Genomic DNA, 144179 nt, shown 5'->3' on the forward strand with positions numbered 1-144179 from the left:
TTGATTGCAAATTCATGTCCTAATGTGTTTTACACCCCACCTCCTATAGAATGTAAGCTCGATCGAGCAGGGTCCTCTTCAACCTATTGTTCCTGTAAGTTTATTTGTAATTGTCCTATTTATAGTTAAATCCCTTCTCATAATATTGTAAAGCGCTACGGAATCTGTTGGCGCTATATAAATTGCAATAATAAATAATAAATAAATAGGTACATACGGGGGTATTGCTGTACTCAGATAACATAGCGGAGCAACATATGATGTATTATACTGCTGTAGCACATATAAGGTTTGCAAAATAGACCGTATATACTCGAGTATAAGCCGACCCGAGGCCCCTAATTTTACCCCAAAAAACTGGGAAAACTTATTGACTCGAGTATAAGACTAGGGTGGGAAATGCAGCAGCTACTGGTGAATTTCTAAATAAAATTAGATCCTAAAAAAAATATATTAATTGAATATTTATTTACAGTGTGTGTATATAATGAATGCAGTGTGTGCGTATGAATGCAGTGTGCGTATGAGTGCAGTGTATGAGTGCAGTGTGTATGAGTGCAGTGTGTGTGTGTATGAGTGCATTGTGTTTGTGTATATATTAATTGAATATTTATTTACAGTGTGTGTATATAATGAATGTAGTGTGTGCGTATGAGTGCAGTGTGTATGAGTGCAGTGCGTGCATGAGTGCAGTGTGTGTCTGAGTGCAGTGTGTGTGTGTCTGAGTGCAGTGTGTGTGTGTGTGCAGCGTGTGTATGAGTGCAGTGTGAGTGCAGTGTGTGTGTATATGAGTGCAGTGTGTGTGTGTATGAATGCAGTGTGTGAGTGCAGTGTGTGTGAGTGCAGTGTGTGTATATGAATGAAGTGTGTGTGTGTGATGCAGTGTGTGTTTGTGTATGTGTTGGTGGGGGTGGGCAATTTGATTGTTATATTATTAATTATTTTATTAATTATTATTTTATTTTTTAATATTATTATTATTTTTTTTTATTATTATTATTTTTTTTTTCGTCCCCCCTCCCTGCTTGCTAGCTGGCCAGGGAGGGCGACTCTTACTCCCTGGTAGTCCAGTGGCATTGGTAGTTCAGTGGGGGCTGTGGGGGCTGTCAGGGAGCTGTAACTTACCTTTCCTGCAGCTCCTGTCAGCTCTCTCCTCCTCCGTGCCGTTCATTCAGCACTTCTCTCAGCTCCCACTGTAAGTCTCGCGAGAGCCGCGGTTCTCGCGAGACTTACAGTGGGAGCTGACCGAGGTGCTGAACGGACGGTGCGGAGGAGAAGAGAGCTGACAGGAGCTGCAGGAAAGGTAAGTTACAGCTCCCTGACAGCCCCCACAGCCCCCAGTCTGTATTATGGCAATGTAAATTGCCATAATACAGACTATCGACTAGAGTATAAGCCGAGTTGGGGTTTTTCAGCACAAAAAATGTGCTGAAAAACTCGGCTTATACTCGAGTATATACGGTATATTACAAACTCATTGAGTATCTCAAAAAGGCATAAAAAACTACACTCGGTATAAGCTAGCGGAAAAAAAAATATTTCACGCTAAGGTTCAAAACACGTCTTTTGAAATACCCTAGGGTGTCTTCGTTAAGAAATGGTATGCCTTTATGGGGTAGCTGGAATAATTAACCTACAAAAAACCTCCAAAGTGGGGTATGGACATAGCGTAAAAATGTAAAGTTTGAAAAAACTTAAATGGCTGTGTCTCAAATGTGCTCCTTCAATATCCGCATATACCTGGCAAAGGTACATATGGGGGTATTGCTGTGCTCAACCAACAAAGCTAAGCAATATAGGAAGTATTATATAGCTGTAGCTCACATAAGGTTTGCAAAATATACAGTACAAACTCACTGTGTGTGTCAAAAAAACAGAAAAAATGCTTATTACCACTACACTTGGTACAAGCTAGCGGAAAAATGATCCCACACTAAGGTTAAAAATATGCCTTTTGAAATACCCTGGGATATCTTCTTTAAGAAATAGTATGCTTTTATGTGATAGTTGGAATATATAGCCTGCTAAAAAACTCCAAAGTGGGGTAACAACACAGCGTAAAAATTCAAAGTTTGAAAAAACCTGCAATGGCTGTGTCTGAAATGTGCCCCTTCAACGTCCACATATACCTGGCAAAGGTACATACGGGGGTATTGCTGCACTCAGACAACATAGCTGAGCAACATATAAAGTATTATAAAGCTGTAGCACACATAAGGTTTGCAAAATATACAGTACAAACTCACTGTGTGTCAAAAAGGCAGAAAAAATGCTTATTACCACTACATTTGATACAAGCTAACGGAAAAATTATCCCACGCTAAGGTTAAAAATTTGCCTTTTGAAATGCCCTCGGGCGTCTTCTTTAAGAAATAGTATGCCTTTTTGGGGTAGTTTGAAAAAGCAGCTTGCTAACATGTTTAAAAATAGAATACGGACCCATTAAAACTCTCCATGTAAATTCACACTTAAAAACCTGAACTTGTCACGTCTCTTTCACAGCACTGTAACTTCACAAAATGGTCATACATTGGACTTATTGTTTTACTCAGAAGAGGTAACTGAGCATACTTAGGAATTTATGACAGTGGCACGTATCAAATGTAAGAAATACCCAGCGAAAATGCAACATGTAAAAATGGTGGCAAGTTAAGGTATAATATATGCCTAACAACATACACTGGAGTGTCTGCTTTCTCAAATGGAAGGCCTTTGTGGGGTTTTTGAACAGTCAAATGGCTATAATGCCACAAAATCAGACATATAACCATCTATGAAAATTCCAACTATAGTAACTGAAATAACATGGTCTCCTATATGGCATTGTAGCTTTACAGAATAGCGGCAAAGGTATACAACAGGGGTAGCAGCAAAGCTATACAAAGGTATACAATGGGGGTATCGTTGTACTCAGCAGATGTAGCTGAACACAATATGGGGTTCTGTACAGGAATAGCACACGCCAGATTTACAAAATACACATTACAAAAACCTTGTTATATGTGTATATGCCAAAATAGAGAAAAAACACAATTTTACTCCAATATTTAGCAGAGATTGGCGGTGAAATGGCTACGCAAAAAGTGTCAAACTAACCTTAGGTAAATAGCCTGTAATGTCTTCTTTATATAAATATATACTTTTGTGTGGCAATTTTGTTTCCTGTAATGGGTATTTAAATTCCAAGACAAACATACCAACTTCTAAAATTGTTTCACATTGAAATTTTATTTTAGACCTTGTAGTTTGTGACCTGTAACTTTCAAAATAAACTGAAATCCTACACATTATGTACTTTGTAAATCAAGACATATAAATGAATTGATTTTGAATTACTTTTCCTAAGCTGGACATATTATGCACACTTTATTATTGCCAAAACTTGGGAAAAAATATTTTTTTAGCTTTTTTCCACGTTATTTTGCATTTTTTTTGTAAGAAATGAAAATTTATATATGTATATGTCACATCAAATTAAAACAAAACGTAAACAAAACCTGGCATTTGCCCTTTATTTATTCAGGGGGAAACAGGGTTTTCATTTAACATCAAAAATTTAGATATGAAACATAATTTAATATGAATAAAATATAAAAAAAAATGGGAGAAAATAAGATTTAGAAAATTTTTTTAGTTCTACGTGACATTTTAGCTGTGAATGTCATAATACTGTTTGATTTTACTGCAATAAAATACACATATTTGTGAAAATAAAATGGGTTGGGGGGCGGAGTCAGCTGCCTAAGCGAACGGACGTGTCCTGCGGGAGCTCCGACACCACAAGCAGTCTAAATAGACCAAAACCATTATTTTCACCCAAAAAACCTGACCAAAACCGGGCGACAGCTTGCACCCACGATGGGACGCAAGTCCAAGAAATACCGGACGGACAAGCCCCTGCCGACCGCAGATATCGGCGATCTCCTTTGGAGGCCTCAGGGATCCATGAGGCCTGACATGACGCCTCTCACGGACGGGCCGTCGTGCTCATCCAGCGAAACCTCCCTCACTGACCTGAGAGACCTGGAAGCACCGGCGCACATTAGCAGAACCGACAAAAGGGCCGATCGACAACATGGGGCACCGGTGACAGAAAACGCCCTAAAGGCCCTCCTGGACGAACTGCGGCGTAACATTGCCACAGATATCTCCACATTCCGGGACGAAATCAGAGGGGTCTCTGCCCGCCTCCATGACACGGAGGTCATTGCAACGGGCCACGAAACGAGACTCGCAGCACTAGAGCGAGAACTCACTGCCCTGAAGGGCGAACAAGCTAAAATACAGCACCGCATGGCCGCAGCAGAAGACAGGAGGCGGTGGAAAAATGTGAAGATCCGCGGCCTATCGGACACAGTCACTGCAGCGTAACTACCTCACTTAATCCGGAGGCTTCTGACCCACTTATTTATAGCCAAACAAGCTAAAATGATGCAGCTGGATGGCAGCTACAGACTCCCAGCGCCACCCGCAGGTACCCCAGGTGGGCAAAGGGATGTTATAATCCGCTTCAGAAACGGCCCTGACAAGCAGGTGTTTATGGCGGCCACGAGAAATAAATCGCCCTACTCCTTTGAGGAGCACCAACTAACCTTTTTTCCTGACCTCTCGAGAGCAACCTTAGACTGGAGGAGATCCCTGAAACCCCTGACGGCAACACTCGCAAAGTTCCAGGTGCCTTACAAATGGGGCACACCGAGGAGCCTCATAATCACCCAAGAATCCGGGACATTGAAAGTTATGGAGGCTGAGGAAATACCCAACGCTCTACAGAAACTTGGGCTACCAACCACCCAAGAGGTAGCACTGATCTCCGCTCCGGACACACAGCAGAGAACCTGGGACCCTGAGAGGATCCGCCCGTTTGTTCCCGCCGCCCTGCGAGGTGACCCTGCCACAACTGCAGTGCCCTGAACAGCTACGAACTGCAACCGGAGCCTATGCCTTTTTATGGGCCACTGTTATAATGTAGTTCATCATGCTATACGTCTTGTTGTTCTTTTTAATTTTCTAATTATTTGATGTTTAGTTTTGCATAAGCTTATACCATACCCCCAGGGACACGTCCTAGTCCCCATTGACATATATGCGCTGGCACAGGGAGTACACTCCCTCCATAACCCCCCCACTCACTTGACGCCCACTTGCAGCACTAATACCTAACCGCAGTGAGTGCCAACCTCTTGCCTCACCATAGGCACACAAGTATACCCTCATGTACCGCAAGAGGATCGTGACCCGTGATACCCCCTTTTACCGGTTGCACGTCGCCATAGGTTCCTTAGGGACCACGGGTCTAGTCTCCACTACTCCTTCACACTATATTATTACTTAAACTCAACTCCTGTTACACCTTCATCCACAGACGCACACAACCACCCACATAAGGGATTTTGTCACGCTTCGAACACTCCAACCTGAGCACTCATGTCCTTGATTAACACGGTGGGACAACCTACTGAGGATGATGTCATATAAAACAAAAACAAAAAATGCATGTGCTAATGTCTGCTACAAAATGCCGCTTTACTATTATCGTACAAAATGGTATGCTACGCAGCTGCTGTTGTGGCACTGCCTACTGTGTTATATAACCTGCACTCCAAAAATAAAGAATAAAAAAAATAAAAAAAATACACATATTTGTATTCAGCGATGTCTCACGTGTAAAACAGTAACCCCTATGTACAGGTTTTATGGTGTTTTGGGAAGTTACAGGGTCAAATATACATGTTACATTTTTCAGTTTTTTCATAAAAAATATGTAAAATTATTATTTATATATATATATACACATGTGTGTATATATATATATAGTTTTTTTTAATTATGTTTATTTATATATAGGTATTCATATAGTGATATATACGTATATACTTATGTATATAGATATATATATTATTTTGTTCTATGTGTATTTTGATATCAATATATATATATTAATATCAAAATAGAGTTAAAACGAAATTACACATATATATTTATTTATTTATTTTTTAACGTAATTATTTTTTTTTCCTTATATATAAATATATATAGAATTATATTTATATATATATATATATATATATATATATATATATATATATAAAATCAACATCATTCTACGTGTATTTTGATATTAATATATATACCAGCACAACATACAAGCACACTCCTGCAATCGAACACAAATATTACATACAAACACAATCCTGCATCCAAACTCCAAAAGGATATACAAACACACCCCAAACACAAATACTTCACACAAATGTACATCCACATTTAAAAGTGAACATAACATTCAAACACACCCCTGCAATCAAAGGCAAACATTACATACAAACACACCTCTTCAAACACCAACACTGTACATTACACTATAGTGCCAGTAAATGCCGCAGCGCTGTACAGATATACAACCTAGACATTTTGGCTTTGGGTGTCTTGGAAAAATATAAAAATATTAAGGGTGCCTTGAACCTAAAAAGTTTGGGAACCACTGGTTTATACCAAGAGGAGGCAAATAAATCAACAAACAGGGTGAAAACAAAGAATATGTTTATTATGATTGATGCATCTCAATAAAAGTTCACATGATGTATCATTGCCACATTCTATGTCCCATTTAAAAGCAAATGTGAGTTAGAAAATTCTGGTAAACAAAATGAAGTGTTCAGCATTTCTGTAAACATTAAACATAGATAAATCAATACAATAATTGCTTTAATAACATCAAATAAGCTATACCACTAATATCAAAAACAGCACATTCTACAGTAAATAGCATCTGTCTGAATGTTTTTATTATAGTGGAAAACATTTTGATCTCTGCAACTGTGATTCTTTACAAATGGCTTCCAAAATATGGATTAGATTTACAGTAACATCAAAGAAAATGTTCATGGTTAGAAACTGATATTGGTCCAGAAAAAGGAGCCTGATTAAAATAGTTTCTTTTGTAATTTGCATTTACCCTTTATGTCAAATATTAAAGGAACACTCTGGACACCATAACAACTTCATCTCAATGCCTATCTAGATCGAGAGAATGCTTCCATAATTAGCCCATACAGGAGGTATAGACAGCAGACTGGCACCTGCAGACACTACTTTTTGTGTTAAACTGTTTGAAAATGGTTTAACACTTGAATATATGATGGCTCCAAGGGACTCCAGGCACCATAACCACTTATGTGAGATGAAGTGGTTATGGTGCCCCATGTGTTCCTTTAAGATCATCAATATTACCATCTTCTTCTAAAAGCTTGGAGTCTTATGAGTCTTGAATTATGTGGGATCAGTGTTTGAAAGTAACGTTTTTATTGGGCGGTGTATTATTACATTAGAATATTGTTCACACACACTAAAACAAATAGCAAAGAGAAACTGGGTTTAGATTATTATAAATGTAAATATTTAGGGAAGTATGCAGTATTTGCTCTGAGCAGCTGCAAAGTGATGTTTTAAAAAAAAATATATATATATAAAACTGAAAAATTGCAATAATTTGTTCTCATAATGAGGTCAGCTGATCACTTCCAGTTTACCATAGTGGCCATTGCTGGTACTAGAGGCGCTTCCACAGAAGTAGCCGCGTAAAACTAAGCTATTTCTATCAGATAGTCTCAAAAAAATCTGATTGGCGCAGCACTTCATTTTACCGCACAATTGGTTTGGATGATCTCCAAAAAAAGGATGAACAGCACTGCAGAGAGCAGCACTGCGAGGAAGCATAGGTAAGTAAAAGACCTTTTTTTCTTATTCCATGCAGTTGGAGGCTGGGGGCTTAAATGGCAACAAGTCCACTATTGCATTAATAATACACATTTGTCTTCCTTAACGCTATAGTGTTCTTTTAACCCCTTCCCGACCTCGGATGTACCAGGTACGCCCGACAAAATGGTAGTTTATAACCTTGGATGTACCTGGTTAGTAACCCGATAGTAAATCGCCACTTACCTGGCGATGCCTCGCTGGCGATCGCGATCCTGGGGTCTGCCGCGGAGCTTAGGCAGACTCCCACTGTCTGATCAGGCCCTCCTGTGCCAGGTGATCGAGGGGTCCTTGCGATCACATGGCCGGAATAGCTGACTTGTGCAGTGCCAGTAGGGGGCTTGCTTGAGCTCTCAGGCAGTCCCCCTAATGCCTGCAGAAAAGTTTTACAAAGTTTGTAAAACTTAAATAAAAGTTTACAGCAAAAAAGGAAACAGTATAAACCGTGGCGCTGAATAAAGCTGCTAGGACACACTAAGTGGGAATAATCACAAAAAATCCCACAGGAAAGTGGATGCAAACAATAAAAGATAGTGTGCAGCGCAAGTGTATAATACCACAGAATAAAATGTGATGCATGCACTGTGGTGGTATATATAACCAACAGATAACACACAAAATACCCAAGATATATAAACAGAATCAGATAATTAACCAGAGATCAACTGCTGGGGGTTCCAATAGTATAACCCTTTTCTGACAGTCTGTTTTTCGGGTGGTGGTGTGTTGTAGCAAGGAAAAATCCAAGAGATGTTCCTCTGTGTGAAGCTTGTTCCTCAAAATGAATAATGTAGAACAGGCACACCAGTTACAAAGGTAAGTATTTTCATTTATTCATAAAAAAGTATAAAAGTTCTTACATGAGAGTTGTAATGATGCTGTTCATAGGTAAGTACCCAGTAGCACAACGCGTTTCGATGAACAAGGTCGTCTTCCTCAGGTGCAGTCTGGGTACTTACATATGAACAGCATCATTACAACTCTCATGTAAGAACTTTTATACTTTATGAATAAATGAAAATACTTACCTTTGTAACTGGTGTGCCTGTTCTACATTATTCATTTTGAGGAACAAGCTTCACACAGAGGAACATCTCTTGGATTTTTCCTTGCTACAACACACCACCACCCGAAAAACAGACTGTCAGAAAAGGGTTATACTATTGGAACCCCCAGCAGTTGATCTCTGGTTAATTATCTGATTCTGTTTATATATCTTGGGTATTTTGTGTGTTATCTATTGGTTATATATACCACCACAGTGCATGCATCACATTTTATTCTGTGGTATTATACACTTGCGCTGCACACTATCTTTTATTGTTTAAATAAAAGTTTAAAAAGTAAATAAAAGTACTTAGATCATATATATATGTACATATATGATCTAAGCACTTTTATTTATACATACCCATACATAAATCATTATTAAAAGTGTAGCAGTTGGCAGCTCTAAGCCAGTCAGCGGCGCCATGCTCGCAGCAATCCGAGGCTTTCATTTTCAAGCTTTGCAGCAATCAGTGCTGGAGGAGCAGAGCTTTCCAGCACTGAAAAGACTTTGGTGTGAAACTGCTCGTGGATGGTTTACCTCTAAAGGACCTCATTCATTTTGATTAAGTTGTTTTTTGCCTGGAGTGTTCCTTTAAATATTTCAGTATTTGATGTCATCATATAATTTCTTACATTTTTTTCTTTCCCAGTAATAAAGTAAGGATAAAAAATGACATGAAAAAAACTGTCAGTTGCCCTAATGCTTCTAGATATTCGCAAACAACAATCTATAGACAACATGTTCTGTCCTATGTTCATGTGCTAGTGTTGCAATTTGTTCCTATTTACTTTAAAGCATGACAAATGTGCTATAGAACACTTAGAATACACACATGTATTAGTAAGCAGAGTTGCTTCTTGTTCCAGTTATACATGATTTGCTCTTTAAATTAAACAATACTCGATATAATATATGCATTTCATTGGTTAACATACAAGGATATTAGAAATTATCTACCAAACTATTTCACAGATTGACTGCAGATGAGAAATCTGCAAAAAAAAAAAAAAAAACCTAAAAAACCCAACAAAATAATTCCGGAAACTGTGCGTTGTGTAAGCATATTGGACCTTGTAGTATGCAGAAATCTATATAATACAATCTAGCATAACGTGATATTAAGTGTAGCTATGTAGTGTTTTTCCACTACAAAGTTTCCAAATTAACGCAGCAGTCTGTGCACTATGATCACAATTTGTTTTTGTTAATATGATGCAAAGAGTCTTTGTTTCCTATTTCCCGAATTGCTTTGCACAATTTAAGATAATGCACCAAGGCATGTAAAGTGTTACTCCGACCATCATAACCGCTACAGTGATGTTATGATGCCAGGAGTACCATGGCGCCATTCTCCAGAATTGGGCAAACAGTTTGCCAACAACGGTTTACCCTCCTATCTGGATCCGCGCTTGGTCTCCTTTTCAGAAGAATTATGACATCTGGCTTATGCAGAGCTGCAGAAACCGGATGCTAATCCTGATGCTCATTCATTAACTAAGAGCATCAGCTGACCAGTCTCAGCCACTGAATGGCATTCTGTGCATAGAAATATGCACAGAATTTACATTAGCTAGCCCAGAACTCTTTGTCTGGGCTGGCTGATGACAAACCAGATACAGTGGTTTCTCTGGTAGCAAAGGGGTTAAACTTTGTATGTGCAGCATTTCATAATGAAATGCTGCATAAACAGATTTCAGCAAAAAGGTATTCTATCATTAACCATCTGTTCTACACTTGCATGATTTCTGCAGCCTAAGTTTTTCCATTTTGCCTTAGCGATTCTATTTTTGTTTCCGAACATAACACTAACATTTTGTCTTTTGGAATGAACCTCTTTTGCCATCACAAGATATCATACTGGACATTTACTATATTCTTGTTTTCTTTATGATTGTGTTTAACTGAAAAGAGGAACCGACAGGGGTTGTTGATAGAAGAAGGAGGGGTGCAATGGGCATGTGGTAAAAACGTGTGTATATCTTTATTTATTTTTATATGAAGTAACCCAATTATAGTATACGAAAGATTAGTCCTCAATGGATGACAACCCATGGTCCAGAAAATATAATTGTCTGGAATTAATTTTATATTGCTGATGCGTGCAAATATGGGGGAAAAATAACAGCAAATGTTTAGATGATAAGTTGATTTAGGAAGTGTTTTAAAAATCATGAGATATGACAAGGTCCAGCCTTCCTGGGCGATGCTTGTGGTTTATGTTGTACAATTGTCTGCAATGGACTGCCCCTTACCATCATTTACAAACCTCCCCTCTGATCAAGGGTGTTTTTCTCTCTGTATTAAATACTCAATAAACATTTTATCAGAATCTCTGGTCTTGAAATGTTGTTGCGGTCTGTACAAACTTGTCAACATATCCAACTGTGAACAGCACTACAAGGCTCAGAGTGTTAATAGTGATTATCAGATTATCATTGACATCCACTATTTGCACCAAATCTACTAAAATGAGCTATAGTAGTTATGGTGTTTAAAATGTATCTTTTACAATAATGTATTCTAAAGGAAATTAAAATATGTTTCCTTTAGTGTATTGTTTTGTGTCCTGTTGCAACATCTGTGATATTGCTCTTCTCAAATCAGCATCAATTAAAACATATGTCAATTTCCCAGCACAGAAGTCTATGTATTAAGACATGGATATACATTTATAACTCTGGTTCAATAGATTTCCGTTTCGATGTTGTGAGCTACTAACCACCACACTTTTGAAAGTCCCTTCATGATCCCACTCACTGAGGAATTTCTGAGTGAAAATATTTATTGTAACCAATGCCCTTGTGACAGTGTTGCCACTGTTAAAAAATCAGCTCCTTTGGAAATTCCCAAGAGAATTCATCCCTTCCAAAGTGGCCATAGCATGCAGTGTTTTGGTAGATTGGTCTTTTCAAGTCAAGGTCCCTATATTGATATAAAAAAAGAAGTAAGATTGTAGGACAAGAAACAGTTTTCTTAACTTTAGGCAAGTGCTTTGTACATATTGGTGGGATTATGTTTTCATTACGATTATATGAATACCAATATTTCATTTGAAAGCCAAATAATAAAAGCAGGACTTTCCATTAAAGTCTGTATGTTCATGGAGAAATAATTACTGGAGCATCAGCTCTTGGGTAGTTGTTACAAAGCTCTACTACTGTTCAACCCTACTGTACATTTATGTGGGCCTACGTTACACTGTTTTGAAAGCAAACACACAAAGAATTTTGGAGAAACTGCAGCAACCAAATGCGAATGGGAATATATTGTAGGGAGAGGGTGGGGAAACAGAAGAAGGGAAACCAAATAAAGCAGGGGATGCACTGTGGAGAAGGGACAAATAAAGGATGGCCCACTATGGGAAAGGGAATAAAGTAATGGCTGTGAGGGCTAGGAGAGTCTCAGAGAAAGAGAGAGGAAAATAATTAAGCAATTTAGATTATGTTTGGACAAGCTTTAAAAAAAATCTGTTTTTACAATTCGGATATTATTTAGTAATAGTAAAAGGGATACTATAGGCACAAAAACTATTTTAGCTTAATGAAACATTTTGGCTGTGTAGAACATGTCCCTGAAATCTCACTGCCTAATTCTCTGACATTTAGGAGTTAAATCATAGTTACATAGGTGAAAAAAGAAATGTGTCCCTTAAGTTCAGACTTTCTCACATCTACTTTGCTGTTGATCCAAAAGAAGGACAAAAAAAAAAAAACCCAAAAAAACAGAAGCACTTCCAATTTTGCAACAAACTAAGAAAGAATGTATTATCTATGGCCATGTTAATTGACTACTACAGCCTTCAGAAGCCTCTTGTGTATGATTAAAGTTCCATGAACAAAGCAGGAGATACAAATTTATAAAGTAAACACACTGTGCTGTAAAAATAATTCATGAAGGCTGTATGATTCTCAGCCAGGAAAGCTGTGGCTAAGGTGGCATAAGCAAAATGAATCAACTCCTAAATAGCAGATGATTGATCAGTGAGACTACAGGAGCCTGATTTATACAGCAAACTGCTTTGTTACGCTAAAGTTGTTTTGGTACATCCATTTTCAATTTTACAAGTAAGTGTTTATAAATGTAACTGTATATCATCTCTGCAGACTATTATAGCAACTAGGGATATACCTTTAAAAAAGTAAAAGCGATTACATACAATGTACTATGGAATGTACCTAATTACTTATCAAAATTACCTCACAATGACTCCAGGTCGTAGATCAAAATTGTGATTCACAATATCTAGTAATTCCTTTTCAGTTTTTTCAGATGTTCCATACGTAAAAAGGGAAACGGACAATGGAGCTGCCACTCCGATAGCATAAGATACCTTGCAAAACAAGTCATATATACCTTCATGAATTTCATATAAAAATTTTTACACAGTTAACATTCTTCATGTCATTTTTTTTGGTACACTATCTAGCCCGAGCACTTACAATTCATTCTAAAGTGAAATGTGTAGATTTTTGCCTAACTGTGACATAAGAATAAAGTTAGGTTCCGAAAATATGCTTAAAGGAAAACTCTGGGAACGAACACATGTTCCATTGTTATTATCGATTTTAAGACCCTCCACTAGATTTGCTGCAGCCCCACTCTGCTCAGTAGGAGATCATGACTAGCGAGGATAACTACGGATGATCTCCCAGTCAGTCCATTGTGTCTCAGAGAATAACACATTCTGCAAGCACATCTGTCATCACAATCTGTAAGCAATGCTTTGAATTGAGAAGCATAGAATCTTTATCAAATCTATTTGAGGGAGTGAGTGAGTGAGTGAGTGAGTGAGGCAAAAGTTATAGCCTCATGTTGAATGCTTTCAAAAGCATAACTGGATTGCTGCCTTGACTACCCCCACTCACCAACAGGCAGTCACAAAGAACAGTGACTGGCTGTGGGCAGGTCTCAAGTCAGCAACTCAGCTCGCACTGAACTCTCATTGGCTGAGAACATGCCTAGAGTACATCTAATAAGAAATGTTTTTTGTGAAAAGAGGAGGCGTGGCTAAAGGGGTGGGCTTACACTGCAGAAAGCTGCAATATTTTTTTAAAGCAAAATTATAGTCTGTTAGTTGGCGTTTACTGAGAAAAATAGTATGTGCTATTTTTCTCATTGGGCATCCATTGATAGGATGCCTACCATCTCAAAAACAACTAAAGTGTTACTTTAAGCCAAAATAGCTGTTTTGGAAAAAGTATCCAACTCATTTTAGCTTAGCTATTTAGCCAAAATTTATGAATTTACTTTTCAATACACAAAACTGTTAAATTTATTTAGCAGTACTGTTTAAAGCTATCAGGAACATCTACAAATCCAATAATTGTCAGTAATAAACCAGTGAATTTTAAGTCAGCTCTGTTTTTAACTCGCTATTTTCGCATAGAATGACACTGATTGATTCCTCGTAATTCACCATGCTTGTTCCCTTGCAATAGGTTGCAATGTAGTACCTGCCTTATTTACATTGAAGCAGCATCCGAAATGTTTTAAAAAGTAGTTACAGGAACTACCCTCTCAGATTTCACCTTTACACAGGGCCGTCTTTAATATTGATTGGACCCTGGACATCATTTGCTTGGGCCCCCTGCCCCCCATCCCACTGGCATGGCATTTGAATGCAAGCATGTATTTATGCATATGCAGGGGTGTGTTTATATATAATTTTGGTGTTTTTAACACAGGGGTGTGTTTATATATAATTTTGTTTTTTTTTAACACAGAGGTGTGTTTGTATGTAGTGTTAATGTTTCAATGCAGGAGTGTGTTTGAATACTGAGATGTATGCACATATACACATTGTAGCGGATGACCCTGGGCTGTCCTACAAATTTCATGTGAATAACTGTATTCGTGTACATTGCCAGTTTCTATGTGTTTTAAAAGAAGTGTATTCCTCTGATTGTTCGGTAGAATCATTCAAATAAAGTAAGGGAATGAAACTACCAAACAACCAGACCTCCCTTGTGTGAAGTGTGCCTTCAATTACCCGTGGCAACAATGTTGCAAGCGGGTAATTAACGAGCTATGCGGTAGGTCCTTTGTCTCGGGGTGGCCGCCATTCGGGAAACAAACACGTGGTGGCGGCCATTTTACAATCTACCGAACAGCGGTGTTTTACAATCGAGGGTCTGGAACCCAAATCGGACACTCGACTAGGCGAACACCGCTGAGACCTTCACCAGCCCGGTCCGTACGGTTCCAAACTACCAAATGGCCCCTCGTTCGGTGGACAGGAACAACCGAACGAGGGGATTCCTGTGAACCCTACCTAATCGCTGTACCTTTAGCCATTCGTGTAAAGTGTTCCCTTATACGGTGACCGACCGCAGGGCCCCATCGCATGGAACCCAATTCGGCTGTTACATCCAGCGCGGTCGGACTTTTTATTACCTCCATAAAAGTCCCGAACCCCTGGTCTGATCTGGGTGATTTTTAGATATGTTACTCACCCAGATCAGGGCTATCAGGGGATGTCCCATTTAAAGGGGTACCCCTAGGTTTAGGGGTACATCTAGGAACTGGAGGAATCTGAGTACAGTGTAAAGGGGATTATGATGTAAGCTGAGGGGAGGAAATGTGTGGGAGGTTATTAATCCCAGATTGGATACTGTACTAATTGTTGAAAACTCATCCCTTGCATGGGAGCATGCTTTATAAGGCACTGTGGAATAAAGATTGTCAGTTCTGCTCCTGAAACTGTGTGTCGTCCAGTTATTGGAATTGCGGCTGGGATATTGCTGTATTACTTTACCTGCTGGAAACCTTGCTTGTGGATTTACAGTTGCCTTGTTCCTGAGTCTCCCTTGGATTATAAGCGGAGATAACCTGGAGAATATTGTACCTCCGCTACACACATACACTGCCACACACACTGATACACATGCAGATATACAGACACACAACCTGAAACACACATGCAGATACACAGACATACAGATACAAACAATAACACACACTGACACATATAGATACACAGATACACACACTGACACACATACATACATATACACAAACTAACACATGCAGATACACACTGACTACATATAGATACACAAAGTGAGAACATACAGAAACACACTGACACACATACAGATGCAAGCAATGATACACAGATACACACACTGACACATGCAAATACACAGATACACACTGACCACTTTAAGATACACACAATGAGAACGTACAGATACACACACTGACACACATGCCGAAACAAAGATACACACATTGACACACATGCCGAAACAAAGATACACACACTGACTACATATAGATACATTGATACACACAATGAGAACATACAGGTACACATACTGACACACATACAGATACACAGACACACATATACTATCACTGACACACATGCAGATACACAAACAGATACAAAACAATGGCACACAGATACACATAATGAACGCATATAGATACACACATATATACAATGCATACAGATACACACACACACGCAGATACAAAGATACATACACTGACTACATATAGATTCACACAAATACACTACCTGACACACATGCATACACACATACACACAACAAGAACATATAGATACAAACAGACTACATATAGATACACTGACACACACGCTGACGCACACAGATACACAACCTGACACACATGCAGATACACAGATACAAACACTGACATACATGCAGATACAAAGGTACACACACTGACTACATATAGATACACCGATACACACACTGACACACATACAGACACACAGATACACAACCTGACACACATGCAGATATACAGATACAAACACTGACACATACAGACACACACACTGACTATATACAGATACACACACATATATACACACTGACACATAAACACAAACAGACAACATACAGATACAGACACATACTGACAGACGTGCTGACACAGAGACACACACAGACAGCCATACTGAAACACACATAAACACAGACAGACATACTGAAACACACATACACACAGATACTGACAAACATACAGACATACTGACACACTGACAGACATACTGGCACACATACGGACAGACATACTGAAACACACATACACAAAGATACTGACAAACATACAGACATACTGACACACTGACAGACATACGGGCACACATACACACAGACGGACAGACATACTGAAACACACATACACACAGACACTGACAGACATACATACACACATACAGACAGACATTTTGACACACACAGACAGCCATACTGAAATACACACATACATACTGAACCAAACAGACACTGACAGACTCACACCCACACACACAGACATACTGACAGACATACTGGCACACTTACACACAGACAGACATACTGGCACACAGACACACAGACACACAGACATACTGAAACACACATACACACAGACAATGACAGACATACACACATACAGACATTTTGACACACCCAGACAGCCATACTGAAACACACATACACACATACATACTGAACCACACAGACACTGACAGACTCACACACACACACACACACACACAGACATACTGACACACAGACAGACATACTGACACACTTACACACAGACAAACATATTGAAACACACATACACACAGACACACATACACACATATTGACACACACAGACACACAGACATACTGAACCACACAGACACTGACAGACACACACACACACAGACATACTGACACACTGACAGACATACTGGCACACATACACACAGACAGACAGAGATACTGAAACACACATACACTAACAGACATACACACATAGACATATCGACACACACAGACATACTGAACCACACAGACACTGACAGACACACACACACAGACACACAGACATACTGACACACTGACAGACATACTGGCACACATACACACAGACAGACAGAGATACTGAAATACACATACACTGACAGACATACACACATACACACACACACACACACACACTGACAGATATACTGGCACACATACACACAGACAGACATACATACTAAAACACACATGCATATCACTGACAGACATACACACATACAGACATATTAACACACACATACACTCAGACTCTCATGCAAAATTTGATAACCACCCTCCAGTTTCTTACCTTTTCCTGGAGGGTGGCTTCCCTGGGGTCCAGTGGGCTCGCTGGGGTGGCTGGGAGTTAAGTTCTTGCTCTCTCCCAGCCTGGCCCCCTCCGGAACAGCTGGTCCTCCTTCCTCTCGGCTCCTGTTTCTGTGGGAGGAAGTGACGCGTGGCTGTCACTTCCTCCTAGCCGGCTGCTGAAAAGCAAGGGCCCGGCCGCGCTGTGAAAGCGCCTGAGTGCATGGGCCCCGTTTGCCCTGCGTTTAACGACGGTCCTTCCTTTAGATATATTTTTACTTTGTTTCTCACAAAAGTACTTTGGTTTATTCACATCTATGAGTTTTATTTCAGTTGCTCATTCTCTATTCTATAATGATTTAAAGGGACACTATAGTCACCAGAACAACTACTTAATGTAGTTGTTCTGGTGAGTACAAGGCAGTGTTTACATTGCCCCTAGGGACACCTCCAAGTGGCCACTCCTTAGATGGCCACTGGAGGTGCTTCCTGGCTCAGTGCTGCTCTGCATGGAGACGCTGAATTTTCCTCATAGAGATGCATTTCTATGAGGAGATGCTGACTGGCCAAAACAGTGTTTGGCCCTCCCCCTTGTCAATTTTAGCCATGGGAAAGCATTGGACTGGCTAAAAATCGGCAATTCTGATAATGTCACCAAGGGGATGGGGCAAGTGCCAGCAGACCCACACGGCGCTGTAAATAAGGTGAGTTTTTCATACTTGTAAAGGAGGTAAGGGGAGGAGGGGGGAGGAACTACCTAAATGGAGGGTTTTTGCGCTATAGGGTCAGGAATACAAGTTTGTGTTCCTGACCCTATAGTGTTCCTTTAATTGGAAGGTGAGTTTATTCTGGTAGCAGAACTATTTATGGTACAAAAGGAACATTGCAAGCACCATAACCACTACAACTCACTTTAGTGATTATGGTGTCAGAAGTGCGATGGAGCCCCCCACAGCCAGGCTTAGCTCAGTAGAGCTAAGCGAATTTCCTGTTTAGTGACTTCCAGTATTCCTAAATTAGTAGTGGAGGCTAGGACCATCAGCTAAAGTACACCAGGCAAGAAATCAAAAGCGAGCTGTAGTGGTTATGGAAGACAATTTACAACTTATACTTGGAGGGAAAAATATTTCTTTACATTTTTTTTAATGTGTTAAAGAGGATTAATATGATTAAAGTGATGATCTAAAACCACAACTTACCTGAACTAGGACACGATGACAAAGCTTGGCGTGCACTAATGATTTTGCAACCCAACGTGCAGCATAAGCAGCTGATCGATCCACCTTAGTGTAGTCTTTTCCTGAAAATGCACCTCCCCCATGGGCACCCCATCCACCATAAGTGTCCACAATAATTTTTCGCCCAGTGACACCAGCATCACCCTGTCATACAGAGAGAAAAATCTTTTTTAAACTCAATTTTTTCTTAAAATGCAGTATAACTCAATAAAACATAAATAGCACACTCTAATATTAAAAATAAATATATTTATTTTTTACGTTCTAGTGTTCCTTTTGTTGCTTACATGACTGAGCTCCTCATGTCATGCAAAAATTTGAATAAATAACATCATAAAACTTACCTGTAATCCAGCGCTGGGCCAGTCTCTTCTCTGCGTTGCTTCTCCTCCGGTGAAGTCATCACTTATGATGACTTTTAACAAAATCCATTGCTTCTCATAGCGCTTTGGGAACATAACTGCTGGACTTCACCAATTTGACGCTTCTCATAGATTAGCACCGAATCTGATTGAATCATCTTGTGTGTGATGACGAAGGTGAAGACCTTTCGAAACTCAAAGGTCTTCAATGAGGATGAGGATGTCAGTCTTGAACTTATCTAGTAGTTTAGGCAAATGTAAACATTGCCAGACAAAATGGAACAGGACCAAAATGAACTTCAATAAGTTGAAAGTGTTTTGCTGTTGAGAGTGTCCTTTTCAATACAGCTAACTACTTTGTTATAGAATTAAATCTTGGCATTTCTATATGTCTGATGTTTCATCCGTAGTATATAAATATTGATCCCATTCATTATGATGAAACAATTATGATGCTTAGGCTGTCCTTGTAATGGAACACTTACCCATAGTAATAGTTAAAGCATTTTTAGAATAATTTGACATCTTACGTGGGGTCGACCTCCACTACTCCAGCCAGAGAACTGGAAGCTCCCGCTCAGGTGCCTCTGTTACCTCTGCTGAGCTAATGCCTCTCTGGCTGAGGTTGTGGAGGTGGACAACGTTTCCCAGCAGACCCCAGGTAAGAAGTCAAACCTTTCAAAAGCATGTACTACTTGCACCATAACCACTACAGCATTATGTAGTGGTTGTTGTGCTTGGAGTATTCCTTTAAATATGTGTATACAAAGTAAACATAAAAATCGCCATTAGTAACCACTGAACTTTTAACATACTGGATATACAACCATGGATTCCAATAAGGCCACTAATTTTTGGATTAGTTTTTACTGATTACCTTACTGCAGAAAATATTGTTGTCTTAAAGTTGTTTCTCTTCCATGCCCACAATGTTATATTCTTTCCCTTCCCTATGCCATCCCAGTGTCCACTCTCCCTCATTACAATATTTCTTGAATTGGTACGTAATCCAAATATTGTTTACCAAAAGTCAAGGTTTGGAAATGCACGGGCCGCTGGTAAAGCTTTTTCTGTGCGTTGTGAACTTCTCTACGATAATGTTGAATGACTGCCTGTGCTATAGCAGAAACCATCTCTTGCCAGAACTGCATTAAAAAAGGCCCATGCAGAAAGAAGGCTGTGTTCACAAATATTAGTAGCTATCAAGTGGCAAACAGTAAAATTTTGGCAGAGGGGAGAATACTAGAATTATATCTAAAGAGCATGTTAGAAATGCTAACATGTATGTTAATGTCTTAGATTTAGGGGCCCAAATTTACAATTGTAATATAGAAATAAAAATTTAAATCCCTCACAGCGAACGCCTCGGTGCCCATAGCTGAGATCATCAGTAATACTGATCTCATCAGCCAATCCAATGCTTTTCCAAAGCAAAGCATTAGGAACCCACTCCGCATGCCCAGCAATCTCCACATTTTCTTATACAAATGCACTATACTAATGCATATCTATGGTGAGTGTTCAGCTTCTGCATATTGGGCATGAGGACTGGAAGGACAAAACACAACAGACTGCAAGGATATGCTCTTTTCACCATAACCACTAAATTAATTAAACTGTAGTCGTTCTGGTGCTTAGAGTGTCCCTTTAAAGGTGTAGCACACAATTATACCCCTAAATCAATCCAGTGAGTAAAACAATGCCCACTCTCAGCAATGAAAATGTTTCTTATACTAACAGCACTGCAAACAGTTATTTGCAACAAATAGAAATACAATTTAAAAAATGTGGTGATAGAAATGAAATAAAAAAATAAAACATACCTGTGGTCCTCCAATAACAAATCGGCCACTGGGTTGCAAGTGGTAAATGGTTTTCTCATCCAAATATTTAGATGGCACTACAGCCTTTATGACTTTATCCTTTAATGCCTCGCGCATGTCGGGCAGAGAGATAGTCTCATCATGCTGCACAGATATAACAATGGTGTGCACACGTACGGGGATCACTGCTCCATTCCTTTGGATGTACTTCACAGTTACCTGTGTTAGAAGTAGAAGTGTTAGCATTTTCTTCTAACATACCATATACCATTTATTGAAAGCCATCATTTTCACATTTGATAATATAATTAATATTTCAATCAACAACATTTTTTTTTTTTTTTTTTTTTCTAACAAGATTGCTTTTGCGGGCAGGTGGGGGGATGACGTAGGACGTGGCACGTGGCACGCCGCGTCTCGCGGGTTTTTTTTTCCTTGGCCGGAAGATGGGAGGTGGGAGACACCGAGCAGAGCCGGACGTTGTGAGGGAAGACGCCTGACTTGCTTTTTTTGCTGCGGTTGGAGGTACGGGGCGATGCAGTGTTGCTGAGCGGATGCTGAGTGGAGAGAGAGGACAGAGGACGGATCCCAAGCGCCTACTTTTCTAGGTGGAAAACCGGTCTCTGTTCGTCCGGTACTGCAAAGGGGGAGTGACGGGCGTGATGGGAGTGAGAAGAGTGACCCCTCAGGACGCTTAACCGAAGAAGTGGATAAGTGGATAAGTATACCGGCTGGTTTACTATAGATATATGACATATGTTACATGTATACATGTATACTAGATCTACGTATTAGTTAACAGAGCTTAGATACTACTTAGTCACTCAGTACCTAAGTGTACATTAAGGTCCATATATAGGTTTTATACCCTATTATATGTAGTACTATTTACTATTATCGCACTATTATCGCAGTAATTGCTACCCCTATCTCCCTTTAATCATTTATTAATCATTTATTAAGAATTATTAAGAACTACTAAGACTCAAAGGAAACTTCACTGAAAAAAAAATATAGGAACACAAAAAAATATTTATATATTAATGATAAAAAAAAAAAAAATATATATATATAAATAAAAAGAAAAAAGGGAAAAGAGATATATAAAAAAACAAAGAAATAGAACGCTAATAGAAAGAGAAAGTGAAAAAGAAGGGAAAGATAGGAGGAGGAAATGGCCTCAAAAAAAACCCCAGAAGGCAAACAGAATGTTAAAAAAACTGCTAAAAAACAAGAACCAGCCACAGAAAGGAGGACTTCAGGTTTTTTTTCTCCCCAATTAAATAAGGGGAGTAGTACTAAATCTATACAAGAAGAATCAATACCTATATTGGACTCTAAAGAGACTGAGATAGACAAAACCTTGTCAGATAGCTCTTGGGAAGAAAATGTATCTATTACTGCCGGTTACTTATCCAAATGCTTGGAGATACAATTTGAGAAAATAAAAGAAGAAATAAACCTGCAATCTAGAGAAATAAAAAATGAGATCATAAATATAGGAAGAAGAGTGGTAATGCTAGAAGAGAAGACGGACCAAATAAAGATACAACAAAAAAACAATACGGATAATATAAATAAACTGGATGAAAACCTAGAGAGCCTGAAAAAGAAGATTGTGGATTTAGAAGATAGATCCAGAAGACAAAACCTCCGAATTAGGGGGGTCCCGGAGACTGTTGCAAAGGCAAATTTAGAAAAGTATTGTGTAGAGTTTTTTCTGTTTCTGGGGGTTAATTCAGATAATGGCACAAGCGGCATTGAAAGATGTCATAGACTACGTAAACCTGATAATATACCAGAACAAGCCCCGAGAGACATAATTATTTGCCTACAATCATTCCGTTTTAAGATACAAATTATGAAGGCAATGACAACAAAAGACCTGAAGGGGTCAATCTTCCATCAAATTAAGATTTTTCAGGATCTCTCATACCAGACCAGACTTCAAAGGAAACTTTTTATTAACCAGACAGAGGTCCTTAGAAAAAATGCAATTAAATATGCCTGGGGATTCCCGACACGCATAAATTTAACATATAATAACCAAAGACTGACTTTTGATAAACCGCAGAAATTAGAACAATGGCTACTAGAAGGGAATTTAACATAAGACATGGCATGAGATAATTTTTTTTTTTTTTTTTTTCTCGCACATATAAGACACTAAATAAAAAAATAAATTAGGATTAAAGCTACACTAGAGACCACAGAAATGTAATGGGTGGTTCCACATTATTAATTTAAATCTCTCCTGAAAACTAAGAAAATGGGGGAAAGAAGGGATAAAGAGAAGAAAAGAGAAGGGAATAGAGGGAGAAAAAAAATAGGGGAGGAAAAAGAGATGGAAAGGGGTGTTTATAATAACCACAATAATAATAAGAAAATACACGATATAGTAAGAGGTAATTTGATAGAAAGATCATGATATAAAATAGAAGTAAAATCCTGGATTTAAAGACATATTAAAATAGAAAATACACTAAATACACTAAAAACAATTTTTTTTGGGTTTAACTAAAAGGCTATTTAGATCAAATAAAGGAAGAAAGAAAGAGAAAGGAAGAAAAACTGGGTGTCACTTTATAGAAATATTTTGATACAAAACAAACGAATCTACACTAAGATTGAATGTAGGTGCTATTTGGGTAAAATATGAAACAAATAAAAAATAAAGAAAAAATAATTTTTTTTTTTTTTTTTTTTTTTTTCCCCCTTCTGGTATTATTTTATCCACTACACCCGTCCGGCCAAGGAGAAACTCTAGCTCGCAGATCTCGACATTTTTTCTGCGAGCATAGAGAATGGGGATTTTTGCGACGTCACTGATTAGAGAATCGGTGCCGTTTTGGGACTGTTGTTTTCTCTCCCTGTGTTTTTGGCAGGACTTCCCCCTGAAGGCTACGGGAGGCCTAGGTAGGGAGGAACACAAGGGAGGAAATAGATACATTGCTTTCTGCCTAGTAAAAGGCAGACATTGTACGTTTTATGTTGTGTTTTATATGTTTGTTAGTACAGATGGTGAATTTACCAGTCCTCGAAGGAAAAGAAATAGGATATATAAAATAAAATGAGACTAGCGACGATTAATGCACAGGGGATAAACTCACAGTTTAAAAGATATACAATCCTTGAGTTTCTCAAAAAAGAACAAATCCAGATTGCAGCCCTACAGGAAACCCACTGGAGAACACAAGATAAAAATAATCTTAAATCTAAATTTTTTCCTACTATAATCAGTGCTTCTATGAGTCAAAAAAAGAAAAGAGGGGTAGCCTTTATATTTTCAAGGAATATATCATTAAAAATTATACACCAAGAAATTGATTTGGAAGGTAGATACATTATATTAGTAGCAGAAATTAACAATCAAAAATATACGTTAGTGAACATATACGCACCAAATCAATCACAAATTGCTTTTATTAAAAAAGTGCTGAATAAAATGGAACGCGTGAAAATGGGTCGAGTTATTGTTATGGGAGATTTTAACTGTGTACCCGATATTGAGATGGACCGGAGCTCTAAAACAAAAACTAGTAACTATGGAAATATGAAGATGACTGCTAAAACATTTTCTGAATTAATTAAACAAGCACAACTCTTAGATTATTGGAGGATATTTCATACGAAGGAGAAGGATTTTTCCTGTTTCTCAAAAGCTTTCTGCTCATACTCTAGAATTGATCTCTTTTTGGGAGACAGAAACTTAGCGAGCCAAATCAAAAAGGTTTTTATAACAGCTACTACATGGTCAGACCATAATCCGGTCATCCTAGATATAAAAGAACAATATCAAAGAACAAGAGCTGACTGGAAAATGAAAGACTGGTTACTTAAAAATGAAGATAACCTTAAACAAATTAAAGACACAACAGATTATTTTTTCAAAGAAAACAGAAATAAAGATGTCTCTCCAGCAATGACTTGGTGTGCTTACAAATCAGTAATAAGGGGCCTTTTTATAAGCTTAACAGCAAGAGATAATAAACTAAATAAAAAAAAGGCAAATTTAGCTGAATTGTACATAAAACTAGATAATTTACTTGAACAAAATAAAAAGAAACCATCTCGGAGTATTACTAACGAAATTATAGACATTGAAAAATTAATTAATGAACATCTTATGACAAAGGCAAAGAATGCGTTACATTACTTAAAACAAAAATGGTACTACACCGGAAACAGAGCAGAAAAACTAATGACGAACAGAATAAAAAAAGAAAAATCGAAAAGAATCATCACCAAAATTATTGATAATGGAGAGACTATCTTGAGACCTGAAAAAATAGCAGAAGCCTTCAAAAATTACTACCAAGATCTATACAATACTAAAGACCCTATCAAAACGGAGAACATTAGCGCATTTCTTGAGAACATAAAGAGTCCAAAAATCTCACAAACACAACTGCAGGAGCTTAATAAAACTTTTCAAGAAGAAGAACTGATCTTCTGTATCAACAAATTAAAAAAGAATAAATCACCTGGTCCAGATGGATTTGATAACCTTTTCTACAAACTGTTAGGAAATAATATTAAAACGGATTTAAGCGAAGTTTACAATTCCTTTGTTACACCTAATAGCATACCGGCAGAACTGTTACAAGCAAATATAGTGCCTATCCTTAAACAAGAAAAGGATGCAGAGAAGATAAAGAATTATCGTCCAATCTCATTGTTGAATACCGACATCAAAATATATTCTGCTATGATAGCAGAACGTTTAAAAAAAATCATATCAGAAATAATAAACAGAGACCAAGTCGGGTTTGTCCCAGGGAGGTCCTCAACCCATAATATCAGAAGATTGATTGACATATTGGATTCCGCTTGGACCACCGGAACTCCCATGTTGACCCTGTCCTTAGATGCTGAGAAAGCATTTGACAGGGTCAACTGGGAGTTCATGAGACAAACACTTCAGCGATTCGGATTGGAGGGAAGACTTCTTGAGAACATTTGCGCCCTATACACTGGTCCAACAGCAAGAATAAAGGGGAACGGCTTTAGCTCAGAGTGGTTTCCATTATCTAACGGAACACGACAGGGATGTCCGCTATCCCCTTTACTCTATATAATCTCATTAGAACCTTTGGCATCTGCCATCAGACAAGAAGAAAACATCTCGGGTTTTGACCATAAGAAAGAAAATATAAAAATAAACCTCTATGCAGATGATGTGATTATAACTTTAGAAAATCCGTTACAATCAATAACACAGCTCATGACAATTATAGAAAAGTTTTCGCAGGTCTCTGGTTACAGATTAAATACAGATAAATCAACCATTTTGGCGAGTAATGTAAATATGGAAGAAAAAAAAGAGATAAAAAAGAAGTTCGATTTTACCTGGATTGAAAAATCGTTTAATTATCTGGGAATTAATATTTGTACAGATCCAAGCAAAATTGTTGAGATTAACTTCCTCCCACTACTCCTAAAAATGAACAAGCTACTAAAAGATTGGAAAAATCTGGAATTTTCATGGTGGGGCCGTATAAATATAGTTAAATCCTATGTTTTACCAAAGTGGTTATACCTATTCAGAATGCTCCCTTTGAAGGTACCTGACAGCTGGCTATCACTTATTCAACAATCTTTTTCTAAATTTATATGGCAATCAAAGAAACCGAGGCTGGCAAGAAAATTCTTGGCGATTAAACAAGCAAATGGAGGAGTGGGACTTGCGCTGATCCAACAATACTATCAAGCGAGCATTCTCTCTCATTGCATTATTTCACAACATACAGAGACTAAACATGAGAGATGGTATGCAATAGAAAAAAAAATGTCAAATAATAAAGATCTGTCTACCCTTTTTTGGCTGACGCAAAAAAAGAAAGACAACTGCCAACCATGTTCTGAAAGTATAGTGTTACAAAATATTGTAGAAGCTTGGAACAAAATAAGAAAAAATATGGGTCTTAATAACCGTATCATCAATACTTTACCAATTTCAATTTTGGAAAATAATATAGAAGATCTAAATCTAAAAAATTGGGACAAAGTAGGTATTCAAAACATAGAAGATCTAATGATTGGACCAAATCTTAAATCATTTGAACAATTAAATACAGAATTTGCTCTGCCAGGAAAAGAAAAATGTAACTTTATAAGGATCAATAGTTACTTAAGTAAAGCACTAGACAAAGAACATTCAGAAGTTAAATGTAAGTTATGTCAGCTGCTGAAAGCGAATGACACGAAAAATTTATTAAAAAAGTGTAACTCGATACTAAGACTCAAGGAAGAAGATATTATTTTTCCGGCCATTGAGAAATGGGAGAAAGATTTGAAAATAAAGAAAAAACTGGAAAAAAGTGATTGGGAAAAAGCTTGGGTGTCTGTGGCTAAACATATTAAATGCTTAAATTTAGCTGAGTTACACTTTAAGATTATAAATAGACTATACCTGGTCCCAAGTCGCTTGAATAAAATGGATCATAACATATCAGCGACTTGCTGGCGGTGTGATAGTGCGGTGGGAGACATGCTACACATTTGGTGGAGCTGCCCCTTGATAATAGAATTATGGGAAATGTTTATAGACAAAATTCAAGAAATAACCGACTCTAAAATACCTTTGTCTCCAGAATTACTCATATTACACTTAAATCTTAGCCAATATAATATGGACCTTCAATACTTTCTTACGCATGCGTTAATAGCGACAAAGATCTCTATAGCCAGAAGATGGAGAACTAATAATATACCAAACTGGGAAACCATAAAAAATCAGTTAACATTTCAGCTAAAAATGGAAAGCGGCTTAAATGTAAACCTAAAAAAAAAAAAAAAGGTGGAAATAGATAAATGGCTAAATAAGTTGTGTGCATTTTAACCTATAAAAGAAATATATGCTAAGATAATTAGCTAGTTACTCTAATTATTATTATGGGAACATTACTGAGGATCGTAATCACCATCTGTATGTCAGTTGTGTATTGTCTTTATGTTTTTTTTTTCTTTTGTTATTGATAATGCGAAATATTAATGATGACTTAGTACCATAGCCCGAACTATATGAATGGCAACAGAAAATTACCGGCAGGTACTGTCTGAAATAAAAAAAAAAGAAAAAAAAAAAAAAAAAAAAATATTTCAATCAACTGATGCATTCATATAAGTTGCACTTTACTAGTAAGGGCATTAATGGATATAACCATGACAAGGAATTTGCCAATCATATCCAGGAGGCTCTGGACTTCCAATGGTCCGCTATCACAAATCACCTTGCACTGGGCATTAGTGTTTAAACCAGCCACTTCCAGCTGAATTACCTTTCTTTTCTGTAACATTTTCTATCACTAGTACAGGACAAGATAAAACATTTCCAGATATGGTTATAGCAATTAGATAAATTTAGATAACATTGCTATAGTATATATCTTTGGAAAGCATGCTTGTTTTTGTTTTCTTTCCCCCTTTGTGAAATATATGACTTGATTAAAATATTCACTTGCTGGACTTTGAGTCTTTTTTTAAAACCAATGCAGCATAAGCTTAAAGGGACAATATAGGCTCACGGACCACTTAGGCTAATTGGTGTGGTCTGGGTGCAGTGTCCCAGGTCCCTTAACCTTACAAAGGTAATTATGGCAGTTTTTAAGAAACTGCAATAAATGAGTGTGGTGGGTTAACTCCACCTCTGTTGGCTGTCTAGCAGATAGCCACTAGAAGGACTTCCAGGGTATAATTTTTGGCCTGGTGGGCATTAGGTCTCCACTTCCGGCTGACAACATTGTTTTCCTGGCTCTATAGTTTCCCTTTAATAAAATATATATCTAAGAGACCCATGTTTTTCAAATGTTTTGATGCAAAGTGTTAGTAATCCCGGTATTAATTTCAATAGAGAGATTCAAATATTTTATCACGTATATATGAAATTATGACTCAGTATTTGTCACTATAACACGGATTTGAATAATTAATGCAAAAATAGGACAAAGTTGCATGACACAAAATTTTGTGGATTTCTAACATCCTAGCACATCCCACTCATTGTTTTAGTGGTCCCTCTACAAATTGGGAGGGGGGAAGCAGGGTGCACTTTGCTCAGAGTCATGTGGTTGCCCCAAACACGTTTTAGACTTGTTTAAAGTCATGTGTAAGTACATAAATATTTGAAGTAGAGAAACACCTTTATTGAAGCACGAGTGCTTTATAATCGCATAACAAAACATTTTGTCAACTCTGTTTAAAAATTAACTAAACCAAGGAAAACACTTGAATCAAATTCCAGTAATATTGAGAAATGTGGTTGTCAATAAGATAACAACTTCCAAGTAAAACACCAGTAGGGTGAAAATTGCGCAACTTCAAACCTCCCATCTACCGGAAAACACAGAAGAGCTTTAAAAAAAAAAAAAAAAAGTATGTAAACAGTAAATATACTAAAAAATATTTAGGTTAAAAAAACAAACAAAAAAAAATAGTACTTTACTGACCCATCGAATGGACATAAAGTCAAAGCACTGTTTTTTATGCTACATCAAATTCTATGTTTTTTTTTTAACAAATCTAAATTAACTTCTGTCATAAAAATGTGAGATGGTATACAGAGAGGTATGGCACATTGTAATGGACATGTTATCTGGATTTGGCAAATGTCTTTAATAGTTGACCAGCAAATGTTGCTAAAGGAATACTTTAAATACCATAACAACTGATGTGCGCTAATGGTGGTTATGGTGCTAGGAGCATTCCTTTAAGCAAGCACAAAAATGCAAAAAAAAAAAAAAAGAAATATGCATTTATTCACAGTGTTAATAATAATAATGTGTACATCATTAGTGCAGCTTAATAAAACTAGCTGATTTACAGAGTACATCATATGTCGAAGAATTCTGGTTGTTTTTTTGTTTTTTTGTTAATACAGGTCACAAAGTACGAGGAATCAAATATCATTTTCAAAATGTGGCATGCTTGTCTTGTGAATTTAATAGCAATGATAGAAAACAAAATGTAACTGCCAATCTCTATTAAATATTGTATTAAAATTCGTGTTTTTGTGTTTGTTTACATATACACATATAAAGGTTTTTTTTAATGTGTATTTTGTAAACCTGATGTATGCTACTCCTGTGCAAAACCCCAAATTGTGTTTAGTACAATACCCCAAATGAATACATTTGCTACAGTCCTGTGAAGCTACAGTCATGTAAGAGATATTGTTTCAATTTTTTTTTACGGTCAAAATTTTGATACATGGATATGATAGGCCTGTGTCTCAATTTAGGACATTGAAGTAGCAGTTTGACTGTTCAAATAACCCCACAAAGGACCACCATTTGTTACATAGTTACATAGTTAGATAGCTGAAAAGAGACTTGCGTCCATCAAGTTCAGCCTTCCTCACACCTGTTTTTTGCTGTTGATCCAAAAGAAAAAAAAAAAAAAAAAAAACCCCAGTTTGAAGCACAATTTTGCAACAAGCTAGGACAAAAAATTCCTTCTTGACCCCAGAATGGCAGTCAGATTTATCCTTGAATCAAGTAAAAGAAGACAGTACAGGGAATCTCACATGCTGTATGTAATGCCCTGCAGAGCTGCCATTTTGTTTCACAATTGTAATATATTGATTTATGTGTTACAGGGTGATTGAAATAAGCCTTTTATGTATATATCTTCTTGGGTTAATGGGTTAATATACATCTATATCACCCAAACGTACTAATACGTAATCCAACGTTCTTTATAAAAAAAATATGCATTTATTCTACTCCAGAAGCAAACAATAATATACTTTGATCTTTGATGTAAGTCGTCTTTGTATCAGCAAGTCATTGATACCCCCGGAGAGAAGAGCAGAGAGTAGGAGAGAGTGGTCCTTAAATAGGCAAAATGATGTCATAACTTTTAAATTAAACTCTGGCCATTTAAGGACACTACCCATATAAGGACACTACCCCCAATCACCCTATACAGCACATTCCAGAGTCCTTATGGTACATAATAGCAAACTATCATCTGTTCTTTTTAACCCATGAGTAAATGATACCTTAATATGTATATTAATAGAAACATAAAATATGTAATATGCTACACCAATTTATGCTAACATTTGTGGTGATTTTTTTTTTTTTTTGCATTTTTGCTGGCCATTTTGTAAACTGATCTATGCTGCTGTAATTATTTTGTAAAACTCGATATGTGCTACTAATATTAAAATCACTACATTGTTCTCAGTTACAATGTCTGAGTACAGGCTGACCCCCACCACATAACTTTGTCAGGTTTTTGTGAAAATAAAGGCTGAAATAATAACCTGCCCACTGCATGTTTTCAAAAGAAAAAATAGCAAAGTGAAGATAGAGCTATGGTACATTTTAGTAGCTCATACATTTAATTACTCCATGAATGCATAATATTGTAGAAACCATGGGGACTTTCACATGATAAACATTGAGGTGCCATTTTTTTATTATTTCCTTTCAAGGTTTGTCATATTAATTTCAATAAGATAAGGGCATCTTTACAGCATATTCACTGTCATAAACTCTTTAGTGAAAAAAGCACTGAGGACTAACCTAATTGCATTATATGTGAGTGGTAAGTGGTGTCCTTCAGGGTTCTGTTCTGGGACCACTTCTATTCAGCATATTTATAAATGATCTTGAAATAGGCATTGAAAGCCATGTTTCAGTGTTTGCAGATGACACAAAACTCTGCAAAGTAATACACTGTGATCAGGATATTGCTTTGCTGCAGTGGGATTTACATAGATTAGGCAACTGGGCACTCAAATGGCAGATGAAATTTAATGTGGAAAAATGCAAAGTAATGCACTTTGGAGTATAGAATGCACAAGTAACTTATACCCTAAATGGTAGTGAACTAGGGATAACAACAAATGAGAAAGATTTTGGAATTATAGACAATAAACTAGACTGCAATATGCAATGTCAATCAACAGTTGCTAAGGCCAGTGAGGTAATGTCATGTATAAATAGAGGCATTATTGCTCGGAATCAAAATATAATTTTGTCTCTTAATAAATCACTGGTAATACCACACCCTGAATATGCTGTGTAATATTGGGCAACGGTTTTGGGTAACTGTTCTAAAGAAGGATATGATGACACTAGAAAAAGTGCAGAGGCGGGCTACAAAGTTGATAAAAGGAATGGAGCATTTTAGTTATGAAGAGAGGTTACCAAATTTAAATCTCTTTGGAAAAAAAGGCGGCACATGAGGGATATGATAGCATTATTCAAATATATACAAACCATTGTTCGTAAATCTATTCATAAGTAGGACTATACATAGGACAAGAGATCATGCATTTAGACTGGAAGAAAGGAGATTTAGTCTAAGGCAAAGGAAAGGATGTTTACAGTCAGAACAATAAGGATGTGGAATTCTCTGCATGAAGAAGTGGTTTTATCAGAGTCTATGCAGATGTTTAAACAGCTACTAGATTATCAGCTGCAAAAACATAATATACAGGTATATTATTTGTTATAGTTGTTATCCAAGGAGATATCTGACTGCCATTCTGGAGTCAACAAGGAATTTTCCCATAGTTTGTTGCTCATTTGGAAGTGCTTCAGACTGGGTTTTTTGCAAGATCAACAGCACAAATCGATTGTGAGAAAGACTAAACTTGATGGATACTCATCTCCTTTGAGCTATGTAACTATGAAACTATGTAAGTTAATGATATAATTTTTACATACACGTATTTTTGCTGCACATTTTTTTAAAGCTGTGATAAAGTTCCATAAACTGTACTCAGCAACATCTTCTGAGTACAACAATCTCATATGTATCAAGCACACAACACAAAATACACAGCTACTCACTATCCATTATATTTTTTAATTTTTTCTTACATTTGAATCTCATATGAATGCCTGGATATGTATTGTAGGGTTTTTCTTTTTTGTTTGTTTGCTTGTTTCCTTGTTTTTTTGTGAAGATGGATCTATGTAGCCAACCCATTAGACTTGGCAGTATAACCCTAATGTAACAATAACTCTATCCTTTTGCAGTAACACTAACCCTAAACATGAATACCATCTAACCCTAACTTTGCCCACCCGTAAACACTAACTAATCATGAACACTGACAAAGCTGAATGCTAATCCTAACCCTATCCCTAGATTCAGCAGAAGTAGAGTGCAGAGTGTGAGGGTTTATTTCCTGCAGTTACAACATGTTAATCAGCACTAGGCAAGAAGCCAGTGATCGTGCTGTAGAGAGCTTGGAGGAAAGGCTTGATCACGATCTTCTCAGTTCCCACAGGTCTCCGTCTCGCAGAGGGAAGCCCTGATGGTGTTAGTAATGGCATCGCCAAACACTACAATGGAAGAACATGGTTATTTATTCATGGTAATTTCAAGGGCTGAGTACAGCACTCAATTTGAGTACTGAGCACAGCTCACTTGCTGTGGCAACAGCTGACAGAGGAGTCCCAGGTGTTGATTCCCAGTACCCAGCAGGGAAATGGTCCCTGTTGGTAAATTATCTTCATGAGGGTATTATTCCATTATGGATCCTGAAGGGAGCGACAACCATAAATTAATATTTATGTCCCGCTTTCTTTAGAAGTTTAAACTATAACAAAACCTCACCTTATTCCACAATCTATGTCCATTTCTAAGCCCTAACATATCCTATGAATCGCATTTATGCAAACATCCACTTCATACAGATCTTTAGAATTTTGAAACTGTGAAAGTTACATAGGAAATCTTGCAGGGTTATTAGCTATAGTGAAAATTAAAAGCGAATGCAAAGTAAATTTAAAATTTAAGGTCAATAAAGCCAAACTGGAAGTATATACTTCGAATTTGAAATTAATTTTGAATTATCTCGCGTTAGTGAAATATCTGCCCTGAAACCCACTTTTTTCTTTCTGATACAAAGGAGTTGTATCTTATATCTATTTGTCTGTTTAGAATAAAGAACATCATCATCTCAGTGCCATTGGTTCCCCAAGAAGTCATGGGTGAGGGCACTATTTGGATTTCATAATCTCGCTTGCTAAGCACAAGTTTTGGCTCCTGTGAGGAACCTTGTGTTAGGGCACTGAGCCATACCCAAGGCTGCCAGTAAAAGGTAGAAAAGGTATTATATATAATAAATGCAATACATAGAAAGACACTCACATTGTAGTAAAGGTTCTATAGCAACAGTATAACTGTTCTGGTAAACTGATACAGTATCTTACTCAGTAAAGTTTATTATTAAGCTGAGTCACATTTGCTATGGTTGGATTCACTTCAATAGAATATAACTGGTGTAATACTTGTATCAGTTTTCCCTGTAATAGCAGAAGTGTGTTAAATCAATGTTGGACCTTTCTGAACTGGTACTGTAAATAGAGCAAATCACATTGTCCCTGTTCAGTGAGAATTTCATATGATTTGCTTTTGATCTAAAAAAAAAAAATCGGGGTTAGCTTTGTGGAGGCTTATGACAAACCATACAGATTGTAGTTCCAAAGTGGCTCGGCCCTACTTCTTTGCAGCACAGTCTAATTTTTTCAGTGAAATGAGGATTGCAAAGGTACTTTATTTTCTGGGAATGTGATTTTGGAGGGTGAAAGAGCTTTCATATTCATAAACTGTACTAATTACCTCTGCCATTCATCGGCGGAGCACAGTGTTCTCATTGTCGCATCAAATATGTTTTATAGATATCCCTTTGTGTATAAAAGACAGTTTGTCTAAGCTGACATTGTTCTATACAAGTTCTTAGAAAGTAATCAAGCCAAACCACTTCCAACTGAGAAATGTTATATGAGAGCCCTTGAGGTTGTATTTGTATTATGAGAAAAAATAATATAAATGGGATATCATGTATACTGAGCATACAGTTTATGATTATCTTTCAGTGCACCATAAAAATAAAATATTGCATTTATTTTTAGAAATAACAGAAGGGAGCTATTAATTCCTGCTCCCATTCATTTATACAACATAAAAAAATACAATCAATCCAAAATAATAGTAAAAAAAAAAGATAAAATGGATACTTAACTTTTCAGCATTTGTTCTCACATTACCATCAGCTTTGCTTTCCATCACTGGCCTCGGTTCAATATATTTTTATAAGCTTCTCAAAAGATTTCATATTTTTTAATATATTTTTAAATTATTTATCTACAGAAGTTACCATTAAAGTCCATGGGAATTTTTGTAGATAAATCATTGGAAAATTATATTCAAAAATATTATTTTTCCTTTTTTATTTATATCTTTAGTTTTTATTTTTTGTCATATCAACAGTACAAGAAATATGGAAACCCAGCACCTGTCCGTAGGATCTGAGTTTCCAAGGTAAACAAACAAACGCAACGATGATAGGATTACCAATATTAAAATGTTACAGATAATTTGTATATTAACACGTAACTCCTATCTGAGACAAAGGACACAAAATCCACATTTTAAAAAAAGTAATCAAGAGTTCCCAACAAATCTCATCTCATTGCTCATTTCTATTTTTTACCTTTCTGTTACTGGTTAGATTCTTCAATGTGTTTTCCCATGTTTCCCAAAGTCTGGATATCTGGATATCCCCTTTCCATTTTTAATTGATATATCAATTGAGCATTTATTTGGGTTAGACCATAATCATTTTCGCTTTTGCAATTTCTACCAACTATTACTTTAACAGCAATCAAACATTGTAGCATTAGCAATTGGTCCATTTTGTTTAATTTAGGCAAGTATACATGTAGCAGTATTACCTCAAGCTTTATGGCCAATTCTATCCTGTATAGATCAAACAAAACTCTTTAAGCCAATATCAATATTGGAGCACTTTTCCTACAGCCACCATATGTGCAGGTAAACACCTCTTTGATCATTACATCTCCAGCAATTTTCATTTAGACTCTGTGAAAATGTAGATATTCTTGTTGCAACCATAAACCAAATATTAATCAATTCAAAATGGGTTTCAGTGAGCGAAAGCAGATGTACTTGCTTTTTCATTTTGTAGCTAGAAGAAAACCATTCTTCTTCAGTTATATCTGTACTTAAAACTTTATTCCGTGTTTTAATTGCTGGAGGGGTAATATTTTTTTTTTATTCTTCTCTGTATATCTTCCTGTCCGCCCGCACCTCCCATGCCTCACCCTTCTGTCAGTCCCTATATTGGCTTCCTATAAAATATAGAGCTCAATTTTAAATTCTGGTTCTTGCTTTCAAATCTCTACATAATGCTGCTCCCACATATCTATCCTCCCGTATACACAAGTATGTCCCGTCTAGGCCATTACGATCCGCTGAAGACTTACGTCTATCTTCTGTCCGTACTCCCACCTCTGATGCTCGCCTTCAAGATTTCTCGAGGGCTGCACCGTTCCTATGGAACTCTCTTCCCTCCTCCGTTAGATGCTCACCCAGTCTCCACTCCTTCAAAACCCACTTCTTCATAAAAGCGTATCAATTAAACTGTTAATAGCTCCCAACTGATTCCTCTTCTGCAACTGTCACTAGTCTAATACTATCCTTACCTTTTGTGCTCATTGAGCAGGGCCCTCAACCCCTCTGTTCCTGTGTGTCCAAGTTGTCTGGTTACAACTACATGTCTGTTCGTCCACCCATTGTAAAGCGCTGCGGAATTTGACGGCGCTCTATAAATATCATAATAATAATAATAATAATAATAATAATAATTAAACCTGCACAATGGGAAAACAAGTGTTTTGAACTGCTACTTTGGATCTAAAGGATTTTTGAGATTACTAATTTAGTTTATTATAATATACCAGGATTCTGTTTTGATTAGATCGGGTTGCATGTTCATAATGTGATACACGACTCCATCCTCGTAGTATTTTTCTATATCTGGAAACCCTAGTCCTCCCTTTCTGGTACTATTAGATAGTAGATAGTTTGTAATTCTTGTTTTTTTCCCTTCCAGACAAAACTGGAAAAGGAAGATTAACCAGAGTCAGCCAAGGTTTTGGGATGGACAGTGGTAACATCCTGACAATGTATATCCACTTAGGGAGTACATGCGATTTCTGGATGTTTACCCTGCCACACCAGGACACCTCAAGGCGGCACCACTCCTTTAGATTTTTTATTTGTTTATATTAACAAGTCCCTAAAGTTTATTTTCATTATTCTATTCAAGTTTTTACTAATCTGAGTTTTTAACCAAACTTAGTTTGGAACCTGTTCTCTGTCTTTTTGAATGGTATTAATATAACTATAAAAATAGTTTTTGATCTATTATATTTATAATTCGATATTTTACTATAACTGTCTATTTCATTCAAAGCAGCTGGTAGTGAAGAAGTTGGATCTGACAGATATAATATTGTATCATCTGCGTATAATAAAAGTTTTGTTTCTAGATGAGATGTGGCCCCTTAGCATCACGTTGTTTCTAAGTCTAAAAGCTAATACTTCTATCATTACAATATACAGTGTGGGTGACAGGGGACACCCCTGTCTCGTTCTTTTATTTAATGCAAACCATGTGGAACATATATTTTGGCCGATTGTCCTGGCTGTTGTTTTTTTTTATACAGCGACAGGATTGCATCTAAATTCCAACCATCTAATCCAAATGACTCTAGTGTTCTTCCATGAAAACCCAGTTGATCCTGTTTTAACGTCTAATGACAGGATCAGCATTGGTTCCCCCCTTTTTTCCGATACATCTATTATTAGTGTTGTCGCGAACCCGAAATTGTCGCCATAGACTTCAATGGACAGGCGAATTTTAAAACACACAGGGACTCTTTCTGGCCACAATAGTGATGGAAAAGTTGTTTCAAGGGGACAAACACCTGGACTGTGGCATGCCGGAGGGGGATCCATGGCAAAACTCCCATGGAAAATTACATAGTTGATGCAGAGTCTGGTTTTAATCCATAAAGGGCATAAATCACCTAACATTCCTAAATTGTTTGGAATAACGTGCTTTAAAACATCAGGTATGATGTTGTATCGATCAGGTAGTGTAAGGGTTACGCCCGCTTCACAGTGACAGACCAAACTCCCCGTTTAACGCACCGCAAATAGTCCTCTATATACAGAGTAAACATGGCTCCCTCTATATACAGAGTAACATGGCTCCCTCTGTATACTGTGTAAACATGGCTCCCCTCTATATACAGTGTAAACATGGCTCCCTCTATATACAGAGTAACATGGCTCCCTCTATATACAGTGTAACATGGCTCCCCTCTATATACAGAGTAACATGGCTCCCTTCTATATACAGTGTAAACATGGCTCCTCTCTATAAACAGAGTAACATGGCTCCCCTCTATATACAGAGTAACATGGCTCCCCTCTATATACAGTGTAAACATGGCTCCTCTCTATATACAGAGTAACATGGCTCCCCTCTATATACAGAGTAACATGGCTCCCCTCTATATACAGTGTAAACATGGTTCCCTCTATATACAGTGTAAACATGGCTCCTCTCTATATACAGAGTAACATGGCTCCCCTCTATACAGGGGCGTACCTGGAGCATTTGGCACCCGGGGCGGATCCTTTATTTGGCACCCCCCTCCCCAACTTTGAAATGTAAAAAACAGCTGCAATTTTTTTTAAATGTATGTTTATGCAGTGTGTGTATAGTGTGTAAAGTGTGTGTATATTGTGTGTATAGTGAGTGTGTATAGTGTGTACTGTGTGTGTATAGTGAGTGTGTATAGTGTGTGTGTATAGTGTGTATAGTGTGTGCAGTGTGTGTATAGTTAGTGCAGTGTGTGTATAGTGTATGCAGTGTGTGCAGTGTGTATGCAGTGTGTGTAGAGTGTGTATAGTGTATGCAGTGTGTGTATAGTGTGTGTATAGTGTGTGCAGTGTGTATAGTGTGTGCAGTGTGTGTATGCAGTGTGTGTAGTGTGTGTGTGCATAGTGTGTACAGTGTGTGTATAGTGTGTACAGTGTGTGTGTATATTGTGTGTATAGTGTGTGTATAGTGTGTGTATATTGTGTGTATAGTGAGTGTGTATAGTGAGTGTGTATAGTGAGTGTGTATAGTGTGTGCAGTGTGTGTATAGAGTGTGTATAGTGTGTGTATGCAGTGTGTGTAGTGTGTGTGTATAGTGTGTGCATAGTGTATGCAGTGTGTGCATAGTGTGTACAGTGTGTGTGTATATTGTGTGTATAGTGTGTGTAGTGTGTGTATAATGTGTGCAGTGTGTGCAGTGTGTATGTAGTGTGTGTGTATAGTGTGTGCATAGTGTATGCAGTGTGTGCATAGTGTGTACAGTGTGTGTGTGTAGTGTGTGTATAGTGTGTATAGTGTGTGCAGTGTGTGTATAGTGTGTATGCAGTGTGTGTATAGTGTGTATGCAGTGTGTGTATAGTGTATGTAGTGTGTGTATAGTGTGTGCAGTGTGTGTATAGTTAGTGCAGTGTGTGTATAGTGTATGCAGTGTGTGCAGTGTGTATGCAGTGTGTGTAGAGTGTGTATAGTGTATGCAGTGTGTGTATAGTGTGTGTATAGAGTGTGCAGTGTGTGTATAGTGTGTGCAGTGTGTATAGTGTGTGCAGTGTGTATGCAGTGTGTGTAGTGTGTGTATGCAGTGTGTGTAGTGTGTGTGTGCATAGTGTGTACAGTGTGTGTATAGTGTGTACAGTGCGTGTGTATATTGTGTGTATAGTGTGTGTATAGTGTGTGTATATTGTGTGTAGTGTGTGTATAGTGTGTGCAGTGTGTGTATAGTGTGTATGCAGTGTGTGTCCCCAAGCCCCTAGTCACACAACCAAATAAAAAAGCCCCTACCTACCCCCCTCACCCTAAAAAATAGTGAAGGGGGAATAAAATTACTACCCTGTAAAGTAAAATTCAACTTACTATTCAACGTCTTCTTCTTCTAAAATCTTCATTTTTTTAGCCCCAAAAAAGGCCAAATAAAAAGCCATCATACCCGTCGAACTTAAAAATAAAATAAAAAACCCGAGCACAAAAAAAAATTAATCCATCTTCACCCATGGAGGGCTCCGTGTCAGTGTTTATCAGGGTGTTACGGTTACCCTTAGGCTAGCTGAGAGCTGGACCGTTTAGTTGTCTGGATTCCTAGTTGCTGAAGAGGGGGGAGCCGAGTTCTATAGTATTCCATGCGAGTCCTGTAAGTGTGGAAACATCCCACTAGCTATAGCATAGCTAGGATACCTTTTCTACCCACAAAACGAGTCAAAGCAGCGATTTGAGGGTCAAGTAAGAACTGAGGACTGGGCTGACCAGCCTGCTTTTTATTGTGGTTACATGTAAACAGGATACTCCCAGGGGGAGGCATAAAATCACCAATCACATATTGGGTACCTCCCACACATCTCCTCCCCTCAGATAAACGGTTAACCCAATTATACAGTACATAGTTTCAACCAAGTTCTGGATGTACCCCGAAACCAGGGGGTACCCCTTTAAATCCTACACCGCTGTACAGGTCTTGTTCAGGGGAGCAACATATCCGAAAACCAACCTGTTCGGATGAACGGTTCAGGAGTTAGGGGTTTTCAAAGTTTTGACCGACCGCACAGACTTTCTGGCCGAAAATAGTTCCACACGTTTAGGCCTTGCGGTCGGTCTCCGTTCGTACGGGAAAACTCCACGAACCCATGGTCATCCATAGTTATCCTGGAGGTCGCTGTACTCCCCTTGCGGAGAGTAATCGTCCTACCGAACGGTGGGCTGTTCGGTAGGTCCAGCACGAAGTTATGCTATCCTGGAGGTCTCAGCGGTGTTCGCCTGGGTGCGTCTCCGTTTTTAGTTCCAGACGATTGCTGGTAAACACCGCTGTTCGCACGTAAGATGGCCGCGAACACGTGCAAAGTCCCGAAATGGCGGCCACCTATACGCTTACACAAAGGATTCGTGCTGAACCATACCAACGACTGCACATAAGGCAGAAAGGCGAACATAGCATTGAAAAGTACACAGTGCAATAAGGTTTTTGTAACAGTTTTGTAACAGTGCTCCCTTTTTGTGGAACACTCTGGCAGACACCGTCTGACCCCTTTTCGGGGCAGACTAAGGCTGTCCAGGCCGCTGGTTATGCTGGGCTGAGGTCCGTTTGTCTGGACAACCCGTCCGCATTGCCATTCTGTTTCCCGGGTCGGTAGGAAATGGTGAAATTGAAGGGTTGTAATGATAAGCTCCAACGTAATAACCTGCCGTTATCTCCAGAGACCCGGTTTAGCCACACCAACGGGTTATGGTCGGTGACCAGAGTGAACTCTTGTCCATATAAATAGGGAGTCAATTTCTTTAATGCCCATACCAAGGCCAAACACTCCTTTTCAATCGCTGCATAGCTGACTTCGCGGGGCAGGAGCTTCCGGCTGATGTAGGCCACTGGGTGCTCCCCTCCATCTTCACCTACTTGGCTAAGGACGGCTCCCAGCCCGAACATGGAAGCGTCTGGGTCTCCCGCACTGGTGAGGGTTCTCGGTCCGTCCGGGCTTGTGCCCGTGTAGTCACTGGGTTCGCTTCGTTGTTATATACTGGTGCATAGGCTGAAGTCATGGGGCCCAAATCATTGCCCAGTAGTACTTCAGCAGGTAAATGGTCCATTATACCCACGTTTACAGCTCCTTTCCCCGCTCCCCAATCAAGATGTACTTTAGCGGTCGGGACTTTGTACACATCCCCTCCCGCCACTCTAACGGCCACGGTCTGCCCTGACCTCTTGTGTTCTGGCACCAAATGACTTTGTACCAGTGTTATGGTAGCCCCTGTGTCTCTCAACCCCTCGGTAGATCGCCCTTCGAGCCATACCTTCTGCCGATGGTGCTGTCGGTTATCCGAAGCCGCATATACCGGGTCTGCCTCGTGAAGCGGCCCCAAATATTCCTCCATAGGGGTCTCCTGGTTAACACAGAGGGCTCGGGCAGGACGGTAGGGCCCAGAGGGGTAATTGTAATTCCTGGGCGTCTGGTGTGTGCCAAGCGGGCAGTTGGCCATGAAATGTCCTGGTTGCTTGCATCGGTGGCAAGTGGGCCTAGGGCGATCAAAATTGTTATTGGATGACCCTGAGTGTCTGGGGGGCCCGGCGGGTACTGGGGCCCGGAACTCCGTACGAGGAGGTGCACGGTAAACCTCTCTGGGCTCGACCCGTGCTGGAGCCCGGTAGTTTGTGGACTCGTGAAGACGTGAATCGTAATGTTCATCAGCTAATTTGGCCGCTTCTTCTAGAGTGGAAGGTCGCCTGTCTCGCAGCCACTCCTTCCCTTTTTGTTCCATGCCATCGTAAAAATGTTCTAAGAGGAATAATTGTAAAATTTCCTCACCCGTCACAGCTTTACTTCCGCTCATCCAGTGATTTACCGCTCTCCGCATTCGGTGCGCCCATTCCATATGTGTATCGTTAGGCTTCTTTTTCGTGCCCCGAAACTGCCGGCGATACGTGTCTGGAGTCACCGCGTATCTTTTTAGCAGAGTCTCTTTAACTCGTTCATACTGTGTCACTTCCTCAGTACCCAAAGTACGAAAAGCTTCCAGGGCTCGCCCAGATAGCTTCCCAGACAGGATCGTGGGCCACTCTCTGGTGGGGATCTGGTGCAGGGCGCATTGCCTTTCGAAGTCTGCCAAGTACTCATCAATTCCTGTCTCGCTCTCCAGGAAGGATCGGAATGCCGCAAAGGGTATTTTAGGCTTCCCAGCAGTTTCGACAGGAACGATTACTTGTGGGGCTTCAGCAGTGCGTTGTGCGTTGGCCATTTCAATGTTGTAGGCTCGGGTCTTTTGTAAATCCGCGTCTGCCTCCACCATCAATTGCTGTATCAGTTCTATAGATGGGTTTGGCCCGTATAAGGGAAGCCTCCCCCGAACAATTCTTGCCTTTGCATCATCATCCGTGATTGGTGTTTCCGCCATGGTGGAGCTTTGATCCAGTTCTGTCAATTCTGCGATCAGTTCCCTCTTTGGCCGGTTGCTGGCGTGCCTTCCTCTGCTTTCCAATAAATCCTTCAGGGTTGTACGTTTCAATTTTGCGTAGGTGCTCTCCATCCGTTCCGTGCCTCTCCTAGGATATCCAGAATCGTCCCGCCGCTGCCACCAAATGTTACGGTTACCCTTAGGCTAGCTGAGAGCTGGACCGTTTAGTTGTCTGGATTCCTAGTTGCTGAAGAGGGGGGAGCCGAGTTCTATAGTATTCCATGCGAGTCCTGTAAGTGTGGAAACATCCCACTAGCTATAGCATAGCTAGGATACCTTTTCTACCCACAAAACGAGTCAAAGCAGCGATTTGAGGGTCAAGTAAGAACTGAGGACTGGGCTGACCAGCCTGCTTTTTATTGTGGTTACATGTAAACAGGATACTCCCAGGGGGAGGCATAAAATCACCAATCACATATTGGGTACCTCCCACACATCTCCTCCCCTCAGATAAACGGTTAACCCAATTATACAGTACATAGTTTCAACCAAGTTCTGGATGTACCCCGAAACCAGGGGGTACCCCTTTAAATCCTACACCGCTGTACAGGTCTTGTTCAGGGGAGCAACATATCCGAAAACCAACCTGTTCGGATGAACGGTTCAGGAGTTAGGGGTTTTCAAAGTTTTGACCGACCGCACAGACTTTCTGGCCGAAAATAGTTCCACACGTTTAGGCCTTGCGGTCGGTCTCCGTTCGTACGGGAAAACTCCACGAACCCATGGTCATCCATAGTTATCCTGGAGGTCGCTGTACTCCCCTTGCGGAGAGTAATCGTCCTACCGAACGGTGGGCTGTTCGGTAGGTCCAGCACGAAGTTATGCTATCCTGGAGGTCTCAGCGGTGTTCGCCTGGGTGCGTCTCCGTTTTTAGTTCCAGACGATTGCTGGTAAACACCGCTGTTCGCACGTAAGATGGCCGCGAACACGTGCAAAGTCCCGAAATGGCGGCCACCTATACGCTTACACAAAGGATTCGTGCTGAACCATACCAACGACTGCACATAAGGCAGAAAGGCGAACATAGCATTGAAAAGTACACAGTGCAATAAGGTTTTTGTAACAGTTTTGTAACACAGGGATCCTTAGGATAGGTGTCAATCCATATCTGCCAAGTGACCCTATGTAGGGGGAACAGTCCCTATTCTGCTCTGTGTCAGTGTCTGGAGGGAGTATCTGCAGTAACACAGAGTGTCTGGGGGGAGTATCTGCAGTAACACAGGGTGTCTGGAGGGAGTATCTGCAGTAACACAGAGTGTCTGGGGGTAGTATCTACTTGTAACATTTATATGCACTAAAAAAAAAAAAAAAAAATTGGAAAAAAAAAAAAAATTGTTGCAGCTTCTGAATTAATCTAAAATGGATGCTGTCCAGTAGGTGGGAGGGTCTGCTAGGGAGGGTGTGCTGCTGATTGGCTGTAATGTGTCTGCTGACTGTGAGGTACAGGGTCAAAGTTTACTCAATGATGACGAATAGGGGGCGGACCGAACACCGCATGTGTTCGCCCGCGGTGGCGGACGCGAACATGCTATGTTCGCCGGGAACTATTCGCCAGCGAACAGTTCGGTACATCACTATCTATTATATTAATCAATCTTCTTTAAATACAGCTAACCTGCCAGGTAGAAAAACCTATTTGATCTGGATAAATGATAGTGTTCAATATCCCTTTCAGTCTGTCTGCAATAATAGAGGAGAACAGCTTGGTGTCCATACTAATCGGTGATAGGACGGTAGTTGTTTTTACATCTGTTTGGTCTTTCCCTGGTTTTAATACAGGTAGAATATTCACTTTTAACATTTCTCCTGGGAAGTTTTTTTCCCCCCACAATCTTATTAAATGTATTAGTTAAATGAGGAGCGGAGCCTAGCCGCACACTGGAGCGGTCGCACTCACCAAGGCTCTGACAGCCTAGAGCCGAAAACAACTGATATCAGCCAACCCGTCTGTGGCAATAAGCTACAGACCGTACCTCCGGGCATTCTGCCGAACCCGCAGATGCCTTTCTTCCAAAAATCGGGCACGAAACACCGCAAGAGAGTCACCGCGGCCTACAACATAGGCGCACGACCACAAGAACTCACAGGAGAGCGAGCGACGTGGCTGGAGACCGGAACACAGGTTGATACCTCAGACTTCTATACTCCCGAGGAGATGGGACAGAGATCTCAAAAACCGGCCCCACACATGCCCCAGCCACTGCGTGACATAGGCCTCATGCTCCAAACTGCACCACCAGCACGGGCCCAGACCACCCAAGAGGCCTTACCCACAAATTTAGTGGAAGAAGACTGCCCATACAGCTCGGCAACAGCCAGAATAGAAAACAAGGCCCCTGAGACCAAAATGTATATTCTTTGTTTTGAGGGTTAATGACTCTCCATATATCATATAATTCTAGCATTTTTTAGAGTACTTTTGTCTAATATAATGTTTTTACTTGTTAGTTTGTCTAAATAGGGATCTTGTGTACAATTAAAATCACCAGATATTAGATAAAGACCTGTTTTTACTTTATTTGCTCTGGTAAGCACTTTCCTCAGGAGACTCAAAGGGTTCTTATTTCGGAGATAAAGATTTACTAAAGTAAATGTTTCGGCATTAATAGTACATACCATGATAATAAATCTGCATTCCCGGTTTGTATATTTATATTTAATATTAACTTTTAATGTATTAGAAAAAAGCATTGCTTTCCCACTTTTGTCTTGGTGCACAAACTTTCAATGGTGATCTTTTGCTATTCCATCTTTTTTCATCGCCCTGGCACCAGTGAGTCTCATGGACAAATGCCAATTGAATATTCTCCTTTAGCAAATAATCTTGAAATGCCCATTGGTTTTGTGGTATATTAAGGCCCTGTATGTCAATTGTAACAAATCTAACCATTTTTAAGTCATACAAATCTATTGAGTCTTATTTCTATTGAGAATACTGGGGAACTCTCGATGACTAAATCAACATTAAAAAAGATGTAAAAAAGCAAATACATAATACATAGGCGTTGACTAAACATTTCATACTGAAGACTTTAAAAAGAGTCCTCACTGCCCAGACCTCAAGGAAGAAGAACTACACCTAGACAGGATACACCGCCTACCGCGCCCTAAGTTTCTGGCCTCCACCGCTCCGCGAGATGTGCTAACGCGGGTACACTATTTTGTGGCCAAAGAAAAAATTATGAGGGCAGCGAGGAATCCGGGCACATTACCAGACAAATTTGCGGGTATTCAACTGTTTACTGACCTGTCAGCGGCTACATTAGCGAAACGCAAGGCATTTACGCCCTTCACAGCAGCTCTGCGGAATGCAGGAATCCAATATAAATGGGGGTACCCCACCCGCCTAATAATAAGAAAGAATGGGGTGGAACATCAAGTCCGCACAGTACAAGAAGGCATCCATCTTCTCGAAGAATGGAATCTCCCTATACCTGCGCATGAACGGGACGCCGAGGATGGGACTCATCGCCAACCACCAAAGATGGTATCCAAAGACTGGTTCACAATATCCAATCACAAGTGAAGGACATTTCTCGTATTCTCCGGTACAGCTAACCTGTATTCTCGCAAACATCACCTGAGGATACGTGAGCATATACAACTGCTTAATCGTAGTATTTACACTTAGAGATAGTATTGATTTATTGTATAGTTTTGTTGACATATGCTTTTAGTTCTTTCTATGTCTGTTAACAATATTTGAAGGGTTGTGATAGGTAACTTAAATCCGGGAACATAGTGAGCTCGAGAAAGTAGGGTAAAACATATATAACGTATACCCTCCCCCCACTTGGCTCCACAGAGCCGCATACCTCTACAAGATGGCAGTCGCTCCAGATCTGCCAACCATGTTGTATATAGTTGCTTTCGAGCATTGGTTTAACCTATACCCTTCCCCCCCCTCCCTGAATCCCCCGAGGTATCCAAATACGACTTTAAGCTTCCAAGTCAAACGGCACACAATGAAACTAGGGTATGTTGTTCAACCACATCGACCACACTTGATGTGCACACACTATAAAGGTACCCACAGAAATAACCCATGGTGTAAAACCCATATTACAGCTAATTTTGGACTTTTTTGTACAAGGCCCGACATACCAGGCAACATATATGCAGAGGCAACACATTGTCACATTATCACCCATGACTGGTATCTACTCAATAATCTCCGACGGCACATTCTGGCACCTTCAGCGGCCTCTAACGCCCACAGATGACGACCCTAACTATATTTTCGCTAAATGCTAAGGGTCTTAACACCCCTCATAAAAGGAGACTGGCCCTGGCTGAAGCTACTAAATTCAAAGCCCAAATTGCATTTTTTCAAGAAACCCACTTCCTTAAAACCAATATGCCCAAATTCACCTCCGCACAATTCCCCCTAGGGTTCCATTCTGGGTACACGAAGAAAAAGAGGGGCGTCTCTATTCTGATACACAAGGATGTTACCTTTAAGCTCCAAAAAACAATTAAAGACAAGGAAGGCAGGTTCCTTTTACTATGTTGCACTATAAATGAAGACCCATACACACTACTGAATATATATGGCCCGCATAACAATCAAAAAGACTTTCTGTCCAAAATCATATCCTTAGCTCATAGATTCACCTGCACGAATCTAATCATAGGTGGTGACACTAATTTTATTCTCGACAGCAATGCCGACACAACCTCCGCCCACAGTGTAAATCGAACGACCTCACGAAAGCGTACTCTCCTTACACAGCAAATACGACAGACGATAAATGATGCAGTATATATAACAAAGAAATAAAGTATATACACTAAGAGAAAACACGTATACTGAGATAGTTCCAGGTGAACTTCACAACCACCTGTGGAAATATGTTAGAAAAAGACAAAAGTGGAGACCACCCAGAATACGTATAATGAATGAAATACAAAAGGACAACCTGGTAAGGGTCCAATTCCCTAGAATGGGATCTGTGTAAAAATGAAAAACACTTTCATAGCGTAAAAAAGTAAATATAAATGGTGTTTAAAGTGAGATTAGAAATGCACTCACAAACAAACGGTTATTCAGGCCTTTCACCCTCTCAGGGGTAATAAGATGAGCACAGAGGTCCTCCAGCACGATATATGTGGATATAAAAAATGCAATATAGTGAAGAATGTTTAGAAATATATAAATTCACATTTATTCATTGCACTTACAAATTTTCAGCATAAAAAAGGCATCTCTCCATAAACATATGGAACTCCTAGTGATGATAATCGAGTATCCACAGTCCAGAGTCAGGAAGAAGATACAGCATACAAATAAAATTGAATAAAAACAATAGTACATAAGTACATAAGAAGTGTAGTGATATCCAACGCGTTTCGTCCTGTTGAATGACGGACTTCTTCAGGGATAATAGTAGATCCACTTCTGAGGGTTTTTGTACCCTTCAACATCATTTTCTTAATCCGGTACAGCTGTTTACGGGCATGCGATTCACTGTGAAACGCAGAAATCCGGCGCGAATACAGGAGGCTTCTCCAACAGTTCCGGGTAGTAGTGCGCATGCGCGTAATGTCCGCGCATGCGTCTATTGAAAAGACCACTGCCTGTGGGGGACAAAAAGCATAGAAAGGCGAAAAACGCCTGAGAACCAAACCGAACCCCTATTGCTACAGATTCTAATGAAGTGGAGGAGTTTCCGAAAATATTACATCATACAAATTAATTATACATATTAAATATATCTCTCCTAATAGAATATATGCACACATATGTACATGTAGGCACAGAATAAGATGCATAATATGGATTGTACATATATATATATATACAGCCATATGTAAATATAAATTAACATAAATTAATACATGAAGATGGATTCAAATCCAATTGATATAAACCCACTTGGAGGGACATATAGCCCCATAATGAATTAATTAGTATACAAAAATACTGAATGTGATTATTATTATAGAATTATTATGTGTAAAATAAAAAGTAAAAAGTAAAGCTCAATTAAAGGGCCATGTATACCCATCATTTATTGTTGATATACAAGGAAAAAAGTATAAATTAAATTGGTTGAGGATTGAATTAGTTAAAGAGCTTCTTTATACGTGAATTAAGGAATGTATTATTATTTTATTCATAGTGAGGAATATATATACTTAAAGAATATAAAGGTATATTCTATATATTTACATATAGGCTAATATATACATATAAACATATAAACAACGAAAATAGAGAAAAATAATGACATCTGGTTATATATATTTGGACAACAAAGAGAACCCTTAAGGAAATGATTAGATGAGACCCTGTAAATCTATTTCTTGGTTAAGTCCCATATTCAAGGTTTTTAGATTAAAAATCCACCAAGCTTCCTTCCTGATTAGTTCCTGTAATTTATCTCCCCCTCTCCATCCTGATTGAACCAAGTCTATTCCATAAACTTGCAGAGTATTCCAAGAGAATGAGGGGCAGGAATTGCAGTGTCTTGGTACACTGTGGTCAGTTTTATTTTTGCATATGTTGTTATGGTGTTCCAATATTCTGATGTGTAACTTTCTGGATGTACGTCCGACATATTGAGCACCACAACCGCATTGCAGTAAATAGATTACAAAAATAGAGGAACAATGAATATAATTTTTTATTTTGTATGTTTTTTTCGTGTATGTACCAGTGAAATCTTGGATTTTCCTTTTAAGATGTGTACAGGTAGAACAATGGCCACAGCTGTAAAACCCTTGTACTTGGGTCTTAAAAAAGGGGTTACAGGGAGGAGTGGTGGGTAATAGACTGGGTGCCAATTTGTTCTTTAAATTGCTAGATTTTTTGTAGATTACTGTGGGTAAATTTGGTAATACATCTTTTAGGATCTCATCTCTCTTTAAGATGTACCAATGCTTCTTAAGGATTTTTTCTACCTGTCTAGCTTGAGAATTGTATTGTGTAACGAACGCAAATTCAAATTTGCTTTTAGTATCATTTTTGTTACTCTTATTTTTTCCTATATCTGTACTGTCACTTATCTCCTTATTTCTGTTTTTCCATTTGAACCTATTTTTGATTTTTTGCTCAGCTGTTAGTAGTTCCAGACCCTCTTCATTTTTGTTGGTCAATAGTAGTGATCTATCAGAATTTAATACTTCAGATTTAGAAGTCTCCATTTTTTTCACATTGTATCCTTTATCAGTATATCTTTGTTGTACAATCTTAGACTGTTCTAGGAACATATGGTTGTCTGTGCAGTTCCTTCTGAGCCGGGTAAATTGGCTCTTAGGAATGTTTGAGAGCCAAGGAGGATAGTGAGTACTAGAGTACTCGATAGCTGTACTCTAGTACTCACTATCCTCCTTGGCTCTCAAACATTCCTAAGAGCCAATTTACCCGGCTCAGAAGGAACTGCACAGACAACCATATGTTCCTAGAACAGTCTAAGATTGTACAACAAAGATATACTGATAAAGGATACAATGTGAAAAAAATGGAGACTTCTAAATCTGAAGTATTAAATTCTGATAGATCACTACTATTGACCAACAAAAATGAAGAGGGTCTGGAACTACTAACAGCTGAGCAAAAAATCAAAAATAGGTTCAAATGGAAAAACAGAAATAAGGAGATAAGTGACAGTACAGATATAGGAAAAAATAAGAGTAACAAAAATGATACTAAAAGCAAATTTGAATTTGCGTTCGTTACACAATACAATTCTCAAGCTAGACAGGTAGAAAAAATCCTTAAGAAGCATTGGTACATCTTAAAGAGAGATGAGATCCTAAAAGATGTATTACCAAATTTACCCACAGTAATCTACAAAAAATCTAGCAATTTAAAGAACAAATTGGCACCCAGTCTATTACCCACCACTCCTCCCTGTAACCCCTTTTTTAAGACCCAAGTACAAGGGTTTTACAGCTGTGGCCATTGTTCTACCTGTACACATCTTAAAAGGAAAATCCAAGATTTCACTGGTACATACACGAAAAAAACATACAAAATAAAAAATTATATTCATTGTTCCTCTATTTTTGTAATCTATTTACTGCAATGCGGTTGTGGTGCTCAATATGTCGGACGTACATCCAGAAAGTTACACATCAGAATATTGGAACACCATAACAACATACGCAAAAATAAAACTGACCACAGTGTACCAAGACACTGCAATTCCTGCCCCTCATTCTCTTGGAATACTCTACAAGTTTATGGAATAGACTTGGTTCAATCAGGATGGAGAGGGGGAGATAAATTACAGGAACTAATCAGGAAGGAAGCTTGGTGGATTTTTAATCTAAAAACCTTGAATATGGGACTTAACCAAGAAATAGATTTACAGGGTCTCATCTAATCATTTCCTTAAGGGTTCTCTTTGTTGTCCAAATATATATAACCAGATGTCATTATTTTTCTCTATTTTCGTTGTTTATATGTTTATATGTATATATTAGCCTATATGTAAATATATAGAATATACCTTTATATTCTTTAAGTATATATATTCCTCACTATGAATAAAATAATAATACATTCCTTAATTCACGTATAAAGAAGCTCTTTAACTAATTCAATCCTCAACCAATTTAATTTATACTTTTTTCCTTGTATATCAACAATAAATGATGGGTATACATGGCCCTTTAATTGAGCTTTACTTTTTACTTTTTATTTTACACATAATAATTCTATAATAATAATCACATTCAGTATTTTTGTATACTAATTAATTCATTATGGGGCTATATGTCCCTCCAAGTGGGTTTATATCAATTGGATTTGAATCCATCTTCATGTATTAATTTATGTTAATTTATATTTACATATGGCTGTATATATATATATGTACAATCCATATTATGCATCTTATTCTGTGCCTACATGTACATATGTGTGCATATATTCTATTAGGAGAGATATATTTAATATGTATAATTAATTTGTATGATGTAATATTTTCGGAAACTCCTCCACTTCATTAGAATCTGTAGCAATAGGGGTTCGGTTTGGTTCTCAGGCGTTTTTCGCCTTTCTATGCTTTTTGTCCCCCACAGGCAGTGGTCTTTTCAATAGACGCATGCGCGGACATTACGCGCATGCGCACTACTACCCGGAACTGTTGGAGAAGCCTCCTGTATTCGCGCCGGATTTCTGCGTTTCACAGTGAATCGCATGCCCGTAAACAGCTGTACCGGATTAAGAAAATGATGTTGAAGGGTACAAAAACCCTCAGAAGTGGATCTACTATTATCCCTGAAGAAGTCCGTCATTCAACAGGACGAAACGCGTTGGATATCACTACACTTCTTATGTACTTATGTACTATTGTTTTTATTCAATTTTATTTGTATGCTGTATCTTCTTCCTGACTCTGGACTGTGGATACTCGATTATCATCACTAGGAGTTCCATATGTTTATGGAGAGATGCCTTTTTTATGCTGAAAATTTGTAAGTGCAATGAATAAATGTGAATTTATATATTTCTAAACATTCTTCACTATATTGCATTTTTTATATCCACATATATCGTGCTGGAGGACCTCTGTGCTCATCTTATTACCCCTGAGAGGGTGAAAGGCCTGAATAACCGTTTGTTTGTGAGTGCATTTCTAATCTCACTTTAAACACCATTTATATTTACTTTTTTACGCTATGAAAGTGTTTTTCATTTTTACACAGATCCCATTCTAGGGAATTGGACCCTTACCAGGTTGTCCTTTTGTATTTCATTCATTATACGTATTCTGGGTGGTCTCCACTTTTGTCTTTTTGATAAATGATGCAGGCCTTATAGATATATGGAGGATACTACATCCCTCTGAAAAGGATTTTACCTTTCATTCGCAAGTATACAATTCATACTCCAGAATAGACAGGTTTTTGATACCCACTGCTCTGACCCGAAAAATTATCAATTCACAGATAGGGATAATGACATGGTCAGACCATGCACCTGTGTTACTCACAATACAGGAACACTTCCCACACAAGGGTCAAGGCACATGGAGACTCAACGAAACGTTATTGCACGACCCACACATAGTCAAAAGCATTGAAGACGATATCCACACCTTCTTTGATATAAATGATGCAAGTGAGACATCCATAGCCACGAACTGGCAGGCCCACAAGGCCGTAATCAGGGGTAATTTGATCAAACATGCCAGCTATAGGAATAAGCAGAGAACTGCTAAATATACAAACCTCATACAACGAATAACGGAGTTGACTCACACGAACAAGTCGAACCCTTCCCAAGACCACTATGAAACTCTTAAATCTCTTCAAACACAATTAAGCGATATAGAGACAGAAAAAACTAATTATATTTTACACAAATTCCGACATAAATTTTTTGCGCATGGTAATAGATCAGGCGCTACACTAGCGGCGAAACTTAAAGAGCGTTCACCGAATGCCAAAATAGCCTACCTCCTAACAGCCGACAAACAAAAAATACTGCACCCGCAAAACATTGTGGATGAATTCGCTAAATATTATAGTACGTTGTACAACCTCAAAGACTCAGAGGGTACACATGTCCCCACCCCCGCCCAAGTCCAAGAGTTTCTATCCAAAATGACCTTACCTACTCTCACAGACGAGGAAATAGCACTGATCACGAGCGAATTCACAGAATCAGAAGTAGCGGCAGTGATAAAAAATCTGCCCACACATAAATCTCCAGGCCCAGACGGGTTTACAAACCTGTACTATCAAACTTTTACGAAAGCATTACTCCCACATATGACCCGGCTTATAAATCACTGTTACACCAATGGTTGTATGCCTAAAGAGATGCTTCAAGCGCATATCTCCACATTGCCGAAGCCAGGCAAACCTGCAGTCGTATGCCCAAATTTCCGACCTATATCCCTTTTGAACTGTGACACTAAGATATACGCAAAACTTATAGCGGAGAGACTGAAAGGGATCTTAACACGCATTGTACATAATGACCAGTCAGGTTTTATTAAATCGAGGCAAGGGTCAGATAACACTAGAAAAATTCTAAATATATTAGCCCATATGGACACAAACAGATTGGAAGGTCTTCTCTTAGCGCTGGACGCGGAGAAGGCCTTCGATAGACTGAACTGGTACTACATGGAACAAGTGATGCTTAAATATGGTTTTCCACCCTCTTTTATAAAGGGGATCATGGCATTGTATCGACAGCCTTCAGCCAGAGTCACAAATGCAGGCTTTGTCTCGAGCCCCTTCACCATCACAAATGGGACGAGACAGGGATGCCCATTGTCTCCATTGCTATTTGTGCTCTCCCTCGAGCCCTTAGCACACATGATAAGGAACCATGCCCACATTAGAGGGATACGGGTGGGAACAGGCGAATTCAAACTGGCTATGTTCGCTGATGACATTTTCATAACTCTTGCGGACCCCGTTGAATCTTTGTCCTATCTCATAACTACCCTCGAAGAATATAGCAGAGTCTCGTACTATAGACTGAACCAATTAAAGACCCAAGCTCTACCAATTCGGCTACAGCACGAGTTAGTACAATCGCTAAAACAACAACACAAGTTTGACTGGAGAACTACACATGTTATGTACTTAGGAGTAAAAATTGCACCCACACTTAGAGGAATCAATACCCTCAATTTATCCCAACTCCCGAACCTCTGCCTACACACATTGCGCAAATGGAAAGATGTGAGGTTGTCTTGGCTTGGGAAAATTAATGCAGTAAAAATGGTGGTCCTTCCCAAACTTCTGTATGTATTTAGGATGCTGCATCTCCCTTTAGCACCATCACTGAGCAAACAACTTCAACGCCTTATAAACAACTACATATGGAATAACAAGAAACCACGCCTTCCAAGTGTGCTTCTACAAAGGCAGGCAAACAAAGGGGGATTAGGCCTCCCTAACATTGCACTTTATCACAAAGCTGCGATACTAGAAGCAGCAATAAAACTGCACGCCCCGTCACATCTATTTCAATGGGTAGATATGGAAAACAGCTACTCCCCAAACTCCTCAGTAGCAGACATGCTATGGACGCCCAAACACCTCAGGGATAAAAATACCTCGGTGCTTCCTACATCCAAACTCACGATCCAGATGTGGGATTACCTCCACAAAAAACGTACGAACACTACACAATTCTCCCCGTGGGCCCCAATAACAGCTCTTCAGTCCATATCCCCATGGTTGTTTTTCCACAAATGGAAAGAAAAGGGCATCTCACATATAAATGATGTGTACCGACATGGGACCATAGTGCCGTTCCCTGATCTCCAACTTAAGTATGCTCTGCCGTCAAACTATATATTCCCGTACCTCCAACTTAAAAGCATAATTATAGACAGGGTACATAAACCAAGCCAAGGGGATAACACTCCGAACACGGAGCTCATAGCCATGTACAATAGGTGCCACAAAGCACCATTCAGGCCCAAAGCTTTATCCTTAGGGTACGCCGCATTGCAGCAACATCCTCCCCTGACGAGTTTTGCTTTTGCGACTCAATGGCATAAAGAAGGTCACCCACAATTCACTAATGACCAATGGTTGCAATCACTTGGTGCACTCAAAGGTGTAACATCATGCTATACACATGTAGAGGCGCATAAGAAATTAGTGTATCGATGGTATCTCACCCCACACAAGCTACATAAGATTTATCCTAATAGCCCACTAACTTGCTGGCGATGTACTAATGGGATGGGAAATATGAGTCATATCTGGTGGGAATGTCCCACTATCCTACCATTGTGGGCGGAGGTCCAACATCTGGGTAACTACATGGGACTTTTAAGGGAAATACTTACACCCACCAACACTATATTCCTAATATTTTCCGATCAGGTCCCTCCACAGGACAAACACCTGTTAATTATGCTAATCCTGGCTGCACGGAACCTTATTGCCTGCCACTGGAAGCAACAGATTTGCCCGACACCAAAACAGTTACACCACAAAATACAACAATTTTTGAAACATGAAACATTAACCTCCTCTACGACCAAACGCAGAGACATAGCACACAATAACTGGCTGAGATGGAACCATTATATAACCGAAAATCACAGCTCCTAATGATCTACCGTACAGATCCAGTTGGTACTACACAGAGAGTAAGCCTTACCCATAAACCTGGCGTACAATACATAACTGATAACAAAAGGTTGCTCATCCTTGTCTGTTTCAGTCCCGCCGTTACATACCATTAATAATGCTATATGCACATGGCGTTTCCAGACAGATGTATTTACCTGATCGCAATCTTATGTTTTGAATGTCTATTTCCCGTTAAAATGCGTTATCTTTATTATGTAAACACTAGGTACCCACATTAAACCTGTAGGTGCGGAGCAACTCGCTAGAATATTATGCTTTCAATCCTTGTATGTTACGCTGAACATTGTATGCTGTTGAGTGTTACAGCGAATCTACTTATGGATTCTCTCCATAACCCTCTCAATCTGCCCACTTGTGGCTAATATGTGTTTTAGCAACTGATATTTTAATCTCTGGCTTTGTCGCAACTAGATCTAAAGTGTTTCTACATCACCAATCATGCACTGTACTATGTCTTTACTACATTATGCTTGTATAATTGACTATGTCTGTAGAACACCACAATTGTAACGAACTATCTGTATCTACCATAGCATAAAACTTGGATATGTATGTTTATGGATACCCCCCTCCCATTTTTCCTTTCTGTATCCCCCTCAATTTCATACTTTGAAAACTCAATAAAATACGAATTTGAAAAAAAAAAAAAGAGTCCTCACCTCTATCAACTTGTGTACTTACTTTGTTTACACTAACAACCTTTCAGGATGTAAGGCAGGGAGCAGACAAAAACAAGAAGAAAAATCCTAGACCATCTTTATCCTTATATGTCTTTCTCTTCTCTTTCTTTTTCTTCCTCTTCTACTCTTAATTCAATGCTACCAGAACTATATTTTATTGCTTGAGCCCTTATTTAAAAATACTTAATTTTTATTTTTATTTTTCCTTTTTCTTAAATTTTTAAATGGATTTAGGAGGGGAGAGTAAAAACAAACAAAAAAACTAACAAAAAATAAAAACTATATATATTTTTCATTTAAAAATCTACATTCTGGTCTATTTTTCTTTTCCTTCACTCCATCTGTAAATGTAATCAAAGTCTCTCTCTTTCTTTTTTTTCCCCTTTTTTTCACTTGTCCCTAACTTCTCTTTAGCAGTGTTTAGGTGCTTTAAATGCTCTAAGTAATGTCGTTCTAGAATAGTGCTTCATAAATCTTATGTGCATAGTTTTATGCGCTCTTTACGTAGCTAGTTGTCTTTAATTTTAGTGAGGAAAAAACACGATTCCAAAAATATTAAATTATTTGAAAAGCTTATGCAAAAATATAATGGAGGCCATTGTGCTTTGCTCACATTAGAAGGAAAGACGCCTCTCATTGTCATCTATGGAGTCTGAATTTTTGGAATCTAGTCCTATTGGTGTTAAAAGCAGCTAAAACACTCTCTGATTAAATTGTATTTGCAAAGATTAAATATGTGACAGATTGACAACATTTAGGAAAGCATGACATCTAGTGGCAAAGAAAAGATTTACCCATGCTTTCCTTATGGACAAAACTGGGGGATTTACTGTTGTTCTGTTCTAAAATGTGGTCTAAAGCAGTTAAATTGGGGCAGTTACCAATGACACACACAGAAGGGCTGGAATAGGAGACATTGATATGCACAGACAGAGGGGCTGTGAAAGGGGACACAGAAACGCTCAGAGGGGCTGAGGAAGGAGACAGTAGCACACAGAGGGGCTAGGAAAGGGGACAGTGATACACACTGAAAGCCTGGGGAAGAAGACAGTGACCTACACAGAGGGGCTGGGGAAGTGGACAATGAGATACAAGCAAAGGCCCCGGGGGAGAGATACAAAAATGAGCTGAGGGAGAGAAAGAGACACACAAAGGGGGACACACACAAAGGGGCTGGAGGGGAGAAAGAGAAACACAAAGGTGCTGGGGAAGAGACTCGCAGAGGGGCTGTGGTAGTAAAAAAAAGAGACATACCAAGTAGTTGGGGAAGGAAGAGACACACAAAGAGGCTGGGTGGAGAAAGACACTCAATGTTGGCAATATTGGCAACGTAGTTGGTCTTGCCAAGGCTGCACAATAGTCTAGAATCAGCCCTGTTTGTGTTATAGCAAGCACTATAACAAATACATTGATGCTCATAGGCGTGCGCACGGGGTGTGCCGGGTGTGCCTGGGCACACCCTAATCCCCGTGGCACGCCTATGTATTGAGTCCTGCAGGAACAGCGGTCCTGCACTTTTATTTGAGCAGGAACGCTGTTCCTGCGGGCACTCAGTGCCCCCAAATGCCCCCTTCTGGCCCCTATGTTCCCCCTGTCATGGCGGGGGGGGCGCAAGAGGTGAAGGACACCCCCTCCCAGTCGGGTGCCTGTGTCCATCTCAGACGCGGCGAGGGAGCTGTGTGCTCTCTGCTTCCTCTCGCCGCGTCATATTCCGGCTCCCAGCTACAGCAGACAGCCCGCGCGGCGAGAGGAAGCAGAGAGCACACAGCTCTCTCACCGCGTCTGAGATGGACACAGGCACCCGACCCACTGGACCCCAGGGACAAGTCCACGCCAGCACTCCAGGTAGGGAGGCTGGGTGGACATTTTTTTTTTAATAAAAAAAATAAATATTTGTATGTGTGTGTGTGTCTGTGAATGTATGTGTGTGTGTCTGTGAATGTGTGTCTGTGAATGTATGTGTGTGTGTCTGTGAATGTGTGTAAGTATGTATGTGAATGTATGTGTGTGTGTCTGTAAGTGTGTCTGTGAATGTATGTGTGTGTGTGTCTGTGAATGTATGTGTGTGTGTTTGTATGTCTGTGAGTGTATGTGTGTCTGTAAGTGTGTGTCTGTGAGTATGTGTGTGTCTGTGAGTATGTGTGTGTCTGTGAGTGTGTGTGTCTGTGAGTGTATGTGAGTGTATGTGTGTCTGTGAGTGTATGTGTGTCTGTGAGTGTATGTGTGTCTGTAAGTGTATGTGTTTCTGTAAGTGTGTGTCTGTAATTATGTGTGTGTCTGAGTGTATGGGTATGTGTGTGTGTCTGTGAGTGTGTGTGTCTGTAAGTGTATGTGTGTCTGTGAATGTATGTGTGTGTCTGAGTATGTGTGTGCACGCGTATATATATATATATCTGTGTGTCAGTATATATATACACACACACACGTGTATAATTTTTTTTGGGGGGGTGGGAAAAGTGTTCCCACACTTTATTCCCCAGGACTTCTCTGGAGATGTCCGGATCTCCCTTGACGGCTAACGCAGAGTCGGCGCTATCTGAGTGCCGGCTCTGCTCTTAGCCTCCATGGGCTGGCGGGGAGATCAAAGATCTACCTCACCAACCCACAGCAACACGGAGGGAGGCAGGAGAGGACCCGGGGAGCTCTAGACAGCAGCTCTGCCAGGTTCCTCTCACGAGATCTGAGCATTGCCACGGCAACACTCAGATCTCGCGAGAGTTAACTCTAGCTCCGCAGGCTAGAGTTCACTCTCCACTGGACCACCAGGGATGGCACATGGCAGCAAGGATCCCCCCTCCCTACATAAGGGAGGGGGGATATTTACTAATCTGCCCCCACCTCCACAATCCCTCCCAACATACAGCCCACACACACACAGCACATAGACACATACAGCACGCTCACACACACACACACACAGCACCTTTACAAACACACAACACCCTCACACACAGCACACTAACAGCATCCTCACAAACACACACACACACACACACAAACAGCACCCTCACAAATAAACGACACCCACACACATCACACAAACGGCACCATCACACAAACGCACACATCACACAATTAGCACCCTCTCACACCCAGCACCCTCACACAGCACAGTAACAGGACCCTAACAAACACACAAACACCCTCACACAGCACACTACCAGCACCCTCACACACAAACAGCACCCACACAAACACCCTCACCCACATAGCACACTACCAGCACCCTCACCCACACATCCCACTAACACCACCCTCACACCACCCTCACACAGCACACTAGCAGCACACACACACACACAGCAGTGTATGTGTATATATATATATATATATAAATACAAAATAGAATGGCTGCACTCACGGAATTCCTTCAGTTTAAAATATAACTTTTAATGAAATCGCATAAAAATCGACGTTTCAGTCCAGCCCGTGGACTTTCATCAGGATATGTCAACATTAAAAACATTGCTGTATATATAGGCATATAATCATAGTAATACATAAATTTATGTATTACTATGATTATATGCCTATATATACAGCAATGTTTTTAATGTTGACATATCCTGATGAAAGTCCACGGGCTGGACTGAAACGTCGATTTTTATGCGATTTCATTAAAAGTTATATTTTAAACTGAAGGAATTCCGTGAGTGCAGCCATTCTATTTTGTATTTGGATATTTGGAGCCCTGGTAATGCACCCGGTCTATTGCAAGAACTGAAAGACAGCTTGAGTGCAAGGTACTATATATGTTTTTATATATATATATATATATATATATATGTGTGTGTGTGTGTTTGTGTATATATATATATATATATATATATATATTAAAAATAGAAAAATAAAAATAGAATAAATATATACACATGCGGCGTGTTTGTGCTTTAGGGTGCACATCCTAATGCAATAGGCTGCGCACGCCTATGTTGATGCTGTAGGTGTTAAAGATGTCTCCTCTTTATACATCAATAAAATTGAACTTAATAGTTCTACTTTGTCTGGATGTAATTGACTGAGAGTGTCAGTTGTTGGAATGAAATTGATAGTATGAATTTCTGCTTTAGCTACTACTGAAGATAAGGTCAGACTGAATGCAACCCCTGTTGAGCCCAGACAATGTCAAGATGCGGGACTAGCACCTGCCTACTGAGGTCTTTCTTGATCTCACCACCTTACTTGCAAATTATGTCAGATGTTTATAGCCATTTTATTGAACCACAAGTTGTGCTACTAAATTGTCCATAGTTTATTTCTGAAGCATGAGCATAATCATATTTCCACAGGCATAAGTCAATTTGCCCCATAATATCTGCAAACATTTTTGGTTGAAATACCTGACAGGGCTATTCTACTTTGAGAGAACGGTCAGGAATTAAAAGTGAATTTCAAATTTAAAAACAAAGTAGTTTAATTGGAAGCATAGTTGAGAAATGTTAAAATCCAGGTATTTTGGCCTTAATTTTTAAATTCACTTTGAATTCCCAACAATTCTCACGTTGATTAATAACTCTTTTTTATTAAAATTATGTTTTTGTTTTTTTGTGTAAGTGCAAGGACCATCCTGGGTGAGTGCAAAGAGGTACATCTGCAAGGTGTGCAGTAATCGGTGCTGCCCGCTTATGTTAGGTCCTGCCCCCTCTCACTATGCTCCTCGCGATTCGCTGGGTAACAGAGCTGGTAGGAAAAGGTTACAAGCTGACAAGCAGTTTGAGGACAAGATGACATGTTGTACTAAAACAGCTTGTAACCTTTTCCTTTCAACTCTGCCACCTGGAGCAGATCATGAGTGCTGGGGACTATTGAGAGGGGGCGTGACCTAACATGAGGAGCGCGGAGCCCGGTGCTGCACACCTTGTCAATCTGCCTCTTTGCAATCTCCCAGGATTGGCAGGATTGGAAGTGGAATGTGAGGAATCTTTCCATTTTTATTTCCTTGCAAGTTACAACTGATTGTGTTCAACCCCTTAAGACCGCAGCCAAATGTACAAGTTTTGATCAAAACCTGGCATTTGCGCTATATGTCTGTCCAACCGTAATTCACCTCTTTCATATTAAATGCACCCACACTTATTATACAGTTGCAAGAAAAAGTATGTGAACCCTTTGGAATGATATGGATTTCTGCACAAATTGGTCATAAAATGTGATCTGATCATCATCTAAGTCACAACAATAGACAATCACAGTCTGCTTAAACTAATAACACACAAAGAATGAAATGTTGCCATGTTTTTATTGAACACACCATGTAAACATTCACAGTGCAGGTGGAAAAAGTATGTGAACCCTTGGATTTAATAACTGGTTGAACCTCCTTTGTCAGCAATAACTTCAACCAAACGTTTCCTGTAGTTGCAGATCAGATGTGCACAACGGTCAGGAGTAATTCTTGACCATTCCTCTTTACAGAACTGTTTCAGTTCAGCAATATTCTTGGGATGTCTGGTGTGAATCGCTTTCTTGAGGTTGAGGTCATCGGGTTGAGGTCAGGACTCTGACTGGGCCACTTCAGAAGGCGTATTTTCTTCTGTTCAAGCCATTCTGTTGTTGATTTACTTCTATGCTTTGGGTCATTGTCCTGTTGCAACACCCATCTTCTGTTGAGCTTCAGCTGATAGACAGATGACCTTAAGTTCTCCTGCAAAATGTGTTGATAAACTTGGGAATTAATTTTTCCTTCGATGATAGCAATCCGTCCAGGCCATGACGCAGCAAAGCAGCCCCAAACCATGATGCCCCCACCACCATACTTCACAGTTGGGATGAGGTTTTGATGTTGGTGTGCTGTGCCTATTTTTCGCCACACATAGTGTTGTGTATTTCTTCCAAACAACTCAACTTTGGTTTCATCTGTCCACAGAATATTTTGCCAGTACTGCTGTGGAACATCCAGGTGCTCTTGTGCAAACTGTAAACGTGCAGCAATGTTTTGTTTGGACAGCAGTGGCTTCCTCTGTGGTATCCTCCCATGAAATCCATTCTTGTTTAGTTTTTTACGTATTGTAGATTCGCTAACAGGGATGTTAGCATTTGCCAGTGACTTTTGTAAGTCTTTAGCTGACACTCTAGGATTCTTCTTCACCTCATTGAGCAGTCTGCGCTGTGCTCTTGCAGTCATCTTTACAGGGTGGCCACTCCTAGGGAGAGTAGCAGCAGTGCTGAACCTTCTCCATTTATAGACAATTTGTCTTACCGTGGAATGATGAACAGCAAGGCTTTTGGGGATACTTTTATAACCCTTTCCAACTTTATGCAAGTCAACAATTCTTAATCGTAGGTCTTCTGAGAGCTCTTTTGTGCGAGGCATCATTCACATCAGGCAATGCTTCTTGTGAAAAGCAAACCCAGAACTGGTGTGTGTTTTTTATAGGGCAAGGCAGCTGTAACCAACAACTCCAATCTCATCTCATTGATTGGACTCCAGTTGGCTGACATCTCACTCCAATTAGCTCTTGGAGATGTCATTAGTCTAGGGGTTCACATACTTTTTCCACCTGCACTGTGAATGTTTACATGGTGTGCTCAATACAAACATGGCAACCTTTTATACTTTGTGTGTTATTAGTTTAAGCAGACTGTGATTGTCTATTATTGTGACTTAGATGATGATCAGATCACATTGTATGACCAATTTGTGCAAAAATCCATATCATTCCAAAGGGTTCACATACTTTTTCTTGCAACTGTATATCATTTTATTCAGGGGAAACAGGGCTTTCATTTAACATCAAATATTTAGGTATGGAACATAATTTAATATGAATAAAATATAAAAAAAAGGGAGAAAATAAGATTTTTTTTAATTTTCTTAGTTCTACGTGACATTTTAATTGTGAATGTCAAAATACTGTTTGCTTTTACTGCAATAAAATACACATATTTGTATTCAGCGATGTCTCACGTGTAAAACAGTACCCCCTATGTACAGGTTTTATGGTGTTTTGGGAAGTTACAGGGTCAAATATAGCATATTACATTTTTCATTTTTTTCACATTGAAATTTGTCAGATTGGTTACGCTGCCTTTGAGACCATATAGTAGCCCAGGAATAAGAACTACCCCCATGATGGCATACCATTTGCAAAAGTAGACAACCCAAGGTATTGCAAATGGGATATGTCCAGTCTTTTTTAGTAGCCGCTTGGTCACAAACACTGGCCAAAGTTAGTGTTAATATTTGAAAATGCAAAAAACTAATTTGAATGCCAATTTTGGCCAGTGTTTGTCACTACGTGGCTACTAAAAATGACTGAACATATCCCATTTGGAATACCCTGGATTGTCTACTATTGCAAATGGTATGCCATCTTGGGGGTAATTTTCATTCCTGGGCTACCGTACGGTCTCAAAGGCTACATAACCAACCTGGGAATTTTAATGTGAAAAAACTGAAACACAAGCCTTATATTTGACTCTGTAACTTTTGAAAACAACATAAAACTTGTACATGAGGGGTACTGTTATACTCAGGAGACTTCGCTAAACACAAATATTAGTGTTTCAAAACAGTAAAACGTATCACAACAATTATATCGTCTGTGTAAGTGCCATTTATGTGTGAAAAATGCAAAAAATGTCACTGTCAGTGACGATATCGTCGTTGTAATACATTTTACTGTTTTGAAACACTAATAGTTGTGTTCAGCGAAGTCTTCCAAGTAAAACAGTACCCCCCATGTACAGGTTTTATTGTGTCTTGGAAAGTTACAGGGTTAAATATAGTGCTAGCAAATTAAATTCCCTGAACTTTCGGTCTGGGTTGTCAGGCAGGTCCTGCAAAGTGTAATTAATAAAATGACCTAATTATTTAAATATATACATAGAATTATTATATATATATACGTGTGTATATATATATATATATATATATATATATATATATATATATATATATATGTGTGTGTATATATATATATATATGTATATAATTTTAAAAAAATATTTTTATTTATATATAGTTATATATAAGTGATATATACATATAAACTTTTGTATATAGATATATATATTATTTCGTTCTACATGTATTTTGGTATCAATATATATATATTCATTTTAAAATACAGTTAGAACGAAATTACACTTGTATATATATTTTTTATTTATTTATTATTTTTTTTATTTGATTTTTTTACGTATTTACATATTTATTTATTTTTTATTATATATAGATATATATATATATAATGAAAATTATATATATATTTAATCAATATAATTGTAGGTGTATTTTGATATTAATATATATTTATAATTTTATATATATATATTTATATTAAAATACACGTAGACAGTGTATGTGTATTTATGTGTATTATTATTATTATTATTATTATTATTATTGCCATTTATATAGCGCCAACAGATTCCGTAGCGCTTTACAATATTATGAGAGGGGATTTAACTATAAATAGGACAATTACAAATAAACTTACAGGAACAATAGGTTGAAGAGGACCCTGCTCAATCAAGCTTACATTCTATAGGAGGTGGGGTGTAAAACACATTAGGACAGGAATTTGCAATCAAATAAGGTGGGCTGCCCTTTAGGAGAGGACAAGTGACAGGTATGTGAGGTAGGGGTTAGTCTTGGAGGCCATAAGCTTTCCGAAAGAGATGGGTTTAAAGGCACTTCTTAAAAGATGCAAAACTAGGTGAGAGTCTGATGGTGGTAGACAGGCTATTCCATAGGAAAGGAGCCGCCCGCGAGAAGTCATGCAAGCGTGAGTTGGCCGTATGGGTGCGGACAACGGACAGGAGGTGGTCACGGGCAGAGCGGAGAGACCGAGAAGGGACATACCTATGGATCTGTGAGGAGATATAAGAGGTGCTAGAAATGTTCAGTGCTTTATAGGTGTGAGTTAGTACCTTGAATTGACTCCTATAGCATACAGGAAGCCAATGTAAGGACTGGCAGAGGGGTGAGGTGTGAGAGAAACGACTAGAGAGGAAAATCAATCTAGCAGCAGCGTTCATTACGGACTGTAGGGGTGCAGTGCGGCTATTGGGAAGACCAATCAGGAGAGGGTTACAATAATCCATGCGGGAAATTACTAGAGCATGGACAAGCTCCTTGCTAGTATCTGGTGCAAGAAAGGGGCAGATGCGGGCTATGTTTTTAAGATGGAATCTACAGGATTTGGCAACATGCTGGATGTAAGGCTCAAAGGTGAGACCAGAGTCAAGTATGACGCCAAGACAGCGCGCTTGCAAGGATGGACTGATGTTGGTACCACAAACTTGAAGGGAGAGCGAAAGAGGAGGATCAGTATTAGGAGGAGGAAAGACAAGGAGCTCAGTTTTTGAGAGATTGAGTTTCAGAAAGCAGGAGGACATCCAGTCAGAGATGGAAGAAAGGCAAGCAGTGACACGTTGCAGGACGGCAGGGGAGAGGTCTGGGGAGGAGAAATATAGCTGGGTGTCATCGGCGTACAGGTGGTAGTGGAATCCAAAAGAGGTAATAAGTTTGCCAAGAGAGGCAGTACAAAGAGAAAATAGAAGGGCACCAAGGACGGAGCCTTAGGGGACTCCAACCGAGATAGGACGTGGGGAGGAGGTATCATTAGAAAAAGAGACACTGAATGAGCGTTGGGAGAGATAAGAGGAAAACCACGAGAGGACAGAGTCAAAGAGACCAAGCGATTGAAGAGTTTGATGAAGGAGAGCATGATCAATGGTGTCAAAGGCCGCTGAGAGGTCAAGAAGAATTAGTATGGAGTAGTGGCTTTTGGATTTAGCTGCGATTAGGTCGTTAGTAACTTTGATAAGGGCAGTCTCTGTAGAGTGGAGAAGGTGGAAGCCAAATTGAAGGGGGTCAAGGAGAGAGTTGGAATTGAGGAAATGAGACACACGGGTAAAGACAAGTCTTTCCAGCAGCTTTGAGGAAAAAGGGAGCAGGGGTATGGGACGGTAGTTAGAGGGGGTGGATCGGTCGAGGGATGTTTTTTTTAGTATAGGTATTACAGTGGCATGTTTAAGGTCAGCAGGGACGATGCCAGAAGAGAGCGAGCAGTTGAAGATGTGTGTTAAAGAAGGCACGAGACAAGTGGAGAGAGATCTGATAAGGTGAGATGGGACAGGATCGAGTGGGCAAGTGGTGGGGCGAGAGGAGCAAAGAAGAGCAGCCACCTCTTGGTCAGTAGCTGGGGAGAATGTCTGAAGGGTAAGAAAAAAAATGATCTATGTGTGGTTGAGAAACAGAAAGGCAAGGAGGGGAGAATTCTTTCCTTAGTTGTTCAATCTTGTCAGTGAAATAACATGCAAAGTTATCAGCAGTAAGGTTAGTTTGGGGGGTGGCCACAGCAGGGCAAAGAAGAGAATTAAAGGTGTCAAAGAGACGCCTGGGATTGCGGGAACATGAACTAATGAGAGAGGAAAAAAAGGACTGTTTGGCAAGGGCAAAGGCTGCACTGTATGAACACAATATGAATCTATAATGGAGAAAGTCTGACTGGGTGCGATACTTCCTCCAGGAGCGTTCAGCACAACGAGAGCATCTTTGCAGGTAGCGCGTTGATTTAGTATGCCATGGTTGGAGGCGGGTCCTCCTCGAGGTACTTGTTTGGAGTGGTGCTGCAGCGTTCAAGGCAGATGTAAGAGTAGAATTATATGTGGAGATGGCCAGTGAAGGACAGGAGAGGGAAGGGATGGACAGCAGTCGTGAATCAATGTCAGCTGACAACTGCTGGAGATCAAGAGAATTAAGGTCCCTCCTGAGTTAAGGGGGGTTAGGCTGAGGTTGTTGGGAGAGGGGGTACGCGAGAGCAAATGATAAGAGGTGGTGATCAGAGAGTGGATATGGAGTGTTGCAGATATTAGATACTGTACATGCATAAGTGAATATTAGGTCTAGGGTATTGCCAGCTACATGGGTGAGAGAATTTGCCCACTGCGATAGCCCGAGGGAGGAAGTAATTGAAAGTAGTTTAGTGGCTGCAGAGGTCAAAGGTGGGTTTATAGGAATATTGAAGTCCCTGAGAATTAGGGATGGAATGTTAGAAGAGAGGAAATAGGGTAGCCAGGCAGCAAAGTGGTCAAGGAAGAGAAGAGGGGAACCAGGGGGACGGTAAATAACAGCAATGTTAGCAGAGAAGGGTTTGAAAAGGTGAATTGGATGTATTTCAAATGACGGGAAAGAGAGGGAAGGGAGGGGGGGGGGTGGGAAGAGGTTTAAAGGAGCAGTGAGAGGAGAGGAGAAACCCAACACCACCACCTTTACATTCCGAGTTTCTTGGGTTGTGGGTAAGTTGGAGACCACCGAAGGGCAAAGATGCAGGGGTGGCAGTGTCAGAGGGGGAGAGCCAGGTTTCTGTTAAGGCTAGTAAATCTATATGTGTGTATATATATTTACATCATATAAATAATGAATATATATATGATCTAAGTATATATTATTTATTTTTACACTGATTTAACATTTATTATTTTATTTTCAGGCAGCAGGGGGAGTACCTGTCATTACAGGCAGTCCCCCTGCTGGCACTGACATGGACGGAGGGGGACTCCCTGGGCTTCCCAGGTGAGTCCCCATACCGCGATCGCCAGCGTGGGATCGCCGGCGACCGGGTAAGTACATAAGATCGCAGGGCGTTCTATGCCGCCATGCTGCGTTTAGAGCCATCAAAATTGGGACGCATAGAACGCCCTGCGGTCTTATGGGGTTAATACTATAATGCATTTTGCTTAGTCCATGGAGAGTACAAGTACAAATCAATGTTTGTATATAATCTTCCAATTAACTATTCTTTTACCAGAACATAATCTTAAAATGAGTCGCCATGGTTCAACTATCTTTAAGACAGAAGGGAGATGGCTGCCTGGATTGTGCATGCAATATGAGCATGCTGTACGCATAGCAAAGACTAAAATGAAAAATCTCCTTATCCTGCAACTGAAAGCCATTAGTCAGGCTGAGAAGAGAGATAGTGTGCAAAGTACACACCAAAACGTTTCAAGTGGCACAACGTTGTTATGGTGCTTGGAGTGACTCTTTAATGTATATAGATATAGATAGAGAGAGCATTAACAATATCTTTGAAAGATTAGGTAAGAATCTATTTAATAGGTAGAAGCAGTTTAGGAAATCAATCTCTGACTAGGTTCCAGGGGTAGTGTTGATAAAGGGAGAGGTAAATCAAATTGTAGTTAAATAGTTTTTTTAAATTGAAAATGCCTCTTTGTATTGATTACCTGAGTTTTGGAGTCTGGTCGGAGCCATGGCAGTTCCCCATTGCGCCTTAACTCTGCTAACTTTGCATTAAGTTTGTGAGCAAGCACAATAGTTAAAGGCATGCACTCCTCTGTCTCGTCTGTTGCATAACCAAACATCAAACCCTGAAAAATGAAAAAAAATGAATGAGTGGAATATATTCAATAAAGTACCGTAAGTGTTAAACAATAGACCTAAAATAGACCAAGCACTGTAAGATCTAATTGAAAATTAAACCATTTATTTTTTCATAGATGCTGTGTGAGTCAAAAGCAGGGGAGGTGTGACCAAACCCACATAAAGACAGTGAGACTGCATGGGCATGATCTATACGCCAAAACCACTTCATAAATCTCAAGTAATTGTGGTGCTTAGTGACCTTTAAAATGAGTGACCAGTGGTTCTGGCAGAGAAATTGGTTCCCATACAGGCTAATGGACTGATTTATGGACTAAATTGTGTTTTGTCAAAGTACATGAAAGCAAAATCATTTATACACTCTTCTGGAAGTGAAGGCGCTAATGTAGCTTTTAAGAGTAAGAATAATTAGATACCTGATCCCCAGCGCCTATATCCTCTTCTTTCCGATCTAAATGAACACCTTGCGCTATATCAGGAGATTGCTGTTCCAGAGCTACAAGAACATTGCATGTCTTATAGTCAAAACCTATTATAAAAAATACATGGTTAGAATCTATGAAATAAAACTGTTTGAATGTAATTCATTCATTCAAAAGGTTTCACAATTATGCACTGGTTGATATCCTGACATTTAGACAAACATATAAATGAGTAACACAGTGTTTCAGAGTAAAAATACTACATGTCATTCTGGGATTTCACTACAGTTTGCAATGCTGTTTCTCTACTTCAAACTGTTAGACCTTTCCCTTTGAGATTATATATATTCATTCAGGAAAGAAAGTCCTAGATGTGGGACTGAAACATCGATCTTTTAATGCATATCCACATATCCAATAAATTGAAGTTTTAATGGAAGACCGTGAGTGCAGCTTTTTCCCCTTCTGATATATATATGTGTGTTTTTGTTTGTTTGTTTTTTGTTTGTTTTTTGACAGAATTGATAGAAACATAGAATGTGACAGCAGATAAGAACCATTCAGCCCATCTAGTCTACCCAATATTTTGAAATACTTTTAATTAGTCCCTGGCCTTATCCTACGTCTAGGATAGCCTTATGCCTATCCCACGCATGCTTAAACTCCCTCACTGTGTTAACCTCTACCACTTCAGCTGGAAGGCTACTCCATGTATCCACTACCCTCTCAGTAAAGTAATACTTCCTGATATTATTTTTAAACCTTTGCCCCTCTAATTTAAGACGATGTCCTCTTGTTGTGGTAGTTTTTCTTCTTTTAAATATAGTCTCCTGCTTTACTGTGTTGATTCCCTTTATGTATTTAAATGTTTTTATCATATCCCCCCTGTCTTGTCTTTCCTCCAAGCTATACATGTTAAGATCCTTTAACCTTTCCTTGTAAGTTTTATCCTGCAATCCATGAACCAGCTTAGTAGCCCTTCTCTGAACTCTCTCTAAAGTATCAATATCCTTCTGAAGATACGGTCTCCAGTACTGCGTACAATACTCCAAGTGAGGTCTCACCAGTGTTCTGCACAATGGCATGAGCACTTCCCTCTTTCTCAGGCCCGTCGCTAGCCGACAGGCAAAACAAGCAACTGCTTGGGGCCACGAGCTGGCCCGGGGCCCCAAGCAGAGCCGGCAGGGGCATGCGGTCCTGGGGGGCCCGGACTGCTCAGGTCGTCCGGGCCCCACATTCAGTGGCTACATACAGGGTCGCAGGGGGCCCTGCGACCCCGGTTATGTACCCACTGGGCCAGCCTCTTCTCCTGGGGGGCCCAGCAGCTGGTCACCTCAGGGCCCCCCAGAGGCTGGCCCTGCTGACACCCGGCGGGCGCGCGAGGGAGCACTCTCTCTGGCTGAGTGCTTCCTCTTCAGCTCCCTTGCACACCGTACTGATGCCGGAGCCGGAAGATGACGTCATCTTCCGGCTCCGGCATCAGTACGCGGCGCGAGGGAGCTGAAGAGGAAGCACTCAGCCAGGGAGAGTGCTCCCTCGCGCGCCCGCCGGGTGTCAGGGACTCAGGGAGGACATTTCAGTGAGTGGGGGGTGGGGGAGAGGGAGGGAGGACATTTGGGGGGAGAGGAGGGAGAAAATTTTGAGTGGGGGGGAGGGAGAAAATTTTGAGTGGGGGAGGGAGAAAATTTTGAGTGGGGGGAGGGAGAAAATTTGAGTGGGGGAGGGAGAAAATTTGAGTGGGGGGAGGGAGAAAATTTGAGTGGGGGGGAGGGAGAAAATTTGAGTGGGGGGAGAGGGAGAAAATTTGAGTGGGTGGGGGGGGAGAGGGAGAAAATTTGAGTGGGTGGGGGGGAGAGGGAGAAAATTTGAGTGGGTGGGGGGGGAGAGGGAGGGAGGAAATTTGAGTGGGTGGGCGGGAGAGGGAGGGAGGAAATTTGAGGGAGTGGGGGGGAGAGGGAAGGAGGAAATTTGAGGGAGTGGGGTGGAGAGGGAGGGAGGAAATTTGGGGGGGGAGAGGAAGGAAATTTGAGGGAGGGGGAGAGGAAGGAAATTTGAGGGAGGGGGAGAGGAAGGAAATTTGAGGGGGGAGGGAGGAAGGAAACTTGAGGGGGGAGGGAGGAAGGAAATTGGAGGGGGGGAGAGGAAAGAAATTGGAGGGGGAGGAAGGAAATTGGAGGGGGAGGAAGGAAATGAGAGGGAGTGGGGGGGAGAGGGAGGGAGGAAATTTGAGGAAGTGGGGGGGGGAGGGAGGAGAATTTGGGGGGGAGAGGAAGGAAATTTGAGGGAGGGGGAGAGGAAGGAAATTTGAGGGGGGAGGGAGGAAGGAAACTTGAGGGGGAGGGAGGAAGGAAATTGGAGGGGGGAGAGGAAAGAAATTGGAGGGGGAGGAAGGAAATTGGAGGGGGAGGAAGGAAATGAGAGGGAGTGGGGGGGAGAGGGAGGGAGGAAATTTGAGGGAGTGGGGGGAGAGGGAGGGAGGAAATTTGGGGGGGAGATGAAGGAAATTTGAGGGAGGGGGAGAGGAAGGAAATTTGAGGGGGGAGGGAGGAAGGAAACTTGAGGGGGGAGGGAGGAAGGAAATTGGAGGGGGGAGGGAGGAAGGAAATTGGAGGGGGAGAGGAAAGAAATTGGAGGGGGAGGAAGGAAATTGGAGGGGGGAGGAAGGAAATGAGAGGGAGTGGAAGGGAGAGGGAGGGAGTGGGGGGGAGGGGGAGGAAGGAAATTTGAGGGAGTGGGGGGGAGAGGGAGGGAGGAAATTTGAGGGAGTGGGGGGAGAGGGAGGGAGGAAATTTGAGGGAGTGGGGGGGAGGGAGGAAATTTGAGGGAGTGGGGGGAGAGGGAGGGAGGAAATTTGGGGGAGGGGGAGAGGAAGGAAAGGGGGGCGCCGGGGGGCCCAGACCTTGAGCGTGCATGTGGGGGGTGGGGGGGGTTGGAGTTTGGGGGGGCCTCCATGTCCGTTTTGCTTGGGGCCCCCAAATTCCTTCAAACGGCCCTGCTCTTTCTACTGCTAATACCTCACCCTATACAACCAAGCATTCTGCTATCTTGCACTTATCCTCATTAAATGTCAGTTGCCACAGCTCTGACCATTTTTTTTCTAGTTCACCTAAATCATTTGCCATTTGGCTTATCCCTCCTGGAACATCAACCCTGTTACATAGCTGTGTATCATCGGCAAAAAGACATACCTTACCATCAAGACCTTCTGCAATATCACTAATAAAAATATTAAAGAGAATGGGTCTACGTACAGATCCCTGATGTACCCCACTGGTAACTAGACCTTGCGTCGAATATACTCCATTGACTACAACCCTCTGTTGCCTGTCACTCAGCCACTGCTTAACCCATTCAACAATATTGGAATCCAAACTTAAAGATTGCAGTTTATTGCTGTGCCTTCTATGTGCAACAGTGTCAAAAGCCTTACTGAAATCTAGGTATCAGCACTCCAGAATTGCAGTGAGCAATATCTGGCTCTTAATGACTATCATATCGAACATTTGAGTAACACATTTGCTCTTTCTCATTACCTGTTTTCCCATTAACTCTTGTCTCCCGCTATGGGAAACTTTAATATTTAATAAAACTTCAATGACCTGTTATTATTTTAATCTGTTTAAGTTTCTAGTATGCAGATGTTTTTTTCTTTGCATATATTCTCATGTATGTTTTTTTGAGCCAAGCCCCCCCCCCAAAAAAAACAGGATATTCCATACAAATGCCTGTGATTCTTTTAATACAAAGAAATTATTCCTCGACGACTAATTATTTACTTTAGTAAAGTCCACTCTAGATTCTATAAGCACTGCATGCAAAATTTAAGCATGTTTAGAATGTGTTAATCTTGCGATCGATGGCTCACACACAAAGAAAAAGACAAAGTCCAAAAGAAAAAGAAGGCTCAGTAAACTAGAAACGTAACCTCTCCCCCATTTATTTCAATCCACAAAATAGGATGTATAAGGTAAATATAGGGGCAGTACATGAAATAGCAAACGCTTGCATGTTTCATGCCCTTTGAACACTTTCACAGATGCTTGTAAATACGATGTCAAATGTTATATAACTGAAATACTTTGAAAACTATAAAACTTACCTTTTTCAGAATCATCATATCCAATATATTTAATAGTATCTCGAACTACTTTTTGATAATCAACAACAGCCCTTGAAGTGATTTCTCCGCAAAGTAAAACCATTCCAGTTTTGCATACAGTCTCTAGAACGAAAAACATAGAGATGTATTCCTTATATCGCCTTTAAATACTCCTATTGTAGTAAATTGTCTAAGTAAAGTAGGCTACTATTTACATGATATTTGAATTTAAATTTTTTCCAAGCACTACAAAACACTGGTATGCAAGCTGTAGTGATAGGCAAGCTGTAGTGATAGGCAAGCTGTAGTGATTGGCAAGCTGTAGTGGTATGCAAGCTGTAGTGGTGCGCAAGCTGTAGTGATAGGCAAGCTGTAGTGATAGGCAAGCTGTAGTGGTATGCAAGCCGTAGTGATAGGCAAGCTGTAGTGATAGGCACGCTGTAGTGGTATGCAAGCTGTAGTGGTGCGCAAGCTGTAGTGATAGGCAAGCTGTAGTGGTATGCAAGCTGTAGTGGTGCGCAAGCTGTAGTGGTAGGCAAGCTGTAGTGGTATGCAAGCTGTAGTGGTGCGCAAGCTGTAGTGATAGGCAAGCTGTAGTGGTACGCAAGCTGTAGTGGTATGCAAGCTACTTACCACAAGCAACTTTAGCATCTGGGTCCTGCAATATGTGGGCATCAAGAACTGCATCACTGATCTGGTCACATATTTTATCTGAAAGGCAAAAAGCATAAAACAGGTTAAAATCTGAAAATAAAATTATCTTATTTACTAGTTAAATTAAAATGAAATCACATTAGTTTATAACATTAATTAAAATACTTGAAAATTAGAAAAAAAAAAAAAAAACTGATCAATTTGGCAATGGACCAAAGTTACTCCAAAAAAAATTATTTAATTTTCTGTAGTAACTTTGTTTCAAAATTATAAAATAAAAGTGTCTAGAATATGGAAACTGCCGCCATTTGATTTTTACTAAATGGTGCTAAAGCGGCACTGTCACAGGGGACTTTGCAGAATTTGCAAAGACCCCCAGCGATGCCGTTGCCACTGTGGTTCCGGTGGCCAGGGAGCAGGGAAATGAGAGTTCTGCATACCTGAACCAGTTCCTTGTAGGCACGGCCATTTTCTTTGCTTCAGCACCAGGAGCAGACGTCACTGCTGACTCTTGCATGTGCACACAAGTACAGCATTGAGGTCTATGGAGGAACCTGCAAAATATCTCTTGACTGGATTGGAACTTCATTGAAATTCCAACACAGCCAATATGAGTATTTAATAATGATTTTATCTTTATGAAATACACATATTTCAGGGGTGGCAGTGCTGCTTTAAGGCACCTTTTCTCACGCAAGGCATACATACATAAATGATGCATACATTTTATTTATATTATCAATTTATACTATAAAATAATAACTAATGTGGTGATGTAATGCAAGGTATTTGCACTTACATGGGCACACACACTCACAGACACACTCACACTCAAGGACAAAAACAGTCACACTCTCAAACACAGACACACATATATACATTCATACATATTTGTGTCCCACTCCTTGCTGTTTTACCTCTAATAGCAAAAGTGTGAGGGCTACCGATATTCGGCCTGTCATGCGAAACCCGCAATTCTTTTGCTGAGGGGGAGATGGTGGAGCTCCTCTCCCAACTTAGTTTGTGTGCAGCTCCATGATGGAGCAGCATGAGACTACTAAACAAATGCTAAACAAATAACATGTCGTGACGTGGCGACGGTGGCACATCTGGCACTGCTCTCAGAAACCATGCAATGGCATACCTAGCGCAGTGCTGAGGCATACTGGTTGCAGACCACTATTTTAGGGTTTCACAGGTGTAAAAAAAGCATTTATTTCATATATGTACTATGCATAGTGCGACCAGTTATATAGTCTTACTAGGTCAGGAGTGCCAGCACAATTAATTAACACGTTCAGTAAAACAGTGGAGTACAGTACAATATGTGGTGCTTTTACATTTCTTTGCCATATTTATAGCTGAGAGAAAGTGTAAAGAATTTAAGACTTATGCAAGGCATACCTTCAGAATTCAGCTTACGTTTGCTATTGACTACAGCTTCTTTAAGCAGCTACTTTATTCAGTAAATCAAGCTATATATTCTTAAACAAATCTACTTGAGGGTAACAGCCATAATTTGTTCTTTTTAAGAGATACTATATATGTACAAGTGATATTGGTCCAGGAAACATTGTTTCTGGCCCCTAGCTTAGAATCAGGAGCTCACTCCAGACAGCAGAGCAGATCAAAGTCAGAAGTCCATCCAAGATACAGTGTATTACTTAGATTTATTTATGAAGCAAAAAGTCATACGAAACATAAAAAGTAAATACAATGTTTTAAGTTGTTTTTGTTTATCACATTCCTAAAGAGCTATGATGTTAAACATTGAATGTTGTCTCATTGGATCATAGGTGTAGTATACAGGGTTAAGAAGGTGGAGTTTAAAGTTTACTAACATACTTCAATTTACATACACAACTAGAAAGAGTGGTGCACATGGTAACAAGTGATTAATAGCCGATTAACTTTCCATCCATCCACCTTCTAAGACCAGGAATAGATGAAAAAACTCATGCATGCATGTTTCTATCATGAAACGGGCCATATGTGATTTTATAATACTAAATAAATGTGTGCCACACTCAGGAAACATCTTGTGGAGCCCTGTACTTCCCCACTTTAGTACAGCAATACAATATGAAGATAAAGAGATTTTGTATTAATCCCTTAAGGACAGCAGCAATTGCAAGTTCTGACCAAAATAAAACCTAGAATTTGAGCTATACGTTAGTTTAATCATAATTTTATAACAAGACACGGAGGCTCATATTGCATATCCCTTTCTTCACTGTCCACCAATAGCAGCAAAGAATACAAATATAATGAAAAAATGAAGAACATACCTTAACATAGGCCCCCCCCCGCGCTCAGGTCCCGGTATATTAGGCAGCACTTCCCTTCCATATCCCTCTTTCTTTGCTGCTCCGATCAAAGATAAGTACATGTCACTTCTTTCAATACTGTTCTAAATTTATTAATATTTATATTATCAGTATTAGTTGTTTTTTTTTCTGTATAACCGTTAGCTATCGTTATTATTATTGTTATTATTATTTTTATTAGTATTTTATATATTTTATTAATATTTTATTAATTTTGTATTATCATTTTTTCTATTCTGATTTACCTTCTTGCTTCTTGCTTTTATTGGTTTTTCCTCTCTACTATACTTGGTAGTTGCTATTTGTGCCCAGGGTCCAGACCCCTCTTTTTTCTCTGACTCCCCGTTTTTACTTTCTTCATTGCTTTTTCCCGCATCGGCGCCATCTTGCGCACATTTTTTCTCAAGCTGTCTTTTTCATTGTGCACACACATCGCTATCACCGTTCGGCAGTTAGGGCCATTCGGCTGTTTTGCCGCGTTCGCCTGTTTCTTGCAAACGGCCCATTCCGAATGTTTGGTTTTTACTTTTATTCACCGTACTTTATTTTACCGCGAATCGCGCGAGATTCTCGGCGGCCATTTTCTACCTCCTGTCTTCTTCCCTATTCCCTGTCAGAGTGTGCACTGGTCTGGGCCCTGGTGAGATCGCTTTTTTCTTTTGCTTGTTAGTACTTTGGGTGACTAACCCAAAAACTGTTCCTTGTCAGTTTTTCTTGAGATTTATTGATTCACTAATTATACCCACTCTATTTAAAATGCCTAAACCCAGACTAAATTCTGGTTCACCTCCCTCTGGGGAGTCTGATACCCCACTCAGCAGGGGAGAAGGCCCTGTCACCTCAGGTAATTCACCTGCTCGCTCCGACAGAACTACCCACTCAGATGGGACTCAGTTCTTAGCGCTACAGCGCTCAGTGACAGACGCCATTATGGCAGCCATGGGGTCCATGTCCTCTACTCTCTCCCACACCATTTCCCAGGCCCTCCAGCCACGTCCTTTGGACGAGCGTTACTCGGGCTCCACGATGCCTCAGCCGCGTCCTCCTGTGGACCCACCAGGAGATTTACCCAGGAAAGCTACCCACAAATCTAAAGGTCCCTCTGCCTCCAGAAACACCATTACTGGCGTACCTTCGGTCGCCCCTGAAAGCGTGTCAAAACCACGCAAGAGAGCCTTTCCGCACCAGGCAGAACGGGCGCGGCTATGGAAATGTGCCAGAGCACAGGTAGAGAGCGACTCCGACTCAGAAATCGGGTCAAGTGAGGAGGCTAGGATTGAGTCTGACAGCGACTCCGAAGCGGATGCCGCTCATTCAGGTTTTGACCTCATTCCCTCTGCCCAGGCAGAGACGTCCGGAGGCGAACCAGGGACTAGGCACTCCGCGACCGCGGAGTCCGCCCTTGTGGACCCGTCGGGCGTTCCACTCTTCGACCCGGATGATTTACACCATCCGAGATCGGCAGAGTGGCTCCCGGCCGACCATGTTGCCACATATTTAGAGAAGTGGGTGCGACACCCACTTAGTAAAGCGGCACGCAACAAATTGAGGGCAGAGTGTCCAAGGCCTGTTGTGCCTAACAAAGTTTGCGACACTCCAGAGGTAGACCCCAAGATGACCCAATTCCTTACCAAGCTAGGCTGGAACCCCCGTAAAGGGCTCGAATCCGCCTTAAAATCCTGCCAGGATAAACACCTGGACATATTTGGCCCACTGGCTAAACTTTTTGATTTGGCGGAAGACGCCAGAGCGGAAAACCGCATGGTTGACCCTGAAGACCTACGTGGTTGGGTCCAGAGAGCAATCTGTATTGCAGGGAATGTTAACACCTCATTATCTATTGAGAGACGTAAGGCTATCTTATTTAAGATAGAGCCCAAATTGGCTAACCTCGCCCTAACAGAAGCCGGTAAGGACGCCCAAGGCCTCCTCTTCGGCGATTTCTTTATAAAAGACCTGGGGCGTTTTGTTGGGGCATTTACTGCCCTGGATAAGGCTCAATCCTCTATGAGGCGAGTTTTCCAGGGACGGGTCTCTACCAGGGCCGGCAGATCCAGGAGCCGTCTGTCCGGCCGGAACTATTTCCAATCCCGTGGCACGGGACGAGGCTCCTTTCACCAACGCTCCCAATACCAGGAGGCTAACACCCACCCCTCCTTCTTCCCATCTTGAGGACGCCCGTGGCGATCTAGAGGCTTCCGAGGACAACCTGGTTCGAGACGACCCTACGGTGAGTTACCTCAAGCCTCATGTTTTTTCTCATGTTTGTGTAGGGGGCAGACTCCGACATTATTTGCCAGCTTGGTCACAAATTACCTCAGACCCCTGGGTACTGACTACCATTCGAGGGTTTCACATAGAACTGATAGACAACATCGTACACATTCCCCCTCCTCGACCGATCTGCTTTTCACTCCAGGATCGCAGACGGATCGACATGGAGCTTTCCACCCTTCTTACCAAAGGGGCTATAGAAAAAGCACCTCCCGAACCCACAGGGGTCATAAGCAATATTTTCCTAGTGGAAAAGAAAGGCGGACAATTGAGGCCTGTCATAAATCTACGCCCCCTCAATGCCATAGTCCGATACCGCCATTTCAAAATGGAAGGTATTCACCTATTACGGGACCTTCTCCTTCACGGAGACTGGCTAGCAAAGCTAGACCTCAAGGATGCATACTTGACGGTGCCAATTGCCTCGGACTCCCGAGACCTCCTACGCTTCCAATGGCAACGCGAGACTTGGCGGTTTACATGCCTACCCTTCGGCCTCTCCTCAGCACCGTGGTGCTTCACAAAGCTACTACGTCCTGTCATGGCATGGCTACGCAGCCGGGGAGTTCGTCTAATCGTATACTTAGACATACTCCTTATGGCTCAAGATCGCTCCACTCTCCTTGCCCACCTACGGCTGGCCATAGACCTCCTTTCCCGCTTGGGCTTCGTTATCAATTGGGAAAAGTCATGCCTAACCCCCGCCATGCAAATGGAATTCCTAGGATTCCTCGTGAACTCAAAGGAGGCGGCTCTGAGCCTGCCAAGGTCCAAGATTCTCGCCATACGCAAGGAGTTACGCAGAGCCCTAGTTCGGCCCCAACTCACCCTGCGACAGCTGGCACGGCTCATTGGCTTACTGGCCTCATCTATACAGGCAGTGTTCCCGGGCCCACTCCACTACCGGGCACTGCAGTGCCTGAAGATCGCACACCTGAGAACCGGTGCGTCTTACGCAGACCAAGTGTCACTGGACACCGAAACGAAAGACGAACTGCGTTGGTGGATTCTCAACCTCTCTGCATGGAACGCAAGGCGATCTTCGGCCCGCAACCGGAATTCACAATCGATTCCGATGCAAGCCTCCACGGATGGGGGGCCCATTGCGACGGGATATCTACAGGGGGTCGTTGGTCGGCAGCCGAGTCACGGCTACACATCAACGCACTGGAACTTCTGGCAGGCTCCTTCGCCATCCGCAGCTTCGCGAGGGACAGAGCCCTAACCTGCATCCGCCTACGAATGGCCAACGTCTCGGCGGTGAGATATGTCAACCATCTGGGGGGTACACAATCAGCAGTGTTGGCCACCCTGGCGAAGGACTTTTGGTAATTCTGCCTGGAACGGAACCTGATGGTTCACGCGGAGTATCTACCTGGTCTGCACAACGTCCAAGCAGACTGGGGGTCACGTTATCTTTCAGACTCCAGCGACTGGAAGTTGGACACGGAGGTGTTCTCCAGTTTATCATTTCTCTGGGGGTCCCTTTTCTATCGACCTCTTCGCTTCCCGACTCAACACCCAGCTATCTCGATTCTTCAGCTGGAGGCCAGACCCGATGGCGGAGGCAGTAGACGCCTTCCTGCAAGACTGGAACGGGGACCTCCTATATGCCTTTCCACCGTTTTCCATGATTCCACGCTCCCTCCTTCAGACCCGCAGACACCGGGCAGAATTAGTCATGGTAACCCCATTCTGGGAAACCCAGTCTTGGTTCCCCCAGATTCTCGAGATGACGATGGACTACCCACGGTTGCTACCGCCACGCCACAATCTGCTGCTAGACCCAATGGGACGGTGTCACCCGCTCCGGTTGGACGGCTCCCTCCCACTCCTGGCATGGCGGATCTCCGGGGACCCTGGGAAATCCAAGGAGTTTCGGACACAACTAGACGCCTGTTGGCGGAAGCATGGGCCCCAGGAACTAGACGAGCCTATGGGTCAGCTTGGCGAGCTTGGACTGGCTGGTGCATGGCTAGGGACGTGGATCCCGTTTCGGCCCCTGTAACCATGGTTCTGCTATTTTTGACGTCCCTCTTCGAGGCGGGGAAGGCTTACAGGACTATCAACCTTTACAGGTCAGCCATCTCGGCAATTCATCAAGGTTTCGATGGATGCCCGGCGGGTCAACATCACTTGGTGTGCCGGCTCCTCCGGGGCTCACGATTCTCCCGACCACCCAGACCTCGCTACTCCACGTCATGGGATGTGTCCATTGTACTATCCTTTATCTCGTCGTGGCCCGCTAACTCAGCGCTCTCCCTGAAACAACTTTCTGCCAAATTGGTCTGCCTGCTCTGCCTCGTATCCTGCAAGAGAGTTTCGGACGTTAGAGCCCTGGACTTCGATGCCAAGTCATACACCCCGGACGGGGTCACGTTCAACATCAGTCGCCGGACAAAAACCTCTATCAAGTCGGTGTCCTACCCCGCTTTTCCGACCTCTCCAGCATTATGTCCCGTGACTTGCCTTCGCGAATACGAAGATCGTACCAGATGTCATCGTTCACAGGTATCCCCACAGCTGTTCCTATCCTTTCGGCCACCTTTCCGACCGGTCTCTAGCACCACATTGTCACGATGGGTGCGATGGTTATTGGATCAGGCAGGCATCGATACCGCGATCTTCGGCGCCCATTCGGTCCGGGGGGCCTCAGCATCCTCGATGATGACTGCAGGGGCTCGTCTGGAAGATATTATGAGGACAGCCGACTGGTCTAGGGAATCTACCTTCCGTGAATTTTACTTTCGCCCGGCCCCACATTCTTTTACGGCCGTAGTTAATCAGCTTTAAACTTGCAATATGAGCCTCCGTGTCTTGTTATAAAATTGCATGATTTTGCTATTACATGACGAAAAGTCATGATTTTATTAAAGACACGGAGGCGAGTATTGTCCCACCCACGTTTATTATTAATGTCTCCCCACCCCTTATTTCGTAGGTTGCAACGAGTCACATGGAATATTTGGGTACGGTAAGTGGGGCCATGTCTCAAGGATAGGTTTATGTTATGATAGGCTTACTAATCACCCTAGGATGTGGGTTTGTATTTATTTGGAATTTTCTCCTCAGTTGGTACCTGACAATAGTTGCAATTATTGATCTTAACCTCTCGGCTCCTGTCTCTTTATGTTTTCACAGCCTAATCCAACAAGATGGCATGCTGTTATCCAAGTTGAATGGACTCTTCCCGCTGATAATCTCTGGTCCTACAGCTCATCTGGTCGTGCTTCCCTGTTGTGAGAATCTCTTATTTGGACTATTGGACTCTGTTTTTTGTTCTTGTTCGGACATTGTTACTAGGTCGCATCTTCAGAAAGAGGGATATGGAAGGGAAGTGCTGCCTAATATACCGGGACCTGAGCGGGGAGGGGCCTATGTTAATGTATGTTCTTCATTTTTTCATTATATTTGTATTCTTTGCTGCTATTGGTGGACAGTAAAGAAAGGGATATGCAATACTCGCCTCCGTGTCTTTAATAAAATCATGACTTTTCGTCATGTAATAGCAAAATCATGCAATTTACCTATTTGAATTAACCCCTTCAGGATGGAGTCAATAGAGCACGTTCTGATCAAAACAAAACGTAAACAAAAACTGGAATTTGCGCTATATGTCTTTTCAACCGTAATTCAACGCTGTCACATTAAGTGCACCCACACTTATTATATATCATTTTGTTCAGGAGAAACAGGGCTTTCATTTACCATTAACTATTCATACATGGAACATAATTTATTATGAATAAAATTTAAAGAAAATAAGATTTTTTTTTTAAATTTGTCATTTAAAAAAATGACACATTTTAGCTGTGAATGTCATAATAATGTACATAATACTGCAAAAAAAATGCACATATTTGTAATCAGCGATGTCTCACGAGTACAACAGTACCCCCCATTAACAGGTTTTATGGTGTTTTGGAAAGCAGGGTCAAATATAGCACGTTCCATTTTCAAATTGAAATTTGCCAGATTAGTAATGTTACCTTTGAGACGGTGTGGTAGCCCAGGAATGAGAATTACCCCCATAATGGCATACCATTTGAAAAAGTAGACAACCCAAGGTATTGAAAGTGGGGTATGTTTAGTCTTTTTTAGTAGCCACTTAGTCACAAACACTGGCCAAAGTTAGCGTTCATATTTGTTTTTGTGTGAAAAAAGCAAAAAACGAATAGTTGGCCAGTGTTTGTGACTAAGTGACTACTAAAAATGACTGGACATACCCCATTTGCAATACCTTGGGTTGTCTACTTTTGCAAATGGTATGCCATCATGGGGGTAATTCTCATTCCTGGGCTACCATACGCTCTCAAAGGCAACATAACCAATCTGGCAAATTTCAAAAAAATGAAATCCAAGCCTTATATGTGACTCTCTAACTTTCCAAAACACCATAAAACCTGTACATGGGAGGTACTGTTATTCTTGGGAGACTTCACTAAACACAAATATTAGTGTTTTAAAACAGTAAAACATATTACAACAATAATATAGTCCATAAAAGTGCTGTCCGTTTGTAAAGAACATGCAAAAAATGTAACTTTTACTTAAAATATCATCATTGTAATACAATTTACCAGTTTGAAACACTAATATTTGAGTTCAGTGAAGTCTCCTGAGTAAAACAGTACCCCCTATGTACAGGTTTTATGGAGTCTTGGAGAGTTACAGGGTCAAATATAGTGCTTGCGAATTAAATTCTCTGCACTTTCTCCCTGTGTTGTCAGGCATGTCAATCAAATTTTAATTAATCAAATCACATAATTATGTTAAAAGATTACTTAAATATACATGTAGAATTTTAATATATATGCATTTATAGGTATTTAAATTCTACGTGTATACTAATGTAATCTTTTATGTAATTATATGTATTTATCTATATCTATATATATATATATATATATATATATATATAAATAACAAAATACAGTTAGAATGAAATGACATATGAATATATAATTTATATTAAATTTTGTTTCAATATTTTATTTAGTAATTTTATTATTTTATTTATTTATTATTGTAATTATACGTATATATATATAATATATGTGTATATATCTATTATATATATATATAATATATATAGATATTATATATATGTAACGTCATTCTAAGTGTATTTTAATACTAATATATGTACTTATATTAGTATTAAAATACACTATTTATGACGTTAAATATATATAATATGTATATATATTATATATATAAATGGATGAAAAAGCCAGGTTTTATTCCAACAGTCAACGTTTCAGTTCCAATAGAAATTGACTGTTGGAATAAAACCTGAGAAGTTTTTTTTTACAAGACCCGGAGTGCTGGCTTTTTTCATCCATCTATACATTGTGCAGTCGAGCACCAGGTAATACTTGAAGGGATAGCTGGAGTGCAAAATTGTTTGGTATTGTATTATATATATAATATATATATATATATATATATATATATATATATATATATATTAATACATTTATTTTATTTTATAACATGTCTAATCATTTTTTTTTTACAGATCCCACCAGCAGGGGGACTGTCTGACAGCTCAGACAGTCCCCCTGCTGGCAGATCTACAGCCAGCTATAGGGGGCCATGTGATCGCTCTTTGAGAGCGATCGCATGGCCCCCGGGGGCTTCTTTTGCCGTGGGAGGGCTGCCTGGGCTGTGAGGCAGTCCTCCCGTAGCGGAGCGCCGGGTAGGTAAGTATCCCGGGCGCTCCAGGGCTACAAGCCGTTACGGCGTTCTATACCACCGTAACGGCTTTAAAGCCCACTAAATGCGGGATGGCATAGAACGCCCTAACGGCGTTAATGGGTTAAGTGCACCCACAGTTATTAAAAATAATTTTGTTGATCAGCTAGCCGAGCAAGTAACAAGACGTGCTGGTGTGGAGCTCCTGCAGACCACACTGATATACAGACTAAAAAGCCACGGAGAATAACCCGAAAGACAGAAATATTAATACCAGAGTACTCCAGGAGAAAAATGGGACGCAGACATCGTAAGCTGACCCACTCGGGGAGCACTAAGCAACCAGACATCCGTGCATCCTTCGAAAGGCCGCAGCAGCATGCACAGCCCAAGATGGCGCCCATGGGTCCACAAGACTCAAGCTCTGCGGAAGACTCGTCGGAGGATGACAGCAGTACACCAGCCTTGAACGGCGTGTACGGGAGTGAAGACTCCGATTCTGACACCTCACCATCCACTAAGGGGGATATTAAAAAAATATTGGTGGACTTAAGGGAGGTCTGGAAGGCTGACTTGGCTGGTGTGCACGCCAAAGTCGATAGTCTCGCTGCAAGAATCTGTGCAGCTGAAAAGAAAGAGGGGAGGAGAGAGCAGGAGTTGCTGGAGACACAGGCCCAAATGAAGACAATGTCCCAGCAAATACATGGACTAACCCGCAAAGTCACATCATTAGAGGCCAGACACCGCAGGAAAAATGTGCAGATCCACGGGGCACCCAAAAGAGTGGGCACAGAAACTATCCTTGAGTTTGCCAATGCAGCGGCAGCAGTGCTGGGAGTGAGACCCACAGCGGGAGCATTACCCATCACGACTGCTTTCCGAATACGGAAGGCCCAAACTGCCCCTGCGGATGCACCCAGGGACATCATAGATGTTACCAGAGACATATCCATTAAGTCTGCAATCTTAGCCCGAGCAAGGGGCACCCCTACCGTCGTGGTAGATGGATGCTCCATCCGCATATACGATGACTTACTATTTAATGTCCTATTAGAGAGACGGAGGTTCATCCCCGTGACGAAAGAGCTCAGGGAAAATGGGATAAGATATCGCTGGGGAGTATCGGGCGCTCTTGTGGTGCAACAGGGAGACTCGGTTTTAACCCTGTCGGCGCAGGAAGACCCAGCAGGATTCCTGAGGGCGCTACACCTGCCACTGCAGGCCTCCACTACACCGACGACAGACGCAGCCTCCACATACGAGGGGGCCAGCCTGACGAGGCGACCAGCCAACGAAGCAGGAACAGCGCATAAAAAATCACGGCTGCTGAACCTAACTCAGACCTAACTAGCTGGGGAACAACCGGCGCCGCCAGCATCCCCATGGTCTCTTTAACCCTGGCCCCGCTAACACCCTACCGGGACTATACCAACCTCTTGCCCAAAGCGGACTATAAAACGTTTACTTCAGTGGCTACTGTGGTAACCCTTAGTTCTAAGTTTTTTGTACACTTAAAGGAAATTTTATTAAGCCCGCAGGAGACAAACTGCGAAGTTACATGTTTTGATATTTCTCCGTTTTTTGATTTTACTTGATTTTATTTTTATTTTTCCATTCCTCGTTATTATTATTACTTTACTGTCTGCTATTAAGAGGTCTTTAGGGATGGCATCACCGCAGTGCGGGATAGAGGTATTACGCAGGGAAATTTCATTAATGCACCCCGGCCTGCTAAATGTTAAAATGCGCAGCCATAGACCATTTCTGACGCTTAGGCTTTATTAATATTGACACTAATGACTGTATTTTATTAACTTGAACGGTGCTTATTAAGTGTGCTTGTCACGGGAGTGGCGCGGGCATGTAACATATAGTTCTAGCTGATTTAATTAATATGGCACAGATCGAGTTAACTTACAAAGTTATTTGTTATGAGATGCACTTTTTGCATAGCTTTAGGCTGAAGGGCTGGTACAAGCAGGACTACCCCACATTAGCCACCGTTCTTGTATCAAATGTGCCTTTGAAACACATGCTACACTGCTACCGTGACAAGTTAATATAAAATATCTGACAGCACTCTCATTATGAGGTCACCCTGCCCGGGCATTATGTATATAATGAAGGTCAGATGTTTGAGCATTTAAACCGAATAAAGAGATGCCCAGAGACCCCTAACATATAAAGTAATTGAGTACCCTGGAGTCCACCTCTCCAGCTTCAGTTTATACTAGGAGGGTACGTCTTAACAGTCCAGTCTTAAGGGTAATGTTTGTGTTTTCTATTATTTCTTAATGTATTTTCTCATACTCAGTAACATGTACGATTTCTCATACCTATTATTATTGACCATACGTTTACATCTTGTATCACCAAAATGTGCGACTGTATCTTGTCATGATAATGCTCTACTCTACTACGCCTGTGCCTGCTGTTGGGGCACCGCAGGCTTGTTTGTACATCTTGTTGCACGAAAAATAAAGAATATTAAAAAAAATAATTTTGTTTAGGAGAAATTATGTTTATATATGAAACATAATTTAATATGAATTAAATATAAAAAAGTGTAAGAAATTAAATGTTATTTTCCAAGTTCTGCGTGGCATTTTTAACTGTGAATGTCATAATACTGTTACCTCTCATGTGCAGATTTACAGAGTCAAATATAGAGCTTGCCATTTTCAGTTTTTACAAATGGAAATTTGTCAGGTACTTTGCTGGGCCTTCGTTACTGTATGACAGCCCAGGAATGTGAATTAACAATCATGGCATACCATTTGCAGAAGCAGTACACCCAGGGTATTGAAAATGGGGTGTGTCCAGTCTTTATTAGTAGCCACTTAGTCACAAACTCTGGCCAAAATTAGTGTTCATATTTGTTTTTTTGCATTTTACATCCAAAAACTGCACTCTCGCTGATATCATCACCGCTATCACTATACATGAAATACTAATATTTGTGTTCAGCAATGTTTCACAAATACAGCAGTAACCCCCATGTACAAGTGTTATATGATTTTGTAGAGTTACAGGGTCAAATATAGGACTTGCCCATTTCAGTTTTTACATATTAATAAAACCAGATTGCTTTGCTGGACATGTTGCTTTTGAGACTGTATGACTGCCCAGGAATGAAAGTTTTTTTTTTTTTTTGTAATTCTTTATTTTGGTGTGCATAGAGAGTACATACACGCAGGCATTGCCACAACAGCAGATACCTGCGATTCTAGGTTAATAGACATAGATTTAGACTGCACAATTTTTATATATATTAGTCATGCTTGGCTCATAGTTAAACGTTGATAGTTAAACGTCGATTATGTCAGTAAGCTGGCAACATAAATCATAGACAACTGGCATATAAACTGACATCAAGGGTAAGTATTTTGAAACTATAGTATACATATACATGCTCAGTTTATAGGCTATGCAAAAATAACTTCAGGTCACTGCGGTGTCAAAATGGCAGAACATGGTAACCGACTCTAAACAGGAACATTGCATATTAGGGCGCATTTACTAAAGCGTGTGACCACGTCTCCTGGGCTCTCTAGCTTACAATTATACTGCCTAGTTCTAAGGTGGTGTAGATTTAGCATTACTTCTCCCTAGGAAGAAACAAAAGTAACCGCAACATGTGAGGTAAGAGTTATGAGTGGCATACATTTGCATCTATGCAGGAGGAATTCAGGAGACCTTATTATGATACTAAAAGAGAGGGAAACATAATAAAAAAAAAAAAAAAAAAGCAGTAATAAAGCTATAAGTCCAGGCAGAGCAGGCCAGAGTTCAAGAGGAACAAGTCGTGGAAAGCAAATACCGGGTAGTCTTAGTTCGTAGCATTGCACCTTTATGGGCGATTGCCCCATGTACCATGTGATATCCTTGTCCCCTCGCTTGTTGTAGCTCGGAGTGGTAAATTAGGGGAGCATGGGTGCGGTGCGGTTGTGTCCTAGTTCACCCGATGCCAGTCGTGGGTAGGGCTCTGATCCGCCTTGCACCTGATTTCATCGGATCGACGGGGTGTCGTGGAAGGCAGTGGAACCTGGCAGTCTTGCTGGTATGAAGCTGTGCCATTTTCCGATTGGCCTTGCAGGTCTTCCTCAGGTGTGGGATTACAGGATCCTTTCCAGAGGTGGTGTGACCGGGTCTCCTGGGTGTTTGGCGCTGCTTTTGGTGGGTAATCTTCTGCTTTTGCGGTCTATGCGGCGGGTGAGTTCCCTGCCTGGGGGTACGGTGGATGGCATATTGTGTCGCCAGGGTGAGTGTCCCGCCCGTGGGAAGTTTTCCCGCCAACCCCAGCGGGCCACTCTGCGTACCTCCTGTGTGGTGGGTGATTGTGTTTCTTGCCTGCAGCTTGTCCCAGAAGGCTTGAAAGATTGCCTCCAGCCTGAAGTCAAAGTAGTCGAGATTTGTCTCATGCATTTGGCTGGGGTTGTGAGATGTATGTATAGGGGCCTCCGCCATCTTGTGTGGTCTGGGCTCCGCCACGTGTCTGCTGTACATGGTATGCGGTGGCGGTCGGGTGGGAGCTGGGCTTCCACGGTGGACCGGGATATCCCCCACCAGTCCAAAGGGGGGGGATAGGAGACCCTCAGCGTCGATTGTTGGGTCTGGCCCTGGGAGAGCGGCCGCCTCCCCCCAGCTCCATCGCCATTAGGCTGCACGCGGCGTGCCGGCTACCCGGTTCGGACGGGCGTCTGTGAGGCATCATCTTGTTCAGTGGTGCTCCCTCAGTGTGGGTAGAGTACCCTGGTTGTGCTGTGGGTTCAGTAGCTGTCGATTTTGCCTCGAATTCCGCCCGCTCGGCATGAGCTCGCGGCATGCACGTCTGTGCAGCTCCGAGGTCAGGCTCCGCCCCCCCAGGAATGAAAGTTACCGCCATAATCGCATACCATTTACAAAAGTTGACAATCCAGGGTATTCAAAACAGGGTATGTCCAGTCTTTTTAGTAGCCATTTAGTCACAAACACTAACTAAGAAAGCTAGTGTTCATATTTTTATTTTGCATATTTCATACAAAAACTGCACTAAAGATGTCATTATCACTATACGTTTTACTGCTCTAAAACACTCATATTTGTATTCAGTGATGTCTCACGAGTACAATAGTACCAACATGTACAGGTTTTATAGGGTTTTGTAAAGTTACAGATTCATATATGAGGCTTGCCTATTTCAGTCTTCGTACCTGGAAATGTGATGAAGTGAGTTTCTGAGCGTATGCCACCTTTGAGTCAGCCCAGGAAAGAAAATTACACTTGTGATGACATATCATTTTTACAAGTAGGGAACCAAATGGCATAATTTGAGTTGTTTTGTCTAACCACTTCATCACAAATCCTGGCTCCATGTATTGGTCATATTTCTTTTTGTGTTTTTTCATACACACATGAATTCCGTCTTCACAGTAATAATCTTAATATGAGTTAGTGTAATAAAGCCTCCGTATTTTTGTTTCACATTGTCTCACAAATATAAATGTACCTCACATACCAGTTTTTCAGGTATTTTTGGTAAGATGCCCTTTTCAATTGTAAAATTGACACATTTACTTGTGCCTATGTTGCCTTTGAGACAGTATGGCAGCCCAGGAAACTTACCAAATGGCATAATTTGAGCACTTTGATCTAGCCACTTTATCACATATGCTGGTCCCATGCAGTGGTCATATTTTCTTTTGTGCTTTTTTCACACACATTCCATTTTCACAGGAAATGTTATTCTAATTTGTGCTAATATTTGTATTTAACATTGTTTCATGAATATAACAGTGCCCCCATTTATGTTTTTTTTTTAGGTTTTATTTGGTAAGTCACATGGAAAAATACATTTAAATACATGTAAAATACATGGAATATATGGAAATACGTGGAAAAATACATTTTGTGACTTGTAAAGTTGACAAAGTGATGTTCTGGGCCTATGTCAGCTTTGAGAGAACATGGCATTCTAAGAAAGAAAATTGCCCTATGATGGCATACCATTTTAACAAGTATTCTAAATGTAGCATTTTCAGTTGTTTGATGTAGCCACTTTATAATGACTGGGCTTAATGTAAACAGGGACAGGCCATGGTCAGGGGTATCCAGATGTCAGAGTAGTTGGTATAAAAATCCAATAAGTCGGCACAGGCAGCTAATAACGACTCATCAGGACAAGCTGAGGTCAGAAATCCAGAATAATTAAACAAACTGACAAAGTCTTATGCAGAGTGATTCGAAAGTTGGCAAGGAAGGGCATACTTTCTCTGTGGTGACCTTTTACAGGGTATGTGTGGGGGGGATTCGGGAAGTAATCGTCTGATTCCAAAGAGAGAATTGGAGGACTGGGTAAATAAAATATCAGACAAAAATGTCAACATAAAATCAAGAAATGGGCACGGCTTCTCTTATGGTGAAAACGCCTTTATAGATGTTATTACTCTGCTTTTATTTAATTAAAGGATTTTTTGGTAAAACTCCACTTTATACCAACTATCTTTTAAAGCTACCTGGCATTTCATATCTTTTTATTTTCTTCTCAACGCTCCTATTAACTCCAAAGAAATCTTAGGTGGGGATCATTCCAGTGATGATCATTTGGTCTGCTCTACCATTGTGAATATATCTCTTTTTATGCTACTTTTAGAAGTTTTTCCATCATACAGCGGGGACTATCTGTTGTATTTTATCTTTGCTTTTGGGTTCCCAGTATTTCCTTTACGGAGGACACCCACACCATATCCTGTAAGTGGGGAATATACCACTGCACGCTATATACGCTGGAGCTGGCTATAGCTAAATCAAACGTGAGTACCTCATCGCTATTTCTATTACCTCCTCCACTCTGTATGTATTGACATATTGCACTATTGGAGTTACTGTCGCTTTTGTCTTTTTATATCATATATGGATTTCATCACAGAACTTTGAATACCTTCTAGACAAGATTGTTCTGTTTTGACCCTCTGATTACTTGACTTTACTAGACTTCTTTTATCTGAACTTTTTATTGTTGTTTATTATACACTGTAGGTGCAGCCCTCATTCCTGTTTTTTTTTTGCTTTCCCCATGTACTAAGGGTTTGAGAGGAATCCCTATAATTGTGTTGCTGCCACTTTTTTTATCTTCCGTTGATTAGCGCTCAACCTTTTGCTTGTATGGCTTCCCTATCGCTGCTTTTTTATACAGCACATAGGAATTTAAAATTGCAACCTGGCTTAAATAGATTGCAAATTTCTTGTACCAGGATCTACTTTTTCGGTTTACCAGATAAAGCTGTATATGGTCTACTCCCACCATATACATGCTGTAGTGTATAACACACTTTTCCAGCTGATAAGTTCTTCCTCTGACATACACTGGCACTTCACTTTTGTTGTGCATTGTAGTCAGCATGTACACTTCTTTTTTATCTGTGAACCTCATCCTGGTGTAGCTTGTCAGGGTTTGGGGGAAACCTCTACTGTTGTTGTAATGCCAGGTGAATGAATAGGTGTTTTTGAAGGCACAGAGCGAAGCCAGTGCTTCAATAGCACTGGCTCTGCATGGGCCGGCAGGCGAGATGCTTTTATTTTATCACCTCCACAAGCTGGCAATGGGTGGGGGCAAGGGGATGAACAGTGATCTGTCCACTACCAATTATTTCATAAAAATGCTCCCCTGCCAGCCACCACATAATCTAACTACGCTAGCATGTTTAAATATAGATTCAACCTTTGTGCCTGAGATTGCTGTTGAGGTCAAGTTCAAAATTGGGAGTTAATATACCTCCTAGCCTCCCGATACCCACTAACACCCAGGGGCTGCACTGCTACTTAATCAGATCTGACAGGCATGAGGGGAAGCAATACAGTTGCTATACTTTGCCTTTACCTCACTTAGCTTGATACCTTACAACCTGTACTATATGCAACTACGCCTGAAGATCCGTTAGTTACCACGGTAGGACCGCTACATGTAAGTTAGCACCAAGGCCACGGCACTGTTTATACCAAACTAGTTATAGCTCCTGTGACCCGTAACCTAAACATGTCTTATAACTTACACCATGCATAGCGACATGCCCACCTCCTAGATATTAGCATGATAACAATGTGCAAGTCTGGTCTGTTCCCACCTGTTCTCATAGAATGTTGAAGCTTGTTTGACTATATACTATAGAAAATATGCCTAGATAGCATGATTTAAGACTGTTCATAAATATAAAAATAGTGCATTGTACTACCATACCCTAATGCTTTCCATGTTATACACTCTTTGTTTTGAAATATGCACGCAGATTGCCTTTGGGGCACCACGTGCCTGTATGTTACCACCATATGCACTGCAAAAATAAAGAATTAAAAAAAAATAAAAAAAAAAATGCTCCCCTGCCAATGCCTGCAGGGAATGATTTTTTTTTTTTATTATTATTATTATTATTATTATTATTATTATGTTATTTATATAGCGCCATTAAATTCCGCAGCGCTTTACAATGGGTGGACGGACAGACATGTAGTTGTAACCAGACAAGTTGGACACACAGGAACAGAGGGGTTGAGGGCCCTGCTCGATGAGCTTACATGCTAGAGGGAGTGGGGTAAAATGACACAAAAAGGTAAGGATAGTATTAGACTAGTGACAGTTGCAGAAGAGGAATCAGTCAGGAGCTATTAACAGTTTAATTGATACGCTTTTATGAAGAAGTGGGTTTTTAACGATTTTTTGGGTGCAGCATCTAACGGAGGAGGAAAGCGAGTTCCACAGGAACGGTGCAGCCCTCAAGAAATCTTGAAAGCGAGCATCAGAGGTGGGAGTACGGACAGAAGATAGACGTAAGTCTTCAGCAGATCGTAAGGGCCTAGACGGGACATACTTAAGGGAGGAGAGATAGGTGGGAGCAGCATTATGTAGCGATTTAAAAGCAAGAACTAGAATTTTAAATTGAGCTCTATATTTTATAGGAAGCCAATGAAGGGACTGACAGAAGGGTGAGGCATGGGAGGTGCGGGCGGACAGGAAGATCAGTCTCGCTGCCGCATTCATTATGGACTCTAACGGTGCAAGTTGGGAGCACGTAAGACCACTGAGAAGCGGATTACAGTAGTCAAGGCGAGAAAGGACAGTGGAATGGACCAACACCTGGCGTTAAGTAGGGGCGGATGCGCGCAATGTTTTTAAGATGGAAATGACAGGATTTGGAGATAGATTGTACATGAAGCTTGAAGGAGCCTGCGTGGTGGAGCTGATGGTAGCGCCGTTGACCATGTAGCAAGACTATATTGTTGCAATATATGAATAAGAAGGAATAACTGCAAGTGATTGAAGCCACAAGTTGTTTTATATTTTTGTACATTGTCACATTTCTCTGGACTCTTGCCTAGGAAGTGAGACTGACCACGAGGAGGACTACTTTTTAAAATAAATGGTGGAAGACCTAGTGACTATTCTAGACTCCAACCAGTTATCTGTCCACTCCCCCAATTTAAATGGACACTATAGGTACCCAGACCACTTCATCTCATCGAAGTGGTCTGGGTGCAGCCCCCTGTCTCCATAACCTTGCAATGTAAAACACTGCAATTTCTGAGAAACTGTAAAAATTACATTGCAGGGTTAACTCCACCTCTAGTTGCTGCCTTCCAGACCGCCACTAGCGGAGTTAAATTCCATGAAACGATGCAGGACACCCTCACGCTTTGCATTAGCATGTCCACCATCTTGAAAACCCCCATAGGAAAGCATTGATTCACTGATTTCCTATGGGAAAGCCCTTATGCACTAGGTTCCTCCATCCATCCCCTTAAGCATTGGGTTCCTCCATCACCGTCACATTGCAGGAGGATTAGACCAAGCCAGCACTGAGGGACACTATGGGCAAAGGGGGTTCATGGAGGCAGAGGGACACTATAGTGTTATAAATGCAGTTTTATATTCCCAAAACTATAGTATTCCTTTAAAGCACCAACCAAGACCAACATAAAGGGGCATGGGTTAATTTACTCTCTGCCCAGTCGCTAGTCTACATATATAGTGAGCAACTATAGGCTGCTCACTTTTTAGTAGATATGCCCCCACCCGCAACATGGCATGTGGAGGCATAAGGAAGGTTAAAATGGGATAATATGGGAGTTATGTTGCACCCAATTGGCTTATTATTTTTATTTTTTTTCCAGTTTTTTAATGACATGGCTGGATAACAAGTGCTGGCCAACTGACACTAGATAAAGCAGGCAAATAGCACTTCAGATTATCATTCATTTGCAAAAAGCACGTGAGCAATAATTTACAAATGGAAAAAATATTTTAAAGGGATCTGCTGCACTCTATCTAACAATAATCCAGTGCAGCCTAAAACAACTTGAAGTGTATTGTCACCCTATACACTTAGCAAAAGATTGTAGAATACCAAACCAAAAAGTGTTAAAGCGCACACAATGATTACAATTTTTTTTACCTTTTAAATAATGAAGGGGGGTCTTGCTAAATACAATCAAACAAAGGACCCTAAATAGTGCAAATATAAAAAAAGAACAACCATAGTGTGATCTGTATACATATAAATAGCAGAAAAAGGTTAAAATAGGACACTCACAATTTTCTGAGCCCTTAAAGATGGCTCTGAACTATAAAGGCATTTCATCCACCATTGGGATAGCAGGAAAACGTAGTGAGATCTTTGCTGGAACAATAATGCATCCAGAAGGAACAGGAATCAGATGATAAGTAATACAATCACTTTTTTTCCATGTATAAAAATAAGCTTTACAACAGCTAATATCCCAAGGTATCAAAAGCCGTTTTTAAAATTGAAATCAATTAGTCTACAATATTCTAGTAACATATTCAGTAGATCATATGTTATAGAACTTGCTTATATTAGCTGTTATTCATTCTTGTTACATAACCCTATTATTTCCATTGCTCTACATGATACATATTGGTGCTTTATAAATATCATGAATGGCGATGTTATATCATCCCTTGCCATAACTCAAAATGGAGTAAAAAAGCTCTCTTTCTCTCTCTCTAGTATTACTCGTGGAACATTTCTTGCAACATGACCTGTTGAAGTTGCTTCCAAGTCACTAGAGAGTCCAGTGTATTTATAAACTCTTCTTTTATTACATGGAGGCTGCTAGTGCCAGCTATTCACAAATCCCATACATAAGGTTACTCACATTGCTCCAGTGAAGGCCTTATTCAGTGACCTGTCAGCTGATGGCTGTGGACATATTTTAAAAACACTCAGCTAGTGTGGGAAAAGCGGGTGAGGGTGTACTATGACATAACCTAGCTTCACTACAGTATTTTGAAAAATATGCTTTTAAAAATTAAATCTCTATTACCAACTGTGTCTGCCTCGACCTGTTGCAGAGAGGTAGCAAACCAAATAAAGTCTGACTTAAACAAATACGGGTGTTTGTAAGCCAATGTAAGCTGCAGCTCACTCTAGTAACATAGAATGTGGCGGCAGATAAGAACCATTTGGCACATCTAGTCTGCCCAATTTTCTAAATACTTTCATTAGTCCCTGGCCTTATCTTATAGTTAGGATAGCCTTATGCCTATCCCACGCATGCTTAAACTCCTTTACTGTGTTAACCTCTGCCACTTCAGCTGGAAGGCTATTCCATGCATCCACTACCCTCTCAGTAAAGTAATACTTCCTGAAATAATTTTTAAACCTTTGTCCCTCTAATTTAATACTATGTCCTCTTGTTGTGGTAGTTTTTCTTCTTTTAACCCTTTAAATCCGGAGGGCGTACATTTACATCCTTTTAAAAGCGGCTCTAAACGCCGCAGGACGTAAATGTACGCCCTCCGGTTTTTTTCTACTTACCCGGTCGCCGGCGGTCCCACGCCGGCGTTCGCGGTTGGGGGGACTCCCAGGGAGCCCCCCCCGCGGCAGATCTTCCTCCTCCGGTCCCCCTCGGTCATGTGAGAGTGAGGTCCTTGCGAGGACCTCACAATCACATTGGCGGTATAGCTGGCTTCTGTATTGCCAGCAGGGGGACTAACTGTAATGACAGTTAGTCCCCCTGCTGGCTGAAATCAAATAATAAAAAGTTAAAATAAGTGTAAAAAAAAATATATATATACTTAGATCATATATATATATTATATATATATGATCTAAGTATATATATATACACATATACACACACACACACATACACTGTCTAGGTGTATTTTAATATTTATATATATATAATGATATATATATATATATATATATATATATATTAATATCAAATTACAGGTAGACTGATACTGATTATATATATATATAATTATTCTTATATATATATTTATAAATAATATAAAAAAATAAATATGTAAATACGTAAAAAAATAAAATAAAAAAAATAATTAAAAATAAAATATTAAAAAATATATAGATGTGTTTTATTTCGTTCTAACTGTATTGTGATATTAATATATATATATTTATATCAAAATACACGTAGAACGAAATAATATATATATCTATATACATAAATATATACGTATATATCACTATATATATATATATACCTTTATATAAATAAAAATATATAAAAAAAAAATAATATATATATATATATATACGTATATATACACATATGTATATATATACACATATATTAATTCTACACATATATTTATGTAATAATTTTACATAATTAGGTATCCTAATTAATTACAATTAGCGGGACCTGCCTGACAACCCATGCCGAAAGTAAAGGGAATTTAATTTGCTAGCACTATATTTAACCCTATAACTTTCCAAGACACCATAAAACCTGTACATGGGGGGTACTGTTTTACTCGGGAGACTTCGCTGAACACAAATATTAGTGTTTCAAAACAGTAAAATGTATTACAACGATGATATCGCCAGTAAAAGTGACATTTTTTGCATTTTTCACGCACAAACAGCACTTACACGGACGATATTATTGCTGCAATACTTTTTACTGTTTTGAAACACAAATATTTGTGTTCAGCAAAGTCTCCCGAGTACAAAAGTACCCCTCATGTACAGGTTTTATGGTGTTTTAAAAAATTACAGCGTCAAATATAAGGCTTGTGTTTCACTTTATTTTTTTCACTTTAAAATTCGCCAGATTGCTTACGTTGCCTCTATGACCCTATGGTAGCCCAAGAATGAAAATTACCCCTATGATCACATACTATTTGCAATAGTAGACAACCCAAGGTATTGCAAATGGGGTATGTCCAGTCTTTTTTAGTAGCCACTTAGTCACAAACACTGGCCAAAATTTGCGTTTTTTGCATTTTTCACACACAAGCAAATACTAACGCTAACTTTGGCCAGTGTTTGTGACCAAATGGCTACTAAAAAAGACTGGACATACCCCATTTGCAATACATTGGGTCGTCTACTATTGCAAATGGTATGCCATTATGGGTGTAAATTTATTTCCTGGGCTACTATACAGTCTCAAAGGCAACGTAACCAATCTGGCGAATTTCAATTTCAAATGTAACACGCTATATTTGACCCTGTAACTTCCCAAAACACCATAAAACCTGTGCATAGGGGGTACTGGTTTACACGTGAGACTTTGCTGAATACAAATATGTGTATTTTATTGCAGTAAAAGCAAACAGTATTATGACATTGACAGTTAAAATGTCATGTAGAACTAAAAAAATAAACAAAAATCTTATTTTCTCCCATTTTTTTCATATTAAATTATGTTTCATAGCTAAATATTTGATATTAAATGAAAGCCCTGTTTACCCTGAATAAAATGAAGCCCATGGAACAGTGAAACAGGGGAGTGGGCCTTGACAAGGCCAGGAAGTGGGCAGGTGGAAAGTTATGGGATGGTTTAGGGCGGGGCTAAGTAGGGGAGGAGTCAGGTAGTGTAAATAGGCGGCCATCTTAAGTGAGGAGCCAGTTAATCTGAATTGCACTGACCTGTCACTTGTGGCTGGTCGGCGGAGTTCTTTTTCTTTTTCTCCCTCTGCAGGTAATGGCGTCCCTAGAGGAGATTCTGGATGAAGTTCGGGCGGCGGTTCGTGATAGAGGGCTGGCGTGGCTGCATGAACAGATCGGGGCTGCTGCCACCCACGCGGAGGGACCGGAGAGGAGGTCGGCGCGGAGGACCAGGCCGCCACAGAGGTTGAGCCCGGGGGAGGCCCCTGCGGCCCGGCGGCGGAGGAGCCCTTCAGCGGTCGGCGGGTCGGAGGCCAGACCGAGTACAGCAGCGGAGGAGGGAATGCGGCAGGCGCCTTCGGGCTGACCCGCCGGGCAGGCGACTGCGGGCACAAAACGGAGGCCACGAGGTCAGAAGGCGCCCCGCATAATGGCGGCCGGCGGGACAGCAGGAAGCGGGAATGCTGCAACACCAGCGGACCATGCGGCTGCGGATGGCTTCACCCACGCGGCCAGTGGGCAACGGACTGAGCGTCCCGGTGAGTCAACCTCCAGCGGTATCACTGAGGGGCAAAAGGGGAATGCTAGTCGGGTTACCACAGCACAAGCGGTCCGCCAGGCATTGCGGGGAGACCAGGCCAGCAGGGGATCCGAAGGGGCGGCCGGAGGGAGGGCCAGGACTGAGCTCAGTGGAATAGGAGGAGAGGACAGCGGAGCGGGTCGGGCGGCTCAGAGGGTTTCTGGAGCTAGGAAGGCGACAGGCGGCTTATCCTTAGGGGTTCTGGCGGAGTCAGGCGGGGCGGCCGGTGGGGGGCCAGGCGCAGCGGCTGTGGGAGAGCCGGTGGTTTCAGCACGATACCGGGGAGCAAGGGGTGGCAGTATAGAGCGGGGGGGCCCATCCGGCTGCCCTCAGGTACGGCCTAGTGACAGGGATGCGGCAGTGAAGGGCCAGGGCGGCCAGCGGCGCAGCAGCAGCACCAGGTGCAGCAGTGGCAGGAGCTGGTCAGGAGGACGGGAGAGCAGGGACAGGAGCCATTCGCGGCTAGGCCGCAGCGAGTCAAGGTTCAGCATCAGGGAGAGGAGAAGGAGGTCCAGGTCAGAGGAAGGGAGGCGGAGCAGGAGGCACAGTGCATCGAGATCTTCAGAGAGGAGCTTCAGGGAGCAGCGGCGGGGAGCACACAACAAGGGAGGTCGGAAGGAGCAGTGGAGAGGATCCAGGGCAGTCGGAGAAGAGCGTAGGGAGGAAGGGCGGGAAAGGGAGCTACTCGGGCAGACTACCCAGGATGTCTTCTCCTTACAGGTCGCGGAGTAACTCACCAGCGGTTCCGAGGCGGGACCAGGCGGGCAGGAGTCGGCGACTATTGGGAGCTCCAGTGTCAGAAATGGCGGATGGAGGGACAGCAACCCTGCGGCGGCCAGGGGCATCAGCGGTGAGTCTTCCTCTACACCACACCCGGGGACATTCATACACTGTTTGAAGTCATTCATAGATTCATGGTCAGAGGATAGGGAGCCGCTCAGGTTCGATAGGGTTTGGTCAGCAGGTGAAGGCAGAGGGTCTGGGTTGGAGGGGGTATCCTCAGGAGTGACAGGTGGGAATAGGGAGGAAACGTGGCCCACTGATAAGCCTGACGGATCATCGGTGGGGGACGGGGTACTCGACGTGACGGGTGGGGACATTGCGGAAGCAGCGCGTCAGAATGTACATGTGTCCTTCGCGGGGCCGTTAGGTTGCCATTTGAAAGGGGAGGTGAAAGAGAAGATTGCGAAAGGGGAATTCGTGGAAATATTTTCCCTTCTTCCCCTGGAGGAATTCTTAGATTTAAAAGAGGAGGACAAGAAGGACGCCAAGAAGGAAGAGGAGGAGAAAAGGCGGAGGTATCGCAAGATACCGAAGACCTTCGGCAATTGGCTGCGGGCTTTTTGCATTTTGGCCAGTGTTATTGGGGAGAAGCGGCCAGAGTGCTGCTCTCAGTTGTTTTGTTACTTGGACGGAATCGGGGACGCAAACCGCACCTATGGGGGGTTGGCATGGTGGAGGTATGATGAGCAGTTCCGTCAGCGACTGGCGGCCAACCCTTCCATGCGCTGGGACCAAATGGACCTGCCGCTATGGATGCGGTTAATGATGGCGCAAAAGAATGCGCCCTTTCCAGGGACTGCTGGCACCGCTCCCGGGGGGGCGGTGGCGGCAGGTCAAAAGAAAGGTACCTGCTGGGCCTTCAATGAAGGACAGTGTAAGTGGGGATCCGCTTGTAGATTCCGGCATGAATGCTCAGGGTGCGGCGGGAACCACGGGGTCAACAGGTGCTTCAAGAAAGGTAAGTCGGCCGCAGGGGGCGGAGCAACGGGAGCGGCCGCTCCCACAGCTCCCGCTGGGGGTGTCACCAGTGAAGGTAGGCGCGATGTTGCCTTGGCTAAGGCAATACGCTGATCAAGCCGTGGCAGAATTCCTTCGGGCGGGCTTTGCCGGGGGTTTCAAAATTCCCTTCAAAGCCACGGGGCCGGGGGCACCTTGTGAGAACCTCAGGTCGGTCAGGGAACACCCGGGGGTGGTGAGGGAGAAATTAGCCAAGGAGGTCCAAGCAGGGAGGATGGCGGGGCCATTTCCGGCCCCGCCCTTGGCGAATCTGAGGTTGTCACCATTGGGGGTGGTCCCTAAGAAGGAAGAGGGAAAGTTCCGTCTAATTCATCATTTATCGCACCCGAAAGGGTCTTCGGTGAATGATGACATCGACGCCGACCTATGCTCGGTCTCCTACACGTCATTCGACAAAGCCGTCGAGCTGGTTAGGAGAGCGGGGCGTGGGGCGCTGATGGCCAAGGTGGACGTGGAGGCGGCTTTTCGGCTGCTGCCCATACACCCGGACTGTCACCACCTGTTGGGGTGCCACTTTGAGGGTGAAATCTTCGTGGACTTGTGTCTGCCTATGGGTTGTTCCATCTCTTGTGCTTACTTCGAGAGGTTTAGTACCTTCTTGGAATGGGTGGTGCGCATGGAATCGGCGGGGGGTGCTGTAGTGCACTACTTGGATGATTTTCTGTGTGTCGGCCCGCGGGACTCTGAGCGGTGCGCTCAGGTACTGAGGGTTTTTCAGCGGGTGGCGCATACCTTTGGGGTGCCGTTGGCTGGGGACAAGACGGTGGGCCCCACCACGTGCCTTAGCTTCTTGGGTCTCGAAATTGATTCGGAGCTCGGGGAATGCAGGCTGCCTAGGGATAAGCTGCGGCATCTGCGACAGCTAGTGGACGTGGTCAAGGGGGCGAGGAAAGTGACCTTGCGGGGGCTCCAGTCCCTCGTGGGGAGCCTTAATTTTGCGTGCAGGGTGATCCCCATGGGGAGGATATTTTGTCGGAGGTTGGCGCAAGCAACAAGTGGGGTGCGGCGGCCGTCGCACTACATTCGGGTGTCGGCCGAGATGAAGGACGATTTGGGGGTTTGGGAACAGTTTTTGGGCAACTTTAACGGGACAGTGTTCTTTCGGGAACCGACGGTGTCGTCGGCCGCGATTAAGTTGTTTACAGACGCTTCCGGCAGCATTGGTTTTGGGGCCTACTTGGCAGGTAAGTGGTGCGCGGAGGCGTGGCCGGAACCGTGGAAGGTGAGTCCTCTGATTAAGAACTTGGCGTTCTTGGAGTTGTTTCCCATCGTTGTAGCAGTGGTACTCTGGGGTACGGAGTTGGCTGTAGTAACATGGCGGTAGTGCAAGCGATCAATAGCTTGACCGCCTCGTCGCCCCCGGTAGTACGCTTGCTTCGACAATTAGTGCTTAGTTGTATGTCATTCAACATAGTGTTCCGGGCTAGGCACATCCCGGGGCTCCAGAATGTGGTGGCTGACTCACTGTCTCGTTTTCAGTGGGAACGCTTTCGGGAGGCTGCGCCGGACGCGCAGGCCCAGGGGCAGGAGTGCCCGGGTGTGATGTGGCAACTCGGGACGGCCTGCTTGGAGACTGTGTGAGGAGGTCACTGGCGCCGAGCACGTGGTCGTCTTACGTAAAGGTTTGGAAGCTGTGGGACGAGACGGTGGCTCAGGTGAGTAGCGCCCCTACGGAGGGGCAACGCTTGGATGCACTTTTGTGGTTGCTCTGTCGATTGTTCGCGGCTCAGCCGTCGCCTGCCATGGTGGATAGACATCTCTCTGCCTTGGCTTTCCTGTTTAAGTTCAATGGCTGGGTTGATGATACCAAACACTTCCTGGTCCGTCAAGCAGTGAAGGGATTCAAGAGGGGGAAGAAAACGGTAGACACGCGTAGACCAGTGTCCTTTGAATTGTTGCGGGAGCTGGTGGGGGTTCTACCGGGCATTTGCAGCTCCACATTCGAGGTATCGTGTTCACGGTGGCATTCGTGTGGGCTTTTTTCGGTGCTTTTCGGATCGGGGAGTTGGTAAGCGCAAACAAGATGGGTCTTGGGGGTCTTCAGCTCACAGATGTGGAGGTTCGCGAGGACAGGGTGCAAATTCAGTTACGCCGTTCGAAGACGGACATTTTTGGTAAAGGTTGCACAGTTGTGCTGTTCGGGTTGCCTGGGTCAGGGGTGTGCCCAGTTGAAAAGGGGTCGGAGTACCGGGCATTGCGCCCGGGGGGTGATGGTTGCTTCTTGGTGCACCAGGACGGCTCGGCCCTGTCGCGCTTCCAGTTCGCGAGGGTGTTTCGGACTGGAGTAAGTAAGCTGGGCCTGGAGCCGGGGCAATTTGGGACTCACTCCTTTAGAATTGGGGCGGCAACCGAGGCCGCACGGTTGGGACTGGGGGACGAGAGGATTAAACGCATAGGGAGGTGGGAATCCTTGCGTTTTCGATCATACGTTAGACCAGATAGGCTGGTGTGAGAGGGGCAGTGTTATGCTGTGATGGAAGTGGAATCCATCTGTTTGGTATTAACGTGTTTTTCTTTGCAGGATGGAGAGTGTGGATCTGGGGCCACTCGTATATCTATTGGGCTCAGAAGAGGGCTGCTGTTCGGAGAAGTGGAGCACAGCTGGGTTTTCCTCAAGGAGAAGTGTCGATTTCTTGGTTCGGCTTTAGGGGGTTTAGCTGGCAAAGCCTCAGTAGCACGTTGTTTAGCAGGTTGGCCGGAGGGTCTGCACCAGACATAGTTTTATTACACAGGGGTGGGAATGATTTGGGTCTGATTCCGCAAAGGGAGTTGGTTAGACGGATGAAGAGAGACGTTGATCGGCTGTTGGACCTGGTCCCTGGCGTGGTGGTGGTGTGGTCGGAAATGGTCCCCCGTTTCACGTGGCGGCACGCCAGGGAGCCAGCTGCGGTGGCTCGATGCAGGGGCAAGGTTAACAGGGCAATGGCGAGCTTTGTGCGGCGAGTGGGGGGCATTGTAGTTCGGCATAGGGAACTGGAAGACATGCTGCCGGGCTATTTTAGGAGAGATGGGGTACACTTGTCAGACGTGGGTTGTGACTTGCTCAATCTAGGCTTTCAGGAAGGGATTAGCTTGGCCCTGTTTCAGGGATCAAGTCATGTGCTATGGCGGAACAGGGCGTGTTAAAGCCAGGAGTTAGCTGGAATTGGGAATGGACAGGCCAAGGCCTAGGCTGGAGTAGGCCAGATGGATTAGAGTGTTGGTAGGTTCAAGCTCTTGGGGGGCTACGAACCTAGGGGGTAGGGGTGTCTGGGTACACCCCTACAGTTAACAGATGGTTTTGGGGCCTCTCTGGTAGGCCGTGTGTTACTAGTTATATGTTAAGTGAATGTTAATTATTGTTCAAAAGATAGGGTCATTGTCAGGGGTATTGTGCGGGGGGATAGTAATATAATGTTAGCTGGACAATGACCCTAAATTGTTAATTTATTGATTTATATATTTAATAATTAATAACACACATCAGCCCCAATATATAGTAAAAACCAAAGAAAAGAAAATGTTACTTGCGCTTTTTCCTTAATCCCTATGTATATTTAGACAAATGGAGGTCATTTAGTTGCTCCAATGGCCATTGGAGGGATGCCCGCCTGCCAACGTCAAGGCAGACCCCCCCTAAGCGGGTCCTAACACTGACCCTTCAGCCTGCTTCCTTGAGCTTCTGGCAAAGATATCTCTAATGAGACAGAAAGGGGTATTTTTTATATAAACCCCTTTACTTATTAACCCTTAATAGGGAACACATGGGATGGGTAGCAGCATTGTAACCAGGCTGTGTGATACAAAGTAAATACAAATACAAAAAGAGAAGTCCTGCGCTTAAGCTGCAAGGACTACAACACACATCAGCCCCAATATATAGTAAAAACCAAAGAAAAGAAAATGTTACTTGCGCTTTTTCCTTAATCCCTATGTATATTTAGACAAATGGAGGTCATTTAGTTGCTCCAATGGCCATTGGAGGGATGCCCGCCTGCCAACGTCAAGGCAGACCCCCCCTAAGCGGGTCCTAACACTGACCCTTCAGCCTGCTTCCTTGAGCTTCTGGCAAAGATATCTCTAATGAGACAGAAAGGGGTATTTTTTATATACACCCCTTTACTTATTAACCCTTAATAGGGAACACATGGGATGGGTAGCAGCATTGTAACCAGGCTGTGTGATACAAAGTAAATACAAATACAAAAAGAGAAGTCCTGCGCTTAAGCTGCAAGGACTACAACACACATCAGCCCCAATATATAGTAAAAACCAAAGAAAAGAAAATGTTACTTGCGCTTTTTCCTTAATCCCTATGTATATTTAGACTACAATGCTGCTACCCATCCCATGTGTTCCCTATTAAGGGTTAATAAGTAAAGGGGTGTATATAAAAAATACCCCTTTCTGTCTCATTAGAGATATCTTTGCCAGAAGCTCAAGGAAGCAGGCTGAAGGGTCAGTGTTAGGACCCGCTTAGGGGGGGTCTGCCTTGACGTTGGCAGGCGGGCATCCCTCCAATGGCCATTGGAGCAACTAAATGACCTCCATTTGTCTAAATATACATAGGGATTAAGGAAAAAGCGCAAGTAACATTTTCTTTTCTTTGGTTTTTACTATATATTGGGGCTGATGTGTGTTGTAGTCCTTGCAGCTTAAGCGCAGGACTTCTCTTTTTGTATTTGTATTTACTTTGTATCACACAGCCTGGTTACAATGCTGCTACCCATCCCATGTGTTCCCTATTAAGGGTTAATAAGTAAAGGGGTGTATATAAAAAATACCCCTTTCTGTCTCATTAGAGATATCTTTGCCAGAAGCTCAAGGAAGCAGGCTGAAGGGTCAGTGTTAGGACCCGCTTAGGGGGGGTCTGCCTTGACGTTGGCAGGCGGGCATCCCTCCAATGGCCATTGGAGCAACTAAATGACCTCCATTTGTCTAAATATACATAGGGATTAAGGAAAAAGCGCAAGTAACATTTTCTTTTCTTTGGTTTTTACTATATATTGGGGCTGATGTGTGTTGTAGTCCTTGCAGCTTAAGCGCAGGACTTCTCTTTTTGTATTTGTATTTACTTTGTATCACACAGCCTGGTTACAATGCTGCTACCCATCCCATGTGTTCCCTATTAAGGGTTAATAAGTAAAGGGGTGTATATAAAAAATACCCCTTTCTGTCTCATTAGAGATATCTTTGCCAGAAGCTCAAGGAAGCAGGCTGAAGGGTCAGTGTTAGGACCCGCTTAGGGGGGGTCTGCCTTGACGTTGGCAGGCGGGCATCCCTCCAATGGCCATTGGAGCAACTAAATGACCTCCATTTGTCTAAATATACATAGGGATTAAGGAAAAAGCGCAAGTAACATTTTCTTTTCTTTGGTTTTTACTATATATTGGGGCTGATGTGTGTTGTAGTCCTTGCAGCTTAAGCGCAGGACTTCTCTTTTTGTATTTGTATTTACTTTGTATCACACAGCCTGGTTACAATGCTGCTACCCATCCCATGTGTTCCCTATTAAGGGTTAATAAGTAAAGGGGTGTATATAAAAAATACCCCTTTCTGTCTCATTAGAGATATCTTTGCCAGAAGCTCAAGGAAGCAGGCTGAAGGGTCAGTGTTAGGACCCGCTTAGGGGGGGTCTGCCTTGACGTTGGCAGGCGGGCATCCCTCCAATGGCCATTGGAGCAACTAAATGACCTCCATTTGTCTAAATATACATAGGGATTAAGGAAAAAGCGCAAGTAACATTTTCTTTTCTTTGGTTTTTACTATATATTGGGGCTGATGTGTGTTGTAGTCCTTGCAGCTTAAGCGCAGGACTTCTCTTTTTGTATTTGTATTTACTTTGTATCACACAGCCTGGTTACAATGCTGCTACCCATCCCATGTGTTCCCTATTAAGGGTTAATAAGTAAAGGGGTGTATATAAAAAATACCCCTTTCTGTCTCATTAGAGATATCTTTGCCAGAAGCTCAAGGAAGCAGGCTGAAGGGTCAGTGTTAGGACCCGCTTAGGGGGGGGTCTGCCTTGACGTTGGCAGGCGGGCATCCCTCCAATGGCCATTGGAGCAACTAAATGACCTCCATTTGTCTAAATATACATAGGGATTAAGGAAAAAGCGCAAGTAACATTTTCTTTTCTTTGGTTTTTAATAATTAATAAAGCTGTGGACGTTATAATCCAACAGATAAATTTGGTGTCAGTGTTTTATTTAAGGTAAACTAAAATAGCACCTGCCGAATAACGACGGTGCATATGTCATGATATATAATAAGGGGGGGTGCATTTAATATGAAAGAGGTGAATTACGGTTGGACAGACATATAGCGCAAATGCCAGGTTTTGTTTACATTTTGTTTCGTTCACAACTTGTACATTTGGCTGCGGTCTTAAGGGGTTAAATATGGTCTCCTCCTTTACTGTGTTGATTCCTTTTATGTATTTAAATGTTTCTATCATATCCCCCCGTCTCGTCTTTCCTCCAAGCTATACATGTTAGTAGTTACATTAGAGTGTACTGGCACTATTCCCTGTTTTACTGTCATACCACTAAGGGACAGTGTGGCATAAATATACCTCCCAACATTGCAAATGGACATGCCATGCTTACTCTCTCCCTCAAAGGCCCCACTCAGGGAACCTTAGCGCAGCATGACTGTGTCTAATGAATTGGTTGCATTGCAATTGCTGAGTAAAGTTCCCTGGTGTCTCGATTAATCGGGACAGTCCATGCTGACTCAGGCACATCTAGAATGTATGCTCTAAGCAGGGGTGGGTAACCACTGCCACTCCAGATGTTGCAACATAACCACTACAGCAGTAGTTTAGGCTGTAGTGTAGCTAAGCTGTGGAGGGCATGGATTTTAGATTTTCATGAGGAAAGTTAAGATATTCAGCAGTGGGTCCATCAAGAACAAAAAAAAAAATGAAAAAAAGACTTCTAGATGTATTAGTTATTTATCATGTTCAGTATTAATCTATTTAACTAAAAAATTATCTAATATTTTCTTATTAATTTCTCAGTCTCAAAAAGTATGGTTTGAGATTGAATTCATTAAAAAGTATAAGGCTACTATCACCTGCTTGGGTTCTCAGTTACACATTTTGCAAAAAAGTTTTTTAAAAAAAGTTAACCTAATCAGGTAGTGTGCCCTTCACTTTTGCATGTACTTTCTACCCTCTGTTTGCATTGTGATTTAGAATTTAGATAATTCACTCACAGTTGATAAGTCTATGCATATACTAACCAAGGCCAGTGTGTGTAAACAGATGTTGGTATTCACAGTAAGTTTTTAAAGACCATGATATTTTTGAGACCCACAGACTCCTACACAGCTTGACATGACCACTGAACCTTCCAAGCATGAACAATTTGGAGGATGGCTAAACTCCACTTATTCACAGTGTCTGTGACAACAGACTAAAATAGTTATGTTAGAAATAGAAATCTCAAACAATCTTATTGTGCACTATACATTTTCATTAAATGGAAAATATAGTGTTAGGAATAGGAAGATCACACTTTTGATGCTCTTCTTCGCCCTTTTACTCCCCCTCCTTCTACCACCTTGTCTGCCACAAACTTTGCATCTCACTTCACTGAGAAGATCTCTACAATCAGAGAAAAGATCTCTAATTTCTCTCCTTCCCCTACCAATACATCACCCAACCCCACTCCCTCCACCATTCTACACTCATTCACACCTGTTACGGCAGAAGAGGTTTCTGCTCTACTCCAGTCCTCACAACCCACCACCTGTTCCCTCAATCCTATTCCCTCATATTTCATCCACACCTTGTCTCCCTCTCTTGCTCTTCCTCTCACTAAAATTTTCAATCTCTCCCTTTCCTCTGGCACATTTCCCTCACCCTTCAAAAATGCAACTGAAACCCTGATTCTGAAAAAGCCCAGCCTTGACCCCAACTCCCCATCCAACTACCACCCTACTTCGCTACTGCCATTTGCATCCAAGACCCTCGAGAGAGTTGTGTACACCAGATTGACTGACTGACTTTCTCGAATCCATCTCTCTGTTTGACCCCCTTCAGTCTGGATTCCACGCTGGTTATGCTGTCGAAACGGTTGTGACCAAAGTATCCAATGATTTAATTGCTGCGAAATCCCGCAGCCATTACTCTATCCTAATTCTCCTTGATCTTTCTGCTGCCTTTGACACTGTTGATCATCAACAGTTTCTTCACATTCTCCGTAATTTCGGTCTACGGGATACTGATCTCTCCTGGTGCTCCTCCTACCTCTCCCAGCGCTCTTACAGTGTTTATTTCTCTGACTCTGCCTCTTCCCCCCAACCACTCCCAAGGTTCTGTCCTTGGTCCCCTACTGTTCTCTATCTATGTTGCCTCCTTTGGTAAACTCATCAGCTCCTTTGGCTTTTGTTACCATTTCTATGCAGATAAAAGTGTAAAGTGCTTGTGCGCAAAATAAATTTATAAAACCTTAAGTGTTAATTGATATCTTAATGTGCTTACATAAGTGGAGTGGGTGTTATCCCATATGACAACCACCTATACCAACCACACACTGCATATACTAATACTCTGTACAATATGCACTGGGCAATATGCACTGTAGGTATCTGTAAAAAGGAGATGAAAAACGCGAAGCACTCCTAGTGCAATAAAGTCATTTAAAATGCATAAACAGCTAAAACCCCCTAGTAGGATAAAACTCACAAATTAGGAGTGGTGTAAGCCCCACTCAAAACTATGGCGCTCAGGGAGGATCAGTCCCTAGAGTATGTGAGATCCAATATATGCTCTGGTGACCCGGGTAACAGGTAAAAAAATACTTTATTGTAGAATTAAAAAAGCTAAACAGCAAAAAATAAATGTCCGCCGTCTGCTCACCAACTCATGGGGAGTAAAGTGCAATATTACTGCTATATTGCACTTGTGTCACTAAACCCCACTCCCTCTAGAATGTCAGCTCATTGAGCAGGGCCCTCCACCCCTCTGTTCCTGCACGTCCAGTTGTCTGGTTACTGTTAGTCCACCCATTGTACAGCGCTACAGAATCGGATGGTGCTATATAAACAATAAAATAATAATGTATTCCTAACACTAAAGGATAATTTTGCATCCCCCTACAACCTTTTTTACACATGATTCCAGCACCAAAGTCCCTTGGAGCCGAGTCTGACTCCTCCTCCATCGATGTCAGCCAATAGGGTGACCTAATATGCAGGCACGTCGAGCACCACACCCATATTAGGCCTTCCCCTATATTGACTTGATGCTTTCCTATGGGGTTTTAGAAGACGCTGTACGTCCTCATGCAAAGAGTTCAAACAGAACTGTCCCACCTTCTCAAGTTATTGCTCTAAAAACATTCTAAAGTATACATGTGTACATGCATTATAAAATGATTTAAGGGGGGGCGGAGCCTGGCAGCCAAGCAGCTCAGTCGCACACTAGATGAGCTCTGAGCCAAAAAAGCAAAAACCCAAGAAAAATCCTGAAACCAAACCACCATATGCCTGCTTTCGATCCCTAGAGACAAAGACATACCACCACAGTACTGCACAAGCAGAGCCGAGGTCAAAATCGGCAGGTTGCAGCCAGGGGATCGATCCGAGGCCTACATGCGGCCTACACACACGGCGCGGAGGAGGCGGCCGCTCCTTCAGCCAACTGTGGCCCACATCTGACGGTCTCCCCGGCACACTCCATTCCCCCCCCCTGCCGGAGAGGGTTATCCCGGCACAAGCAGCCCATGGCCCAGGACTGGGGCAACACGCTCGACTTACCATCGACAACATCGAACCCACGAGGCACAAGATGGCGGACGCCGCACATCACCCAGCACCGGGGCTCCCACTGCCCCCCCTTTCAGAACGGCTCGACCGTCTGCTCGCAGATTTCTGGGCCAAGCTCGCTACCAGTGGGGATGCCCCAGAGGAAACCCCACTGATAACTACCCCACGAAGCTCCAGCAGGCAACCCGCGACTGTTAACCGGGCCTCAGGGGAGAACTGGAAAGCGGGAAGCCGGAGGAGAGCGAGTAGATGGCGGCCCAAGCAACTTACCCGCCGACCGGTGGTGAGTCACCCAAATGCCCAATGGGGACTCACTCTGTGGTCGCCCCCTCGGAGCACCTTGCATCTCTGGGTGAGCAATGACCAGGGTGGGAGAAGGCACCAGACTGGAAGACCCCTAGCTACCTGGCATGAGCCGGCATGGAGCAGCACCCTTACGAGACAGCAGACCCACACGGGAATCCCCTGCCATACACGACCTGATGCACTGTATGCCTCCCGCCCACACAAGCCCGATCAGCAACCCAGGGGACCCCGATATCGAGAGCCGAACACAACCGAAAGGGGGACCAGAAGCCTGAACGGAAGTCTGGGGGGCGCAGGCTGGATTGCCCGAACTTCATCACTGCCGCAGAGGGGAATAGGCTGAAATGGATGTCAGACACCAAGCCAGTGACCAGGGGTACCCAACACGGACGCAGCACAACATATGAGGTGGACTGGTACTCCCTAAACTTGTGTTGCCATCTGAGCTCTCCTGGACTACAAATCATCAGATGAGCATAACCTGGGCCTGGGCGCAGCGTGGCAGATGCCTATCACTATTCTTAGTTAGCATATTTTCCCTGAGCATACTTTATGACTAAGCACACTAGTTTTGCCCTAGTTAATCGTATAAATTGCATGTCCTGATGAGCAGAGTAGGGAAGCATTATTGGAAAGCGATATCAATATATACAACTTGTGTAGCAACATCTTATGCCTAATTAGCCTGAACCCAGCTCAGAATAACTGCTTAACCAGGCTGTGTGTCCCATAGCCTGTCTATTTCTCTGTTATTTCCATGCCAAGTCAAGCATAGATTGTATTTCATATGTTTTACTCTTGTTTCTTTTACTTTAACGCTGACGGTACCACCGTATAGTTTGAAGCTACCTTCATAACTACTACTTAATACAAGTTCTTAACCCTTTGGAAAGCCTACTTAATAATAAAAAAATTTGCCTATCAATCGTAGGAGATGTACTATTGTGTTACAATGATCCCACTATGTACAATTACTATGCATCCCCTCCTCTTTATTCTGTATCCCATTTAACCTCTGCCTCAATAAAAGAAAGATTGACAAAAAAAAATAAAAAATGATTTAAATGGGCACAATAGACACTGCATCAGCATCTTCCTTTAAAAGGTTATAGAATAAGTAACACTTCCCCTCTGTACCTTTTGGTTTAATGAGGAAGCATAAGCCTGAGCAGCAATAGGCAGATGTGATTGGCTGAAAATGTCAGCTGACCACTTTAAGACCATTTTAGTTATGACTCTGTATGCCTAGAAGGAAATGTATAAACTCTGTGTTAGCTATATCTCCAGCAGAGCTAGAGCAATAGGTGGTCAGGTACCTTCATTTAGTGCTCAACAGCTCAAAAATGGCTTAACTTTGATTGAATGAACAGCTCCAGATGTCAAATGCACTGTAACCAAATCAATTAGATGAAATCGGTATAGTGCCTATAGTGTCCCCTTTAAACAGGAAATGTCACTTTTTAATATGTTTAGCTATTCCTTTATTTTCACTAAATCTTGTCCCTCTGAAAATAAGTAAACGCAATCTAATAACTGTTGGAAGTAGAAACTTATTCCTGGCTTGCCTCATACACTGGCTGGGTTGGTTCTGCTCCTGAGTGGGGTTTGCTTGGGTTCTCTTGTATAAGTTCAATTACAGTTGACCAGGTGCACTGGGACTTCACATGCCCAAAACCCTTAAATCTGTAGCACTGGGTATCAGGGTTTATTGGCCACGATACATAAGAATTGCCTCCTGGTGCCACTCTTAAAGTGACAGATGATATACTCTCCCAGTGCTGCTTGGGGTGTTGCATCAACATTCGGTGCTTAGCAGCTGGCACTCTGGCCCAAGGTTGACTAACCTGTTTGTTGGTCCAGGAGCATCTGGCACTCAGGCCCAAGACCAGGTGCAGTGGGACGTACGTGACCAAATTTTTAAACCCGTGTCATTGGGTGGTCAGGGTCCACTGGCCTTAATATGTGTCACCTTTGGGGTAGTAGCTGGCACCTTGGTCCAAGACCATCCTGTCAGTGGAGTCATCACTGGGTTATGTTGGAGAACCCATATATGAGTACCTCTGTTAACCACATATTTGTTACCCTTTAACTAGTTCTAAATGTCCTGTGCTAATGCCAAAAGAATTGCTCTGTTAACATCAGCTGTTTTAGTGCATCCAAGCCCATGATATCTACCACAGAAGCCATTGCTCACAGGACCTGTTTATACAGCTGGCCAATTCGCTGTGGGTCTCTGATTTGCTCAGTCTATCATTTCGGAATTGCCTCAGATATCTATTGGCATTTAAGGCATATCTGTCTAAAAGGGCCCTTTTTAAGATTGAATTAGGGATGGACTCCTCATCTTGTAGAGTCCAGAACGTAGCTCTCATGTTACTAGTAAAGTTACCTTGTAGCAGGGAAATCCAATTAGCCGCTCTGATTCAGTAGTCCTGGCACTGTTTTTGAAATCCTGCAGAAAGCTGTCAATGTCCTCATTAGTTTCATCAAAGAGTCAGAAAGAGTGTCGAGTCACCATTAAATCAATTTGTAATCCGTGGGAGTCAAACTCCCCTTGGGTATGCTGTTTGCTCGTCTCGAAGTTCCAGGCAAATTTTATCTTGCAAAGCAAACCTTTCCTCCAGGGTGACAGGCTTATCATACAGGCCCAGAAACTCCATCAGCAGGGTAGTGAAAGGAGCAATGCTGACTTGTCTTCATCCATGTTCTGCAAGGTCTAGATTAATGCTGCTTTTTGAAGTTGGCCTGGATTGTCTTCTTGGTCAGTTACTAGTTTACAAAGAGTGGGAAGTGACAGCAGTTCATAGCCCACTGGCATTAGCACTGAATGAGGTAGACAAGAGAAAAGGAAAGGGCTGCGCCACAAGTAAAACATCTAGTGATACAACTGTATCTAGCACAAAAGCAAGGATAGGCCTAGTGCAAAGCAGTCTCACAGTGTAAGTTCTTATTATCCAAAGATGAAAGTCAGTGCTTGATAGGATGTACTGTCCTCAGTACGACTTGAACATAGATAATATGGAAGACAAGAGACAGGGATAGGTAATAGTGAAGCCTAAGCACAGTCTTTTATAAGTAAAAAACGTTTTGTTTTCTTCGAGGGGTTTTTGATGGATTCCCTTTGTTGGGGCCGCTGCCTGCCCATTTTCTGTGTGTTAATTAGCGCTGACCTACTGTTCTGTACTTTGAATGAGGTAGAGCAGGGATCCTACCGCTTGCCACCAGATGTGACGAAACGCCACCGGGGATGTAGATCTTCCAGTGAAGACAGTTTCTAAGACCGGAGATCAAGGCAGCAGCTACATCTATCCCAGCTTGTCCTCCCAGTCATGTATCGACCCAACTGCCTATCCTGCTTCTCCCAGGCAGGTGTTGACTCCTCTGCTCATTCTCCGTCTCCCAGGCAGGTATCAATCCCTCTCTGCCTGTCCTGCTTTCAACTATTGCCTTAACAGAGGCACTTGTTGCTCTCAAGCCTCCCAGCCTAATTACATATTGCAATTATACAAATAAATGCATTTTTCAGTTTCAGCAACAGAGGGCACTGTATCAACCCTGAATCAACCCTGATGGCTGTATTATAGAAACACTCAAAGCATCATGAAAAATTGCAGCATGTATTGGTTAGGGTGCCAGGAGTGTTCCCTCAGTTTGACTTCTTACCTGGCACTACTCCCCACATACACTACCATCTCCAGAGAGCCACGTGTTTCTAAGCAGGAACTTCTTTTAGACCTCCTGATGTAAGCCATGTAGGTAGCTATGTAAGTAGAGCACGCAGTTCAGAGATGTTCAGAGATGGTAGTCATGGAATGGAAGGTCACCTGGCGGAACCCAGGTGAGATGCCAAACTATTTAAAATCAGTTTGAATGTACCCCTGGCACTATAACTGCTACAGTAAGCTGTAGTGGTTATGGTGCTTTGTATGTTCCTTTAAATATATGTGATCACTACGGTTTCTGTAATGACAGATGACAAAATAGCATGACACATCAAGGCTCTCATTACAATTTATTACACTTTAACTCATTATTTATGGGACAACTGTCACCAAATTTTCACTTCTTGTTATTTTAAACATTTATTACATTTAATGAAACAATGATTTATTTGTAGTTTTTTTCTTTTAGAAACTTTCATCTTGTTTGTTATCCAACTGCTGCTCAACCTGACCTGACTTGCCTGCTGTTGCGGTTGCTCTGTGAGAAACCTGTCAGAAAGTAGAGTCTGACTCAACATGGCTGCTCAGCAAGATGTAACAGTGACATTTCCTCAAAAGAAAAAAAAAAAAAAACAATACACACCATTTGAAAAAGAAAACAGTTTTTTACTTAATATAATAACTTTTTTTGTTTGTTTTTAAATCGAGAAGTGGAAATTTGATGACAGCTGTCCTTTAATATTGAATGGTTTCATATGTTCCAATACATTTTTTGAAAGTAAAGTATTAATATAGTTATTCTACTGCAATGACACAATTCCACATACAAACACAGTCACAATGTTAAACAGCTGTTTACTAAGTAGACTTATCTGGAATAATATTTCATATTACATATGTTCATTTTTGTTCCTATATTTAATTTGGATATCCATTTCATGGTTCATCTGCTAAAAGGAATGCTTGCCTGGATTCACAAAAGTTTGTATAACACATTATTAGGCATATATCCAGTCCACACAGTGTTTCTAGTGAATTAGCAGTACTTACACAGATATAATGCTTATTTGAGCATGTGGACAAGTGGAATATTTGTACTAATATTCCTAATATAAATAAAAATGGACCCCTGTCAACTATGAACAGTTAGTGAAAACAGAGTACTGTATGTCTGGTAAAATATTTCCAAACTGGTTTAAATCTGCTAATTCTCAGTAAAAGGTAAAAACATGTAATACTTAAAATAAACAAACTAAAAGGAATCTAGAGGGATCAATGTTAACTTTAATGTAATCATGAAATATTGCCACCATTGTTACTGATCATAATTTTCCTAAACTACAATTGGGATAGTGTGTGAAGTATGAAAAGTATGAATTAACATACATTAAAAGTACATTTTAGATTTTAGGTCAAAATAGCCAAATTTGAAAAATTCCCCAAGGCAACTATGTTTTCAAATCAACGTTTTGGCCTAAAATTTGGAAATCACTTTCGGTTTTACTCAATTCTCAGCAATGCTTATTTTAGTGAATAACTCAGATTTTTACCGTCCGATACTACTTACCGGGGTGGCCTTCTCCCACAGACTCTGAAGTGAACATAAAAGTCACATCATCTTCAGACTGGTCAATTAAACCATCTACTGATCCATTCATGTTGTTTTCGTTCTCTTGAGTTGTATTCAGTGTGAAAGGACTCTTGTATGAGTTTATTGTGCTGTATTGACAGCTGGTGTTCTGTCCTGAATGCAGTCGTACAAACTCCTGCAGCTGTTGGTAGCTGAGTAACTTTACTCTTGTATGTTTTAGACTGAACCCGCCTATAGCAGTGTCACTGACTAGTCTGATTTGTCCGACAGCCAGCTTCTCCTATATATGGGAAGTGAATGTTTTTGAACAGCAGTTTGAAAATACTGGCACACGTTTCTTGTGTTGCAAAGGAAGACAGAATGTATTTACTTGTTTCTATGTTATCACAATAGCAATCATGACGTGATGAGTTGTTTATTAAAACGTACTTCATACACATCTATTTCTAGTTGCCATGGTATTTAGAAAAGTATATTGATGTGTTACACTTCAATGGCATTGTAAAGTATAGTAAAGAATTGAAATTATATAGAAATCATGAATATTATGTGTTTGTATCACTCACTTTTTAATGTTAAAATTGAAAACAGTTACCAAAATAGTACCCAGCAAACTCCTTAGAATCACTCACATTTAAAGGGACACTCCAGGCACCAAAACAACTTAATCTTGAAACTTAAAAATGAAGTTGTTTTGGTTCCAGGAAAACTTAACTTAACCACTAAGTTACCTCCAGCGCTAGTCTCTACTCCTCCCCTGGCAGCTTCCAGCTTCTGAATTTTGAGATTCAGGAAGTGCAGAGTGCCGCTGGGCAGGGGTGTCACTGATTGGTTGAGAGAGGTCAGCTGATGCTCGCAGCTAATCAGTGACTCCCCATTCATTAAACTGGCTTGGAAAGAAACTTACTTTTTGCAAGCCAGATTAGTGACTGGATTAGTCACTGATTAGCTGAGAGCATTAACCAACTGGAGTAAGAGTGGCTCTAGGGGCCTCCTGACACCAAAACAACTCCATTTAGATGAAGTTGTTTTGGTGCCTGGAGTGTTCCTTTAAAAGTCAATATTCGTCCATAGGGCACCTATATGACTAATTAAACTTATTTCTAGTAAATCATAAGACAATATGTCAGTCAGTTTTATGAATAAAAACAGAATGCTCTTATAAATAATATGGTGTATGTCACACTTGTTAGTGAATGCTAAGAGAAGGCACAAATATAATAGACCTTTGGAACAAATATAATAGAACCTGGATACACGTATAATAGAACCTTGGTACAAGTATAATAGAACCTTGGTATTGAACCTGAATTGCTTCATGCAGTCAGACAAAATAATAATGGTCCATTGACCAATAATTGTTTGACTGTTTATCTTTTTTCATCGCAGTCTATGGAAGAAGATGATATTAGTGCTGTAATTTAAGGTGCTCCTTGGTCACCTCTCCCATTCACCTGAAGCAAGCCATGCAGCAATGGAAGGCTCACTTACAGCACCAAAATGAATGCAGAATGCTAGACTAATACAGCTGTATGGTGACTTCTCCAATAATGCCATTGATGGTTGTTACTCTGTTGTTAATTGGAAATGTCAATGTTATAGTGTCCTCCCCCACATCTGATAGAGTCAATGCAAAATACTAACCCTTACCTATAAAGTGCTAACCAACTCTAGCTCTCTTACATTTCTTCACTGATTCATAGATATGTGCTTTCTTGGTCTCTCTGCTCTTCCAGTGACCTTCTCCTGTCGCTGCTCGCACCCTTACTGCTAACTCACGCTTGCAGGACCTCTCACGGGCGGCTCCCTTCCTTTGGAACAGCCTGCCTACCCCCATCAGACTCTCCCCTTGTCTTTAATTGTTTAAAAAGTCCCTCAAAACACATCTGTTTAGAAAGGCGTATGGACTCCCAGAGTAAATTATCTATACCTATCCATATCAGCCTCTTGCTCTCCTAAAGAGCCTCTCAGGATTACTGATTGATGCAGCACGTAGAATTGTGTCACACCTAGGACTAAAAGGTAATGTTTTACCGGGCCTTAGAATGGCCGGACTTAACGTACCAAAGAATAGTCAGGATACTAGCTGAGGTCGGGGGGCACAGAACGGCACAACGGGCCGCTGGGTGCAAATACTGCAAGGTGAGGAGAAATATGTTACATTACCCCCTACCTGAAGACCGCCCACCGGGCGGGCAGGACCAGGCATGAGAGGAAATTTGGCATGGATAGAACAAAGTTTGCAGCCAGCATGGATGTCAGAAGCCGGAACCAAGAACGTTCAGCAGGCCCATACCCCCTCCAATCCACTAAATACTGTAAGGTGCCATGAGAAAACCTGGAATCAATTATGGAGGAGACCTCATACTCCTCCTGTCCAGAGACACCCAAAGGAGGAGGGGGAACACTCAGGACAGTATATCTATTGCAAACAAGTGGCTTGAGCAAAGAGACATGAAAGGTATCAGGAATCCGCAAGGATGCGGGGAGAGCCCGAGAATACGAGACAGGATTAATCGTACGAAGGAAACGAAATGGACCAAGGTATCTAGGAGCAAACTTCATGATCGGAACCTTAAGCTTGATGTTGCATGATGATAACCACACCCTCTCACCCACTTGGTAAACAGGGCTGGCACCCCGCCGTTTATCAGCATAAAGTTTAAAACGATCAGCTGCAGTTTCTAGAGCGGAGTGAACTTTGATCCAAGTATCACAAATGGAAGCAATGTGGTCATCCAAAGCAAGGATAGCTGTATCAGAAAATATGGCGGCAGAACAGTAGGATGAGGTCCGTTGTTAATAAAGAATGGGCTATGTCCAGAAGAGTCATGGTCAGCATTGTTCCTAGCAAACTCTGCCCTGGGTAGTAATTCGGACCAATTATCCAGAGTGCTATTAACAAAACAACACAAATATAATTCCAATGACTGGTTAGCCCTCTCAGCCGTGCCATTGGTTTGGGGGTGATACCAGGAAGAAAATGACAATTCAATACCCAACTGTTTATTGAAAGCCCTCTAAAACTGAGAGACAAACTGAGAACCCCTGTCAGATATAATATTGTGAGGAATAATCTCACGTATAAACATAAGGACCAGGTCTTGTGAGAATGGCAATTTTTTGGGCGGAACAAAATGAGCCATCTTAGAAAAACGGTCAACCACCATAAGGATAGTGGTATAGCCATTAGAATTAGGAAGTTCGACAATGAAATCCATGGACAAATGGAGCCATGGAACATTAGGCACAGGAAGTGGTTGTAACAAGCCACATGGAAACTTATGAGGAATAGTGATGTACCGAACTGTCCGCCGGCGAACAGTTCCCGGCGAACTTAGCGTGTTCGCGTTCGCCACGGCGGGCGGACACATGCGCAGTTCGATCCGCCCCCTATTCGTCATCATTGGGCAAACTTTGACCCTGTGCCTCTCGGTCAGCAGACACATTCCAGCCAATCAGCAGCACTCCCTCCCTTCCACACCCTCCAACCTCCCTCCCAGCATCCATTTTCGATTCATTCTGAAGCTGCATGCTTAGTGAGAGGAGGGAAAGTTTAGCTGCTGCTGATTAGATAGGGAAATTGATAGCTAGGCTAGGGTTAGGTATTCAGTGTCCACTACAATCCTGAAGGACTCATCTGATCTCTGCCTTAAGGACAGCACCCCAAAAAGCCCTTTTTAGGGCTAGAACATCAGGCTGCTTTTTTTTTTTTTTTTTTTTTTTTCCTGTGTAATGTAATTGCAGGTGCCTGCCTGCCAGCTTCTGTGTGAGGTTCACATTGGATACTGTGCCCACTTGCCCAGTGCCACCACTCATATCTGGGGTCTCAATAGGTTAAGCTTTAGATTTAAAAGAAATATTTTTTTTTCACTGTAATAGAAGAGCAGTTGCCTGCCTGCCAGCTTCTGTGTCAGGTTGGATGCCTTGCCCATTTGCACAGTCAGTGCCACCACTCATATCTGTTTTTACAATAGGTTAAGCTTTAGATTTAAAAGAAATATTTTTTTTCACTGTAATAGAAGAGCAGTTGCCTGCCTGCCAGCTTCTGTGTCAGGTTGGATGCCTTGCCCATTTGCACAGTCAGTGCCACCACTCATATCTGTTTTTACAATAGGTTAAGCTTTAGATTTAAAAGAAATCATTTTTTTTTCACTGTAATAGAAGAGCAGTTGCCTGCCTGCCAGCTTCTGTGTGAGGTTCACATTGGATACTGTGCCCACTTGCCCAGTGCCACCACTCATATCTGTTTTTACAATAGCTTAAGCTTTAGATTTAAAATAAATAATTTTTTTTCACTGTAATAGAAGAGCAGTTAGTTGTCTGCAAGCGTCTGGGTGTCAGGCCTACTTCAGCGTGTGCTCTGCAGACCTGTGCCAGCGTGCTTTGACAGTTGCCAATCATATCTGGTGTCTCTTTAGCGTGCTTTTACAAAGAAAAAAGGTTTCCAGTGTAAGCTAATAGCAGCCAGTCAGTGTCCTTCAAGCGGCTCTGTCAGGCCTTCCTTCAGCGTGTGCCCTGCACAACCCTGCCATCGTACTTTGACAGTTGCCACTCATATCTGGTGTCTCTATAGCGTGCTTTTACAAAGAAAAAAGGTTTCCAGTGTAAGCTAATAGCAGCCAGTCAGTGTCCTTCAAGCGGCTCTGTCAGGCCTTCCTTCAGCGTGTGCCCTGCACAACACTGCCAGCGTGCTTTGACAGTTGCCAATCATATCTGGTGTCTCTTTAGCGTGCTTTTACAAAGAAAAAAGGTTTCCAGTGTAAGCTAATAGCAGCCAGTCAGTGTCCTTCAAGCGGCTCTGTCAGGCCTTCCTTCAGCGTGTGCCCTGCACAACCCTGCCAGCGTACTTTGACAGTTGCCAATCATATCTGGTGTCTCTATAGCGTGCTTTTAAAACCAAAATTTTGTTTCCACTGTAATAGAAGAGCAGTTGCCTGCCTGCCAGCTTCTGTGTGAGGTTCACAGTGGATACTGTGCCCTCTTGCCCAGTGCCACCACTCATATCTGTTTTTACAATAGCTTAAGCTTTAGATTTAAAATAAATAATTGTTTTTCACTGTAATAGAAGAGCAGTTGCCTGCCTGCCAGCTTCTGTGTCAGGTTGGATGCCTTGCCCATTTGCACAGTCAGTGCCACCACTCATATCTGTTTTTACAATAGGTTAAGCTTTAGATTTAAAAGAAATATTTTTTTTTCACTGTAATAGAAGAGCAGTTGCCTGCCTGCCAGCTTCTGTGTGAGGTTCACATTGGATACTGTGCCCACTTGCCCAGTGCCACCACTCATATCTGTTTTTACAATAGCTTAAGCTTTAGATTTAAAATAAATATTTTTTTTTCACTGTAATAGAAGAGCAGTTAGTTGTCTGCAAGCGTCTGGGTGTCAGGCCTACTTCAGCGTGTGCTCTGCAGACCTGTGCCAGCGTGCTTTGACAGTTGCCAATCATATCTGGTGTCTCTTTAGCGTGCTTTTACAAAGAAAAAAGGTTTCCAGTGTAAGCTAATAGCAGCCAGTCAGTGTCCTTCAAGCGGCTCTGTCAGGCCTTCCTTCAGTGTGTGCCCTGCACAACCCTGCCAGCGTACTTTGACAGTTGCCACTCATATCTGGTGTCTCTGTAGCGTGCTTTTACAAAGAAAAAGGGTTTCCAGTGTAAGCTAATAGCAGCCAGTCAGTGTCCTTCAAGCGGCTCTGTCAGGCCTTCCTTCAGCGTGTGCCCTGCACAACACTGCCAGCGTGCTTTGACAGTTGCCAATCATATCTGGTGTCTCTTTAGCGTGCTTTTACAAAGAAAAAAGGTTTCCAGTGTAAGCTAATAGCAGCCAGTCAGTGTCCTTCAAGCGGCTCTGTCAGGCCTTCCTTCAGCGTGTGCCCTGCACAACCCTGCCAGCGTACTTTGACAGTTGCCACTCATATCTGGTGTCTCTATAGCGTGCTTTTACAAAGAAAAAAGGTTTCCAGTGTAAGCTAATAGCAGCCAGTCAGTGTCCTTCAAGCGGCTCTGTCAGGCCTTCCTTCAGCGTGTGCCCTGCACAACCCTGCCAGCGTACTTTGACAGTTGCCAATCATATCTGGTGTCTCTATAGCGTGCTTTTAAAACCAAAATTTTGTTTCCACTGTAATAGAAGAGCAGTTGCCTGCCTGCCAGCTTCTGTGTGAGGTTCACAGTGGATACTGTGCCCTCTTGCCCAGTGCCACCACTCATATCTGAGTCACTTTCGGTGACTCAGGGGTCACTTTCGATATTTCTCGAAGAACAAAGACATCATCAAAAAGTGTGTCATACCCAGCGTTTCCAGACAGGCCACTCCTATGCCCGGTCAAATGCTTACAAACTTACGAATCTCGTACCTCCACAATACGAGACATAACGAAACATGAACTCTTCATCTCATTCCAAAAACCACACCTTCCAGTTTCCACTCCGACACTAGCTCGCTGGGTTAAGTGGATTATGTCCTCAGCGGGCATTGACACTGCATTGTTCACACCTCACTCTGTTCGGGGAGCGATGGCCTCCAAGGCCTCCTCGATTGGTTGCCGACTTGAAGACATTATGAAAGCGGCCGATTGGTCATCAGAATCCACCTTTCGTGATTTTTATTTTAAACCTATTCAACACTTTGCGGGAACGGTAGTCTCCCAGCTTTAAACCAGCATAATAGGAGCCTCCGTGTCTTAATAAAATTCACAGATTTTACTATTACCATGACGTAAAGTCATGATTTTATTAATGACACGGAGGCGAGTATTATCCCTCCCACCCAACCCGAAGAAGGAGATAATTTTGGGTAAGTTGATCTCAAGGTAAGTCCTGATTTGGGAAGTTTTCTTCGTAATGTCATAAAGGTTTGCTTGATCCTAACCACAAAGGTCGGATTAGTGGTAAGTGGGTGCACGGTAAGTCCTGATGTCATGTAGTTTCCCTCCGGTTATGTTTCTCAATCATTACTAAGTTTTCACAATAGCGTAAAATACAGACACTATCCACAATGCCTGGTAATGTTGCATACATCCAGTTTTATACTAGAATATTACCATATTTCTCCTTTTTCTACAGCCTAACCTACGTCTCATTATGGATATTACATTGATACCCGGATTAATTTTCTCAGTTTGACGGTTATCATTCTTCGGGATCGCAAATAAAGAGGAATTGGATTGGTTGACAGAACCTATTATGCTGGAGAGAAGAACCTGATTGGCTGTTACCGTTGCTAAGGAGACACTGCTCTCAGACTGTTAATGTTATGTACTGGTTATGTTTTCAAAATTTTTCTTTGCTGCTGAGGGAAATAAAGAAAGAGTGCAGCATAATACTCGCCTCCGTGTCATTAATAAAATCATGACTTTACGTCATGGTAATAGTAAAATCTGTGAATTATAGCTGATGCAGCACAGCCTAATGAGAGTAGGGTAAAATCATTTGCATGGTATGCTCTAGTTATGCCAAGACAGCCAGACATATGAAGCTTTTAGTAAATGATCAGTTTGTGCATAAATCACACCATAAACAAGTTCACTAGTATCATTTGTTACTGTGATTGGAAATGAAATAAAAAAAAAAAAAAAAAGAAATTGTAGAGAATATCCAGGATAGTTTTACAGGGCCAAATCATGTCGCCTGTTGAAAGAGGTGACCTTGCTCGGGTCCCAGGTGTGCGGTTCCTAAAATGGCTGCCATATACATGTCCTCTGATAGGAGACGCGGAAGGTATTAAACTGATATGAACAATACTAAACTCACCACTCCTATCTGGTGGCACATTAGCTTGCCCGCGCAGTGCCCCAAATTTCAAGTAAGCGGACCGACCAAGCATCTTCTTCCATCTCCCTGTTACATAAATCAATGCCATATCCATAGAAATTGTAGAGAATGGGGGCGGGGCCTGACCGCCAAGATGGCCGGACGCACATGCTGCGTGCTCCGGTGGCAAGGGGCATAATCTGAGCCCTCACGGCGACCTACTGAGACTATATTTACTTACCAACCTGAGGGGGTTAACCAGCACCAGAAGCGGCACCTAACGGAGCGCGAAACATGCAGCTCCGACCACGGAAACCGGAGCAGAGCAGCAGGGCCTACCGGTCACTGAACCTAGTGGACCACGGGGGAGACGGCCGCTCTCCTGGGACCATATTGGGCTACGACCTCAACATGGGGCCCCGTTCCCCCCCCCCTTGGACCGGTGGGGGTCATCCCGGTATCCGCCAAACCAGGGCAAGCAACTTCAGAAGCCCCGGCTAAACCCCGCGGCTCGAGCAACACGGCCAGTGGGCCTCTCAAGCTGGCGGCCGCGACTCAACGGCAGAAAAGCGCGCCAGCCCAACCAAGCAGCCAGAGTTTCTACACGGCAGAGCAGTACGCTGAGAGGCTAGACAAGCTCTTCCAAAGGCTCTGGGAGCGACTGATACTGCGCTGTAGATGGGAACCACCCGACCCGGTGGGCACAGTAAGGAGGGACAAGGTGCGGAGCTGGCATGGACCCGCAACGGGCAAACCACGCAAGGCGACAGTCGCAGACCGCCCTACAATCCTTCCCGGGCTGAAGGCCTCCCGGAGGACACCTCCACAGCACCGACCACACCGCCAGAAGCCCGACCGTCGCAGGCGACGGCAGAACATCCGAGCTCCCCACGGCACCCGACAGAGGGTGGACCCGGCCTCGACTAAGAGAGCACGAGTCCGTGGACAACAGGTGCTGGCCTTCGTTCTGGCCTGGGGCTGGAGTACTCCTTCCTTGCACCAGCGGCTCACCGGCCTCTCGCTGACCCGTCCGGCACATGGCTCAGACTTTCCCAGCAGGGGTATTGGCTGATGGATGGCCTGTAAGCCCGCAGCCCCACCACATGCCGAACACAACTATGGACTCTTGGTGGACAATATAGCAGGCAAATTGTTGTATTTTTGTGGGTATGACTACTCACAATAACATAGTGTGCCAGGTAGATGGTTTACCTTTCCTTTCCTGTTCGTCCTGCTGTTTAAACGACGTAACTCAGCTTCAGTATAGATGACACTCTTGATGGATAGCAATGTTTTATTTTATTCTATTTACTTGACCTAACTTGTCTATGTTCAGCGAGTAATCTTATGATCGTGGCTGTAGCCTATGTACTCTAACTCTTAAAGCGTGTACCTTACTCAGACACCCAAAGACCATAACCAGTTCATAGCTTAACATACCCGACCAGCCCTACTGACGCTGAACTAGCTAGACCTGCTTGCATATTGAAGTTAACATATACCTAGCATAAGTAACCAATGCTTTTCTCACCCAGGTGTCTCCTGACACCTGACTAACATGACCTAGCGAGTTACCAACCCGGATCTTTTGATCCATAGCTTGTATTTTCAAACTGGAGTTTAACTACACAACATATAAAAAAATGAGGCATTGAAAATCTGGAAATGTACTCTAACTTTGCGTATTGTCGTACCAACCCTATGCTGTAAATCGCTTAAACGTTTCCTCCGATTTCTCTTCTGTATCCCATACTTTATGCCTTTAATAAAAATCAGATTGACACAAAAAAAAAAAGAATATACCAACAAATCCCTGTATACTTATAGCCTCCTCAAAGCTACTCAACCAATGCTTGCTTTTATCCTAAAAAAACTGAAAGAATATAAGTAAAATAGGAGGTAGAAGAACTTTTTCTCATTTGAGTCTAAATTGGTAAACAGCCTCTGTGTGGGCCTCATGACAAGACCCAATCAGCACCAACAATGAGCAGTCAAAGGCTTACACACATGCCGTAGAGGGAACCAAAGCCCTTTCAAATGTAAACTATAGTCATAAATTTTATTAAGACACGGAGGCTCCTATTATGCTGCACTCTTTCTTTATTTCCCTCAGCAGCAAAGAAAAATTTTGAAAACATAACCAGTACATAACATTAACAGTCTGAGAGCAGTGTCTCCTTAGCAACGGTAACAGCCAATCAGGTTCTTCTCTCCAGCATAATAGGTTCTGTCAACCAATCCAATTCCTCTTTCTTTGCTGCTCCCTCAGTTAAGTAACATCAGGTCCCCACGGTTCCTTAACTGTGGGGATCATATTTTGTATTATTATTATCAAAATTTGTATTATTATAATTCATTATTGTAATTTTAACACTTTACTGATTAATATTGTCTATGTACTATGCCTGTGGGATTTATGTATCTCTTTAATTGATCTCTGTCATATACAGTTTTTCTCCTAATACTTCCTAATGCTCCTGGATCCTAATTCCTACACTGCCAACCTGAGCCCAATCTTTATTGATCGGGCGCAGGGAAGTTGAGCGAAATTTTGGTGTCCTGTCAGCGTTTCTGCTCGCCATTTGAGCCTGTCAGATCCGACCGTCATTCACTTTGTTTTACCGAATAGCTTTGTATTATACAGAGGCATTCGTATATTCACTTACGCATTCGGTAGTTTAACCGCACAGTGATATCTAGCTTCACCTTTCGCGGCAATTAATTACACGAGCACTGCCTTGTTCGTGACTTTAGCCGCGCGCGGCGGCCATTTTATTGGTTTCCCGCGCTCTGAAGCTGATAACGCCTCCAACGGCCGGAATTCGGAGTTGGGGTTTAGCGTTAGTGGCGGTCGGACGGCTCTCTGTGTCTCCGGTTGATTTTTTGCATTCATTCATTCGTTTATATTGTGAGTACCTATTTGTACCCTCATTTCCCCTCCTTTTTCCTTGGGGTTAATCAACCCTCCCTTCTAGGTTGTTTTATTCCTCTAGGTTTTATAAATTGAATCTGTTCTGTTTAAACCTGTCAGTTTCTCAGCATAATCATTATGCCTACTGACAAGGATAGTCAAAATCCCTCTGGGTCTCATGTCCCCATTCAAGGGAGTTCTAATACACCCCCAGCTGAATTTAATACCACTGCGGATATGCAGACTGTATTTGACAGATCTATGTCACAGGCTATGACAAAAGCCTTTACTTCAGCTATGGGACTTATGTCTGATTCACTGTCACAGACACTGACACATGCCCTCATGCAGGCACAGATATCAGCTCAAACAGCCACTACCCAGGCCCCTATACAGCCTCAGGCTGGCCGCAAGGCATTGACAAAATCAAAACACTCCTCTCTATCTCAGATGGACAGCTATACACCTGTCACAGATGGCGCGCCTATTCCACCACCGCGCAAAAGAGCCACTAGCCGGGCAAAATCGGCTAGGTTATGGAAGAGGGCAAAAGCCCAGCTAGACTCTGAGTCGGATCTCAGTGATATTGAGGAGGAGACTTATCAGGATTCTGAAGATCCCTCGGATCTAGAATCAGATAGTCTGGCTGAAGGTTACGACCCTGACCGAGATCGCACTGCGTCTCAAACCGATGTATATCAGATGGACCAAAAAACCCCAGGGGACACGAGCATGATCCTGGACCCCCACGGGGAACCCCTGTTTGACCCTGTTGACCTGCGCCACCCGCGATCAGCGGAATGGTCACCCTCGGACCATGTGGCGAGATATATTGCTTCTAGAGTGCGCAAGCCTTTGGATAAGGCGACACGCAATAAACTCAGGGCGGAATGCCCACGACCCACGGTCCCTGATGATGCTTGCAGAACACCTGCAGTAGACCCAAAAATTATACAATTCCTGAGTAAAACAGGTTGGAAGCCTAACAAAGGCTTGGATTTTTCCCTGCGCAATTGCCAGGATAAAGTGTTAGACATACTTGGTCCAGCAACCAAGATTTTTGAGATGGTCGAGGACGACCAGGAGTTGGACCGAGCCGCCATAAGCGGGTGGATCCAAAGACTGATTTGCTTAATTGGCAATGCCAACACTGCGATGGCTACGGAGCGTCGCAAATCAATATTGCTTAAAATTTAACCAAAATTAATTAATATGGCTCTGAATGAGCCGGGCACCCAAGCCAAAGGTCTCCTGTTTGGAGACAACTTCGTTAAGGAACTGGGCTCCTTCGTCCAGACGTTTACTGCCCTTGATAAGGCGCAATCTAACATGCGCAAAGTATTCCACCCTAAGATTTTTGGTGGGGCCGGAAGAGCCAGGAGCCGCCTGTCCGGCCGTGTTAACAGGAGTTCTTTCAGACAGAACCGAGGCTCCTACATTGGGCGAGCTACCTTCCAGGAACATCGCAACGCACCGGCCTTCTTCCCACAACGTGGGCGGCCATGGGTTGCTCGCGGACCACGAAGTGCCCACTCAGGACGACGGCCTTATGGTAAGTCCTCTTACGTTTCATTCTTCCCTATGGGCAGTGGGGGGCAGACTCCGTCATTTTTCCCATGTATGGGCACACATTACATCAGATGTCTGGGTACTGAACACTGTAAAGGGATATGGCATAGACTTCCTATCCACACCAATACAACACTACCCCCCACGGGAAATCCATTTTTCCCAACAAGACACAACCCTTGTCACCAAGGAGATACGAGATTTGGTAAGAAAACAGGCCATTACAGAAATCCCTGTGAACACACCAGGGTATGTGAGCAACCTATTCCTAGTTGCCAAAAAAGGTGGCGGTGTTCGCCCAGTGATCAATTTGAAACACCTCAACACTCACGTAGCATACAACCATTTCAAAATGGAGGGAATACATTGTCTAAGGGACCTCCTCCAGCCATCAGATTGGATGGTAAAGTTAGACCTACAAGATGCGTACCTCACGGTACCGATTGCCCTACAACACCAGGACTTCCTGCAATTTATATGGCAGGGAAGGAAATGGAGATTCTCATGTCTCCCGTTCGGACTATCTTCAGCCCCGTGGTGCTTCACCAAGCTGATGAAGCCCGTAGTCGCCTTATTGCGCAGTCGAGGAGTACGTCTCATAATCTACTTAGACGACATCCTCGTTATGGGCCAATCTTCGCAACTTGCCGAAACCCATCTACACTGGACTCAGACTCTGCTACAAAACCTGGGTTTTCTCGTCAATTGGGAGAAATCCATTCTGGTTCCCACACAACACATAGAATTCTTGGGGCTCATCGTGGACTCTACGTCTCAAACCTTACATCTACCATTAACGAAACTGAACGGTATAAAGAAAGAGATCAGACGCACGCTGGCTACGCCCCAGCTCACTATCAGACAATTGGCAAGGGTGATAGGTCTTCTAGCGGCCTCTATACAAGCCATTTTTCCGGGCCCTCTCCATTATCGGGCACTACAGCGCCTACAAGCTTCCCATTTGAGAGACGGGGTAACCTACTCGGACTGGATCACCCTAACCGCAGAAGCAAAAGAAGAACTAAAATGGTGGCTCCTCCATATGGAAGCCTGGAATGGTCGCGCCATCTTTGGCACCACACCAGACCTCATTATAGAATCCGACGCGAGTTTAATCGGTTGGGGTGCACGCTGTGGGAATGTATCTACAGGTGGCAGATGGTCCGACATGGAATCATCCCTCCATATCAATGGCCTGGAACTTCTCGCTGGGTCCTTCGCGATCCGCAGTTTTTCGCCGACCCATGCCCAGTGCTCTATTCTTTTGAAGATGGACAATATATCAGCAGTTCGATATATCAACCATCTAGGGGGCACGAAATCGAGGATTCTGGCGAACATGGCACGAGATTTCTGGCAATTCTGCCTGGCACAAGGCATTTCAGTCACAGCAGAATACATTCCCGGTCTATGCAACACCACTGCGGATTGGTGCTCACGACACCTCAAGGACCCCAGCGACTGGCGACTGAGCCCCAGGGTCTTCAAAGAGATACGGTCATTATGGGGCCCCTTGGACAAAGATCTCTTTGCTTCCCGCTTAAATGCACAAATACCCAGATTTGTCAGCTGGAGATCGGACCCATCCGCACTGGCAACAGATGCATTCACCCAAGATTGGGCGTCCACAAGGAATTATGCCTTTCCACCGTTTGCCTTGATCCCACGTTGCCTACTGCAACTGCGTCGCCAGACGGGAACAATGGTGATTGTGACACCGTTATGGCCTTCCCAACCATGGTTCCCTCCCCTCTTAGAGATGGCGATAGATATACCCCGCACTCTCCCGCACTTCGAGTACCTCCTCCAGGACCCGGACGGGTCCCCTCACCCCTTGATACAACAAGGTCTTCTCCATCTCACAGCGTGGCTGATTTCAGGGGACCTTGGGCAATCCAGGGAGTTTCGGAGGCAACTCTTCAGCTTCTCGAGGGCGCATGGGCACCCGGCACGAGACAGGCTTATAAGTCTGCTTGGAACAGATGGCGTGATTGGTGCCTGGAACGAGATTTGGATCCCATATCGGCTCCTTTGACTTCGATCCTTCAGTTCCTGACCTCACTATTTCAAGATGGCAAGGCCTACCGTACGGTAAACCTGTATCGGTCGGCCATTTCGGCTTCACATCGGGGCTTAGATGGAATCCCGATAGGAAGACAGACAATGATATGTAGACTTTTGCGCGGCATGAAATTTGCACGCCCACCGTTACCACGATATTCAGTATTATGGGACGTCTCCATCGTTCTCACTTTTCTAGAAGCATGGCCAGACAATGCAGTCATGTCTCTGAAACAACTGTCTGCTAAACTAGTGATGCTCCTGTGCCTCATATCCTGTAAGAGGGTTTCTGATGTCAGGGCTTTAGACCTCACCACACGCTCCTACACCCCCGAAGGGGTCACTTTCGATATTTCTCGAAGAACAAAGACATCATCAAAAAGTGTGTCATACCCAGCGTTTCCAGACAGGCCACTCCTATGCCCGGTCAAATGCTTACAAACTTACGAATCTCGTACCTCCACAATACGAGACATAACGAAACATGAACTCTTCATCTCATTCCAAAAACCACACCTTCCAGTTTCCACTCCGACACTAGCTCGCTGGGTTAAGTGGATTATGTCCTCAGCGGGCATTGACACTGCATTGTTCACACCTCACTCTGTTCGGGGAGCGATGGCCTCCAAGGCCTCCTCGATTGGTTGCCGACTTGAAGACATTATGAAAGCGGCCGATTGGTCATCAGAATCCACCTTTCGTGATTTTTATTTTAAACCTATTCAACACTTTGCGGGAACGGTAGTCTCCCAGCTTTAAACCAGCATAATAGGAGCCTCCGTGTCTTAATAAAATTCACAGATTTTACTATTACCATGACGTAAAGTCATGATTTTATTAATGACACGGAGGCGAGTATTATCCCTCCCACCCAACCCGAAGAAGGAGATAATTTTGGGTAAGTTGATCTCAAGGTAAGTCCTGATTTGGGAAGTTTTCTTCGTAATGTCATAAAGGTTTGCTTGATCCTAACCACAAAGGTCGGATTAGTGGTAAGTGGGTGCACGGTAAGTCCTGATGTCATGTAGTTTCCCTCCGGTTATGTTTCTCAATCATTACTAAGTTTTCACAATAGCGTAAAATACAGACACTATCCACAATGCCTGGTAATGTTGCATACATCCAGTTTTATACTAGAATATTACCATATTTCTCCTTTTTCTACAGCCTAACCTACGTCTCATTATGGATATTACATTGATACCCGGATTAATTTTCTCAGTTTGACGGTTATCATTCTTCGGGATCGCAAATAAAGAGGAATTGGATTGGTTGACAGAACCTATTATGCTGGAGAGAAGAACCTGATTGGCTGTTACCGTTGCTAAGGAGACACTGCTCTCAGACTGTTAATGTTATGTACTGGTTATGTTTTCAAAATTTTTCTTTGCTGCTGAGGGAAATAAAGAAAGAGTGCAGCATAATACTCGCCTCCGTGTCATTAATAAAATCATGACTTTACGTCATGGTAATAGTAAAATCTGTGAATTATAGCTGATGCAGCACAGCCTAATGAGAGTAGGGTAAAATCATTTGCATGGTATGCTCTAGTTATGCCAAGACAGCCAGACATATGAAGCTTTTAGTAAATGATCAGTTTGTGCATAAATCACACCATAAACAAGTTCACTAGTATCATTTGTTACTGTGATTGGAAATGAAATAAAAAAAAAAAAAAAAAGAAATTGTAGAGAATATCCAGGATAGTTTTACAGGGCCAAATCATGTCGCCTGTTGAAAGAGGTGACCTTGCTCGGGTCCCAGGTGTGCGGTTCCTAAAATGGCTGCCATATACATGTCCTCTGATAGGAGACGCGGAAGGTATTAAACTGATATGAACAATACTAAACTCACCACTCCTATCTGGTGGCACATTAGCTTGCCCGCGCAGTGCCCCAAATTTCAAGTAAGCGGACCGACCAAGCATCTTCTTCCATCTCCCTGTTACATAAATCAATGCCATATCCATAGAAATTGTAGAGAATGGGGGCGGGGCCTGACCGCCAAGATGGCCGGACGCACATGCTGCGTGCTCCGGTGGCAAGGGGCATAATCTGAGCCCTCACGGCGACCTACTGAGACTATATTTACTTACCAACCTGAGGGGGTTAACCAGCACCAGAAGCGGCACCTAACGGAGCGCGAAACATGCAGCTCCGACCACGGAAACCGGAGCAGAGCAGCAGGGCCTACCGGTCACTGAACCTAGTGGACCACGGGGGAGACGGCCGCTCTCCTGGGACCATATTGGGCTACGACCTCAACATGGGGCCCCGTTCCCCCCCCCCCTTGGACCGGTGGGGGTCATCCCGGTATCCGCCAAACCAGGGCAAGCAACTTCAGAAGCCCCGGCTAAACCCCGCGGCTCGAGCAACACGGCCAGTGGGCCTCTCAAGCTGGCGGCCGCGACTCAACGGCAGAAAAGCGCGCCAGCCCAACCAAGCAGCCAGAGTTTCTACACGGCAGAGCAGTACGCTGAGAGGCTAGACAAGCTCTTCCAAAGGCTCTGGGAGCGACTGATACTGCGCTGTAGATGGGAACCACCCGACCCGGTGGGCACAGTAAGGAGGGACAAGGTGCGGAGCTGGCATGGACCCGCAACGGGCAAACCACGCAAGGCGACAGTCGCAGACCGCCCTACAATCCTTCCCGGGCTGAAGGCCTCCCGGAGGACACCTCCACAGCACCGACCACACCGCCAGAAGCCCGACCGTCGCAGGCGACGGCAGAACATCCGAGCTCCCCACGGCACCCGACAGAGGGTGGACCCGGCCTCGACTAAGAGAGCACGAGTCCGTGGACAACAGGTGCTGGCCTTCGTTCTGGCCTGGGGCTGGAGTACTCCTTCCTTGCACCAGCGGCTCACCGGCCTCTCGCTGACCCGTCCGGCACATGGCTCAGACTTTCCCAGCAGGGGTATTGGCTGATGGATGGCCTGTAAGCCCGCAGCCCCACCACATGCCGAACACAACTATGGACTCTTGGTGGACAATATAGCAGGCAAATTGTTGTATTTTTGTGGGTATGACTACTCACAATAACATAGTGTGCCAGGTAGATGGTTTACCTTTCCTTTCCTGTTCGTCCTGCTGTTTAAACGACGTAACTCAGCTTCAGTATAGATGACACTCTTGATGGATAGCAATGTTTTATTTTATTCTATTTACTTGACCTAACTTGTCTATGTTCAGCGAGTAATCTTATGATCGTGGCTGTAGCCTATGTACTCTAACTCTTAAAGCGTGTACCTTACTCAGACACCCAAAGACCATAACCAGTTCATAGCTTAACATACCCGACCAGCCCTACTGACGCTGAACTAGCTAGACCTGCTTGCATATTGAAGTTAACATATACCTAGCATAAGTAACCAATGCTTTTCTCACCCAGGTGTCTCCTGACACCTGACTAACATGACCTAGCGAGTTACCAACTCGGATCTTTTGATCCATAGCTTGTATTTTCAAACTGGAGTTTAACTACACAACATATAAAAAAATGAGGCATTGAAAATCTGGAAATGTACTCTAACTTTGCGTATTGTCGTACCAACCCTATGCTGTAAATCGCTTAAACGTTTCCTCCGATTTCTCTTCTGTATCCCATACTTTATGCCTTTAATAAAAATCAGATTGACACAAAAAAAAAAAAGAATATACCAACAAATCCCTGTATACTTATAGCCTCCTCAAAGCTACTCAACCAATGCTTGCTTTTATCCTAAAAAAACTGAAAGAATATAAGTAAAATAGGAGGTAGAAGAACTTTTTCTCATTTGAGTCTAAATTGGTAAACAGCCTCTGTGTGGGCCTCATGACAAGACCCAATCAGCACCAACAATGAGCAGTCAAAGGCTTACACACATGCCGTAGAGGGAACCAAAGCCCTTTCAAATGTAAACTATAGTCATAAATTTTATTAAGACACGGAGGCTCCTATTATGCTGCACTCTTTCTTTATTTCCCTCAGCAGCAAAGAAAAATTTTGAAAACATAACCAGTACATAACATTAACAGTCTGAGAGCAGTGTCTCCTTAGCAACGGTAACAGCCAATCAGGTTCTTCTCTCCAGCATAATAGGTTCTGTCAACCAATCCAATTCCTCTTTCTTTGCTGCTCCCTCAGTTAAGTAACATCAGGTCCCCACGGTTCCTTAACTGTGGGGATCATATTTTGTATTATTATTATCAAAATTTGTATTATTATAATTCATTATTGTAATTTTAACACTTTACTGATTAATATTGTCTATGTACTATGCCTGTGGGATTTATGTATCTCTTTAATTGATCTCTGTCATATACAGTTTTTCTCCTAATACTTCCTAATGCTCCTGGATCCTAATTCCTACACTGCCAACCTGAGCCCAATCTTTATTGATCGGGCGCAGGGAAGTTGAGCGAAATTTTGGTGTCCTGTCAGCGTTTCTGCTCGCCATTTGAGCCTGTCAGATCCGACCGTCATTCACTTTGTTTTACCGAATAGCTTTGTATTATACAGAGGCATTCGTATATTCACTTACGCATTCGGTAGTTTAACCGCACAGTGATATCTAGCTTCACCTTTCGCGGCAATTAATTACACGAGCACTGCCTTGTTCGTGACTTTAGCCGCGCGCGGCGGCCATTTTATTGGTTTCCCGCGCTCTGAAGCTGATAACGCCTCCAACGGCCGGAATTCGGAGTTGGGGTTTAGCGTTAGTGGCGGTCGGACGGCTCTCTGTGTCTCCGGTTGATTTTTTGCATTCATTCATTCGTTTATATTGTGAGTACCTATTTGTACCCTCATTTCCCCTCCTTTTTCCTTGGGGTTAATCAACCCTCCCTTCTAGGTTGTTTTATTCCTCTAGGTTTTATAAATTGAATCTGTTCTGTTTAAACCTGTCAGTTTCTCAGCATAATCATTATGCCTACTGACAAGGATAGTCAAAATCCCTCTGGGTCTCATGTCCCCATTCAAGGGAGTTCTAATACACCCCCAGCTGAATTTAATACCACTGCGGATATGCAGACTGTATTTGACAGATCTATGTCACAGGCTATGACAAAAGCCTTTACTTCAGCTATGGGACTTATGTCTGATTCACTGTCACAGACACTGACACATGCCCTCATGCAGGCACAGATATCAGCTCAAACAGCCACTACCCAGGCCCCTATACAGCCTCAGGCTGGCCGCAAGGCATTGACAAAATCAAAACACTCCTCTCTATCTCAGATGGACAGCTATACACCTGTCACAGATGGCGCGCCTATTCCACCACCGCGCAAAAGAGCCACTAGCCGGGCAAAATCGGCTAGGTTATGGAAGAGGGCAAAAGCCCAGCTAGACTCTGAGTCGGATCTCAGTGATATTGAGGAGGAGACTTATCAGGATTCTGAAGATCCCTCGGATCTAGAATCAGATAGTCTGGCTGAAGGTTACGACCCTGACCGAGATCGCACTGCGTCTCAAACCGATGTATATCAGATGGACCAAAAAACCCCAGGGGACACGAGCATGATCCTGGACCCCCACGGGGAACCCCTGTTTGACCCTGTTGACCTGCGCCACCCGCGATCAGCGGAATGGTCACCCTCGGACCATGTGGCGAGATATATTGCTTCTAGAGTGCGCAAGCCTTTGGATAAGGCGACACGCAATAAACTCAGGGCGGAATGCCCACGACCCACGGTCCCTGATGATGCTTGCAGAACACCTGCAGTAGACCCAAAAATTATACAATTCCTGAGTAAAACAGGTTGGAAGCCTAACAAAGGCTTGGATTTTTCCCTGCGCAATTGCCAGGATAAAGTGTTAGACATACTTGGTCCAGCAACCAAGATTTTTGAGATGGTCGAGGACGACCAGGAGTTGGACCGAGCCGCCATAAGCGGGTGGATCCAAAGACTGATTTGCTTAATTGGCAATGCCAACACTGCGATGGCTACGGAGCGTCGCAAATCAATATTGCTTAAAATTTAACCAAAATTAATTAATATGGCTCTGAATGAGCCGGGCACCCAAGCCAAAGGTCTCCTGTTTGGAGACAACTTCGTTAAGGAACTGGGCTCCTTCGTCCAGACGTTTACTGCCCTTGATAAGGCGCAATCTAACATGCGCAAAGTATTCCACCCTAAGATTTTTGGTGGGGCCGGAAGAGCCAGGAGCCGCCTGTCCGGCCGTGTTAACAGGAGTTCTTTCAGACAGAACCGAGGCTCCTACATTGGGCGAGCTACCTTCCAGGAACATCGCAACGCACCGGCCTTCTTCCCACAACGTGGGCGGCCATGGGTTGCTTGCGGACCACGAAGTGCCCACTCAGGACGACGGCCTTATGGTAAGTCCTCTTACGTTTCATTCTTCCCTATGGGCAGTGGGGGGCAGACTCCGTCATTTTTCCCATGTATGGGCACACATTACATCAGATGTCTGGGTACTGAACACTGTAAAGGGATATGGCATAGACTTCCTATCCACACCAATACAACACTACCCCCCACGGGAAATCCATTTTTCCCAACAAGACACAACCCTTGTCACCAAGGAGATACGAGATTTGGTAAGAAAACAGGCCATTACAGAAATCCCTGTGAACACACCAGGGTATGTGAGCAACCTATTCCTAGTTGCCAAAAAAGGTGGCGGTGTTCGCCCAGTGATCAATTTGAAACACCTCAACACTCACGTAGCATACAACCATTTCAAAATGGAGGGAATACATTGTCTAAGGGACCTCCTCCAGCCATCAGATTGGATGGTAAAGTTAGACCTACAAGATGCGTACCTCACGGTACCGATTGCCCTACAACACCAGGACTTCCTGCAATTTATATGGCAGGGAAGGAAATGGAGATTCTCATGTCTCCCGTTCGGACTATCTTCAGCCCCGTGGTGCTTCACCAAGCTGATGAAGCCCGTAGTCGCCTTATTGCGCAGTCGAGGAGTACGTCTCATAATCTACTTAGACGACATCCTCGTTATGGGCCAATCTTCGCAACTTGCCGAAACCCATCTACACTGGACTCAGACTCTGCTACAAAACCTGGGTTTTCTCGTCAATTGGGAGAAATCCATTCTGGTTCCCACACAACACATAGAATTCTTGGGGCTCATCGTGGACTCTACGTCTCAAACCTTACATCTACCATTAACGAAACTGAACGGTATAAAGAAAGAGATCAGACGCACGCTGGCTACGCCCCAGCTCACTATCAGACAATTGGCAAGGGTGATAGGTCTTCTAGCGGCCTCTATACAAGCCATTTTTCCGGGCCCTCTCCATTATCGGGCACTACAGCGCCTACAAGCTTCCCATTTGAGAGACGGGGTAACCTACTCGGACTGGATCACCCTAACCGCAGAAGCAAAAGAAGAACTAAAATGGTGGCTCCTCCATATGGAAGCCTGGAATGGTCGCGCCATCTTTGGCACCACACCAGACCTCATTATAGAATCCGACGCGAGTTTAATCGGTTGGGGTGCACGCTGTGGGAATGTATCTACAGGTGGCAGATGGTCCGACATGGAATCATCCCTCCATATCAATTGCCTGGAACTTCTCGCTGGGTCCTTCGCGATCCGCAGTTTTTCGCCGACCCATGCCCAGTGCTCTATTCTTTTGAAGATGGACAATATATCAGCAGTTCGATATATCAACCATCTAGGGGGCACGAAATCGAGGATTCTGGCGAACATGGCACGAGATTTCTGGCAATTCTGCCTGGCACAAGGCATTTCAGTCACAGCAGAATACATTCCCGGTCTATGCAACACCACTGCGGATTGGTGCTCACGACACCTCAAGGACCCCAGCGACTGGCGACTGAGCCCCAGGGTCTTCAAAGAGATACGGTCATTATGGGGCCCCTTGGACAAAGATCTCTTTGCTTCCCGCTTAAATGCACAAATACCCAGATTTGTCAGCTGGAGACCGGACCCATCCGCACTGGCAACAGATGCATTCACCCAAGATTGGGCGTCCACAAGGAATTATGCCTTTCCACCGTTTGCCTTGATCCCACGTTGCCTACTGCAACTGCGTCGCCAGACGGGAACAATGGTGATTGTGACACCGTTATGGCCTTCCCAACCATGGTTCCCTCCCCTCTTAGAGATGGCGATAGATATACCCCGCACTCTCCCGCACTTCGAGTACCTCCTCCAGGACCCGGACGGGTCCCCTCACCCCTTGATACAACAAGGTCTTCTCCATCTCACAGCGTGGCTGATTTCAGGGGACCTTGGGCAATCCAGGGAGTTTCGGAGGCAACTCTTCAGCTTCTCGAGGGCGCATGGGCACCCGGCACGAGACAGGCTTATAAGTCTGCTTGGAACAGATGGCGTGATTGGTGCCTGGAACGAGATTTGGATCCCATATCGGCTCCTTTGACTTCGATCCTTCAGTTCCTGACCTCACTATTTCAAGATGGCAAGGCCTACCGTACGGTAAACCTGTATCGGTCGGCCATTTCGGCTTCACATCGGGGCTTAGATGGAATCCCGATAGGAAGACAGACAATGATATGTAGACTTTTGCGCGGCATGAAATTTGCACGCCCACCGTTACCACGATATTCAGTATTATGGGACGTCTCCATCGTTCTCACTTTTCTAGAAGCATGGCCAGACAATGCAGTCATGTCTCTGAAACAACTGTCTGCTAAACTAGTGATGCTCCTGTGCCTCATATCCTGTAAGAGGGTTTCTGATGTCAGGGCTTTAGACCTCACCACACGCTCCTACACCCCCGAAGGGGTCACTTTCGATATTTCTCGAAGAACAAAGACATCATCAAAAAGTGTGTCATACCCAGCGTTTCCAGACAGGCCACTCCTATGCCCGGTCAAATGCTTACAAACTTACGAATCTCGTACCTCCACAATACGAGACATAACGAAACATGAACTCTTCATCTCATTCCAAAAACCACACCTTCCAGTTTCCACTCCGACACTAGCTCGCTGGGTTAAGTGGATTATGTCCTCAGCGGGCATTGACACTGCATTGTTCACACCTCACTCTGTTCGGGGAGCGATGGCCTCCAAGGCCTCCTCGATTGGTTGCCGACTTGAAGACATTATGAAAGCGGCCGATTGGTCATCAGAATCCACCTTTCGTGATTTTTATTTTAAACCTATTCAACACTTTGCGGGAACGGTAGTCTCCCAGCTTTAAACCAGCATAATAGGAGCCTCCGTGTCTTAATAAAATTCACAGATTTTACTATTACCATGACGTAAAGTCATGATTTTATTAATGACACGGAGGCGAGTATTATCCCTCCCACCCAACCCGAAGAAGGAGATAATTTTGGGTAAGTTGATCTCAAGGTAAGTCCTGATTTGGGAAGTTTTCTTCGTAATGTCATAAAGGTTTGCTTGATCCTAACCACAAAGGTCGGATTAGTGGTAAGTGGGTGCACGGTAAGTCCTGATGTCATGTAGTTTCCCTCCGGTTATGTTTCTCAATCATTACTAAGTTTTCACAATAGCGTAAAATACAGACACTATCCACAATGCCTGGTAATGTTGCATACATCCAGTTTTATACTAGAATATTACCATATTTCTCCTTTTTCTACAGCCTAACCTACGTCTCATTATGGATATTACATTGATACCCGGATTAATTTTCTCAGTTTGACGGTTATCATTCTTCGGGATCGCAAATAAAGAGGAATTGGATTGGTTGACAGAACCTATTATGCTGGAGAGAAGAACCTGATTGGCTGTTACCGTTGCTAAGGAGACACTGCTCTCAGACTGTTAATGTTATGTACTGGTTATGTTTTCAAAATTTTTCTTTGCTGCTGAGGGAAATAAAGAAAGAGTGCAGCATAATACTCGCCTCCGTGTCATTAATAAAATCATGACTTTACGTCATGGTAATAGTAAAATCTGTGAATTATAGCTGATGCAGCACAGCCTAATGAGAGTAGGGTAAAATCATTTGCATGGTATGCTCTAGTTATGCCAAGACAGCCAGACATATGAAGCTTTTAGTAAATGATCAGTTTGTGCATAAATCACACCATAAACAAGTTCACTAGTGTCATTTGTTACTGTGATTGGAAATGAAATAAAAAAAAAAAAAAAAAGAAATTGTAGAGAATATCCAGGATAGTTTTACAGGGCCAAATCATGTCGCCTGTTGAAAGAGGTGACCTTGCTCGGGTCCCAGGTGTGCGGTTCCTAAAATGGCTGCCATATACATGTCCTCTGATAGGAGACGCGGAAGGTATTAAACTGATATGAACAATACTAAACTCACCACTCCTATCTGGTGGCACATTAGCTTGCCCGCGCAGTGCCCCAAATTTCAAGTAAGCGGACCGACCAAGCATCTTCTTCCATCTCCCTGTTACATAAATCAATGCCATATCCATAGAAATTGTAGAGAATGGGGGCGGGGCCTGACCGCCAAGATGGCCGGACGCACATGCTGCGTGCTCCGGTGGCAAGGGGCATAATCTGAGCCCTCACGGCGACCTACTGAGACTATATTTACTTACCAACCTGAGGGGGTTAACCAGCACCAGAAGCGGCACCTAACGGAGCGCGAAACATGCAGCTCCGACCACGGAAACCGGAGCAGAGCAGCAGGGCCTACCGGTCACTGAACCTAGTGGACCACGGGGGAGACGGCCGCTCTCCTGGGACCATATTGGGCTACGACCTCAACATGGGGCCCCGTTCCCCCCCCCCTTGGACCGGTGGGGGTCATCCCGGTATCCGCCAAACCAGGGCAAGCAACTTCAGAAGCCCCGGCTAAACCCCGCGGCTCGAGCAACACGGCCAGTGGGCCTCTCAAGCTGGCGGCCGCGACTCAACGGCAGAAAAGCGCGCCAGCCCAACCAAGCAGCCAGAGTTTCTACACGGCAGAGCAGTACGCTGAGAGGCTAGACAAGCTCTTCCAAAGGCTCTGGGAGCGACTGATACTGCGCTGTAGATGGGAACCACCCGACCCGGTGGGCACAGTAAGGAGGGACAAGGTGCGGAGCTGGCATGGACCCGCAACGGGCAAACCACGCAAGGCGACAGTCGCAGACCGCCCTACAATCCTTCCCGGGCTGAAGGCCTCCCGGAGGACACCTCCACAGCACCGACCACACCGCCAGAAGCCCGACCGTCGCAGGCGACGGCAGAACATCCGAGCTCCCCACGGCACCCGACAGAGGGTGGACCCGGCCTCGACTAAGAGAGCACGAGTCCGTGGACAACAGGTGCTGGCCTTCGTTCTGGCCTGGGGCTGGAGTACTCCTTCCTTGCACCAGCGGCTCACCGGCCTCTCGCTGACCCGTCCGGCACATGGCTCAGACTTTCCCAGCAGGGGTATTGGCTGATGGATGGCCTGTAAGCCCGCAGCCCCACCACATGCCGAACACAACTATGGACTCTTGGTGGACAATATAGCAGGCAAATTGTTGTATTTTTGTGGGTATGACTACTCACAATAACATAGTGTGCCAGGTAGATGGTTTACCTTTCCTTTCCTGTTCGTCCTGCTGTTTAAACGACGTAACTCAGCTTCAGTATAGATGACACTCTTGATGGATAGCAATGTTTTATTTTATTCTATTTACTTGACCTAACTTGTCTATGTTCAGCGAGTAATCTTATGATCGTGGCTGTAGCCTATGTACTCTAACTCTTAAAGCGTGTACCTTACTCAGACACCCAAAGACCATAACCAGTTCATAGCTTAACATACCCGACCAGCCCTACTGACGCTGAACTAGCTAGACCTGCTTGCATATTGAAGTTAACATATACCTAGCATAAGTAACCAATGCTTTTCTCACCCAGGTATCTCCTGACACCTGACTAACATGACCTAGCGAGTTACCAACCCGGATCTTTTGATCCATAGCTTGTATTTTCAAACTGGAGTTTAACTACACAACATATAAAAAAATGAGGCATTGAAAATCTGGAAATGTACTCTAACTTTGCGTATTGTCGTACCAACCCTATGCTGTAAATCGCTTAAACGTTTCCTCCGATTTCTCTTCTGTATCCCATACTTTATGCCTTTAATAAAAATCAGATTGACACAAAAAAAAAAAAGAATATACCAACAAATCCCTGTATACTTATAGCCTCCTCAAAGCTACTCAACCAATGCTTGCTTTTATCCTAAAAAAACTGAAAGAATATAAGTAAAATAGGAGGTAGAAGAACTTTTTCTCATTTGAGTCTAAATTGGTAAACAGCCTCTGTGTGGGCCTCATGACAAGACCCAATCAGCACCAACAATGAGCAGTCAAAGGCTTACACACATGCCGTAGAGGGAACCAAAGCCCTTTCAAATGTAAACTATAGTCATAAATTTTATTAAGACACGGAGGCTCCTATTATGCTGCACTCTTTCTTTATTTCCCTCAGCAGCAAAGAAAAATTTTGAAAACATAACCAGTACATAACATTAACAGTCTGAGAGCAGTGTCTCCTTAGCAACGGTAACAGCCAATCAGGTTCTTCTCTCCAGCATAATAGGTTCTGTCAACCAATCCAATTCCTCTTTCTTTGCTGCTCCCTCAGTTAAGTAACATCAGGTCCCCACGGTTCCTTAACTGTGGGGATCATATTTTGTATTATTATTATCAAAATTTGTATTATTATAATTCATTATTGTAATTTTAACACTTTACTGATTAATATTGTCTATGTACTATGCCTGTGGGATTTATGTATCTCTTTAATTGATCTCTGTCATATACAGTTTTTCTCCTAATACTTCCTAATGCTCCTGGATCCTAATTCCTACACTGCCAACCTGAGCCCAATCTTTATTGATCGGGCGCAGGGAAGTTGAGCGAAATTTTGGTGTCCTGTCAGCGTTTCTGCTCGCCATTTGAGCCTGTCAGATCCGACCGTCATTCACTTTGTTTTACCGAATAGCTTTGTATTATACAGAGGCATTCGTATATTCACTTACGCATTCGGTAGTTTAACCGCACAGTGATATCTAGCTTCACCTTTCGCGGCAATTAATTACACGAGCACTGCCTTGTTCGTGACTTTAGCCGCGCGCGGCGGCCATTTTATTGGTTTCCCGCGCTCTGAAGCTGATAACGCCTCCAACGGCCGGAATTCGGAGTTGGGGTTTAGCGTTAGTGGCGGTCGGACGGCTCTCTGTGTCTCCGGTTGATTTTTTGCATTCATTCATTCGTTTATATTGTGAGTACCTATTTGTACCCTCATTTCCCCTCCTTTTTCCTTGGGGTTAATCAACCCTCCCTTCTAGGTTGTTTTATTCCTCTAGGTTTTATAAATTGAATCTGTTCTGTTTAAACCTGTCAGTTTCTCAGCATAATCATTATGCCTACTGACAAGGATAGTCAAAATCCCTCTGGGTCTCATGTCCCCATTCAAGGGAGTTCTAATACACCCCCAGCTGAATTTAATACCACTGCGGATATGCAGACTGTATTTGACAGATCTATGTCACAGGCTATGACAAAAGCCTTTACTTCAGCTATGGGACTTATGTCTGATTCACTGTCACAGACACTGACACATGCCCTCATGCAGGCACAGATATCAGCTCAAACAGCCACTACCCAGGCCCCTA

The 144179-nt window shown here is 42.4% G+C and overlaps 1 protein-coding gene across 1 annotated transcript; it reads right to left on the reverse strand.

Moving 5' to 3' along the window:
- Positions 1-11263: 11263 nt before the first annotated feature.
- Positions 11264-116665, reverse strand: LOC134575289 (S-adenosylmethionine synthase-like). The gene is made up of 9 exons (XM_063434550.1): positions 116314-116665; positions 74471-74548; positions 73838-73960; positions 69733-69845; positions 69160-69303; positions 21331-21549; positions 19107-19289; positions 13006-13139; positions 11264-11731 (listed from the first exon to the last, which is right to left on the reverse strand). The coding sequence occupies exons 1-9, from the start codon at positions 116402-116404 to the stop codon at positions 11629-11631; spliced, it is 1188 nt and encodes a 395-aa protein (XP_063290620.1). The 5' UTR covers positions 116405-116665; the 3' UTR covers positions 11264-11628.
- Positions 116666-144179: the final 27514 nt, after the last annotated feature.

The sequence above is a fragment of the Pelobates fuscus genome, chromosome 10, assembly GCF_036172605.1.
Source record: "Pelobates fuscus isolate aPelFus1 chromosome 10, aPelFus1.pri, whole genome shotgun sequence".
NCBI classification, from domain to species: Eukaryota; Metazoa; Chordata; class Amphibia; order Anura; family Pelobatidae; genus Pelobates; species Pelobates fuscus.

Excerpts from the sequence above, each read along its gene's own strand:
- LOC134575289 (XM_063434550.1), bottom strand. The coding sequence starts at position 116,404 with ATGAATGGATCAGTAGATGGTTTAATTGACCAGTCTGAAGATGATGTG. Across the intron at positions 74,549-116,313 it reads TGTGGGAGAAGGCCACCCCG|ATAAAATATGTGACCAGATC; the intron begins GTAAGTAGTATC and ends TTTGCCTTTCAG. Across the intron at positions 19,290-21,330 it reads TTGTTATTGGAGGACCACAG|GGTGATGCTGGTGTCACTGG; the intron begins GTATGTTTTATT and ends TCTGTATGACAG.